The sequence below is a fragment of the Meriones unguiculatus genome, chromosome 10, assembly GCF_030254825.1.
Source record: "Meriones unguiculatus strain TT.TT164.6M chromosome 10, Bangor_MerUng_6.1, whole genome shotgun sequence".
NCBI classification, from domain to species: Eukaryota; Metazoa; Chordata; class Mammalia; order Rodentia; family Muridae; genus Meriones; species Meriones unguiculatus.
This window is the reverse complement of record NC_083358.1, coordinates 42,219,906-42,347,384: the sequence shown is the minus strand read 5'-3', so window position 1 is coordinate 42,347,384 and position 127,479 is coordinate 42,219,906. Positions and strand designations below refer to the sequence as shown.

General features: G+C 42.1%; 3 protein-coding genes across 7 annotated transcripts; 1 reads left to right on the top strand and 2 right to left on the bottom strand.

Moving 5' to 3' along the window:
• Positions 1-12,140: 12,140 nt before the first annotated feature.
• Positions 12,141-46,497, bottom strand: Vps35 (VPS35 retromer complex component). Its single transcript, XM_021644687.2, has 17 exons — positions 46,368-46,497; positions 40,224-40,322; positions 37,668-37,764; positions 36,055-36,178; positions 33,373-33,555; positions 30,621-30,834; positions 30,079-30,162; positions 29,314-29,423; positions 26,673-26,769; positions 26,422-26,570; positions 23,414-23,621; positions 22,011-22,166; positions 18,990-19,112; positions 15,713-15,892; positions 14,847-15,086; positions 13,532-13,675; positions 12,141-13,054 (listed from the first exon to the last, which is right to left on the bottom strand). Exons 1-17 carry the CDS (start codon positions 46,368-46,370, stop codon positions 12,875-12,877), a joined length of 2,391 nt encoding a protein of 796 aa, XP_021500362.1. The 5' UTR covers positions 46,371-46,497; the 3' UTR covers positions 12,141-12,874.
• A 161-nt stretch (positions 46,498-46,658) lies between these two features.
• On the top strand, positions 46,659-54,012 carry Orc6 (origin recognition complex subunit 6). 3 transcript variants are annotated; one of them, XR_009594619.1, is made up of 8 exons: positions 46,659-46,904; positions 48,219-48,348; positions 49,561-49,724; positions 50,076-50,165; positions 51,883-51,995; positions 52,659-52,727; positions 53,172-53,256; positions 53,536-53,660. XR_009594619.1 is itself a non-coding variant. In XM_021644689.2 (7 exons), exons 1-7 carry the CDS (start codon positions 46,840-46,842, stop codon positions 53,658-53,660), a joined length of 756 nt encoding a protein of 251 aa, XP_021500364.1. In that variant the 5' UTR covers positions 46,659-46,839; the 3' UTR covers positions 53,661-54,012. The 3 variants fall into 3 exon arrangements, 2 of the variants coding, with proteins under 2 accessions (XP_021500364.1, XP_060248289.1); XM_021644689.2 differs by lacking the exon at positions 53,172-53,256 and having other exon boundaries at positions 53,536-54,012; XM_060392306.1 differs by lacking the exons at positions 48,219-48,348; positions 53,172-53,256 and having other exon boundaries at positions 53,536-54,012.
• Positions 54,013-60,020: 6,008 nt separating this feature from the next.
• On the bottom strand, positions 60,021-117,385 carry Mylk3 (myosin light chain kinase 3). 3 transcript variants are annotated; one of them, XM_060392302.1, is made up of 13 exons: positions 117,207-117,385; positions 94,923-95,010; positions 93,343-93,751; positions 87,706-88,133; positions 85,604-85,709; positions 85,049-85,142; positions 84,362-84,471; positions 77,359-77,500; positions 75,378-75,448; positions 71,588-71,716; positions 67,014-67,166; positions 65,526-65,658; positions 60,021-61,710 (listed from the first exon to the last, which is right to left on the bottom strand). In XM_060392302.1, exons 1-13 carry the CDS (start codon positions 117,291-117,293, stop codon positions 61,651-61,653), a joined length of 2,010 nt encoding a protein of 669 aa, XP_060248285.1. In that variant the 5' UTR covers positions 117,294-117,385; the 3' UTR covers positions 60,021-61,650. The 3 variants fall into 3 exon arrangements, with proteins under 3 accessions (XP_060248285.1, XP_060248284.1, XP_021500370.1); XM_060392301.1 differs by lacking the exon at positions 117,207-117,385 and adding an exon at positions 100,980-101,964 and having other exon boundaries at positions 71,588-71,621; XM_021644695.2 differs by lacking the exon at positions 117,207-117,385 and adding an exon at positions 100,980-101,955.
• Between the last annotated feature and the right edge of the window lie 10,094 nt (positions 117,386-127,479).

Sequence of the window (127,479 nt, the reverse complement as noted above, 5' to 3'; positions counted from 1 at the left end):
TACTCAGTCTGTAGCTCTCGTTGGCATGTGTCCCATGACTCTGACATCTTCAGCATCTTGGGGTCTCCAACAGAATCCAGACTATCCTTCATAGCCTCCCACAATGATCCTTTGAGCCCCCAGGCAGGGACATCCTGACATATTCCTGGTCTCAGAGGTTTTCATTATCCATGGAGGAAGATTCCATACCTCCTTTCTTGTATCCTTGACTCTAAAGCCAAACCATATGGCTGAAGCTGCCAAGTTCTGCTGCCCAAGGAAGCTCTTGAACTCAACATCCTCATTCAATTGTATTTGTATCAGCTTTCTATTGTTGATGTTGTTGATGGTTTCCTTCCTTGCATAAGCTTCCTCTAACTCATTTTCACAAGTCGGAAGCTTAGATGGGAAGGGTCTTACTCTGAGGTCTTCACCCCCTTTATTCTATTTAGCATCAGGCTTTTAAAAAACCTTTTATCCCAGCCTGTGGGAAGCAGAAGCAGGCAGATATATGAGTTTGAGGCCAGCCTGATCTACAAAGTGAATTCTAGGACAGCCAGGGCTACACAGAGAAGCACTGACTTGAAGAAAAAAGAAATAAAAAAAAAAAAAAAACAACTTTTTATCACCTTAAGCATTAGACTTAGCTCCAATATATTTCCTGGTGCTTCTTTTTTCCTTACTCTGTACATTTTGTATTTCTCATTGGACAGTTTGCTCCTTTTCATTTCTATGTGTATGAGTGTTTGTTAATGACAACATGACATAGTCAATACTAGGCAGTCTTGAATTCTCCTCTGCCAACACCATTAATCTCAAACTCTTCAATTCAGCCTCAGTCATATTTTTAGGACAAGAGCAAAAAGCAGCTGAGTTCTTTGCTAAAATATCACAAGAATGGTCTCTAGGTCACTTAATAATATTCTTTTCTTCTGAAACTTCTTGAGATATCCCTCACCAAAGGTCAAATTACCCTCATTACCGTCTTCCATGTTTCTTTTAGAATGGCCCATGAAGCCTCACTTAAAAGTTTTCAACCTCTTTTCTAGGCCAAATTCCAAAGTCTTCCATATTCTGCTAATAAACAGCATTGTCAGGCCTATTGTAGCAATACTGTGCTCCCTGGTACCATCTTCTGTCTTAGTCACTTGTTTTATTGCTGTTAAGAGACACAATGTTCAAGGCAACTCTTATAAAAGAAAGCATTTAATTGTGGGCTTGCTTATAGTTTCAGAAGTTAGTCTATTATCATCATGGTGGAGAGCATGGCAGCACTCAGGCAGACATGGTTCTGGAGTAGCTTAGAGTTCAACATCCTGATCCACAGGAGGGGGGGGCAGAGAAGGAGAAAGAGGAGGGAGAGATTGGGCATAGCATGGGCTTCTGAAACCTTGAAACCCACCCCCAGTGATACAGTCTCTCAGAGTAGGCCACACCTCCTAATCCTTTCAAATAATTCTACTTCCTGGTGAATAAGCATTCAAATACATGAGTCTATGAGAGCCAAACATAGCCCAACTGACAGACTGCCTATTGTGTACAAAGCCCTGGTGTGGTGGTTTGAAACTGGCCCTTATATGCTCATATATTTGCATACTTTGTCCCCAGTTAGTGGAACTGTTTGGAAAGAATTAGGAGGTGTGGTCTTGGAGGAGGTTTGCCACTGAGACATGCCAGGCCCAGTCTCTTTCTCTGCTTGCTACATGAGGATCAGGATATAGAACTCTCAGCTACTGCTCTAGCGGAAGGCATTCTTACCTGCCACCATGCTCCCAGCTGTGATAATGGGCTAACCCTTTAAAACTGTAAGCAAGCCCACAATTAAATGCTTTCTTCTATATGAATTGCTTGGTCATGGTGTCTTTTCACAACACCAGAACAGTGACTAAGACAGAAGTTGGTAGCAGGAACTGGAGTCTTGTGACAGGCCTGATCATGATGTTTGTTGGTAGAATGTTGTTATGCATCTCCTGGAAGGCCTGGACACAGAACCAGACCTCTATGTCACAAGATCTTTGATTCAGCCAGAGGTGCGGGAGAAAAGGATTTTCTCTAAAACAAGTATTATAGTCCTTTTAAAATGGCTGAGCTAGCAGCAGAAGGTCACAGCTCTTTTAGCTAAGCTGCCAGCCACAGGCCAGGCAGCAGCAGGGAGCACAGTACTTAGCCAAGTGGCAAATCTGGTGGCTGCATCAGGAACAGCCAACTGCAAGTCTGTCCTGCAGCAACAGCAATAGCAGCAGTGGTGGCAGCAGCAGCAGTGGCAGCGAGGGGGCAGCTTGCGCCCTGAGAAAGCCTGGCTAGGCAGGCAAATTCAAAGGTTCAGCAACAAAGCAGTGAGTCTCAGTTGATCATGGTGGAGGAACAGAGTGAGAGAGCGTTTTATTTCGTGAACCACAGACATTATAAACCTTGGGCAACGGGAGGAGTTTTGGGGGTGAATGTGTTTGATTCTCTGGGCTAGGAGTGCTAGGGATTTGCATGCAGCAGCACAGTCCTATCATAAGAAAGGGAACTTAATTATCCTATGGGCAGGTGGGGGGAGGGAAGAAGTCCAGGTATAGAAAGAGGTCATTGGTTGAAAGCTAAGGTACCAAGACCTCTCATTAGAGTGGAGAGGGTATTTCCAGGAATCCCCAGGTGCATGCACACTGAATGGGTTTCTTATTGGGAAAGGGCTAGGCCTGTAATCTCTCTGAAGGCTATGTGACACTCTTTAGAGGATCTGTGGTTTACCCAAGATGGAGGGGAGGAAATCCAGCTGAGGAAGAGAGTCCTTTATTTCACACCAAGCTTAGGGGCTATCCAGTAATGCCAGACTTTGACCTTACCAGCAGGGTCCAATAATGGAATGTGAACATTAGATTAAGAAAGCAATTGAATGCTTTAAGGATGGCTTACTGATCATTACTCATCCATCCTGATAGAAGCTTAGAAGCCAGTAGTGCTGAGAGCAATGTAAGACTGGCTTAAGAGGGTTAAGAGGGGGAAGAATATTAACAAGCGGCCTACAGACCATACTTGTGATATTTTGGCAAAGAATGTGGCTGTGATTTGCTCTTATCCTAAACATTTGCTATAGGCTTATTTGAAGAGTTAATGGAATTAATGGCATTGGCAGAGAAGATTTTAAAACAGCCTCATATTGACTGAGGTAATAAAATAAAATTGCTCCATATCTATAATGGAAAGGAACAAGCTGGCCAAAGAGAATACAGAATGTACAGTGTGAGGAGACAAGGAACACCACGAAGTGTAATTGAGCTAATGCTCAAGGAAATAGTTTAAAGAAAAGCCTGGTTCTGAATGGAATACAGGGAGTGGTGACCTCAGAGCAAGACCCAAACAAATAAGCTTCCAACTTGTGAAAATGAATTTTAAAAAGTCATTTAAGCAATGAAGAAAACCATCAACAAAAGAAGGTTGACGCAAATAGAACTTAAAAAACAGGGCTGAATTCTAGCTCAAGCAAGCAGCAGAACCTAGGTTCAGTTGCCAAGACTGCATATATTCAGGTGGGGTGGCATAGCTATGTAATTCCAACATTTGAGGCAAATGGTTTCAAGGTAAGCCATGGCTACACAGAGAATGCAAGAGTAACCTGGGCTACATGATACTACCTCTAGACAAAATTGATCAATGCTTGACAAAGTCTGAGAAAACTGTTTTAAAGTACAAAGGAGTGGCAGGCTCCATCCATGTGGTTATAAGAAAGCCATCATCCCAGCTGCATAAATACTTTCTGTTGTGATCTTTTGTGGGAGAGCACCCACACTTCTGTAAGGAACCCCTCCCCTATCTTCTGTAAGTAAGCTGAGTAAGTGCAGTTTTTCCCGGAGTGAATTTTGATGGAATTGTGTCTTGGTGTATCACTGCAACCTTAGGAGAAGGAGGAGATGGATATTGTTTTTGTTTCCCCAGAGGAAGGAATTTAGCAACACAGAAGAACTGGCAGAACACAACAAAACTGAGGATGCTTGGGAAGAGCAATGGTGTCCCTGATATGGAAGAAACAAAGAGCTAAAGTGAAGTTGCATGGTTGGAGAAAATGTTTGCAGAGAAAATTCTGATATGGTGGCTTGACCCTATGGAGACTGCAGGAGTAGTCAGGACATGCATGGACAGTAGTGAGACATGTAACTAAGATGAGGTAACTTGGGCAGCGAATGTTCATGGGGGAAATCCCAGGATGGCATGCTTCTTCCAGGTGGCATGGAGTGATGCACCTGCTTGGCAGGTGGGGTCCTGGAAGTATAGAGATGCTTTGGGAATGGCTGAAGAGCTAAAGTAGACATTAATGCCCCGGGAGAGCACGTCTGTGATGGAGGTATCAGCAAGCATCTGCAGAAGCAGTCTGAAGATTGTGATGGGTAACAGACTTATCTGAAGCCAAGCTGGCAGCCTAGAGGGAGACTGACAGTGTAAGGAAAGAATAACAAGAAAGAGATATGAAATATAAAGCTGGGATCTATGGTATTGGCCTGGCTTTTAAAAAAAAAAAATTTAAGACTATAGGCTCAAAAAGGAAAGAGGGCCCAGGTTAAGCTGGTAAGTACAAAGTCCCTTCTGGGACTCCAAAACTGGGAACCCTTAGGAGTCATATATACATGAGGAAGGGAACAACCTGGAAGTGACAGCAGAAACTGACACACACACACACAAGACATTCAAAACGGCAGAGTCAAAGTTGGAATCAAACTATCAAGCAAATGGAAGCCACAATAGAGCTGGTGTTACAGTCCTCATATCTGACAATGCAGACTAGTCAGACAAATTAGGATTAGTCAGAAAAATCACTGTATATTAACAAAGCAAACAACTCATTAAGAGGCCATAACTATTGTCAATATTTATACAACAAATATTGAAGTTTCTAAGTTCATAAAACAAAACTAAAATGCATAGAACACATAGATTCTGACAGAGTTTAGTAGGAGACTTTAGTACTCTACGTTCATCCCTAGATTTCTACCAATCTAAAATTCAGCAAAGAAACCTGCGAGATAAACACTATACCATAGATTAGCTGGGTTTAACAGATACCTACAGGAAATTTTACCCAACAAATAAGGAATAAACATTCTTCTCAGTGGAGCATAGGAGCTTTATTAAAATTGGTCACCTTACCAACAGCCTAAGTGCTGGCTGGCCTTGTTTGGTAGTCCCTTTGCTTGGACAATATCTCCTTCCCTCTTTCACCGCCCCACCACCTCTGACTGTTGCCATCCCCACACATTCAGACCAAGCTCCACACTAGTGGTTTGGGAGCCACCTGGACCTGATCTAATTAAACAGTTCTTGCACTAGCTTACTTGGACTAGCCCCAGTCATGAAGCTCCTGGGCCCAGATTCTCACATCAGACACACAACCAAAAAACAAAGCCCACATACCCAGGACACACCACAAAAATAATCTAAATGGCCATGACAGCATGTTTGCAATCAAACTCACTAGTTACTTTCAACGGGTTTGCATATCAGATATCCTACACATCAGATCATTAGGATTCATAACAGTAGCAAAAATACAGTTATGAAGTAATGAGAAAAATAGTCTATTGTTGGGGGTCACCACAACATGAGGAACTGTATTAAAGGGTTGCAGCATTAGGAAGATTGAAAGCACAGCCCTAGATAAACCTCAGGGCACATATCTCAAAAGAATAACCATTACCTTTATCAGAGAATTCAAGGAACTTAAGAACAGTTCATGAACTTCAAGAGGAAAATAATAAATGTCTGAGAGATGCCCAAGAAAATACAAATATATGGATGAATAAAGTGACAAAGACAATATAGGATTTGAAATCAGAATTACGTAAAAAGCAATAAATGTTAAAGAGAACTCAAGTGGAAATGAGGATGGAATTGAAAAACTCAGTAAACCAATGAGAAAACTCGAGGTAAGGTCTTAAAATTAGAATATATCAAGTAGAAGAGAGAATATCAGATCTTGAAGATAAAGGAAAGAAATTAGAGCACCATGAAAAGACCAATTTTTTTTAATTTATAAATTTAATTTATAAATTTATAGGCTGTCCAAGGCCAGCTTTGACAGGTCAGGGGAGACTGAGGTGTGTTTAAAGTTGGTGATTAATCCTCAGTAGACTTTTCTTTGAGGGTATAAAACTTAGTTATCTGGGGTCGGTGAGAAAGAAAAGAAAAACGGGAAGAATCACACACTAGTATACACACACTTGGTGGATGAAGCAAAGCAACCTTTTATTTTTTTTCTCTCAGCCTTTTAGACTTTCTAAAACGAAGTTCTCTATATAAGAAGAAAAATTACCTCATAGCCATAAAAACAATCAACACAAACACACACACACATACACACACACACACAGAGAGAGAGAGAGAGAATTTTTTAACACAAGAGGGAGGATATTTGATACCATGTTTTTCTAACCAAATATTTTTAAATCGTTCAGAGCTGTATTTTTAATGTATCTTTCACTCTACAAGCTCATTATAAGTTCAAAGCAGTAGTTTTTTATGTCATAGGTTTAACGTTTTTGCCAAGAAACAGGTGATCTATTTTACATCATATTTTTGAAGTCTTGTGTAATTAGATTAGCTAATCCAGGTGCACATGGAAATTTGTGACTTCATTCCTGGATCTAACCAAGAATGGATGTTTTCCTAGATCGTAGATTTGCCTCAAGCCTATTCTTCCTAATGCAATTATGTGCTTGTGACACACAAAGGCAAAGTTTTTGCTATTCTTCAGGAGGGCTTGAAACTACTTGAATCAAATCAGGAATTCTATAAAATCATTATCAAAAATTATAAAATCATCAATTCATTTAAACAGCATTATTTTATTAAAGTATATCTTCATATTGATCTCCAGGAAATCTACCCAACAGAGTAGGTTAATATCCAGAAAGCAATCACACTAGAGCACAGGCAGTGAGGATTTCACTTCCAGCCACATCATGCTCGATAAATGAGGAATACAGCAATGGCAAGCATGGAAAGGCATACCAGCAGCAAGAAGCAATCTGGAGACAAACCCTGGGGCCATACCTCTCCAAGGTACACCCATTAGAGCCATGCAAAACAGCAGGCTGTCTCCTGGAAGCCCACTTGCTCACTGCGGTTCTTTCTTCATGTCTTACAGCAGATGAGGGGGAAGAATCTCAGACTAATAGCACAGACTAGATCTTCAACATCATCATAAAAGATAACTTCTCCAAACTAAGGAAAGACACAGAGATAACTGATATTTGACAAGGAGGCCAAAACATACATTGGAGAAAAGACAGCATCTTCAAAAGCTGGACTGTGGTAGCATACGCCATTAATCCCAGCACTCAGGAGGCAGAGACAGGTGGATATCTGTGAGTTCGAGGCCAGCATGGCCTACAGAGGACAGCCAAAGCTACACACAGAGAAATGCTGTCTTGAAAAACAAAACAAAAAGTGCTGGGGAAACTGGGTATCCATTGTACAAGAATAAAATCAGACCTGTGTCTATCGCCTTGCACAAAAATTAGATCCAAGTGGATCAAAGACCTCATTTTGAAACCTGAAATGCTAAAACAGCTAGAAGAAAACATAGGAAGTACCCTATAAGAATATAGGCTCAGGAAAGAAGTTTCTGAATAAGACTCTATTTGCTCAATGATTAATTGAGGCCAATAACTGAGAAGAGGAAAATCATAAAACTAAAAAGCTTTTGATGAAGAAGAAAACAAAGAATGGAAAAGAATGTTGGTTATACATTTGACAGAGGATTAATATCCAGAATATGCAAAGAACTAAAAAAACAGGGCCAAGAAATGAACTATTAAAAAAAAACAACAACTGGGGGCCGGGCAGTGGTGGTGTACACCTTTAATCCCAGCACTTGGGAGGTGAAAGCTGATGTATCTCTGTGAGTCTGTGGCCATCCTAGTCTACATAGTGAGTTCCAGGACAGCCAGGGCTACACAGAAACCCTGTCTTGAAAAAATATAAACAAAGATGGGGTGAAGTGGAAATTTCTGGTTTCCTTGAAGACTGAATTTTGTCACGTGATGTTTTGCTGTAAACTCTCACGTGCAAGGAGCATGACTTTAGCCAGCTAAGAACATCTGTAGGTGGACTCTGAGGAGAGGACATATATAGAAGCCCACACAGCGTGAGACACTGCTTTTTGGATCGACATTGCTGAGCTGATCTTCGTGCTTTGGCTTCGCAGAGAGAAATGTCCCAGAGAGCTTCTCCAGGCAATCCAACTGAATCTTGGGACTTTTGCTGACTTCATGTTGGCCTGGCCTGGACTGTTGGTATCCTGATGACTGAGTCTGGTAATCCCCTAAGGATCCATTGACCCTAATCAACAGGAACTAGATAAAAGAGGACTAGATAAAACTAGATAAAAGAGGACAGCTTTCCCCTACTAATCTCCTACCTAAGGTTGTGGAGGGGTTGGAAGGGAGGTAAAGGTTAAGAACCCTAAATAAAGTAGGTTTGGTGAAAAATCTAGGCCTACAATGGGGCTAGGGATATGAAGAGTTCTCAAGAGAAGAAATAAAAATGGTTAAAAAATACATCACAAAGTGTTTATCGTTTTTAGCAGTTAAATGCAAATTAAAACAACTTTGAAATTTCATCTCATCATAGTCAGAATGACTAAGATCAAACAAAACAACTGATAACAAATGCTGGGAAGAACATGGGGAAAAGAACTTTAATTTACCTTTGGTGGGAATGCAAACACGGGAAACCCATGTTCCTCAAATCCAAATTCTCAAAGAGCTGAAAAAATTCTACCATATTACCAGCCTTACCACTCCTTGCATACGGCCAAAAGATTTGACAGACACCCTACTGCACAGACATTCATTCACTTAACAATAGTCACTGACACCCTATTCACAATGCCCAGCAAATAAAAACAACTTAAATGTCTTTTTTTTTCCCCCAGAGCTGAGGACCGAACCCAGAGCCTTGCGCCCTACTACTACTGAGCTAAATCCCCAACCCCTTAAATGTCTTGTTGAGTGGAAAATAAAAATGCAGTACATATATACAATGGAATACTATTCAGCTGTAAGGAATGAAATTTGAAAGTAAATGTATAGAACTAGAAAATGTTCAGGTAACCCTGCTTATTTGATAAAGCCTCAAAGAACATTATTTTATATTTACCTATATTATATATAATACATATAAGTGTACTGTATGCACGTGTGTGCACACACAATCTTAAATTAAGTTATACCACTTGGGCTGACAATGCTCCTCACAAGAGCCATGAACTATTTAACAAAAATCCCAGTATCAGACAGTAGAAACCTCCATTTTAGTTATTGGTCAGTGTAGTCTAAGTGAGTCCTAAAATAACAGGCTATTGCTGTTGCCCTTGGTTGTCTCCCAGAGGCCGAAGACACCAGATACTAAGACAAAGGACTGGGATGATTTGAATGGGATCTAATCTGAAAGCTTTCTTCCTGCAGAACCAGAAAGTACTATGAAAACTGCCAAGGGAGGGAAGCAATCCGTAGTCCTATCCAGCAGTGATGCCTTTGAACGGTAATGACCAGCATGGTAAGATGTCCCTACGAGTGCTATCGTGGCTCTCATTTACATTGTAGCCAGTAGCTGTCTAATTGGACTTACGGCCTGCTCAGCAAGAGAGAAACCTAGCCAGCTACTCAGGAATAGTGAAGTCATAGCTCTTGGAGGAGCTACTACTGCCACTTTCCTTGATCCACACAATTTCTAACTGCATCCTGAATAGTTATCCTTATACCCACAGAGTTTCAGAGGAAGTACGGCATGTTAGGAATTTGAGGAAGGAAACAGTGTGAATGAAAATGGTATAATCAGATTTTAATCTAAAAAATGTCTATAAAATTAGGATCACAGGCAGGGCCAAACATGGTGGCAGACACCATTCACCCAAGAACTCAGGAGGCAGAAGCAGGTGGATCTCTGTGAGTTCAATGCCAGTCTCACCTAATGAGTTCTAGGATAGCTAGGGTTATCTAAAGAGACCCTATATCAACGTGTCAACCCCTCCCTGCAAATAGAATCACAAGTAGATAAAAACATACTAATTAATGTTTTGAGATATATATATATATATATATATATATATATATATATATATGGAAAATCTAAACAGAATGGATGAACTTCTAATGTATATAAATCTATCAAAGTTAAACCAAGATTTAATAAATAATAATAAACAGATCTGCAATGAGAAGCTGAAGTAGTAATTTAAAAATCTCCTATCTGTTGTTTTGCTATGTGACACATTGGTAACTGCCTTCCAAATGTTTGTACTTATACTCAGATTAATGCTGCTCTCACCTTTGGTCACAACAGCTTTTCTATGGTGGAAAAACATCAACACAAATTTGTAAGTGGTCAAAGTGCTGAGTGAGACATCTCCATCAACTTTCTACATCAGACCCCTCAACATTGCAGGAACACTGCAGAAAAGGCAATGGGAAGAATGTCAGAGTTGGAGGATGTGATGTATTATCTTCTGAATAAGTGACATGGAACTGCACTCATGACCTCACACCAACAGTTACTGTGAAACACCAAGCTAGTCAGCATTCCAAGGACAGCAGGGCTCATGAGGCCCCAACCCTGAGGAGCTGTTGGCAGTTGGTTGATGGTTCCCCAGGGATAGTGGTACTTTTCCTCCAGGTAGTAGGTACTAATAAGTCACTTTTGCTCGAGAAGATGGTTTCATCCCATGAACACTCACCACTGAGTGGCTTATTTGGAGATAAAAATAAAAAAAAAAGAAGACAGGAAGAGGAATAAGTGTGTGTTATGCGTGTATGTGTGTGTGCTTATGATACATTTTAGCCTTGCCATGTGGTGGTGATGGTGGCGGCAGCAGCAGCACACGTCTTTAATCCTAGTACTAGAAGGCAGGTGGATCTCTGTGAGTTTGAGGCCATCCTTGTCTACAGAGATAGTTCCAGGACAGCCAGGGCTAGAGAGAAATGCTGTTTCAACAAACAAGCAAACAAACAAAAAGATACACTGTATGCATTATATACTTCTATAAAATCCCCAAAGCGTAATTTTAAAATATTCTTTAAAAAAACATCAGAGGCTGACGGTAGAAAAGGCCTGTAATCCCAATACTGAGGAGGAAGATGCAGAGTCACAAGTTTGAAGACAGCTTGTGCTAGAGAAGGAAAACCTATCTAAAGAAAAACAAAAGTTGGAACAGTTCCAAGATCAGGTTATCCCACAGTATTGTGGTATTCCCCTTCCTCTTTCTGGGGTTTATCCTGGAAGAGCCAGCTGTCATGCTAGAAAGACCCATAAGCTACCTGTGGAAAGGGCCATGGAACAGGAACTAAAACCTCCAGCTAACAATCATGGAACAATACTCAGAATTCTGTCAGTCATAACCAAATCTTCAGATGGCAGCAACCAAAGATGTGATAAAACATGCCAACCTAGAACCCAAGCTAAGGGGTTCCCAAATTCCTGATCCAGACTACCACAACATACAAACTTGGGTCCTGAAACCTTAACAAGGGGTGGTGAGGAAATAAAGACAGACAGAAACAGGTACAGGAAAGCTGGGGCCAGGAAGGGTAGGCTAACAGCCCAAGCAACCTAAAACCTCACAGTGTTTATTAGGTACAGCACAGAGGGGAGGGAGGAGGTCTTGTAGGTGAAGAAACAAACACCAAGGAAGAGGAAGCTGCAACTGGAATTGTTCACAAACACTCTAGATCCTAGAAGAAAGATCTGCTATTCCTCTTGAGCATTACCCAGAATAAGGCTTTACTACTCTTGTGGAGATGAGGCACTGGGGTCCCTATGTCAGCTAAATATATATTCACTCAGGACTTCACTCACTCAGGCCTTCCTCCACTGCCTACACCAGACAATGGTGAAGTTGAGTGTTTTTAGGCAATTCCAGGAGTATTTGTTACACAATGGCTTACTATACAGGTAGAGAGCTTTTAGGAATGTTACGGTAACTCATCATATCCTAAAAAAAGCAGTCGTGATTCAAAGAAGGCAATTAGCTATAAATGTCTGAAATAACAGATAGAACCTCATTTACTAAGTGCTTAAAACTAGAGTTAAATAAGAGAATTCCATAAGCACATGAAACTTCATGGCACTCCACAGGTGATCCATTGTTCTCTTAAAGTGTAAATAAAACAAAAAAAAATCCAAAATTGTTAACAGCAACTTTATTATTTCACTGATGAAAAAGTTGTAATTGTGATGCGTTTCACATAAATTTACAGTAGTGGAGGTTATACATAAATTACATTAAGTCACAAAATTTCTATTTTATAGAATCAAATTACTTTGATGTGTCCAGAGGATGACATAGTTCTTAATGGATAGCTGAGTCCAAATATGCAAAATATAGCTTCTGCTTCTGACCATGGTGCTTTAAAATTCTTCAACATGCATTAGTATATTCTAGTTGTAGGGAATATGTTACACATAGGCTTTATCTTGCATTCAGGGAAAGCCCAAACTGAATCTCACGCACAGTACTCCTGTCCTCTAAAGTAATCTCAGACAGGGCCAGAGAACAAATAAACAAATATGTTTGGGTTAGTATCCCCCATTAATGAAGAAAATACACAATCAACAATGCAACAAAATAAAAGAAAGGAAAGCTCCATTAGTAGCCAGAATAAGTGGGTTTTGCTTTCAATTTTCACAGATCACAAGGAGTTTAAAGAGCAGATCAGTCATGCTACTTGGGGTGATCAGACAGACTTAAACAAGTATGAAGTGAGTTAAGGTCCTGAAGGTGTCTGGAGGTGCTGGGTAAACACATCACAGGTAAGGAATGGGAAACCTACCTCAGCTTTTCTGAAAGGCACAATCTATGGAAGGGAGACCTAGTTAAGCCCTTTCTGATGTGTAGAAAGGAGTGCTGAGCTGTCTTCTTTTAAAGGACGAGACCTTCATAGATTGGCCCCTCAGACTCCGGTGATTCCCGCCTTGAGCGCAAATGCTCCAACGTGTTGTGAAAATGCTTGTTAATTTGTTCTGTTTCTTCACTGGACTCAAGATTTGGGAGATCTTCTCGAATTTTTTGAATAAGTTGGTTCAAGACCTGAATTGTTACCTAAAAAAGAATAATTGTGTTGAAGACATGTATCACAAAAGAAAACTTAGTAGCTCTGGTTTTAGGAACTTGTATTACTTTCATCAAATGCCTGAATAATTATGAAAAAGAGATGAGAATAAGATTCCCTAAGAATAAGAATTGTAAAAAACTCAAAACAGAGTAATAAAAACCAGCAAAACCAAACAACAACAACAACAACAACAACAACAACAAACCCAAAAGTATATTTAACCTAAAAATCTACTGAATACTATAATGCTACAAATGGACAATACACTTAGGAACTGGGAACTGCTACACAATGATAAATCAAGCCCACAAGTTGGCAATGTGTATTCTTTTTTCTTCTTTTAATTGCACAGTCTGCACAGACAGAAAAGGATTCTGGAGAATGGAAAAAGATTTCAGGTATACTAAGCAAAGTCAAATTAAACAAATTATAAAATCTACAGAAAGAGAAAACTATTTACTTACCGCATCATTTTCTTTTTCATAGAAATAGATGTACCTGTTCAAAATCTCTATAAAAAGCTGAACTTGTAGAGAGGGATCCATGCACTGATTTGCTATTTTTAGAGCCTTCTTTAGGCATTCCATGACCCTTTTACCTCCATGAAGCTAAAATAAAGGGCAGGAAAATATTAAAAGGATTCATGAACAAGAAATATCCCATTTTCTTACCATCAAAGAAACATAACACTGTAAGGCTCTTTTATGTTGAAAAGGAACACAACAAAATAAAACCCTAACACGAAGAGTGCATTTAAAAACAGAACTGGTGTGAGGTATAGTAGCACATACCTAATTTAACCTCAGCATGCAGAAGGCAGAGGCAGGTAGTTCAAACTCAGTTCAAGAGGCCAGCCTAGTCTACAGAAAGAGTTCCAGGACAGCCAAAGCTACATACAGAGATCCCCATCTCAAAACAAACAAATGAGAAAAGATAATTACAGCTAGTCGTAAATAAACTGTAGTGACAATTTTGGAATTTCGGCTTCTTAAAAAACACAGAAATATAAGAATATGTTTTCATGTTAATCGCAGGGATATGTAGCTGCTTCAGATTGTCCACAGCAGCTGGCTATGATTTGTCTCATACAGGGACAACTGCCAATTGCATGACTGTATTTGTCTCATACAGGGACAACTGTATGATTTTGCCAACTGCAGACAGCTTCTGTGATTGTATGACATTTGAAATTCTGGGGACTTTTGAGAGGGTATATAAATACTAGGGCCCTGAGAGACAGGGTTGTTGTTAGTTGATTATTGTTGGTTTTGGTTTGTTAAGTAGTTGTGTACAAAAAAGAAGGAAGAGGAAGGAGCAGGACGAGAAGGAGAAGAAGAAAGAGGAGGAGAAGTAGGAGGAGGAGGAGAAAAACAAGAGGGAAAGAAAAAGAAGAAAAGGAGGAGGAGGAAGAAGAAGAAATAATAACTGGATATCCTGACTAAAAGTTCAAACCTGCCCCACGGAACTCAAAAGCCAAGTAGTTGTCTAACAATGTCGCCCCCTTTCCCCTCTATCCTTCTTTTCGCTCCTATCTAGTGTTACGAGGTTGAAAGGGTGGAAGAACGAAGAACCTACAACATGGCAAAAGCTGTAAACATATCCTTTTAAAAGTAGACCCTTTACCACAGAGTGAGATGCTAACAACATGGCCCATTCATTTCTTCCAGTGAAGCAAAGCAATTGTCTTTGTCAGATTTCCAAGCACCCAATGTTTCACTTCCAAAGCACAATGCCAAAGTGACCAATACCTGTTATCAATTCTATCTCCTGTAACCTTACCTCCTCCCCGTTTTTGTCTGTGTTTCGGCCAGACCAAAAGAGATGTGCGCATGTGCTCACAGCTCGGCCCTGATCTGGTTTTTTCAGAAGTTTTGATGCAGCAAGTGCACACTGAGTTCTCAAGGGTTCATGATTCTCTTCACTGAAGCACTTCATCCTCTCAAATGTACCAATGATCAACGTGATAGCAGCCAGCTGTGCTTTAGAATCACTGATTTCATCTTCATATAGAGAAAATGCCTGGTAGACATAGAACAAAGACTACTCAGGAACCATCAACAGGAGCATTTTCCGAAATTCTTCCAAACCCCATTCTGTGAGATGGTCTGAGTACTTTCACATCAGTAAAAGGCATAAGCTGTACCTTCCAGTGAAGAGGCATTAGCTACAGCCAAGATGGGAGGCTGCTAACAGGTTACAAGTAAGAAACCTATTACAACTTTGTTGAGCTGACACTCCTCAACTGAACCAACCACAGGAACGTTTTGTTCTTGAAACATTTTCACCACTACCTACCAGCAAATCTTGGATTTCTTCTGTTCCTAGCAACTCAACAATTTTGTTGCTCTACACAGGCACTACACATGACTACCATATGAAAAGGTTCCCACGTGGTCAGTTACATATTAAAAGATAAAGAAGAGGGACAGGCATAGACACGAACACCTTTAATCCCAGCATTTAGGAGGCAGAGGCAGGTGAGTCTCTCTGAGGTCTAGATCAGCCAGGTCTACACAATGTGACCTTCAAAAAAAAAAAAAAAAAGAAAGAAAAGTAAACTAGTAACACCAAATGCATTACCTCAAAACTAATGGACCAGTGACTGAACCCAACAAACTAGACCAAAGAAGGAAGACAAAGCTCACCTGGGACATAAATTCATATGCTACTGTTTCATGATTTTCAAAGCCAATTTCTCCAGCAGCTAGCGCTCCTTGAAGAAAAAGTCTCAGTGGCAATTCAGCCAGCTCAGCTTTGATCAAAGCACTAATAGTCTGGTGAGCAAATGAAAAAATCTTCTGGCATTTCTTTTCCCACTTATCATCCTGAAAAAGGAAAAACATTATCAAGTTCAAGAGTAATTTGTTCATTTTACTTAAAATTTCTAATAAAGGCTCTAAGCAAAAGACTGAAGTTGAGTTCAGTTTTTTGTTCATTTTTCTTCTCCGTCATTTATGGAACATAGATGTAAACCAAACAGGATGTTTCCTTAAAACCTAAACCTATCTAAAGATTCTGCTTCTGTAATTTATAGAGATCTATGTATTTTTCTCATCAGAAAAACAACACATCCCTAAGTTGAGGAAAATAACACAAGATAATTTAGAAAACAAAATCCTGGTAATATAGTTGCTAAAGTCTTCCTGTCCACTTTTTTTCTATGTAAATATAGCAGAGATATCTGCGTACAGTTTTGTGTTTTATTGGCTTTAAAGCAGATTGCTGGAAAAAAATGTCAAAACTGGATTCATACTGCAAACAATTTTTATGCAACTTCTTGTCAAAATAAGTTTTGACTTTTTTATTTTTTTAAATAAATCTTTTTTATTATTTATTAATTAGTTTATTTAATTAGTTTATTTACTTTGTATTCCCCTGTATCTCCCCTCCTCCCCTATAATAGTGTTATTTAATATTATTTTAACAAAAATATTCCATCAACTAATTTATAATATAATTGAATACACTGTTCCCCTTTAGAAAGCATCTGCAAAAAACATGCCGAATGGTCAGTATATACAAAGCTTTATTAAGATCCTAATATTGTGCCCAACGCTATGCTCAGAAAGTACAAGCACTTGCCATATAATCCTGGAACACAAAGGCAGAGGGAAAGAAGTGACTCCCTAAACTGTTGTTCACTCTCCACATGCACCAAGAGCATGAGGGTGCTCCAATCAATCATGTACACAATAATAAAAAATGTAGCTAAGTTTAAAAAACTTCCCTGATTATTTCTTAGTGTAAAATCTTAGAAGAGGAATTACACTAAAGTGTAATTTAACACTAGAGTTACACATTGGCAGTTTACTAAAAATGTAGTAGTAGTTCACATTTCTACCACTATTATATTATTCTTTTTTTAATTTTTTGAGGCGAATAAGCTCATGTTTTTATTGTCTTCATAACAAAATCTCTTTAGAACTGGATCACTTGGCCCTTTCTCTTATCACCACCCAGTTCAAAATGTTTGCATCTCTTAATAGTCAGCATTTTCTTAGATCTGCATTTGGACTCAACACACTCGAGTCTGAGCACAGTCTTCTTTGTAGTTTTAGCCTTTTTGCAGAAAACAAACTTAATATGCCACCCATAGCCACTGTTTCCTGTCATAACGCCTATTTCCCTGGGCTACAAGAAGATAGTCCTTGGCTTCTTGCACTGTGTCACTTTGTCAGGATGGTGCCTGCCACATTTCTTGCATTTCCTCTATGATTCATGATAGTTAGCATCTTTTCTGAGACCCATCTATCATCTGTATGTGCTTAGAAAACTTTATACTCAGGTCCTTTGTCCTTTTTGTTTATTTGTTGTTTTTGGAGACAGAATTTCATTCTGTAGCCCAGGCTGGCTTCCTTTGCCCATTTTTAGATCAAGTTATTTATTTTCTTACTACTGAACTGAGTTCTTTATTTTGTTTTATGGGTGTTAGATTTTATTTTATGTATATAACTGCTTTGTCTGCATGTATGTAAGTACACTGTTTACATGCTTGGTGCTCATGGGGGTCAGAAGGAGATGACAACTCAAAACTGGAGTTAAAGATAATTTTAAGCTACCATGTGGATTCTAGTTATCAAACCTAGGAATTCTGCAATATCAATAAGCACTTTTAACCACTGAGCCATTTCTCCAGCTCAGGATTCCTTGTTTTGGATTTAATCCCTTATCAAATGTATTCTTTACAAGTTTTGTTTCCATTTCATATACTCTCTCATTGTACTGTTGTTTCCTTTGCTGTGCATAACTTTTTAGTTTTATACAAACTGCCTACTTTTGCTTTTGTTGCCTATGTTTTCAGTATTCCCACCTTAAAAAAAAAATTAATGACAAGACCAAGGTTTGGTTCCTTAATCCACTGAGTTCATTTTTGTGTGTGTTACCAGATAAAGATACAATTCCATTCTGTTAAAAGTGGACATCCAGGTTTCCTATGCCCATTTATTAAAAATTGTCCCTTTCCCCTTGTGTTTCTGACATTGAATATGGATCAAAAGAAGCCAATCTATTAGCTGGGCCTTGGTGGCATACCTCTTTAATCCCCAGCACTTGGGAGGAAAAGGCGGGCAAGCAGATCTGGGTTTAAGGCTAGCATGATCCACACAGAGAAACCTTATTTTGAAAAACCAAAACCAAACAAACAAACAAAAAAAAAAACAAAAGCGGAAAAAAAAAAAAAAGGTCCTCATACACGCTCGGTTTTCAGGATCACTCCTCAGTTGCACTGATCTATTTACATGTATTTCTATTAGTGTGATACCATTTTGATCATTATAGCTTCATAATATGACTACTTTTATTGTTGTAGAGGCAAATATCTAGTCATAAAATGCTGGAAAACAGGACAGAGGCTATCTTAACAAAAACCTGGTATGCAAGCTAGTAAGAAAAAAGTAATTAAAAAAATAAAAAATAAGTAATAAAAGTTGTTAAAATTATTAGAAAATTAAGTTTACTGAGCTTTATTCCTAACATAAACCTGGATGTTCAACCTTCATGTATGTGAAATTTCTTAAAAATTATGCCACTGAACACAGCCATGATTCTGCTTTAAAGAAATAAACTCACAGAGAAGTTGTACACAATTCATAACACTATTCAATTGCAAGCTTTTCTGAGAAGTGGACCTTATCACTAGGCAAAGTTAAACTTATTTAGACCCCAAGGAAAAGGTTTAGTATCAACTCGAACTAATTTGGCTGCATATTTCCAAGCGCTATTATGTGATTTCTCAGCCAGTGTGTGGATCACCAGTGTCAGTTAGAACAGCAAAGGGTGAGTAGTGAATGAATCAGGAATTCCTAAAAATGGGATCTGATACCAGTATCACTTATTTTTGTGTGTACCTGAGCTTTTCTACAACTTAAAAGATACAGTAAGAAAAAAGGAAAAATACAGTGACATATCTCAAAGTACACCCACCACTTGAGAATTCTCTTTGTATCGAAAAGCCAACTGGTAAGCTGCAAATACCAAAGGTGGCAGTGTGAAACGAATCCGTTGATTTCCACCAGCTCCAAAATGTTTTCGTGCTGTATTCAAAATCTGACAAAAAAAATTTAGAAATTATTTTTCCACACTATAGTTAGTTGTTTACAAAATTACATGATAGTTTTAATCCCCATTTTGTGAGAGCAGGTTTCACTGAGTTACACATTTGACAGGAGTAAGGCTGTATAACTAGCCTTAGGTAAGTAGTCAAGAGCAGATAAATGTTTTTTTTTTCACGTGTACAAACTATACTTTGTTGATAAAGAATGCAGGCTGACAAAGCAAATCAGACTCACATGTAAAAGCAGATTCTAGTATTCTCTATTCTTTATTGCTGCTGTATAGGAAATCTGTTGAAACATTCCATCCTGGAGGGAAGCTCCTAAGATTCAGGAAGTAAATAACCTTACAAGCGCCAGACAGCTGAAACTTACAGACTAACAAAGGCCCCTCCCTTCAATTATGCCACTGCCTTTGAGACAGCCCTGTTCCTGTGAGCAACCCTACCCTGCCCATACTCCTGAAAGTACTCCCAATAAATTCACTGGTTAGCCAAATTGGACATTGGCAGAATCATTATTTGGGTCTGTCATGTGTTCCCTACAGGAGTGAATAGATGTCTGATGTCTGTGTTACATAGTTCAAGAATTAGTTTCATTCAACTGCCCTCCTCTTAGCACAAATTTCACTTGAGAAATGAGGCAGCATTTAATCTGGAAAGATTAAATCAGCATTTAATCTGGAAAGATTAAATGGCACAAAGTTTCAATTGTGCAGTCAATACCATGTACAAGGTATGTGCTCAGAAAGTAGTGGCCATTATGAGAAAACATGCATGAAGCCAAGGCCTTCAACTGAGCTCAGTGCTCCAGGAAGCCAGTTATTTGGGAACTGCAGAAGCAAAGTAGCTGCCTCAGACACCCTGTGGTTGCAGAAAGAGGTAACAGGTTCTACAGCCTCAAAAACAAACAAACAAAAAAGCAGAACAAACCACAAAAAAAGGTTATCTCAGCAAAACAGCTGAACTCCCCTTTCTTCCTTCCCTATCCTTCAGAAACCCTAAACCTAAGGCATGTAATCTGTATCTCTTGAACTCTGATCACTGAGTGAGTGACTGGGTCCTATGCCCTGACTAGTTGGCTAGAATTAGAGAAGCCACCTTTCTGGCATTAAATAAAGCATGCTCTAATTGTTAGAGGTTGTCTAAACTCCTATCTTTTACTTTTTCCTATAAACTTAATTTTTTTTATCCTTATAAATAGATCAACCTTTCTAAGCCCATTTAAATTAAGAAAAATACCAATACATTTAAAAGAGCCTTGTGAAACAAATATATGGATGGTTTGGGGGGGGAAGGGAAGAAAGAAAGAAAGAAAGAAAGAAAGAAAGAAAGAAAGAGAGAGGGAGAAAGAGAGAAAGAAAGAAGAGAGAGAGAAAAAGAGAAAAAAGAGAAAGAGAGAGAGAGAGAAAGAAAGAAAGAAAGAAAGAAAGAAAGACAAACAAACAAACAAACAAACAAACAAATCCAAAGAACTGGACAGATGGTTCAGTCAGTAACATGCTTCTTGCACAAGCATGAGGACCTAAGTTCAGATCCCCAACAATGTACGAAAAAGGGTAGATGTAGCCGTGAGAATGCAATCCCAGCATTGGGAAGGCAGAAGCAGGTAACTCCATGGAGCTCATTGAGGAACCCTGCCTAGAAAAATAAAATGGAGAGCACCTGAGGAAGACACTTGATGCTGACCTCTGACCTTCAGGTGCACCTATATAAACATGCTAATATGCACACTAAAGAGGATAATCAAAGAATTTATGAGATAAACATACATAATATGTAAAACACATTATGCAATATATTTGGGTCTTGTGGATTTCTTTAATATGGAAGCACACAAGTATAACCAATCAGCCACAAATGCTATCACAAGTAGCATGCAACAGAAAATGAAAGCAATTCTCTCTCTCTCTCTCTCTCTCTCTCACACACATACACACACACTTAAAATACTTCAGCATTCACAGTTTTGATCACATAGTGCTTAAAAACTCTCTCCCCAAACCAAATCCAAGGCTATCACTCTACTACAAGAAATCAGCCTCTTGATTATCTACTATCAGATGGCAACGTACTACTTAAGCCACATTTAAATTTTCATTTTGTAAAGATTAATTGAGGACTATGATAAAAGAGAAATCTGTCTGATTATAAGAAAAAATGTTAAGGGGAAAGCACACTAAACTTTAAAGTCCTCCATACCTTCTCATCTATCATATCACACTCTGTCTCATGAAGTTTACTATAAGCAACTAAACATTCTTTTTTTTTAATTTTTAGTAATTTATTTAATTTTATTTTATGTGTGAAGGTGTCAGATCCCTTGGAATTGGTGGTACAGACAGTTGTAAGCTGCCATGTGGGTGCTGAGAATTGAATCCAGGTCCTTTAGAAGAGCAGACAGTGCTCTTAACCACTGAGCCATCTCTCCAGCCCACAACTAAACATTCTAAAAGCAATATGCTACTGAAAAAGAAGCAGAACACAGAATAATTATGGAATATCTAACTAAAGGACGGCAAGCTTTTCTGCAATTCTCAGGTTTTCAAAAGAAGCTGAAATAGTTGACTTGTTTCTCACAAGCTCCAACAGTTTACTCATTTACATAAAAATAAAACCCCAGCTGGGTACAGTGGCATATACCTAAAATCCCAGCACTTGGGAAGCTAAGGCAGCAGGATCATTATTTTAAGGCCAACTTGGCCACAGTAAGAACATGCCTCAAAAAAACTAAGTAAGTAAATAAGTTTTCTTTAGTCTATGGAGGCTCTGAACTTTAATTCAGCAGCAAGTTTTTCAACACCTTAAACAAAGGTAAAAGCTGCCTTAAGCCATTTAAACACTTTTTTGCTCATTATGGGTAATAAAAGGTTATAGTAAGAGAAAGCTCATACCAAGTACTGCTGATCAGGATCATCAGAACGGAGGAGATGGATGAATCGGCCGACAAGGCTCTGTTCATCAGCAAAGTCCTCTGGATCAGGGTCTTCTACAGGTTGGTCTGGCTGATCCTGAATCAACGTGGACACTAAGTTCATTATAGAATCTACCTGCAACATGGACAACAGAAAATATTAGCATGAAACCATCGACAAAAAGGTAACAGTTTATAAGTGTACACATTTTGGAACAGCACCAGCAAAATAATTCAGTTTTTTGTAAAAAAGTTGGCATGATAGTCTCACCCAGCTGTAAACCTTTTAAGCTACAATAACAACCAGTTTGGCAAGATTAGTCCCTCTGTACAACAGTGGAATAAGATGTTATGGGAATAAGCAATAGCTTTCTGCTTGGACTTAAGGTTTGTTCCACAGGGTGGAACCATGCCTGGTACTGTAACCTGACAAAGAACCCAAGGATTATGAAGTAAGAGGCCTAGGACAGAACCTACTATTATTTTGCTAAATGGACATAGTATCAAACTGCCTTCTAAATACTTACCCTTCTACCCATAGATTATTACAGCTCTTCTTTCCTTATCAAAGATGTTTTTCTGTTGTTTTTGTTTTTGTTTTTTTTTGTTTGTTTTTTTGCTTGTTTGCTTTGTTTTACAGTGTATAGCACAGTCATACAACTCAAAGGGTAGAAGATAAATAACTATGGAATTTAAGACCTAAATAAAATGTCTTTATCACACCTCCTCCCTGACATGGCTCAAGGAATACTGAAGAGGGAAAAGATTTTAAGTGCCAGATGTCAAAGACTACTGCAAACAAACAAACAAACAAACAAACAAAAAAAAACAACAAAAAAACCTGCTGTGAATGCCTGCCCAAGATCAAGCTATTCAACATTTATTTCAACATTTACACTGGATAGGGAGGAAGTTCCCAAGGATCCATCCCTAGCTGAGGAGCTATTGGCAAATACTGGCTGCTGAAGGAGGGAGAGTCTCTTTCTATGGGGTATGGCCACTGGTAGGTTGCTCACACTCCAGATGACCCTCCACCCATTCACATACAGGCAGCAATAATTGAACTGAAATTTTTAAACTAAAAAAAGGTGTGTGTGGGGGGTGGTGGGGATTGTTCCAGAGGCGCTGAAAAGAAACTTGACAGGTCAGTGTGTACATTTATGGACAAAAATCTCAACAGAGATATACCAAGCGCTAATCAATGTGCTTATTCTCCTTTTGGTGAAATCAGAGGTGCTTAATAATTCTACATACATCTCTAGTCTCTTAACTTCTATAACAAGTAAGCTATTTATTATTATATTGCCTACCCATTATCACCAGTGTCTAGGGCTCAATGTCTAAAATCTAACCAACCATATCCTCTTTTCTCTATTCTCTTACCTGGTCCTGAGAGACGATTTCTGTGTTATAATCCAGAACATTACTAAGCACATAACAGCTCATGCTCTTTCTGGACTCGTAGTCAAAGTACTCAAAAAGTGGGTGGAAATGCTTTAATTTTAAGACTGTTAAGATATTGTTGTAAGTATCAACAGGTATCTTCAAAAGTCTGGTAAGCTCCTTTGAAACTGCACTACTGGTAGCAATACTACAAAGAGAAAAACAGCAACCCTTTCATGAATAAAATTAATCTTTTATACAAACACATAGCACTTGTTTCACATATCTAAAATTTCATTTACCATCTATGTCAGGTGGGAAAGCTGGCCCCAGAGTTATGAGAATGGAAGAACTGGTTATGTCCCTCACCAGCTGCAACAGTTGGGAAAGTGGGCCCTGCACTTCACCTGGGCACCAGGGTAGAACTGATCCTGGTTGTAGGGGTTGGGGGTGGGGGAGGTGCTGCTGGTGAGCCAGCTCCAAAAACTAGAGAGTGTGGGAGCATGTGGAATGACCAGCTCAGATACCTCTCAGGCCCAAATCCAGAGCTTTGAATTGACCAATTCTAAAATCTACCCCACTGATGAACTGTTGGAGTGCATGAAGGGGCTGGTCTTACAGATCCAATACTACAGGATCTTCATGACAAAGGGCAACAGCAGGATATTCAAAAGCAGTCCCAGTGAGGTTCCAGTACTGCTGGAGCAGCAGAAGCCAGAGGCCTCATTACAATAAACATTTGCAAACAAAGACTTATGGACACACTGTGGGACACACTGTGACATACTTCAGCTTTCACAATGAGATTTTTTTTTTCCTCTGTTGGGAGGGGAGGAGGTTGAAAAGGTAGAGGGCCAGTCTAAGAGGTGGGAGAGATGAGTGGAATTGGGAGGCATGATGTGAAATACACAAAGAACCAATAAAAAGTTAAAAAAAAAAATCTTCATTTACTCATCAAATGAATTGAAAAAATAATATACTCTATCTCTTCTATTTCAAAGCGACCTCCTCTCAAGATAAATATAGACAGGCCTGGCCCACTTCTATAATTCTAGCACTTAGGAGGATAATGGAAGTTCTGAACATGTACCCTGGGCTACATGGCAAGATTTTATCTTAAAAGAAAAAACAAAGCCAAAACAAATGAAAAGGAGGAAAAATGCCTATTTAAACATACATACTTCTTTATCCACTACAGTTCTATTGATAATAGCTTCCAGTTAGCAAACAGTAGTTTGTTTAAGGACAATTAAGGTAACTGTCTACAATTTGGTGTTTTTCAAAAAATTGTTTTAAGGGATACTTTGATTCCTTGGATAGCCAGCAAGTATTATGCATTCATGAGGAAGGTAAGTAGGAGAAAAATCCATGCAAAAACCATCCAGAAGAAAATTTGTATCTGGTGACTGAGGGAGAACAAGTTGAATTTAAGGAAGCATCTTGTAAAAGAGCATTCTCTGGAAGCTGAGAGATATTTTACCATTTACAAGACCTTCAGACACTGGGATTTCTAGTTATTTTATTTTCTTTTACTTTAAAGCTCATTTAGGGGGGGTAAGAGAAATACAGGCACATTACTTAATTTTAAAGGTGGGGACTATTTTTCAGTTCACACACACACACACACACACACACACACACACACACACACACACACCGGAATGACTAAAAGACAAAACATAATAAAAGGTGGTAAAGGGAAAAGAAATTTTCCTGATGTGTTTGAACCAATGGGTGGAAAACAGAAAAGAAAAAAATAAATAGTACATTAACAGCTCAAAACTACAAATAACTTAAATAAGAGCAGGAAGCCTAACTAAGGGCTAAAGAGGCAACTCTTCGAAAAAGGTAACAGCATCAAAATTGCCCAAAGTGAAGCTGGATGGTAGCAGTGCACGCCTTCAATTCCAGCACTCTAGGAGGCAGAGGCAGGTAGATCTCTAAGTTCTGAGTTTGCGGCCAGCCTGGTCTACAGAGTTCAGGACAGCTAAGGCTACACAGAGAAATCATGTCTTAAAAAAAAAAAAATTGTCCAAAGACATTCCTATAGGGGATCGCAGGTTTAGGACAGTATGACTGAAGAAGCATCCATTAGGGAACATTATTCTTCCCCTAATAGTATCAAAACCAAGGCTCAAATAAGAAAACTATTTAAATTAATTTGTTATACTTTAAATATATATATATCCCTAATTTTTCAACCTAAATATACATGTGCTGTTATTTTTCACAATTTACTCATCTGCAGGAAATTTTTTTCTGTTGGGGGAGGGGGAGAGGCACGGGGGAGTAACTGCTTGATGCTGTTTCCCTACTAGTTTAAAAACTGGCTCATTCCTGAGGCTAAAGAGATGGCTCAAAAGGTTATGAGCACTGGCTGTTCTTAAAAAAGACCCAGGTTTAGTTTCCAACATCCACATGGTGCCTCATAACTGTCTCCAACTCCAGTTCCAAGGAGTTGGTACATACACAATATATATACACACACATACATACACATACACTGAGGCAAAACACTTATACATACAAAATAAAATGGTAAAGACAAAATAACACAAAAAATAGCCCATTCTCACACAGGAAGGGATCTGAATGGAGACACTGAGCTCTGAAGACTGCTTACAGGCCTTACCGGCCACTCACTACTTCATGATGGTACACAACCAAGTAAGCAGCTGCAAACCTTTCCACCCTGTTGAGGACCACACAGGACAATCAAAGATATATTTTAAACAGGACAAATGCTAACGTTTCAAAGAACAACTAAGAAAGGAAAAACAAACAGTGCTAAGGATTTTTTTTCGAAGTTGTAGCTTTGGGGTAGCTGAGATGGTGCAACTGTCAAGACACTTGCCGCTAAGCCTAGCAACCGGAGTTCTACCCACAGGACTGCTTGGAAGGAGAGACAAACAACTACAGCAAGTTTTTCTCTGCCCTCTGCATGTATTTTCTACCCCCTCCTCAATAAATAAATGTAGTTTAAAATTTTAAGTATAACTTTGACTTACTGTTCAAGGTTAAGCTTATTAAATATCTCCACTGTTGTTTCTAGAACTTTATCAACGTAGTCCACGCGATCAGGGTAACATTTCATAGCAAGATTAATGAGAGAGACTTGTAAAGATACAACATCCTCTGATGGCATGTCTTGTCTGGACTGCAATGTTTAGAAAATAAAAATTAATTTATTTTAAACAATTACAAAAGGATATACCAACATAAGTTTCAAAGTTGAGAACTTAGGGAATGTTACACAAACCTGTATTACTGTAGCCACCTGTTGTGAAAATATGTCAAAAAGTTTAATCTCAGCTGGAATTCCAGGTCCATCTTCACGATGAGCAAATAAAGCTAATCTAAAAAAGAAAACATAAAAAAAGACACAGCGATATGAGCAGAGGAATCATTATTTCATTGCTTTTCTGTATTTTCTGAGTTTATTTCTTAGAACATTAAGAATGATTTTTAAAACAAGAGCAACAATGTATGAATATTTTTTCAATTTCTTTTAACTAAAGTTTGTTAATGATGCCTTATTCTACTGGCAATCATTTTTGCTTATTTATTCACTAGCCTAGAATTCACAGTACTCTTATCTCTACTAGCCAAGTGCTAGAGTTACAGTCATGTGCTACCACAGCCAGATTAAATAAATGATCTTTAGGGGCTGTAGAGATAGCTCAGTAGTAAGAGTAAATACTTACTACTGTTGCAGAGAACTCAAGTTCAGTTCCCAGTACTATACAGAACAACTAGAAATAAAGGAAGTTAACCTACATCATAAGCTATTCAAAATTATGTCCGTTGGATTATCTGTCAAGATCAGAACTGCAACCACATTCTATTATGCAGAAAAAAAACACCACTGACTGGGATTGTCAAATGACATTATTCCTACACAGGAAAATCATGTTAAGCAGCTTTCTTTAAGCAAGCAATGTATGCTGTCCAGGACAACCTGGAGACCTTCGCATTATTAATTCCTAGACCTTAAAGCTAATAATTTAGATAGCTTAAAAACATAACAAAAAATAAAATAAAAATGTTTGCTAAAATAAATCTATTTTTGTTTTGTTTTGTTTTGTAGCAAAGACATTTTAATGAATCTATTTTACAAACGCACTGGAGAATCACGCAATGCTGCCTACATTGCATGCAATCCTGGGCCACAAGTCTGCACACTCTGTTGTAATCGGACCTGAGTAGCAGAACCTTTCATCTCCCCTTTACTGTTTACATGACCCCTGCATTATCTTAAAAATAAACAAGCACACCATCTTTTCTTCCATATGACTTTCGTTGTCAAATTACTACTGCTGGATGGAGCATTTTCCTTAGTTCCAGTTTGCCTTTCTTAACTGTGGCCATCACCATGTCACCCACAACAGCAGTACAAAGTCTGTTCAGCCATCCCTTGATTCCCTTGTATGTCACGGAGATGATATACAAATTTTTGGCTCCTGTATTGTCTGTGGCACTGATCACAGCTCCTACTTGAAGACCCAGAGAACTCACCATGCCCTCACTTCAACATCTTGAGTGCCCAGAAAGCACTAAAATAAATCTCTGGTGTTATTTCTGATTTCATAATGATATATGTTCACAAGCAGGATAGATTATGTACTTATTTATCATGTTGCAGGGCTACCAAGCAGTCATTCACTATAGACTTTATCAAAAGCCAAGTTATACATACATGTATTTATACATCTACACACACATTTAAAAAAAAAAGGTTTTATTTTTAAATCTGAGAATGCAAGTGTGTAAATGCAAGTGTCTATGGAATCCAGAAGGGGGTGTTGGGTACCCTAGAACTGGAGTCTCAGCCAATTGTGAGGCACCCAGTGTGGGTGCTGGGAACTGATCATCTTCTGGAGTAGTATGTGCTTTTAATTGCTGAGCTATTCCCAATTTTTACATTTTTAAAAATCAACTAAGACCAATGGCTAAAAAAAACTATACTTAAAGGAGATTTATTAAAAAGGGGATTCTTAAGAACTCTTCTTTATTATAATGGGATAGCAGAATGATTACTTGAGCATTCTTTTTTTTTAACTTATTTTTTTTTAAGATTTTATTTATTTTATGCACATCAGTGCTCTATCTGCATGTGCACCTGCACGACAGAAGAGGGCAGTAGAGGGTATAGATGGTTGTGAGTCACCATGTGGTGGTTGCTGGGAATTGAACTCAGAATCTCTGGAAGAGCAGACAGTGCTCTTAACCACTGAGCCCTACTCCAGCCCTACTTGAGCATTCTTAATCATATGTTGTTGACACTTTAAGAAAATAAATCAAGAAAGTCACCACTAAAACATAACTTACATAACTGTGAGAAATTTTGTTCTTTCGATTTCTAAGGTTCAAGGAAAGCTATATACTATAGTGTCTACACATACCAGTTAAACAGATTGAAGATACTCATTGTAAACCAGGTATGGTGACTCATGTCTAATCTTAGCACTTGAATTAAGACAAGAGAATCACCTGGAATCCCAGTACAGGAGGCAGAGTCAGGCACATTGCTGCGAGTTTGGGTCAGCCTGGTCTACAGAGTCTAGGACAGCCAAGGCTACACAGAGAAACCCCGTTTCAAAAAACCAAAAAGGGAAAAAAAAAAAAAAAGACAAGAGAATCAGAGTTAGGGTCATCCTCAATTACATAGTGAGTTTGATGCAGCCTGGGATACATCAAAAAACTTAGAAAAAAAAATCATCTCCACAGGCCTTCAAAAAGTTAAGCTTTCACACTTAAGTCAGGTAAACACTAACTAAATATTGAGTGCTAAATTATTTATAGCAAAATTACATTAAAACCAATTCTCAAAGGAATAACAGAAATCAATGATTCTTATTTACATTTCAAAGCATTTATCTTCCAGTGTTGAACAGCCTTACCTGTCAATTAAAGCAATGATTATGTTTTTCACATTTACATTTTGGTGTAATTCAGCACAAGCTCTAAGAAAAGGATTCAAAGTCTGAAGATGGAACTCATCAGGAAAAACCTGAAAGACAGAGAAAAAAACTTCATAAAATATTCCCATCTTATGAATGGTATATAAAGTCATTATTTGGGCTGGAGAGATGACTCAGAGGTTAAAAACACTGGCTGTTCGTCCAAAGTTCTAAGTGCAATTCCCAGTAACCACACGGTGGCTCATAACCATCTATACTAACATCTGGTGCCCTCTTTTGGTGCACAGGCACACATGCAAACAGAATGCTGTATAAAAAATAAATGAATCTTTTTTAAAAATATTATTTATAGAAAAAATAATTTAATCTTAGGTAATTAAAATCAAAACCAAAATACTCCATTTCCAGCATACAAATAATAAGACTTAGAAAACTCAAGATTATTTTCCTACAGTTTCAAAACAACAAAACAAAACAGATTATTAGTACAAAGAGCAAGTTTAAGAAGTGAAAATTCTAAAGGAAGTTTTTTTTATTCGGAAAAAAACTTTTTTCCTAAGATTTTTTTTTTCTTCTGAGGCATACTCTAGACACAATGCCTTGGTTGATCTTAAATTCAGGGCTTCACCCTCTTAAGTGGCTGGTACTACAGGCATGTGCCTCCACACTGTGCCTAAGATTTCTTTTTTTCAAAACAATGAAAATTAATAAAGGTCTTTTTAAGAAATTAATGTTCTTACTTACCTGAATAATACACTCCATGAGATACTCTTGAGCCAAAGCATCTCTACAATTCACAACTTGCTCCAAAATGCCTGTTAGAACAATCTAAAAATAGCAAAGAAAAAGAAAAAAAAAAACAAAAACAAAACATTAAGTTAAAAATCATTTTGAAAATCCCAAACTACTCCTCCAGCAATACACTGAACTTGAAAACCATATTCTATATTGCTCTCATCCACGTCAATGCTCAACCTTAAAAATTAACTTGTTATTAAATATGCAAACTGGTTATAGGTCCTTTGCTCTTTCTCACATATTTTAGGATCAGTTTTTTAGTTTATACAGAGGTGGATACGACTGGGACTGTACTGAATGTATAGTTCGAGTTCGAAAGATTGCTATCTTGACAATACTGAATCTCTAAACCACAACAGACTTTTATCTAGATAATTTTTAGTAAAAAAAAAAAAAGTTTAAAATATTTTCCAATTTAACAAAAATACATTTAAAATAAAATTTCAGTTTATATCTCACAATGTAAGAGAGTGAAAACAAAAAAGAACCTGTTTGTAACGCTCCACATTTACACCTTCCAACTGACTAAGGCGCACCAAATTTGTTCCCACTAAAATTCTCAGTTCTTGTCTCTCTCGTTCTCTTTTTTCTCTGTCTCGGCTATGTCCTTGATGCTGCATCCGCACCCAGAGCTTGTTCATTTCTGCAAAGTTGAGTAGTACAAAATCCATGGAATCACTGATATCACCAGTCGTGTCTTCGCTGCCAAGAGAAAGTTAGAAACATCTTTACACACAAGACAGGATCAATTTACTACTTTTCCATTCATTTCCTTCTTACTTCTACAAATACTCATGCTTCAAAGCGGCACTTTCAACCTCACTTCATTTGACTTAGTGTTAAATTTCAAGAACAGATGCTAGCATAAGAAAATAAATACTAGGGCAGAACATAGTACATTTCAAGGGGCAAATCACTTTGCACAGCCCCCTAGTCTGGGCTCAGTGGACTCGCCCTTTCACAAGCTCATCAATATACAAAAAGATGCACTCAATTTGGCAGCACATGCTAAACTTGAGACAGTACAGACACTAGCATGGTCCTTACAGTGGCAAGCAAATCTGGGAACACCCTGCATTTTTAAGGGAGCATCACAGGGCTTAAATGCTGCTGGCAGCTTATTGCTCTTCAGCTAAGCATTTCCTACATAGAATTCAAACATGAGTGGTGACACAAGTATCAGTGAAGAGGAGTCAATCTGGAAGGCACTGCACTCAATATGACTGCTTCCTAGCCCCCACCATAAAGAATTCAGTTACAGCTAAATATTTCCATAAAAGGTAACTGATTAAAAACAAAAATAAAAATAAATACAAAAGACCCCAAAAATTAACATTTGGGGTTTATTAATAACTGCCATTTTATTGTTGCATATTTTGGCTTCAAATGAAATATGAGCTTTGTGAAGAAAGACTTTATTTTTCTACATCTTCTAAGACAAGGAAGTTACTTTTTCAAATATTTTACTGACTGCCTAATGTTTAAAATTCAGTCAAATTATAATAAAGCAAAAATAGCAGCATCCCTTTGTATACTACTCAATATTTTCTTTGTTTTTCTTATGTTTGTATATACTTTTCTATACTTCTGTCTTTTTCTGTACTTTTGTTTTCTATACTTTTTTGTATACTACCAAATTTTTTTGGACTTTGTTGATAAACACTGTATTATTATTAGTAGTAGTAATAGTAGTAGTAGCAGTATTTAAAGTAAATGATCCTAGGCACGGTGACACTTGCCTGCAATATGGACATTTGGGATGCAAAGGTAGGAGGATTACATGATCAAGACAAATACGAGTTATACAGTGAGAACCTGTTTCAGAATGGAAAAGAATAGAGAGGGCTGGTGAGGTGGTTCAGAGGGCAGAGGTACATGTTGTACAAGCCTGGTGGTCTGAATTTGGTCCCCAGAACTCATGTAAAGGTACAAGGAAAGAACCAACTCCACAAAGTTATCCTCTGACCTCCATACATACACACCATGGAACACCCCCCCCGTCATCGCACACAAACATACACATAATAATGTACTTTTAAAAGGACTGATGCAGATAGTAAAAACTAGGATTTGTCTTAGAAATTTAAAAAACAGATAATTTTATGTAGGCATAAAATTACTATGTAATTCAAATGCTGATTTCTGAATCCCCATATCTAGTTGCAATCCTTGTTCTAACCACCTCCTGTCTTAATTTGTAAAAACACTGCTCTCCAAATGTCCTGATACGCCAAGCAAGCAGCTTACAGCCAATCGCTAAGCAAGAGAGAGAATAGGGCTGGACTTCCTGCCAGGCAGGGGAAGAAGAGTTGGAGGAGAAAGCAGGGGATTGAACCATGGGAGAGGGGGAAGTGAGATCAGGAGAGGAGCTGATGCAGGAAAGCTACAAAATTCAAGTATTTCTGGGAAGTATCCTGGGAGAAAGACAAATCAGCTTAGAGGATTAAGAATAAATTAATAGCTACTGGATCTTGTACTATGAAGCTTATTAAAATGATATAACAGAGTCTCAATTACTTGTGTAGTCACTGGGTTAAAAAAGAAACTAAGAAACAAGCACAACTTTATAAAAATTACCTTAACAATTTTAAATAAAAAGAAACTATTAGTTCTTCAATCTAGGGACACAAAAAGTTCGTCATACCTAACTGACCATTCTCCATTGCTGTGAGAAAAAAGTGTTATGGATGGTGTGTGTGTGGCATGGATTTTAATGCTAGATTGGGGGCCACAAAACAAATAGTGGTCTCTATAAATTATTTTTGTTTGTTTTTTTTACCCACTAGTTCACACCTTTAAGTCATACTTACAAAGATTATATACTGTAATGGGAAAATGTTATAAACTACATTAGATGCCTGTAATCACATCACTTGAAAGTCTGCACACAGGAGAGCTGCTGAAAATTCAAGGCCAGCCTGAGCTACATGGTGAGTACCAGCCAGGGAAGGATATACAGCAAAATCCTATCTCAGAACAAAATAAATATTAAATTTAAAAAAGCAGATTCTAATTCAAAAAATTTTTCCAAATATGTATTTGAATATGAGTACTTTTGCCTCATACTATACACCTGAATTAATTCTATATGTCAATGAAAGTCTAGACAGAAAATGCTACACGAAATTGAATGGGAAAATTACTGACATGCATATTCTTATTTCTGTATACTTTTCTACGATTTTAAGACATTTTATTATTTGGGGGGAAAAACACTACAACTAAACCAAGACTACTTACTCTGTTGGCTCTCCTTCATCAGGTAAGATGTTCCTGGTACACTGAAGAAGATAATTTCGAAGAAACAAACCCCTTAGTGGATGCTGCACACCACGGCACATTTCTACCAAATCTTTCAAAATATCTTTCCTAGACTGAGGAAATGACTTGACATATACGACTCCAACTGTGATCAATAGATAACTAGGATGTAAAAAAATACATGTGATTAAAGACACAATACATGAAAACTTTATTGTGTTCAAACACACTACACACATATTAAATAAAGCCAGAAACCATGTTGTCTTAAACAGTATTCTTTACAGGGAGAAAAATCATCTAACTTTAAATATAACTACAAAAAATACATGAGAGAAAAGTATCGCTGATGGATCCCTGTGATCAGTGCCCTCTCACCAATGAAGAATATCTTCCAAGATAGCTAGTTGATAACTGAAGCTTCAGCTAGCATGTGCCATTATTTTCCCTTACCCATACACATTTATAAGGTTTTTTTTGTTTGGTCTGGTTCTGTGTTGTTGTTTGGTTGGTTTTTTTGTTGTTGTTTTGTTTTTTCCGGTTCTCCGAGACAGGATTTCTCTGTGTAGCCTTGGCTGTCCTAGACTCACTTTGTAGACCAGGCTGGCCTCGAACTCACATAGAGATCCTCTTGCTTCTGCCTCCTGAGTGCTGGGATTAAAGGCGTGTGCCACCACACTCAGCTCACATTTAAAAGTTTATTAATTAGTCAAGCTGACTAGCCAGCCACAGTAAAGTAAGATGAGTGAAACTGAGGTAGTATTAGGCTATCTCAGCAGCACAATTGTTCCAACAAGCAAGATGGCTACTAAATGGCTAAAGGACTGCTCAACAAAAGCATGATTCACACCCCCAGTAGAACAATAAAAAGTTTTATCAGGCTACTTAGAATACTTATTACTTCTAGGATTTTCTTTTCAATATTCTTAGACTATGGTGACCACGGTTGTTTGTGGAAACTATTTTTTTTTTTTTTTATTCTCCCATACACACTCCTGCTCTTTCTCACTGTGGTAGCCCCTGCTGAGTTAGATACTTGCTATGTAAACCAGGCTGCCCCCAGCAATGCCTCTGCCTCCAAGCACTGGGGTTACAGGTATATACCATCTGTCTCTCTTTTATTCTTTTTTTTATTCTTTATTAATTACATTTTATTCACTTTGTATCCCCCTGTGGTTCCCTCCCTCCTCCCTTCCCAATCCCTCCCTTCCTCCACCCTCTGCATGCATGCCCCTCCCCAAGTCCACTGATAGGGGAGATCTTCTTTTCCTTCCTTCTGATCCTAGTCAATTAGGTCTCATCAGGAGTGGCTGCATTGTCTTTTTCTGTGGCCTGGTAATGCTGCTTCCCCCTCAGGGGGAGGTAATTAAAGAGCAGGCCAATCAATCCATGTCAGAGACAGTCCCTGTTCCTATTACAGTGGAACTCACTTGGACACTGAACTGCCATGGGCTACATCTGTGCAGGGGTCTTAGGTTATCTCCATGCATGGTCCTTGGTTGGAATAGCAGTCTCAGGAAAGACCCCTGTGCTCAGATTTTTTGGTTCTGTTGCTCTCCTTGTGGAGTTCCTGTCCTCTCCAGATCTTACTGTTTCCCACTTCTTTACTAAGATTCCCTGTACTCTGCCCAAAGGTTGCCCATAAGTCTCAGCATCTGCATTGATAGTCTGCAGGGCAGAGCCTTTCAGAGGTCCTCTGTGTCAGGCTCCTGACTTGTTCCCTCTTTTCTTCTTCTTCTGATGTCCAGCCTCTTTGCCTTGCTGGATAGGAATTGAGCATTTTAGCAAGAGTCCTCCCTCTTGATTAGTTTGTTTAGTTATACAGATTTTAGTAGGTTTATCCTATTTTATATGTCTATATGAGTGAGTATATACCGTGTGCATCTTTCTGCTTCTGGGATAGCTCACTCAGGATGATCTTTTCCAGATCCATTGTGTAGATATACCACAATTTGTGCATCCATTCCTCCACTGAGGGGCATCTGGGCTGTTTCCAGCTTCTGGCTATTACAAATAAGGCTGCTACAAACATGGTTGAGCAAATGTCCTTATTGTGTACTTGAGACTCTTTTGGGTATATGCCTAGGAGTAGTATAGCTGGACCTTGAGGAAGCACTATTCGTAGTTGTCTGAGAAAGCGCCAGATTGCTTTCCAGAGTGGTTGTACAAGTTTACATTCCCACCAGCAGTGGAGGAGGGTTCCCCTTTCTCCACAACCTCTCCAGCATGTGTTGTCTCTTGAGTTTTTGATCTTAGCCATTCTGATGGGTGTAAGGTGAAATCTTAGAGTCATTAGATTTGTATTTCCCTGATGGCTAATGAGGTTGAGCATTTCTTTAAGTGTTTCTCTGCCATTCGATATTCCTCTGTTGAGAATTCTCTGTTTAGCTCTGTCTCTCTTTTAAATAAAGTCAATGTTAGCTGGTTATGGTGCCTTGTGCCTGTGTGCCTAGCATTTGGGAGACTGAGCCAGGAGGATCCTGAACTCAAAGCAATGGGATGCTGTCTTAAAAATCAAAGAAGAGATTTAAAACAAAAAAAACATATCACATAAGGCAAGAAATGCAAAGATGAGTTTTAAACTAGCACTAACTGCTCATCAGATGAGACTTCATTATAACACAAAGCCTAGAAGGTGTGGATATAAAAGACGTTACTTACAGCCTTGGAATAATGTTTCCAGCGTACTGTACAAGTTCATAGAGATCTGCTACCTTTCTTCCTTTAGCAAATTCATCAGTCAAGTAGACCTCCAAGTAGTGCAGTTCATCAGAAATAGCCATATCTTTTCATTATGATTAAGGATTAAGAATAAAGTTAAATTAATGAAAACAACAACAAAAAAACACCCCCCAAAACCAAATTCTACAACTACCTCTTGGAATAATTAAAACTATCAGGCAGGGCTAATGACACAGCTCAGCAGTGCCAGCATTTACCTCTCAAGAGAAAAGTCTCGTATTTAATTTCCACCACTGCCAAAACAAAACAAAAAACGCACATATCTTTGGACTGCCAGGCATGGAGGCACATACCTAATCTCAGCTACTCACTAGGCTGCAGTTAGAGGATCATGAGTTCAAAATAAAACCCACTGATAAGCTATTTTACATTTAGGCTTCCAATGAGAATGAATGTTTAAAGGGAAGACAGAATTTTAGTTGGCTTTTATTACTTTAAAATGCAGATTTGCTGGCTGTAGAAATGGTTTAGCAGTTAAAAACACCTGCTACTCTTACAGAGGACTTGGGTTTGGTTCCCAATACCCACATGATGGTTCACAACCATCTCTATCTCCAGTTCCAGGGGATCTAATACCCTCTTTGACCACCCTGGGCACCTGCACACATATGATGCACAAACATACATACAGGCAAGTACTCATACACATAAAAATAAATTAAAATTTTTTTTCAAGCTAGTATAGTAAGTAGCACATGTCTGAAACCACCACTCAGGCAGGAGAATAGTGAGTTCAAAGCCAGCCTGAGCTACACTGTGATACATTGTTGAGGAGGGGGACAGAATTCCCAGCTCCTTGGGAGGCTGAAGACAGAGGATCAGCTGAACCTGAGAATTCAAGACCAGCCTAATCATCTTAAAGTGGGAGAGGGAGGGAGGCTGCCAGGCATGGTGGCATTCACCTGTCATCCCAGCACACTAGAGGCAATGCAAGAGGATCACTGTAAGTTAAAAGGCCAGGGAAGGCCACACAGTAAGATCTTGCCTCAAAAACAACAAAATTCCAGAAAACTGCTACTTAATATCCTCAAGACTTCAAAAATTAAGAGCAATCTATTTTGAGAAATTAGGCATATGGGTACGGATTTGGTTCAATTGGCTGGCAGACTGCCTAAAATTAAGGTCAAGAGCCAACACTGAAGAAAAAGGTGGCGGGAGCGGGGGTTGTGACTAGAAAAAAGGGGCACTCTGAAAGCAACCTTTCCTTTTCTCATTTAGAATACCTGCCTGGAGGAAGACTTTTGTCTAAAAAATAAAAGAACAATTGACTCCAGAGATTTTTAACAAAGGAGGAAAAAACAAAAGCCAGACATGATGCTTCACGCTTATAACATGCAATTAGGAGGTGGAGGCAGGAGAACTGTTCTGAGTTTGAGGTTAGCTGGGCTAAGAATATTCCAGTTCATAAAGAAAAAGAAAGAAGGAGGAGAAGAAGGAAGAAGAGAAGCATAAAGAAGAATAAGGAGAAGAGGAGGAATGAGAGGAGGAGAAGGAGGCAGTGGCACACTGGTTGCTCAACATTCAAAGGATACAAAGTTCATAGTAACTCTTTGGTGATAACATAGAAGTCCGGAGTTCTCCAAGCATATTAGAGGCGTGTTTCAGAGCATCCATCAGCTTGTTTTTGTCCTACAGAAACGACAAAACAAACAAACAAAACCCTGATGAGAATGCTTCATTTAACTAAAGATTTATTTTGGTTTATTTAGCCAAAATTACATAGTTTTAAGAGCCTACCGCACTTATTTTAGTTGAATAAAAAATCTACTTCACAAGTTTCTCCTTACTGAAAATTTAAATCCAAAAAAAAAAAAAAAAGAAAAGAAAGAAAAGCGTAATTTCTCACCAGGGCTCCAAACCTTGCAAGGCCTCCATAACTAAGACTATGTTTCATAGAGTAACTTCAAACTTCTCAACCTCTAGAAACTAGGAAACCTGTTCCAACAGTCCACATTTGACCTGCATTCAAGAGAGCAGGCATGCTAAGTTCCTTTAGCAAAATAACTATCCTAACAATAGCTTTGTCCCAGAACTTCATATGCCCCATTTCAATCATATAGACAATTTTTGAGACACTGTAAGAAACATTACTCATGCTCAAAAAGAGAAAGAAGCAAGGGAAAACCCATTTTCTATTCTAAGACATTGACGTTGACTATTAAGTTTTAGAAAATGTAAGAAACAGGGTTAGGGAGATAGCTCAGTGAACAAAGTGCTTCCTATGCAAAGGTCTAAATTTGGATCCTCACCACCTCAGGTAAAAAGCTGCAGTATAGCAGCACACATCTGTAATCCAAGCACTAAGGAGGAAGACACTTCTTAATAGGATTTAAGACCCTTTTTACAGTACTATGAACCTTAAGAACTCATGACTGGATCTGGTAAGCACACTTGTTCTTGTATAGGACCTGGATTTAGTTCCCAACACCTACATAGTAGCTTACAACCATCCATAACTCTAGTTTCAGGGGATCAAATGTTCTCTTCTTATCTCCACAAGCAAATAACTTACACAGGAACAAAACCCTGATGAGAATGCAAACAGATAACACCCGCACACATAAAATAATAAGCCTAAAATTAGGCTTATTAGTAAATAATTAGTAAATAATTCAGCTGAAAGGGCACAGGTTCTTGGGAGAAAACTACTACTACTGTTTTGCTAAACAGTAACAAACTGCCTTCTAAATGCTTATAATTATACTAACAGATTAGTACAGCGCTCAACTTTCATCAGTGAAACTTCCTTTAAAGAACTCAGATTAATACAGAAACTTACAACTGGTGAGAGCTCCACCCTGTCCCCAGGGCTCATGGAACGTCTCAGAAGAGGGTAAGAAGAATGTAGCAGCCAGAAGTTGGGAGGAATGCCGTGAAACATACCTATGAACCTGAAATGGCCCTGTACTCACTACAGCTATGGACAGCTGTGCAATACTGGACCTGTCACTCTTTCACCCCACAAGGGAAAGAGCTCATAGAGTTCCACTGCTCACTGAGAGCTATGAGCTTTTAATGGGTCCTGGGACAGAATATGTCATTTTCTTCAGTAGTATAGCCACTGATAAGCTGCCCATGTTCTGGGCTATAACCCCTCACTCATATGCATGCAAACCTACATAATTAAAGTTGGTGGGGAAAAAAAAAACACCACCAAAGTAGGAGGGAAAGAAGGGTTTCGGTGGGAAAGAAGGTAGGATGAAAGAGGGTAATGGAGCACAAAAAATAAAATTAAGTTCAGTATACATACACACACATTTAAAATTGAAATTTAATGAGATTGAGAGCAACTAAAGAAAACACCGACATTAACCTCTAGACACATGCACAAATAAACGACTATACCATACACATACATGGAAAACATAAGACACTTTACAAAGTATCATCATTATTCCATCAACTAGTTTAAAGTGCCTGCCTTTCTGGTTCAATTCTTTCAACTTTAACACACAGGGTATGAAGTACCTATGAAGATTATTTCTATCTTTAGACTATAAAAAACATACAAACAGGTATATGTGTAATTTTTGTTTTCGTGTTTTAAGGGTCCCACCTATAAAACAGAACTGGCTTCAAGTTCATGGTCCTCTTACTTTCACCTCCAAAAGTATTGACCATATGTACCTTTAAGTATAATTTTTAAGCTAGTTTCTAAAATAAAAGTACATATTCAAAAGTTTTCAGGATACTCAGGTGAAAAAAAAACATAGCTGAGTAATTCAAATTGAGGCATTCAAATCCATTCATTCATTAAATAGGTACTAAACACCCATTACATTAAGCTCTCCTCAAGTCTAAGGTATAAAACCAAAGAGGCTCAGATATGTGGATTAGAGCTAATATGCCAATTATAACTGAAAGATCTCTCCTTCTGAGTTTATAGACAGTCAATAGGAGGACATACAATTAGGAGAAAACAGATCTCTCCTCATAAGTATCTACAGTGCTAAACACAGATGAATTGGGACAGTTGCTGATGGTGATTGGAATGACCAAAAGCAGTGATGCTACATAATTATAGAACTGGAGGTGCTTGCTTAGGAATCCACAGTATACAATTATACCTCTCACATTTTCATTCTTACCAGGCATCTTTTCATCTGGAATGATTGAACCTTTACAGCCTGGATGGCTTCATCCAAGAGTTTTTCCTGCTCATCCTGGGGTGATTGCTGTGTTGTAGGCTGAAATAAAGATTTTAAAAGTACTTTCATTAGTCACTTTTTTTTTTCAATGCAGTTTATTCAGGAACCTTGAACAATCATCGGACCCTGGGGAAAGCCAGCCCACAGCTTAAATAGCCTCTGGGTAGCCAACCCAGGCGTGCCACGTGGGTAATGCAGATAGGTCTACATACATGTAAGCAAGCCAGATCCTCAGCCTTAGCCAAATGTGGAGTTGTTTGTGACAGAGAGCACTCACCATCGGGAAGGTGGAAGGCGGAAACCAGAAACCAGCTCCATCTTTAAGGCGTGGCATTACTTATAAGCACTTTCTCCTATCAAAATTTTTTTTCTATAGTTTTAGTCATAGTCCTTTTTCAAGACTTTCACATAAGGCTCATTCTAGCTCCACATATCAAACTAATTTGTCAATTTTTGACAAATATTGAACTGACTCAAATATTCTGGCCTCAGCCCAGCATAGTGATGCATGTTTTTAATCACAGCACTTGGGAAACAGAGGCAGGCACATCTGAGTTCAAGGCCACCCTGATATACATAGTGAGTAGCAGGACAGTGAGGGGTTCCTATTAAGATCCTGTCTAGAAATGACCAAAAAGACCAAAAAAATAAAAAAAATATGTGGAATCAAAGATATCTGTGGTAGTAGCTTATAGTGATGTTCTGCTAATACACTCTAAACCTAATTGGAACACAGCTGTAGAGCCAAGCTATTTCTTATAGTAATTCTAAGCAGAATCCAAAATTTTAAGAACTTCTCTTTCTCTCTCAAATATATCACCTACATTTTAGTCTACTTTTAAACCAAGAAATGAGTTTAAAAGATGGCTCCAGAGGTTAAGAACACTATCTGTTCTTTCAAAGGTCCTAAGTTCAATTCCCAGCAACCACATAGTAGCTCATAACCATCTACAGTAAGATCTGGTATTCTTCTGGAGTGCAGGCACACATGCAGGCAGAATTCTGTATAAATAATAAATAATAAATAAATGGAAAGAAAGAAAGGAAGGAAGGAAGGAAGGAATGAACAAATGAACGAAGAGAGGTCCTGTCTTTGGACCTGTTTAAAAAACAAAACAATCTAGAAATAAAATATCTGGAATTGTTAATAACTTATAATAAAAAATGGTAAAGACAGTTTCCTCAAATACCTACTATTTCAAATACAGCTAAAAAGAACAAAGTAAATCTACTCTTCCATGCCATCAGCAAAACTGTGCTTGCAAAATGAACTCATTCTCCCCATCAAGTTGAATTACTCCACACTTCATGTTTTCTAGCACCATGTTTACGTTACCACAGCATGCCTAACAATGTAATTAATCATGTTTGAGATCCAGTATACACAATGTACTTCAAAAATGTTCACTGCAGATTAGCTGATGCTACACCTTTCAGATCATACATTTGATTTAAAAAATAACTAGCCAGTAAATGGATATGCAGTTCAGTTTCCAATACCCCTGTTGAGTGACTTACAGCTGCCCAAAACTCCTGCTCTTTGTGATTCTTACACTTTTCTGGTCTCTGTGGACACCTTTACTCATGTGCACAATGCTCCCCACCTCAAGACATAAATGCAAATAAAAACTGATGTCTTAAAAATCCTGATCAGTGCTTCCAAGTTGAACTTGAGCTATTTGTAAACTCTGTTGTAGTTAGATGGGAAGAACCAAAGAGTGTGACTCTGTATGTGTGTGTGTGTGTGTGTGTGTGTGTGTGTGTGTGTGTGTACACACCAGGACATAGTAGCAGGTGGTTGTAATTGCAACACTAGGGATGTAAAGAAAGGAAGATCAGAAGTTCAGGGCTACCCTCAGCTGCAAAGTGAGTTCAAGGCTACTCTGGGCAACCCTGACACATGAAAAAAAACATTTCTCATTAAATTAGACTTTTTTTTTTTTTAAGCTTTATTTTGGTTTTGGTCCTCTTCTTTCTCTGTGTTTTACACTAGCTGGGCTGCCTGGAACTTGTAATCTTCAACCTCCTGGATGCTGAGATTGTGCACATGAGCCACCTAGTTTAAGTCTGAATCCTTAAGTGCTACTGTCCTCTTTACTTGGGAAAAAAAAAAAAAAATCACCTTATGTTACTATTTCTCCTATACAACTCTTCTTTAAAGTTAAGATCTTCGTTTCCTTTTAAGTTAATTTATAATTAAAATAAGTATTTTAATGAAAATCTGATTATGTACATGCATTCTAATTACATGCATGTGAATGCAGGGGCCTGTTGAGGCCAGAGGTGTTGGATTCCCAGGAGCTGAAGTTAGAGTTGGCTGTGAGCCATTCCAGTGTGTGGTTACTAAGAACTGAGCTCAGGTCTTCTACAGGAGCACTAAGCCCTCTTAACCGCTGGGCTATCATCAGCCCTTTATGATATTTGGTTGAAGGAAAACTCATTTTACTAGTTTATTTACAAAAACAGCATGGGTTAATGGCATTACTCATTACTCAGTTTTTTTTTTCTTTATCCAAAATTAAACCAAGACAAAGTTTTCAATCCAAAAGTAAACCAAGACAAAGTTTTAATTTTGGATAAAACATTGTATTTCAGAAGCGGATTTTACTGTTGTTTAATCTTAATGAAGTATTTTGATTTAGATATGAAACATGAAATTTTACCATCATGTTTATGTGTAAATACTCCTTTTCTATCAATATATAGAGGTACTTTTTAGTTAGAGTTAGAGTTGGCTGTGAGCCATTAGAGTTAGAGTTGGCTGTGAGCCATTCCAGTGTGTGGTTACTAAGAACTGAGCTCAGGTCTTCTACAGGAGCACTAAGCCCTCTTAACCACTGGGCTATCATCAGCCCTTTATGATATTTGGTTGAAGGAAAACTCATTTTACTAGTTTATTTACAAAAACAGCATGGGTTAATGGCATTACTCATTACTCAGTTTTTTTTTTTCTTTATCCAAAATTAAACCAAGACAAAGTTTTCAATCCAAAAGTAAACCAAGACAAAGTTTTAATTTTGGATAAAACATTGTATTTCAGAAGCGGATTTTACTGTTGTTTAATCTTAATGAAGTATTTTGATTTAGATATGAAACATGAAATTTTACCATCATGTTTATGTGTAAATACTCCTTTTCTATCAATATATAGAGGTACCTTTTCTATCAATATATAGAGGTACTTTTCCTCTCGTCAGTCTTAAAATTTTTAAAGGAAATGTATATAAAATAAACAAGTCAGTGATTTTTGTTACATTCCCTTTTGTTTCAAAATATTACCTTAAAAGAAAATTCTATAGTCATTAATTGTCAGTTTGCTCACCTTTTCTCCTCTAAATTTATGTATCTAGGTGATTTATCTGTTTAAGATATTTCATACCAATGGAGTCTTCCAACATGCATTTGTGCCAGACTTCTTTCATGTGATGTAGTGTTTTCTTGGCTTATTTATGTAATATTCATCTTTCAATACTGGAGACATTTTTATAGCTTAACAGTGAAAAAGTAAATGCTTGTAACTGCTGAGTAATCTCTCCAGTCCTAGAACAACTTCATAACAGATTTACCTACCACACACATAGTGCTGTACAGTAATCACCACTTTCCATCTCCAAAATATTTTCATCTTTCCAAATAGAAACTAAACCCACTGAAGTTAGCAACACTCCCATACACTCCAATGTTCCTCAGCTAAAGCAATTCTACTTTTTTCTCTAAGTTTTACTATCAGTACCTTGTATACATAGAATTACATAGCATTTTTTTTCTTTTCTGCTGGCTTATTTCATTTAGGGTTATGTTCAAGGGTCATCTGTATGAAAGCATGTGTCAGGATTTGTGCAATATTCCACCATATGTATGTTTGTATATGTATGTATGTATATTTACATATATACATTTATTGATTCACTCAATATGGATTGTTTCCAGCTTTGGCTACTGTGTGTAAATAACCTATAAAATAGACTATACGAGGTCACAAATTTTTGGTATAAAATAGAAAAATAAAATGGCATGCATGAAGTTCTGAATGCACAGCTCTTAGTAATAAACACTCCATAATGTTAGTTATTACTATATCCAGTTTGAAAGCAATTACCTCAGTTGGTTGTAGGAACCTATTTGTTGGTCAATTTTCTCACTTATAAATTGCAGATGTAATATGACAATACAACATAAAATGAAAAGTAGTCCCGTAAAGATACAGAATCATCATGTTGATGAAAATGGTATTTAAAACTGAAAAGAAAATTGAGACTAACAAGCAAAGAGGAACTTTAAAACAATTTGTGTTGGCGTTTGTGTCTAGCAGGCTGAAGGCCTTGGTTCAATCCCCAGGACTGAAGAAAGAAAAAGTAAACAAAGAACTCTACAGTTTGAATCCCATACACACACTAACTTAGCAATACCCCAGAAGTCCTATGATGGACCACACCATGAACATTAAACTGCAAAATTCTTTCTTCTCTCTGTGGAGAATTTCTGCCCATTCTCCACAAAATCTGTCTGTATTACCTCCAAAGTCATTCCCAAGCTCCTCACACAACTCTTTCCCATCATGACCCTAAAGTATTATATTACAGTATGTTTCAAAAGCACTTCTCCACCACATTTCTATCCAGTGTCTAGGACATTCATAAAGTAGAAAGTACAACAGATGTTTGACTCTGGATTTTTAGGAGTACAGTACCAATGAGATCAGCATTTGTTTTCAGATGCAAAAGTGAGACTTAAAGGCTGAATACCTATTCAGATCATAAAAAATACCCATGACAGAACTGATACCTAAGTTCCATTTTCCAATAAAATGTACAGGAAAAACTGTGCTTCAATCTGGTTCACCCAGCACATAAATGGAGTTTACAGTGTATCCTAAAATGCTTTATAACACTGTCAACCAGTTAAGTGTTGAAAAACAAATTCTAAAGTTAAACCACATCAGTCATGTACCAAATCACAATTGTACAAGTTCTGGGGGGAGGGGGAGAGAATCATCTTGTAAGGCAATATATTAAAGTAGTAGACATCAAAGATTTATCAAATGATTGTATCAAAAGCTCAGAATTTCAGCAAGCTGGAACCAAGGATGACCACGAACACCTAACAAGATCATCTCAAACCTCCACTCCAAAAAAATCAACAACAAAAAGATTTAATGTTGGCTTTTCTTAAAGCGGAGTATGTACCAAGGCATGTAAAATTCTCAATCCAAAAGAATGGATACTGAAATAATTAAAACGGACATAAGCATACCAACACATCCAAACATTATCTGTTTAGTGCAGGTTACATCAAATGCTATGATGCAGGTGATAACTTGCCCTGTGGAAAACAGGCAGGATTCGAATTTTGAGGAAGTTCACGTCTATACAGCTAGTGCCACAGCGCGACGTGCTACCATCGCAGAGAAACCCAAAGAAGAATGACTCCTTCCAGCCAAGGGAGCTAGAATCCTCAGTGAACAAATGCAAGAGGAAAAGTTGTCTCTTTTCTGATCGCTGAGCTCAGTCAAAGAAAGCGTGAGTCCTTCGGGAAACTCACGTGAGCAGGTCCTTAGAATTCGCTGACAGACACTGCAAGATGAAAGGGGTTTACGCGGCCTCGGACGGGCGCTGAAGGATATTCCTAACAGAGAAAAGGCGCGGGGGCCGCGAACACAGCTCAATACAAAGGTGGAAAGGCACCACCTGGGCGCGACCCAGCCTCAGCGCCAGCCCTGAAGCTCAGGCGTTCCTCACTGCCTCCACACAAACCTGGGGCTCCGACTCTCGGAGGCAGGGTGGCCATCCCACAGCGGGGCTGATGCAGGCCTCCACCGACAGCAGAACCTGCAGCCCGAGACACCCCTTAGAGGCGCCGCCTGGTCTCGGGGCAACGACCAAATCAGCGCCACCGCCCACCGCAGCCCACCGCAGCCCACTCGCGGCCTTCCCAGCCCGTGTCCTGTCCCGCAGGCCCAGCCCAGCAAGGGCCAGCCGCGACCGGAAGGCTGGGCCCCCGCTCTGCCCGCAGGGCTCCCGTCCGCCGCAGGAGAGCGAGGACCGCGACCGGGGCAACCCAAACCCACCGCTTCCCCTCACTCACCATGGCGACTCCGGGGACCCGCAAGCAGCAGCGCCTACTCCTCCGGAGCCGCCCGCCGTCAGGTGACGCGGCCTTCCGAGCCCCGCCCTCCCTAGCCCCGCCCTCGGCCGGGAGCGGCTTCTCGATTGGCCCACTTAAGGTCTCGCGTGGTTTGGGGAGAAAGGGCAGGCGGTGGCATGTGGTGGAAGGGAGGAGGCGAGGCGAACACTGCGCAGCAGCGGACTACGGACAGCCGGAAGGGAAGCCCTAGTTAGGAGGGTCCGCGGCAGAGGAAGGCAGAGATAGCGCTCTGTGTCCCCTCACTTCGCCTTGGCCAGCGCACCCTCGTGTGCACATGCGCAGAAGGGAGACCAGGATTGGTTTGTGGGACGGTCGGAACTTCTTGTCGCAACCAATCTGGACGCGCCAGGGGTGGGTCTTAGCCGTCTGACAGTCTGCGCGCGCACTTTTTCGGCGCGCGTTTCTTCCTGCTATGGAGTCGGAGCTGGTTCGGCGCTTAGCCCCTCGCCTCGGCCTTGCCGAGCCGAGTGTACTGCGGTGAGTGTGGCCGTGCGTGCCGGGAGCCTCCCCGGACTGGGGGCCCTGGGTTCTCCCAAGGCAACGCTGGAGGCACTGCGGTGCGAGAATGGCCGCACGCTGGTGTGGGCGAGACTCTGGCCCTACAGCAAGAAAAAATTCAGGCTCTTGTCTTGTGGAAGGTGATTTGAGAGGGCGTTTGTAGTCGTCCTTGGAGCCGTCTGGCTCTGTGCGATATACTATGGTCGGGAAGGTCAGAAAGAGCCTCTGGTCATTACTCTGAATCTGTTTACAGGGATGAGCCAGACACGTAGGGCCGACCCTGCGGAAATCACTGTAAATGACGAGAACATCAGGGTGGAATGACGAGTAGGGTGTAAGAGATCAAAGTCCCCAGCGGCTTTGGGGCTGATTTGGTAGATGGTGCCACGCATGGGAAAATGTGACAGGAGTGGCCCAGATGGCATCAGTTTTCAGAAGCCCTTGAGATTGGGAGGATCTGTATGATCTGTCGTAGGAAGTAAAAACTAGCGGAGGGGCTGGAGAGATGGCTCAGCGGTTAAGAGCACTGGCTGTTCTTCCAGAGGAGCTGAGTTCAGTTCCCAGCAATCACATAGTGGCTTTCAACCATCTGTAATAGAATCTTATTCCCTCTTCTGCTGTGCATGAAAACAGTGTCCATCTACATAAAATAAGTGGTTTAAAAACAAAAAACTATTGCGGAAATAAAGCTCCAGCAGGCAAGCGTATAGAGCAGAACCAGTCCATGAATGTCAGCATCCAGTCAGGTAAGGGAAGGGAAAGAAGGGAGAACTAGATAGATTTGAAGAAAGGATTCCGTTGTCATGAAAACAGCAGTTCCTAAAATGTGGTCCTGAATTAGTGGCAGCAACAGTGTCATCAAAATAGAAAAAAAATCGTAGGCTTCATTCTAGGGCTACTGACAAGAAACGGCATGGAACCCAGAACTGTTGTCACAAGTGGCCAAAACTGAGAACTGCACATTTAAGGAAGAGAAAGAGGATTTTATTTCCTCTAACCTGCCTGCTTCCAACTCTTTATACTTGTTCAAATAATATTAGAAGAAAAAGGGTTGTTTGGGGGAGACTTGAATTTACTTTTCATGTAGAGCACTTGGACACAAGTGAGTCTGGGGTCTTTTTGGTCCTATCTAAAGAACTCCCGCTCTCCAAAGGATGTGCATTCTAGGCCCCAAATGAACCTGCACAATAATTATAGGCAGGGTACGAGTCCATCGTGCTCAAGTCAACCCTTGCCTAAGTGTAGGACAATGTTCTGGAAGCGTTTTAGTGAACATATTGCCTCTATGAGCAGGAAAGCAGAGGAGTACCTGCGGCTCTCGAAGGTGAAGTGTATCGGTCTGTCTGCACATAGCTCAGAAACCAGCAATGCTGTCATATGCCTGGACCTCGCAGCTTCCTGTATGAGGTGCCCCTTGGATAGAGTAAGTTGGTCCCGTAGTAAGACATTTGAATGATCTGTTGTAACACTGAAGCATCTTTGTTTCATTTTTATCTTTTTGTGGGTGGCTCCATTTCTATCCATGTTGCTGTAATAACTTACCCTGAAAATACACCTCACAGGAGAGGGTTTTTAAGCTTTCGGTTCAAGGGTACAGTATATCCTGGCACAGAAATCAAAGCAACTTAGGGAATCTACATGGCATCTATAGTCAGGAAGCAGAAATTAATGAATCTTTGTACTCAATTCACTTTCTCCTTTTTATCCATAGAGGATCCCATTGCAGGAAATGGCACCGCCCACAGTGGGCAAGTCTTCCCCCCTCAGTCTAATCGGCATAATCCCCGAGAGGCATGCCCAGAGGCTCTCCTTCTGGGTGGTTCTAAATCTCAAATTGACAGTTGAGATTAACTCTCACAATTGGACCAGACCCTTGTCAGAATTCTTAATGTTTTAAAATCTTAGAGTCAGAAAGAGTCACATGTTGAAACCAAATGTCAGTACTATTTAGTAGCTCTAAGAGCTGCCAGTTTCTTCATCCATAAAATGAGGATAAAAAATGTCTCACTGGATAATTATTATAACTAAAGACTATTTTTATGTAATATATCTAACACAGTACTGTGTCATAAAGGATGTGTTCATTAAAACTTCTGTTAACTTTCTGTTTCTGTCAAACCCATCCATCTCTTTTACCCTGACCTCAAGCTTTGATGTTCACTTAGTGACTTGTAGTTTTGTAAATTCAACACCCCTGAAATGCTTTTCTGCCAAGTTTTTGTTGTTGTTTTAATGTGACTCTGCTTTGTTTATATCTTTTATGAAGCTGTCCCTGACTTCTTCAACATAGAGTTGGTTCCCTACAAAGGTGGATTATCCTGTTCTTCCTCACCCTACTCCCAATCACTTATTTTTCCTAGTAGTTTGTTTTGGGCAGCTTAGGCAAGCTATATTGTTTAATCACTTTTAAATTATTTGTATACATGCATTATTGAGCCTTTCTATAGTATGAATTATTTGAAATAATCTGCTTGATGTGGGTGATGATTTTTAGGCTAAATAAATTAGTATCACAGGCTGGAGAGATGGCTCAACCATTAAAGACTCAAAACCAAAAACATAATTCATACCACTTAATAAATATTTAAGGCTAATAATATTGAATTTAAGATTTGTGTGTTTTTTTCTCTCAAAGGCTTATTTAATTAAGCTCTCTGGTTTGAACAAGAAGATGTATCAGAGCTGTCTTAAATCTTTTGAGTGCTTACTGGGATTAAACTCAAATATTGGAATAAGAGACCTAGCTGTACAGTTCAGCTGTACAGAAGCAGTGAACATGGCTGCAAAGATACTGCAAAGGTATGTATAATTTTTTAAAGATTTATTTACTTCATGTGTATAAGTGTTTACCTGCATGTATGTGTGTGCACCACATGTATACCTGTTGCCCTCAGGTGGGATGCTGGGAATCCAGGTGTACTGCAAAAGCAACAAGTACTCTTAACCACTGAACCATCTCTCTGGCTCCTAAATAAATATTAAAAACAAACAAACAAAAATTCTGAGTCAGTTGTTACAGTGCATCCAGGAAACAAATGCTGAACAACAATTCAAGTTGGAGTCCAAGTTTTGTTTTGTTTTCTAAATTGTTTCATTGCATTTTCAGTCCCTTGGAAATAATACTTCCTGACAAACATTGCTATCTCCTAGCTATGAGTCCAGTCTTCCTGAAGTGCAGCGAGCAGATCTTGACTTGTCTAGGCCACTCTTCACCACTGCTGCACTACTTTCAGCATGCAAGTAAGTGTTCTTGTGGAGTTTTATTGTGTCGTTTTGAGACAGAGTTTTGCTGTGTATTCTGTGATGGCCTGGAAGTCACCATGTATCCTAGGCATGCCTTCACCTCATGGCGATCCACCTGCCTCAGACTCCCACGTGCTAAGATTTCAAGTGTGTGTACCTCAACGCCCAGCTAGTCTTAAGTTTTCTTTTACCATTGGGAAATGTTGCCAGTATGTGAGCTTTTCATTCCCAAAGAATAGTTCTAATTTCACTGATTTCGGCTTAGCGAATTTTGTACTATAAACCTGTAACTCTATAGTTTGTGGCCTTATGATCAGATTCTTGGGTTAGCTGGTAATAAAGCTGCCAACTTAGAACTAGTGTTTCAAGAAGTTTACTTGCCAAGTGGCAACCGTGTATGTAAACAAGGTGTTCTCATTTCAGACCTGCTTTTTGTAAGTGTTAGAATCTATCAGGACAGTAGCCATTTTTTATTTTCTGGTCATATTATTTAAAAAGTACTGCCTACAACTGTTCATTTGAATACAAGACATTTCTGAAACAAATTCTTACATTTGAGTATCAAAATATTTACTTGTCGGCATACATGCTGAATTATCATGAAATAATAATTTTTTTATCTTTGAAGTTATTTCTCCTTTTGAGAAAACTGGCTGCAAAAAGATCGTGCAACAGTCTATTAAAAAGATTGTATTCTCACTGTCTAGTCATTAATTTTGATGACTTCGGATTTGTTAGCAACATAACTAGGACTGATTGTCATTCATGGGTAATATCAACAACTGTTTAAGAAGGGTATGTGGGGGCCGGAGTGATGGCTCAGAGTTAAGAACATTCACAGTTCTTCCAAAGGTCCTGCGTTCAATTCCCAGCAACCACATGGTGGCTCATAACCATCTATAGTAAGATCTGGTGTGCAGGCAGAATGTTGTATAAATAATAAATAAATCTTAAAAAAAAAAAAAGTATGTGGGTGTACAAGGAAAGAATATATTGATATTGAAAAAAATACTGAAAATAGTCAAACTCCGCTTTTGGAACTATGTTTAACTGAATATGAAATGGCTGATTGTCTCTGGTGTGTGTGCGTGTGTGTATGCGTGTGTATGCGACCTGCATATGTATCAGTTTATCACATATGTGCTGCCTGTGGAGGCCAAAAGAGGGAATTGGATCTCCTGGAACTGAAGTTACAAGTGGTTGTGAGCTACCATGTGGGTGTTGGAATTGAACCCAGGTCCTCTTAAAGAGTAGCAAGTGCTCTTACCCACTGAGCCATTTCTACATCCCAAGTTGTTTTATTTTTAATTGTTTGCTATAGGAGAATATGAGCAGGATTTGGGCTTTGTGAGTAGGGCAAAGAGAGATGAAATTTCTGTATGAATAGAAACATTCTCAAAGTGAGTTGACACAGGTGCTGTGAGTCCACTCTGCAAGTTGCTAACATCTGAGAGACACGAAGCTCTGCAATGGATATCTTTATTTGCCCCATTTACTGACTAACAAATGTGTTTTACCTCTAGTTTAATAAGAAACTAAGGAGCTTAAGAGCAAATTTACAAGCTTTTAGCTAATGACATTTGGAATAAAGGAAAATCTAGACAGCTAGAGAATCTTGGTAAAGTGTGGGCAAAGGGTAATAAGCTTGTAATCTGGTTTACTTGCCAAGAAAACTGGTGATACTGAAAAACAGATTTATGAAATTGTTTTTTAGAATTCTGAAGCTAAATGTGGATAAAACCAAAATGATAACTACATCCGGTGTGAAAAAAGCAATATTTGATCGGCTGTGTAAGCAGTTAGAAAAGATTGGGCAGCAGATTAACAGTGAGTATTCTATAGTTGAAAATGCTGCTTTATGAACACTTTAGTGAGAAAATTGACGTGTCTTGTCTGTTCCTCAAATAAAGTAATTTAGTACTTTTAAAAACTATGATTATACAAATCCATGCTTAGAAAGTAGCTTTGAGAAACATCAGGCTGGGTGGTGGTGGTGCACGCCTTTAATCCCAATGCTGGGGGGAGGTAAAGTCAGGCTGATGAAGCCAGCCTGGTCCACAGAGTGAGTTCCAGGATAGCCAGGGCTACACAGAGAAACCCTGTCTCAAAAAACGGAAGGAAGGAAGGAAGGAAGGAAGGAAGGAAGGAAGGAAGGAAGGAAGGAAGGAAGGAAGGAAGGAAAAGAAGCCAAAAGAAGCCAGCCTGGTCTCCAGAGTAGTTCCAGGACAGCCAGGACACTGAGAAACCCTGTATCAAAAGGAAGACACTCGTTTTAAATGCCAGCTTCTGTGTACATAAGCTAGGATGGAAGTGATTTCTAATGTCTAATAAGAGAAGCAGCCAGAAAAGAGAGGAGTAAAATTATCTGCCTTCATGTCTGTTGCTCCTCTGGGTACTGAATTTCTGTAATCCAGCTGAGGACCTAGATGAGCAAATAATGAAACTGAATAGAAGATTTAACCTTGAAACCACCTTTTCTTTTTCTGAAAGGAGACACTGCAGATTTAGCCAGTCCAGCACTGAAGAAAAAGAAGCTAGCTCCTGAACCACCAGCAAAAGGTAGGGTGTGCTAGCTGTCTCGGTGCTGAACGTGGTGCGGTGTGGTTTATGCAGTGAGCAGTCCCGTGGCAGTCCCAACAGGGTCACATGATGATAGCCAGGATGGGAGAAAGGTCTGACCACTAATTACTTGGTAAGACCTATTTTTCAAGTCAGGCATGGTTGTACACACCTGTAATTCCAGAATTTAAGCGGAGATTGACTCAAACGTTTCTGGAATTTGGTTCAGAGAACGCCACCCAGTAGTAGAGCAGCAAGTCCTAATAGACTGAACCTAAAAGGAGGCTAGAAAAGATCCAAGTGAGTCAGACTACTCATTTACTTGCATGTCTAATGTGAGGTCCCTGTTTGGGTAACCAGAAAAGTAACTTGTGATTGGTGTTTTTGGTTTTCCCCCCCTAAAACTATAAAAATTAAGTAATTAAGTTCTGGTTCCTTACACAGGAACTCCAGCTACAGAGATAATCTGATGCTAATGGCCTCCTATCTATTGCTCAACACCATGTACTAGCTGTGCGCTTTTGAAAAGGTGACACAATTTCTACACGCTTCAGTTTCCTGATCTTTAAAATGTGATACTTAGTGCCTATATCCTAATGTTGGCGATGGGATTACTTGGGTACAAACTCGTTTGACATCTTACAATGCTTAGAGTATAAGAAAAGGAAAAGTGAAAGTTGCCATGTTACATTTCACTTTAGGGTCTTATTTTCTTTTACCTTAATTAAAGTAGATACTTTTAAATTTTAACTTTTATGCCATTTTTAAACATAAGTTTGGAATTACATTTGCTAACTTTCTCTCACAGAAATAGAAGTAATAGAAACCCCTCAAAAGCCGCCGAAAGATGAAGATCTGACACAGGACTATGAAGAATGGAAAAGGAAGATTTTGGAAAATGCTACCAAAGCTCAAACGGCCACAGCAAAGTGATTCCCATTTCACTGCAGTCCTGTGCTTCTGTCGGGGAGATGCAGGGCCAGGAGGTCTTGTCTGAACTTGATTACCAGGTGTGCTGAGGACTGTCTCAGTATTGAAGATGCTAGAACTAGGGACTTCACATGGAAATTAGACAACCATAACACCTCTGTAGACTCGGGTCTGTCCTGTCCCTTTTAATTCTATTATGTTAGGCTTAAGGAACTCTCCTGACTTAACCCAGAATGCAAATTTCAAGTTGAAAGGCGTTTTAGACATTTTATTTGTTTTTGTGGGTTTTTATTTTATTTTACTAAATCATTGTTATACAGTCTAAGTTAATAAATGTTTATTTTTTTAATATTCATTTCTTTTTTATGTGTATGAATATTTTCCCTGCATGTGTTTGCTCACCACTTGTGCCTGGTGCCATTGGAGGCCAGAAGAGGATGCTGAATCCCCTAAGTCTAGAGTTACAGACAATGTGAGCTGCCATGTGGGTACTGGGACTTAGACCCACTAACCACTGAATCATCTCTTCAGCCCATTTTTTATGTGCATTTGAGTTGCAATTGTCAGCTTTGAGTAGTCGTTATTAGGCCAAAATCTGTATCTTCTCAAATGAAAAAAGGGGGGGGAGAAAGAAAAGAAAGAAAAAGTCCATGTTCCTGTGTACTGAGCCCTAATGCTCCCTAGAACACAGACTCTGTCAGAGTTCCTGGGTTTAAGACCCACTCTGCTTTGCCACTTGAACAAGTGTGATTGATGTTCATTTGCTCCAACTAGAAAGTGGGAATTAAAAGGCACTGCTTTAACTACAGATGGGGCTGTTACTAGAGCTGCCTTCAAAGCCCTGGGTTTGAATACCAGCACTCCATTAAACCACACAGAGTTCACCCCTTAATTCTAGCCCTTAGGAAGAGAAGGCTGAGGAATCAGAACTTCAAAGTCATCCTCAACTACATGAGTTTAAAGCCATCATGGGGTACATGAAAACCTGTCTCAACAAACAAATCTGTCCCACTGCTGCCTAGAATAGCTGGGAGAAGCATCAGACCTAATGAAAGTAGGTAGTACAATGTCTGCTGTGAATAAATACTAAGATACCGAGACTGGCATATGAATTACACATTAACACTGTGTTATAAAACAACGCACCGAAGTTTATTTCATTTATATGTGTGTGTGTGTGTACATATATAAATGTAACCTTGCTAAATCCTTTAACACTGTGGAGAAGGCTTTATAGATTTTTTCTTTTTATTGAAAAATCTTTTTGAATAATTTTTATATAATATATTCTGATCATAAGTTTCCCTTCCATCTCCAGATTTTCCCACCTTCCCAGCTTCACGCCTTTCTCTGTACAGAAAACAGACAACTAAAAAACAGAAAACATAAAAATGGCACATATATGTAAACAAAGCCCATAAAAACACAAAGTCAGAAACTCTAATATACAAACAAAATTTTAGTAAGATAAAAAATGACCAATATGAGGCAATATGAGGCAAAAATAAAGTATAAAAATAACATGGGAGTTCAATTGCTGGCCTACCTTTAGTTTATAAATCCAGTGAGACTCCATTGGAGAAAACTAATTTTCCTTGTGGTTGTCAAACTGAAAGATTTTTGGTTAGAGCTTACACTCACTGCCCCCTCAACACTGGAACCCCAACTGGCTTGGACCAGTGCAAGCCCTACACATGCTGCCATAGTTTCTGTGAGTTCGTATGTTTTGTCATCCATGTCTTATGCTTACAGTCTCTGCCTCCTTTTCCACATAGCTCCCTGAGCCCTAAGGGGAGGGCTTGGATGGAGACACCCCATATAGGACTATTTCAAGGCTTCTCACTCTCCACACACTGTCCGGTTAGTCTCTCTGTTTGTCTCCATCCACATTTGTTCCTCAAGAGGAAGCTATGGGGGTAGCAGAAAATCATTAGTCATTTTATTACTATGTATTTTTAGCAAAATAATAGTACTTGGTTTCCCCTGAGCCCATGGTCTATATGTTCTCAGATTCTGACACCTGGCAGTGTCAGGCATGGGTTCCATCTCATGGAGTGGGCCTTAAGTCCAATCAGATAGTGGTCGGTTATGCCTCAGCATTTATGCAATTCTTGCACCAGTATGTCATGGTCACCATTGTAGAACGAAGGGATCAGAGCTGGGTTGGTGTTTACCTTTCTCTTCTGGCACTATGCAGAGTGATTTCAATCTAAGAACACTACTGGTCAGTAGACGTGAAGACTAGTTAGGCACCAGCTTGACTTCTACATAATGAGATATGTAAGTGTTGTCTTCAGCAATAGGGCCTTACCATCAGTGTGTGGAGAGCAGCCGATAGCATTGGTAATAGCCCGATTTGTTTAGTGGTTCCATGGGGCCCCTTTGGCCAATAGCTTTATTAGGTGTAACTCATTCTTGGCACTAGAGGTTCCACTTGGTGGCAAAATGTCTGGTTGAGGCATTATTATCTTCCCCATTATTTGGTGACTTCATTTAGATTTGTTTTATATGTGCATACATTTTAAGAAGCTTCTATTGTAGTAGGTTTCCAGAAGTAGAAGGACCTTCCCCCAAAAGCCCTAGTGTTAATGGTCCCTCCCATGTTCCCTCCTGTCACTCTTTCCCCATTTAATCCTCTCATTCCAGTCTTCCCCATCTCTCCATAACTATATATTCTATTTCCCCTTCATTGGGAGAACCTCTCCTCCCTCCTAGTCCCTTACTCTATACCTAACATCTGCAGTTATATGGATTGTAGCATGTCTATGAATTTTAGCTTAAAGGCTAAAATCTCCATAAAAGAATACATGCTATATTTGTCTTTTTTTTAGTTTAGTTACTTCACTCCGGATGGTTTCTTTCCCTAGCTCCATTTATTTCTGAATCTCACAATTTTGCTTATTTTGTTTTAATAGCTGAATCATATTCCATTGAGCAAATGTATTACATTTTCATCATCTATTGATTACCATCAAGGCTGTTTCTAATTTCTGGCCATAATAAACAAAACAGCAATGAAAATGGATGAACAGATGTCTTGTAGCAGGGTGTAGAGTCCTTTGGGTATATGTTCCAGAGTGGAAGAGTGGTATAGCTGAATCTTGAGCTAAATCTATTCCAGCTTCCTGGGGTACTGCCGCACTGATTGCCACAGCAAGTGTACAAATTTCTCCTACCACCAGCAATGTGTAAGTGTCCCTTACGCCTTACTCCACATCCTCACAAGCATGAACTGTCTGTTGTTGTTGTTGTTTAATGATTTTAGCCATTCTGACTGGTATAAGGTGAGAGCTCAAGGCAGTTTTGATTTGCATTTCTCTATGACTAAGGATGTTGAACATTTCTTTCAATGTTTCTCAGCCATTTGTGTTTCATCTTTTGAGAAACTCTCTGTTAATATCCCTTTTTAAGTTGGGTTGTTTTCTTAAGGTCCAAGGATTTTTCTAGTTTTTTATATATTTTAGATATTAACTCTCTCTTAGATGTGTAATTGGTAAAGATCTTTTCCTGATCTGTAGCCTGCACCGTCCAAATGATGGTCCGTTGCTATACAGAAACTTTTCAGTTTCATGAGGTTGTGTTTATTAATTGTTGTTCTTAGTACCTGTGCCATATGTCCTGTTCAGAAAGTCTTTCTTGTTTCAATGAATTGTTTCAATGAATTCAGCTTCTAGAGATTTGAAGTATCAGGACTTATGTATCAGGTCATTAATTCATTTGGAGTTGAGTTTTGTACGTGGTGTTAAATACGAATCTATTTGCATTCTTCTACGTGTAGCCACCCAATTTGACTAGCACCGTTTGTTGAAGATGCTGTCTTTTTTCTAGCTTATATTTTTGCTTCTTTGTCAAAAACCAGGTGTGGACTTATGCCTGGAATTTTAATTCTATTCCATTGATCAGCATATCTGTTTTAATGCCAATACCAATCTTTTTTTATTACTAAATCTCTGTGGTACAACTTGAAATTTGGAATAGTGATACCTCTAGCAATTCTTTTATTATTCAGGATTGTTTTTGTTATCCTGGGTTTTTGATGAAGTATGCTGCCAGACTCATTGCCTATCAAGAATTGTGCCCAAGACATTCTAGCAGAACTGAGAAAATGTCTTCTCAACAACAACATTTTAAGATTCAACTCAAATTGTAGTCTGTGGTAGAGCACTGTCTTTGTCAGGGTTACTCTTGCTGCAATGAAACACCATGACTAAAAGCAAGTTGGAGAGAAAAGGGTTTATTTGGCGTACCCTTCCATATGACAATTCATCATGGAAGGCAACCGGAGCAGGGACTCAAAAAGCCTAGGATCCTGGAGACATGAGCTGATGCAGAGGCCATGGAAGAGTGCTGCTAACTGTCTTGCTACCCATGGCTTGCTCTATTTTGTAGAACTGTGGTCCTCAATTCACCATCTCTTTATTAATTTTTGCTAATATTTTTTTTCTTACATTGTCAACAAGTTTGGTATAATCACTAGCAGCGCCCTGATAGTCGCAGGTAAAAGAAAGGGACTTGTACAATTAGAAAACATTGCAAATTCCACCCAAATTTCAAGTTTAACTAAACATTAGAAATGCCAGTTCAGCTCCACCTTGATTTCTCCATATCCTGTAACAAAAGCACATGGGTTCTCCAGTAATAAAATCGTTTCTCTAGGCAAAGACTGAGAACACAGGGAAGGAGTGGCACAAATAAATACAAACACAGTTCACTCTAGACCCGCCCAGGACAACACAAAAGCTTATGAAATATTTAAAATACAGCTAATCCAGAGATAAAGCTAGTTTTCTAATTTTAACACGTGTAAAAAATGGATACCTCATTTGATTACTAGGAACAGTTCAAAGTATGTTCCAAAGTACTTGACTGTGTGAATACATTTTCTATAGTATATTTTATGAACTTTAAGTGCAGATTCTATTGAGCAAAAGCATACCATCTGAATTGGCATGTGTTGTAAGTATAAATTACATGTCTTATTTGGGTGACTTAATGTAAACAGAAACAATAAAAATATTTGCCACATGGGGTTAAATTATTGACGATAATTAAATGGATGTTTTAGAGGAACGATTAGAAAATTCAAACTGTGCGTGACTTGTTTTGCAAGCTCCTCTAGATCAGCCTTGAAACTGTGTGTGTTTCCAAGAGCATCCACCAAGAGTCCTAAGTGCCAGGCAGGTGAGGACTGCTTACCTAAACAGAACTCAAAATATCCTTTCTCATCCCCTCTAGAGACTGCCCTTAAACTCTTTCCCAGAAAGATAACTAGAACTTTGCCAGATCACTGACATGCAGTCATCTGACTTGTACTGACATGTAGGCACCCTGAGATGGTACCCACAGCCCTCCTTCAGCTCTTCATTCATTTGGAGCAGGCCTTTCCATGGCGGTTCTGAAACTCTCAGCATCCTGACAAAGGCTGGCATTGCTGAGGAATGTTGCATTTTGAGAACTACAGCAGCAGAATAGGCTCCTTGTCGGCACCCAGGCTCTCTGCCAGAAAGTCTTGGGGCGGGGGGGAGAGGAAAGGTAAGAAAGTGTGAAACTGATGCATGTCAACCTAAAGCTACAATTACTCAAGTGACAGAAAGCGCTGGATGGAAAGGGATCTGGGGGCTGGAGAGATGGCTCAGTGGGCACACTGCTTCCCATACAAGCATGAGGACCTGAGCTCAGTCCCCAGCACCACATTAAAGCCTGGAATCAGGTGCTGAGCAGCAGAGACAGGAGCATCCCCTGGTGGGGGGGCTTGCTGGCTAGCCAATCTAGCCAAAGCAGGAACAAGTGAGGAGGGCACTCAGCACTGATCTCTGACCCCTATGGGAACACACACACGCGCATGTAAATGCAAACGCATACACACACACTCACAGAACTAGGAATACTACACACAAGTAAAGAAATAAGGGAACTAGAATGGTTTAGCTTTGAATAACATCCTTTTAAATCACTTCGCAAGTTGGCAAAATATTTAAACGCACATGGGAAGTTTTCGCTGTATAGCTGCTCAGCAGATTGAGAACTGCCATCTCTGCGGACCGGTGGCAATGCACACCACAGTGGTAACATATCTAGAAATGCCTTAACTATGCACAGGCTGTAGGAGAGCAGGTTTTCTACACTGCTCTGTGGTGGGTGATTTCTGCGTTACCATCAGAAAGCTGGACATTACAGTTGCCTTTTTCTTCTGTATGATATGTGTCAGTGTCCAGGCTTATGAGCCTAGAAATTCATAATCAAGGAAGGGGGTGTCAGAACGGCTAAGTATTAGAAGAGAAGCTGGGGATGCAGTACATTCAAAACAACCAAATCAATCATGAAGGTTGATAGGCTCTCAATTTTCAAATAATACTAAAGATGTTTTTCTTTTTCCTTTTTTTTTTTTCTGGCCTCAAAGTTGTAATCCTTCTGCTTCAGAATTTTGAGTGCTTAGGATTGTAGATGTAGCCACTATACCTGAATGATTTTTTTAATTGTTCTTTGTTTGTTTGTTTGTTTTTGTTTTTTTTTTCCAAGTAAAAGTTTCTCTGTGTAGCCTTGGCTTTCCTGGAACTCACTCTTTAGACCAGTCTGGCCTCGAACTCACGGAAAGCCACCTGCCTCTGCCTGGGATGAAAGGTGTGCACCACTGCTGCCTGGCCAAAGTTGATTCTTAAAAGAGAAGTTAAGACATAATTGAGGGTTGGTCTGCTCACATATTCTGAGAGCAGAGCCCCTAAGTCAGTCATAATCTAGGAATTCTTGACACTGGAGGTCTTTGCACTGGAAGAAACAATGCTGCAAGGAACCATGCCTTTCCTTGAAAAATAATCTACTGAGCTCTTTTTAAATGATATTTTTTATTCTCTGGACACTCCATGTATGAGTATAAAGCATATCGATCATACCTGTCTACCTGCTTCCAACTGTCCCTAACGCCCATCCCATCTCCCTCCTGACTCCTGTCCTCTTTTTATTTATTTTCTGCTCTTATTAACTCCCAAGTCTAATCAGTGCTGCCCACACGCACATGGGTACGGAGCATCCACTGAGCACAAAGGACTGCTCCCACAGGCTGAAGGAGAGCTCTCCCAGCCTCATTAGCCATCAGCTCCCAGGACCTCCACCACCAGGGGTGGCCTCAGGAGCTGCCTCCCAGCCATGCTGCAGTTCGACAGACTTGCTCCTGTATGGGTTCTCTGAGTTGGATGCCTGCAAAGGTCGTGTCAGGTCTAGAAGACAGTATTTCACGGCAGCCATCCTCATCTACCAACTCTGACGTTCTTTCGGCCTCCTCTCCTGTGAGGCTCCCTGAGCCTTGGATGGTGGGGGTTGATACGGTGACTCGTCCACAGCCAAGGGCTCACGGTTACACTCTGTGCTTTGACCCATTCTGAGTCCTTGATCTAACTACCCACTGCAAAAAGAAGCTTCTCTGACCACAGTTGCAAGCAGCCCAGATCTACTGACTCCTTTTCGAAAATATATTTTATTAATTCTTTAAGGATTTTATACAATATGATTTGATCATATTCATTCTCCACTCCTGCAACTAACTGCCCCAAGGTCCACACCTCTCTCCCTGAGGAGTTTTTTAAATCATGACAAGTTTAGAATTCATATTTGACCAAAAGCCAAGGCGGATTTTCCTGTCTGTTTTGAGCATGCTTACTGTTATTACCAGAAGTAAGGGTACTGGGGAGGAAGCAGCATTTCAGGCCTGGTAATATTACAGCAAAACATTCTTAGGGCTTAAGAAAACAAAAACCACTTTTAATTTACAAGGAAAAAAAACAACAAACTTTTTTCTTTCCTTGCTTTCTTCCTTTTCCTTTTCTTCTCTTTTTTTCTTCTTTTCTTTCTCTTTCTTCTTTCCATCATTCTTTGCAAAATAAGAAGAATCAATAATAGCAAAGTGCCAGACTATGAAAAATCTCAAATATTCTCTTCATAGTACCACTTCATGTTGCCTCTAGAATTCCTGGGCCCAGGGGAGCAGCAGAGCCAAAGATTAGGGACAGGTTGGAAATTTCTTTAACCTGTTGACTGCAGTCACCACGTGGAAATGTTTCTTGAAGTAAAGAGGTAGGGGAATAAAAGAAAAGAAAAAAGCGCATCTTAGATCCAGTACTTAAGAAGAAATGATAAAAAGACAAGTCTAGGCACTTGGGCTTCTTCAAAACTGGTACTCTGGGAGCTAGAGAGATGGCTTAGCAGTTGTGAGCACTGGCTGCTTTTCCAGAGGTCCTGAGTTCAAGTCCCAGCAGCCACATGATGACTCACAACCATCTGTAAATGGAATCTGATTCCCTCTTCTGGTATGTATAAAAATAGAGCATTTGTATACATAAAATAAATAAATAAATAATTTTTAAAACAAACAAACCTGGTACTCTGCATGCAATGAGAGGCTCTTATTTCTGTTTGTTTTGTCCAATTTAAATGCATTAGTTTTTGTTTTGTCTTATTATATTTTATGATTATGCCTCTTTTTTGTTTGTTTGGTTTGGCTTTTCTGTGTAGCCCTGGCTCTTGTAACTTTCTCTGTAGACCAATCTGGCCTTAAGATCTACCTGCTCTGCCTCCCTAGTGCTGGGGTTAAACGCTTGTGCCACCAGTGCCTGGCACCTGTCTTAAACACAAGGAAATCATGAAATTTGCAGGCAAATGGTGGGACCTAGAAAAGGTCATCCTGAGTGAGGTATCCCAGGAACAGAGAGACACACATGGTATATACTCACTTATACAGACCTATAAGATAGGATAAACATACTAAAATCTGTACACTTAAGGAAGCTAAACAAGAAGGAGGACCCAGGGTAAGATGAGCAGTCCTCACTTAGAAAGACAAATGAGATGGACATTGGAAGTAGGAGAAAACAGGAAACAGGACAGGAGCCTGCCACAGAGGGCCTCTGAAAGACTCTACCTGGTAGTGTATCAAAGCAGATGTTGAGACTCATAACCAAACTTCGGGCAGAGTGCAGGGAACCATATGAAAGAAGGGGGAGTTAGTAAGACCTGGAGAGGACAGGAGCTCCACAAGGACCATATATATCTGGGCACAGGGGTCTTGTCTGAAACTGATTCTCCAACCAAGGACCATGCATGGATGTAACCTAGAACCCCTGTTCGGACATAGCCCATGGCAGCTCAGTCTCCAAGTGAGTTTCCCTAGTAAGGGGAACAGGGACTGTCTCTGACAGGAACTCAGTGGCTAGCTCTTTGACCTCCCCACCCCCCATGGGAGGAGCAACCTAGCTAGGCCACAGGAGGACACTGCAGCCAGTCCTGGTGAGACCTGATAAGCTAGAGTCAGATGGAAGGGGAGGAGGACCTCCCCTATCAGTGGACTTAGGGAAGGGCATGGAGGAGATGAGGGAGGGAGGGTGAGATTGAGAGGGAATGAGGAAGGGGGCTACAGCTGGGATTCAAAGTAAATAAACTATAATTAATATAAAAAATAAAAATAAATTAAAAAAGACAGAAAGGTAGAGGCTCCAAATGGGAGAGGAGATGAGGAGGAACCGGCAGTAATAGAGCGAGGGAAAACCATAATCACAATATATTATGTGATAGGAAAAAAAAGTCTATTTTCAATAAAAAGGAAAAAAAAACAAACCTGGTACTCTAAGCACAGACCAGATTTCCAGAAAAATTGAAAGTCACATTCGGGGGCACATTTGAGAAGAAAAGGTATTCTGCTTTTAAAGAGGAAAATAGAGTTCTCTAGAACACATTTTCAAATTGTGCCTCATAAATCATCATCAGATCATCAAATTGAGCCTGTGAACTAGAAACAGCTAAAAAAAAAAAAAAGAAAGAGAGAGAGAAAGAAAGAGAAAGAAAGAAAGAAAGAAAGAAAGAAAGAAAGAAAGAAAGAAAAGAAAAGAACAGATGGCAAGCAAGGCATGGTGTCCCACACCTGTGATCCCAGCACTCAGGGAGGCAGAGGCAGGTGGATCTCTCCAAGTTTAAGACCAGCCTGGTCTACAAAATGAGTCCAGGACAGCCTAGGCTACACAGAGAAATCCTTTCTCAAAAACAAACAAAAACAGATGGCATAGAAAAGAAAAAAGGCTGTCCTACACCACTGAAGTGGTGTGAAATGTCTGCCTCACATGGCTGTGTGTACATTTATGCTTAAGGACTGGCTCCCAAGAAAAGGGGTTTTGTTTACATTGCCTGTTTCTGAGTTGAGGAAGGGGTTATATGGGGACTTCTTATTGCTTATTTGTTTGTTTGTTGGATGTTGAGGGTTTTTTGTTTGTTTTGTTGTTGTTGTTTTGTTTTTTATGCTGAGGTTTGAACTAGGAGCCTCACAAACACTGAGTACATTCTGAGTCTGAAGAGTTTAAATTAGCCTAGGTATAACTCCAGTTTGAAATAAGGAGCCATCTTGACTGGGAGCTGAATTCAAGTACGAGGAAATATCACAGAATGTACACTTGGCAGAAAACAAAGTTAACTCTTCTAGCAACAGCCTCCAGAAAATATTACAGAATAAATGCTTCATAGAAAATAAAGACAATCTCCCTGGCAATAATCAATGAGAATCAGTTGAGAATTGGGTGGAAAAATTCTCCCGAGTGTTTCAGATATAGTTTAGAAGAATGGCAATTGTGATTATGTGCCTCAGAGAAGGTCACCTCGCCCCTCTGACTTTTACTTAATCCTGTAACATCAAGACATGGGCCCCCTGCTTGCTGTCATAGAAATGTACCCCCCTGCTTGCTGCCATGTAAACCCCATACTCACAGACTTTCCCTTTAAAAAACCCTGCTCACTCAGAGCTCAGCTCCCACTTCTCTACTGCTGCATCAGTGAGATTTGGGTCCCAAGTTCGATTGTTCTCATAATAAAGCTCTCTTGCTATTGCAAGAGTCGTCTCCTGGTGGTCTCTGAGGGTCCCATGAACCTGACATTACAAGACTAGCAGAAAATCCTTTTGATTTTCCCCTATGGGGATCTAAGTCAACACCAAAATTTTGGAAAGCTAGTTTAAAAACAAAAACAAACAAACAAAAAAATTGCTGTTATGATAGGTTTTGTGATGCTGGATGTGGTGGTTCCTACCTTTAATCCCAGCACTTGGGAGGCAAAGGCAGGTGGATCTCTGTGAGGCCAGCATGGTCTACAAAACTAGTCCAGGCCAGCCAGGGCTCTGTTACACAGAGAAACCTTATTTGAAAAAAGCAAAAAGCAAAAAGCAAAGCAAAGCAAAGCAAAGCAAAGCAAAGCAAAGCAAAGCAAAGCAAAGAAAAGAAAAGAAAAGAAAAGAAAAGAAAAGAAAAGAAAAGAAAAGAAAAGAAAAGAGATAGGTTCTATGTTGGTGATACCAAAGAAATCCATGGTGAACATCTAAAAGCTTTGACGTTTAAATGGCTTTCCCATCTCAATTTCTAAACTATGATAGAATCACGCTCCAAGCTACGCACAGCTAAGCCAGGATCCTCCTTACTGTCAACACTGACAGTATATGCTCAGTTTCATCCCAGTACATCAAGAATTCAGATAACTACAGGCTGTATCACTTTAATGCCACTGATTTCTGTTCTGTGGCATTTTGTTAGTTTCTTGGAACCTAGTCTCATTATGTAGCTCTGGCTGTCCTGGAACTGGGTGTGTAGACTAGGCTAACCTTGAACTCATAACGATCTCTGCCTGTGCCTGCCCCTGCCCCTGTCCCTGCCTCTCAGAGTGCTGGAATTAAAGGCATGCACCATCATGCCCAGCCCCATGGCATCTTTTAATCAAGCTAGCAGCTATGACATGAGAGAGAAATCTTCCTTTTAAATAATCCTTATATTTAGAATCCATGTATGAGTAAAATATTGGCTGTAATTCTTTCAAAAGACAGCTTTTACTGTAGGAAAAACAAAATACCTTCCATTTGCTCTGGGCCATATATTTCTGCAGCAACAGTTGGGACCTGAGACGAATGCTGGAGCCTGAGGCTTTGGCAGGGAGGTGACTTAACCACTCGTGTTTCAGGCACTGTGTGGCACTCATCCTGCAGCTGTGGAGTCAAACAGCGGTAGAAATGTTGAGTGTGAGTTACGCTTGCCTTTGTGAGCTGTCTAAAAGCCTGTCCTGTTGGGTAGGAAGTCCAAGTTGATGGGAAAAAGTTCATTATTTAGGCATATTCATGCCACATTCCCCAGACTCCCCTCCTTACAAAAGCCAGTAAGCTGTCAGTTTCCTGACCTCCACAGAAGGTTGCCGGAGACTGACCACACCTCCCACGGAGGGATGAGACCTGAGGCTGAGGCAGAACCACGGAAGGCAAGCTGTGACTGGGATTGCTCTTAGGAAAAGACGATGCTTGAACAAAGCCTGGCAGAGTAAAGCATCCTCCGGCTCACCTAGTGTGGCTTCTCTCACTCAGAAAGTAAGAAACTCTGAAGATCAGAGGGCAGAGCTGTCCTAAAGCCTGAACTCTTGAGCCTTTCTCAAGAGTTTTGTTTTTCAAGACAGGGTTTCTCTGTGTAGCCCTGGCTGTCCTGGGCTCACTCTGTAAACCAGGCTGGCCTCGAACTTAGAGAGATCCACCTTCCTCTGCCTCCTGAGTGCTGGGATTACAGGCGTGTGTCACCACTGCCCCGCCCTGGGGTATCCTTTTGTTGTCACTGGTTATTTTCAACTCTTTTATGTCTGAGTATAAAAACAAAAAACAAAAAAACTCAACGGCTCAGTCCCTGACCTTGATAAAGCTGTTTGTGCCAGCTAGTTTTAAGTCAACTTAAACAAGCTAGGGTCACCTGAGAGGAGGGACCCTCGAATGAGAAACTGCAGACAAGCTGGAGGGCATTTTCTTGATTAGGGTGATGTGGGCGGGCCAGTCCTCTGTGGGTGGTGCCATGCCTGGGCTCTGTAAGAAAGCAGGCTGAGCAAACCAGGGAGCACCACGGCCTCTTCATCAGCCCCTGCCGCCAGGTTCCTGCCTCGCTTGAGTTCCTGCCCTCACTGCTTTACAATGAAGAACTGTGAATGAAATAAACCCTTTCTTCCCCAAGTTGCTTTTGGTCATGGTGATTTGTCACATTAACAGTCACCCTAAGACACTTTTGAAGGCTAAGAAGGCTTCAGTGACCAAGAAATGAAGCATTCCCTCAGACCTGTACTCCGGGGAGGCCACCTGCACACCTCAACCTCTTTCCAATGTTAGCTTACTATAAGTGATAACTTAGAAATAGGACGTGTTTGTAACATAACTCTAAGCCTGTCTAGCCTAGCTGTTTTTAAACTAATTTCCTTTGTCCTGCTGCCATTCCTTTTAATGTTCCAAACAACGGACTAAGAAATCCCACAGGACGAAAGGATTCCGCCAGAGCACAGATCAGGACCCATTCTAGTGACCGCAACTAAAAATACCTCTTCTCTTTGATGAGCAACCGGGAAACAAAGTCCTTGGCTTCCTCTGACAGCCCTTTGAAGGTATCGGCATCGAAATCCCAGCTGCAGTTCACAATAAAATTCATGGTCTCTGCATCTGTTTCTCCCAGAAATGGGGACAGACCGCTGAGCCTTTGGGGGAGAGAAAGGACGGTGAGCACAACACAAGCTCAGCGGTCACGCATTCACAAGCTCACGCGGTTCTCACGCGGGAGGGCCGGGGGAAAGGACGCTCTGAACACCTATCACTGCGACCCTTTCCTATTCCTACAGCGGAGGCTCTCAGCCTTCCTAACGTGACTCTTTAGTACAGCTTCTTGTGTCGGTGACCCCCAACCATGAATTTACTGCTGCTTCATAACCGTAATTTTGCTACTGTCATGAATAATAATGTAAACATCTGTGTTTTCTAATAGTCTTAGGTGACCTTTATGAAAGAGTTGGTCCATGCCCAAAGGGGTCGTGACCCACAGGTGGAGAACTGCTCTAGGGTATCTGTAAAGTGGAGTCTAACACAACGTGTCCAGTTATCAAGTGTACATTTGTTGTTGTTGTTTGTGGTTTCTGAGACAGGGTTTCTCTGTGTAGCCCTGGCTGTCCTGGTCTCCCTTTGTAGACCAGGCAGGCCTCGAACTCACAGAGATCCTCCTGCCTCTGCCTTCTGTGTGTCAGGATTAAAGGTGTGCCCCACTATGCCCAGTGTGTGTGTTTATTTAAAAACAGCTTTCTGTTTTTCTGAGACAGCCAGGCTCCAATAGATACTCCTGTCCTTCTAGCCAACAAAATATTAGCTTTATGAGGCTCAGGCTGAAGCATGGAGAAAAGATAACCTAACTCACTGACAAAGGCCTTATGCTTCCCCAGCCTGGTACAGCAGGCACGAAGCCTTTTATAGTCCCAGGCCATAAAAGAAAGCTAACTAAGCTTTTTTGGGTACATGCCTGAGCCAAAAGCATCATTCCTGTATGGTTCCTGATTCAAGTTCCTGCCTTGAGCTCCTGCCCTGACTTTCCTCAACGGCGGCAGTGATCTGAAACTCTTCCCATTCACGTTGGATCATAGCAACAAGAATGAAACTAGAATAGGCCTAAGGACATAGCTCAGGAAATCCAGTCAGAGAGGGAAAGGGGGCCACTTTGTCAGAAGTGACATAGTTACACAACACTGTAATGCATCCCTTCCCTGACTAGTACCCAGCACCTATATATTTTTTTTTCTTGATGTCTTTCCAACTGAAGCTTGTTTTTATCACCCAGAAATGTCAGGAAATTAATCCAGGCTCCACATTTAAGAAGAACCCACAAATAAGAACTGCTAAGAGTCATGGCTGTAAACACCCAGCTCTCTCACCCCTCTGATAAATCTCTCTGAGGGCTGTTTCACAATACAGCCATGTTTCCCAGCCTTGCGCAGGTATACCCCATGTCTGTGCTATAAATGCTTGGAGTTATCTTCAGTGGTTAATGTTAGGTCTCAAAGAAACCCTGAGACCTCACAGTCAGTGCCTGTGGCTCCTCCCACAGGCACTTGCCACAGCAGGTCAGCACTTCTCACCGCACCCCCACCCTAAACCTCTCTCTCCCAGGAGCTGGCCTTCCCTTCCCCCAGCTTCACTTCCCTGTACAGCTCAGCCATTTTGCCTACATGCTGTCTTGGGTCTCTTGGTTGCCATGCTTTTCTTGGTCTCTTGACTTGCTCTTGGCCTTTTGATCCATGACTCCTCCCTTGGTCCACTTGTCTTTACTATTCCTTTTTTGCTCCTCCCCAATCCTCCCACCCCTGTTCATGGTCCAGTTCAGTCTGGGCTCTTCAAGATAACTCTGCCTGTTCTCTCCCTCATATCTACAATAAAAATGTCTCCTCAACTATTCCCGGGAGCAGTTATGCCCTTATTTCCATTCATCTGGTACAGAAACCACAAGACTGGCATAAATGAGATCCATTCCAAGGGACTCAGCCTCTCCAAACCAAACCGCTGATTTGAGCCTCCTATGTACAGATCATTTGTTCCTATGACTCTGCCACCCTCCATATTTGCTTCCAAATTCTCAAATCCATCTCTTCAGCTGCTTCTTGCCTCCACCTGCTCTAACCATACCTGCCTCTTCTCACCTGCTCGGTAAGTGTCCTCTCTCTGGCTGTTGGAGCCTCCTACATCGTCTGGAGCATCCACCACATGGGCATCTCCTTACTAAGAAGCCTCTTACACCCCCGGGCCCACCAGGGAGCAACACTTCTGTGTCTCTCTCTCTATTGGAACCCTCCCTTTTCCCAAAAACCTCTCCCAGTCCACCTCTTCAGCAGTTTTCTCCTCTACCTGCTCTAACCACTCATTTCTCCACTCACAGTGGGTAAGTGCCATCCCAGAGCTGTCTGCTTTGTCCTTTCTACAGAAGCCACACTGGTGTACCAGGAAGCTCCTCTCCACTTCCTGGGCCCCTATCACACAGAAAGAGACTCCTCTCCTCTGTGATTTGGAATATATCTCCCTGACAAGTCTCTCAATCTACTTGGGGACACCCCAGATTGAAATTCCTGTCATGACACTCACTTCCTCTGTGCCCTTTATTCTCAGCTCCTTTCTGGGGCTTCCTTACCTCCCCCTGGGAGCTACAGCCTTGCCATCCCTGGGCTGGTGGTCCTGGGTTCTATAAGAATACAAGCTCTGCAAGCCATAGGAAGCAATCCAGTAATCAGCATCCATTCATGGCCTCTGTGTCAGCCCCCACCTGCAGGTTCCCGTCCTGACTTCCTTTGATGATGAACAGCAATATGGAAACGTAAACCAAATAAGCCCTTTCCTTTCCAACTTGCTTTTTGATCATGGTGTTTTGTCACAGCACTAGAAACCCTAACTAAGACAGCAAGTAACTAAAAATAAGTAAAGTTTGTTTAGATCAGTTATACTTAATAGATAATGGTCTTCAAACTCTTCAGAGATCTGCTGCATTTAAATTGTTTAATTAAAAAACAAACAAAAGAAGAACAACTTCTCATGATAGAAATGCCAGCTCCTACAAGTGGCTCTAAGGTCTCCAAAGAAGACAGTGGAGCATAGAAGACTCCACCTGGATTATGATAATACTGACCACTGCCCCATTCGTCACCACTGCCAGGGTCCTGCCCAAACAATGGACATTTTGGGTTGTCTGCCCACCTCTGCCTTGCCACAGCAGGTCAGTTTTCCCAGGTTCCTCTTCCCCAGGAAAATCTCTGAGACCTTCCAGGTCTGGCAGCTAAAGATGCAATGCTGTCCTGTGTGGCAGCCAAAGACCTATGACCACCGACCCTAACAAAGCTATCAAGACCAAGGAGCCTAACATAACCATCCAGGTTGTAGTAAGTCTTTACCATTTGAATTGCTACATAGGCCATGTGAATTATACTTCCTGTTATAAGTTACCCTCTCAGATCTCTAATGATATTGATGGCAAACTGTAGCTTTATGTTAACAGTATCAGGCACCAAGCATAAAGTCCTCCCCCCCCCCAAAAAAAAAAAGGCTGCAGCTGCCTGTTCGTTTCCATTCAAATGTAAAATCAAGCTACTAGGTCTCCAGCTGGAAGACTTCACTCTGAAAGAGAGAAACTCACAAACCAGATTTCAACATTTTTTTCTATTCTTTGCAATAAATGTTCTCAATCACCTGTGTTTCATGGTAAATGATTAGATGGAAAAAGAAAAGGTATAAATTTTATGTGTGTTGAAAGGCTCTAAGAAAATAAATGCAAGCTGTAAAAGTCTGTGGTATGTAAAAAGTGAAAGATGTTTCAGATTTCTTCCCTTTTCTGCACTGTTGATATACTAAGACTTCAAAAGTTCAGAGTTTTAGCAATCATGGGGTTCTGATATAGCCCTGGTAAAGCACTGACCGCTACTAGCATAGTCACAAGCTCAAAATTTTTAATTTCCTTTGTTGTCTTTCTAAATATGGACTTAACAGTGCTTCTTCTCATTGGGCTGAGACCATCTCTGTCCAATCTATATCCAGCCCTCTGAATAGAGGAAAGAGTATTAATGATTTTATCCCAGAGGCATTTCCTAGGTCTCTCGAGCTTTTACTATGAATCAAAGGCACACTACTACTTTATCTACAATGTGGATTTCAATACAGATTACAAACAGTGGTAATGCTAATATATCCAAAACTTTCAGCTCTCTTTGGTAAACGTAAAAAATTCATGTAAGCTTTAGGAAGTCGACTTGGTTCTACCTCTCACAGGTCAAAGGGACTTCAGATAAGTACTCCTGTCAATCAACAGCCTGTTCCCCACTTGTCTGTTCCTGAAGATGAACTCTTCTCTCTCTCTCTCTCTCTCCCTCCATTCCTTCCTCCCTCCCTCCCCACTTTCCCTCTCTCCCCTCCCACCCCATCCATCCTCATTTTCATTCAGTAACTAGAAGCCAGCTCCATCTGTAGCACAACCTCAGATGAGTGGCTTTCTTTTGTTCCTGACAACATTTCCCAAATTGTGCTTCTAAGAGTATCAATGTAGGATGGATAACCCAAGCCCCTCCCAGAACAAGTCTCCTCCCTCCCCCACAGTACTCACAGCATGTAGGTGATAACTCCCACACTCCACATGTCTGTTGGGAATGAGACAAATTCATAGTTAACAACTTCTGGGGCCAGGAACTCTGGAGTACCAAAGTTCACCTTTAGCTTCTCCCGAGGTTTGTATCTGAGAAAAACAGAGAGAGTTCAAAGCACCATGGGAGAAAATAAGTGGATGCAGATGTGGACCCTAGAAAGAAATTTCCCCGCTTGTCAGGTATGCTGCCTGAGCCCCATACTCACACTACACAAGCAGTTTCCCAGGGAAACACCACACTTAGACATGCCTTCCAGCCTTTCTACATTAGTGGTAGACCAGAAAGCCACAGTCCTTCTGGCTGTTTCCAGTCTGAAGATGAGAGGAGACCAATATATCTCACTTGGTGTACAACCACATGAATAAGTACAGATGGGGCCGATGCTTCCAGTGAGTGAGCGCACAGTGTGCTAGAGGGATCACAGTGAGAAAAGGGATGCTGGGAGAGGCAGCCCATAACTGTGATCCCAGCACCCGGGAAGGCAGAAGCAGTCTGATCTATGTAAGTTCCAAGGCCAGCCTGGTCTACAAAGTGAGTCAAGGCCAGCCAAAAAATTAAATAAATAAACTGTCTCAAAAAAAAGGGGGGGGGGGAGATGGTCATTTATCAACATTCATGCGGGAAATATAAATTAAAACTACGATGTGGTTCCCATATAAATGTCTACAGTACTAAAACACACATACACACTCCTGAAGGAGGGACTGAGGATATACAAGTGTCAACTAGAATGTAGAAATTCAGATCCTTTATGCAGTGTAAGTAAGGAATGGGAAATGGAGCAGACAGTGCTGAAAACAGACGTGGGCGGGCTGTGGTACCTTAAACTGTGACGCAGCAGGACAGAGATGAGTTTGAGACCAGGATAAGTTACGGTTAAGTTACACGATGAGTTAAAGCAAGCTTGAGTGACAGACTTTGTCTTAACAAAACAAAATGCAGAGATAAAAAATAAAATAAAAAATAGAGTTATGTGATCTAGCAGTTTTTGAGCATGTATTCAAAAGACTTAAAGTAGAGGTCTAGGAGCCAGTAGTGTGCTTCATTCTGTCTTGTTTTCACATGTTGTGTCCTGAAATATGACATCCCTCCACTACAAGTAGAGATACCTCGAAATCAGCTCCACTCCACTGATGCTGGGGCTGGCCATAGGAGTTGCTTTAGTCAATGGAAGGTGAGTAAAAAATTTCACTTGGCCAATACCAAGCTAGGCCATAACTGCTCCTAAGTATCTGCCACAAGAAAAGAATGGGAGACACAGTGCATGTCTGGCCTCCCTGAGGGGCTGGAGAGACAGCTCATTGGTTAAGACCCAGGTTCAATTGCCAGAGCCCATATGGTGGCTCACAACCATATGTAACTCCAGTTCCAGGGGATCCAATGCCTTCTTCTGGCCTCTGTGGGCACTGTGCCCATGTGCACAGACATACACAGAGGCAAAACACCCTCAAAAAATAATGAATAAATAGTAAAACTAAACTGAGTCGGCTCAATGATCTCAAATAATGGTTTTGGGTAAACATTTCAAATTAGCTGTCCAATTTTTGTTGTTGTTGTTTTTAAAGACTTGATCTTTAGTAATAGCCAAGTTGGGTGACATAGATACTGATTTTTCCAGGCTAGTGTCAAGGGACCTTCATGAAGTTACTGAGTAGTAAGATTCAGTGGCCTGTCAGATAACATTCAAACTTCTGGGCCTAACATTCAGGATTCCTCTTTAATGTTCTCCTATACTGTGTTCTTCTCAGACTGGCTTGCTCATACTCTCACATCTGTTCTCAGGGGACAACTAATGCCATCTGCCCTGATTCCCCTCTACAGCTCCTGTTCACACTGGTTCTGACCCTCAGAAGATCACGAAAGCTGATTGTGTTCATCAGTTTGCAAAAACCAAAAAAATATTAAGACTCAACCCTGTCTCTCCACTTCCCTCCTCCTCTGAGCTGATAGCTAAACATTCGTCAGTATCGTCGCTGCCTACACATACAAACCCTGTCCATGAGAAGCCTTCCCTCCCACCATGAGCTTCTAGTGGTTGCTTCTTGCTCTGAATTCAGTGTGTCACTGTAAATGGTCATGTGACAGGTGGTCCTCTGGCATTCAAGAGTATCCTGCAAAGTTTGTGTGTACATTCCAATACGTGCAATATTATACCACAAGGATCCAAAAGGGGAGCCTTGGGAGATAAAGCTTATTTAGCTATTATGGCTTTGCAGAGGGCCAGAGGACAAACTCAGATACACTGTGCTTCTATGGCCCTGTACTCCATGGAGCAGGGGACAAAGTGAGTACGGAAAAAAGTCTAGAAAGGTCTGCTGGGGGCAAATGGTAAAAATGAGAAATGGGCTGAAAAGCACCACTCTCTTGTAAAAGACACACATATGTGCAAAATAATCCCTATTTTAGAAGACTTCATTTAGGAAACAGTGAAGCAAGTTTTCTACACTGTAGACTGAATGTGATTTTCAAGTGTGTAGTGGGGATTAAACTGTTCACTGAAGGTGGTGGGGTGACAAATTTCTGTTACAGCAACAGCATGGGGGGCAATAAAATTCACTCCTGCAAACAGGTAACACACTTCAGCCAGGGATGGAGTGACCCCAAAAGCCTCCCAGTGTAGCTCAGGCTGTGCCTGGAAGGGAGGGGATGGGGGCAGAAGCCAAAGGCTAACCTAGCTCTGCTTCTGTGTGGGTGATGGGGGAAGGGGAGGATACTAGCAGCTCTGAGAGCAACAAAGACAGCTCCTTGTGGGAAACAAGATGACAGAGAAATCTTTCCACAGAGCCGCACGCACATAATCCTAGCACCCAGGCGACTGAAGAAGGAAGATCACAAGTTTGAGGCCAGCCAAGGGTTACATAATAAGACCTTGTCTCAAAAATAAACAAGTAAAGAGAGCTTTGTGGCGGCACATGCTATAATCCCAGCGTAAGTGGGTGGAGGCAGGAAGAGCAAGACTTCAAGGTCAGAGCAGCTTTGCTGCAGAACAATCGTTGAGGCCAGACTGAGCTACCTAAAACTGGCTCCCCATACTCCACCCCACCCCCAAAAACAGCAGGAAGGAAGGAAGGGGGTAAGGAGGGAGGAGAGAAAAGAAAAGGGAAATGTTGGAAAAACTTCAAAAAGAGTTGAAATTCAGCTATATTATATTCAGAACTACCCAGAAAATGTGGGATTCCCAAAGAGTCATTTAATGTACTGAAACTGGAGAACCTAACAGAGTTCGCTACCCATCTTAATTCCCATTTACCTCTCACGACTACCCCCATATGAGCAAGAATGTCATTGTGTCACTACTGTACTTTAGAATTTCTTTAGTGGCTCCAGATCAACTTATCATGGCATGACCCTATCCTGTCACATAGGTGTTTCCATATGTAAGTTAGGTATTCCTTAGAGTGCAAGGATGGTGGTGGACATACTGAGTAGCTTAGTCCCTAGCAGAATGGAGAACTGATGGAACTCAGTCTGCTTTTAACCCTGTTCATTAGTCCCCTATAACTATTTTCTTCTGCTTAGACAGGTGGTTCAAAGTACAGTTAATTCCACAATCTTCTAGGGCAAATAGAGCCTGTACAACAAACCTGCTGCATTAATAGCAAGCTGAAGGCCACCAGTCTTTGTGTAAGAACTTTCTTGTACCTATCCCCAAACCTTAAAAAAATGTTAGATCTCAGACAGGTAATTATACTCAAGAGAGCTAGCGGTGCTACTGGAGAAGGAATTTTGTCAGAGTATCACCACCCTTACCTTCTAGCCAGCCCAAAGTCAATGATCTTAATTTGATGTCCTGTCTGGCTGACACACAGAATGTTCTCGGGCTGGAAGAGGAAAGGAGGGGAAAGATATTTTTACCATTATTACCCTGGCTAAAGAAGCCTACAGCTCTCACACTTACTGTCCACAAGCCTCAGTTTCCCAGACTCCAAGGAAAGTAAATGGCTCAGGGTAGTCATACGGGGCTAGAAAAATAGTAAAAATAACTGAGTTGCACTAATGATACAGTTGTTGGCATAGGGGGCTGGAGAAATGGCTCAGTGGTTAAGAGCAGGTGCTCCTCTTGTGGAGAACCTGAGTTCAATTCCCAGCACCCATGTTGGAAGTTCACAACTATCTGTAACTCCAGCTCTAGTGCATCTGACACCATCTTTCGGTCTCCATGGACAACTGCAATCAAATGCACATTTCTCTCTCTCATACACACACACACTCACACACAAAAAATTAAAAACTCTTTTTTTTTTTTTTAAAAAAAAAAGGTATTGGTATGGACCGTGAGGAAGAGGGACTTTTGTCCTATAGAAAGCAAGACCTTGCTCATCACCACCTGCTGCTCACCAAGAAGGAAGCGGACACACAGTCTTCAAGAGAAGTCAAAGATCCAGCAGTATGAAGACTCCATGTTTTAAAATGTGGACAATGACATGATCGTCATTGACATGAATTGTCATATCAATGTCATGAATGTCAACAAACAGGCATGTGTGAGCATGCCTCTGTGATGGAGACTCAGCCCATGAATTGCCTATGTGAGTCAAGTGCTCTGGGGTAGTGCTTCTCATCACTGGCTTCACTTTAGAATCAAAACAGCTGTGTTTATTTTATTTATTTATGTTTTTGGAGACAAGGTCCTCATGTATCCCATACTGGCCTCAAGTTTGCTGTACAGTCAAGAATGGTCTTTAGCTTTTTTTTTTTTTTTTCTGAGACAGGGTTTCTCTGTGTTGCCTTGGCCATCCTGGAACTCACTCTGTAGACCAGGAAGACCTCAAACTCACAGCAATCTGCCTGCCTCTGCTTCCCAGAGTGCTGGGATTCTGGGATTACATGTGTGTGCCACTGTTCTGGCTGGTCGTTAACTTCTGACCCTTCTGCCTCTAGCCCTGAATGCTGGAATTATGCATCTATGCCATCCCACCCAGTTTCATTGGCTAGCATGCTCAAACCTAGGGCTTTGCGCATGCTAGCCAAGCACTCTACCACTGAGCCTCATCCCCAGAACTTCATCAGGGAAGTTAAAAAATCAAAACAAAACCCAGTGCTCAGGTCCCCAGAATTTCAGGAATGAGACTAAAGCAAGACTGGTCTCATTACAGAGAATAGGGCTAGCCAGATGTGGTGCATAAGCCTCCATCCCAGCATTCAGAAGGCTAAAACAGGGAGTGTTACAAATTTGAGGCCAGCATAAACTACACAGTGAAAGCCTCATCTTAGAAAAAGGGAGAAGGGAGCCAGGCGTGATGGCCCACACCTTTAATCCCAGCACTTGGAGGCAGAGGTAGGTGGATCTCTAAGTTTGACTGCCAGCCTGTTGTACAAAGTCCAGGAAAGCCAGGGCTGTTACTGTTACACAGAGAAACCTTGTCTCTAAAAGGAAAGAAAGAAAGAAAGAGAGAGAGAGAGAGAGAGAGAGAGAGAGAGAGAGAGAGAGAGAGAGAAGAGAAAGAAAGAAAGAAAGAAAGAAAGAAAGAAAGAAAGAAAGAAAGAAAGAAAGAAAGAAAGAAAGAAAGAAAGAAAACGAGGGAGGGAGGGAGGGAGGGAGGGAGGGAGGGAGGGAGGGAGGGAGGGAGGAACATTTGGGGACGTAGATCAGGGGTCAAGCACTTGCCTGGAGTGCAAAGGTACAACTCTCAGCAGGCACCTGCAATTTTGCAGTGAAGACTATGACCACGCATGGGATTGGAATGGTGGCCTTGACACGGGACGCGCCAGGGCCAGGCACAGCACTGACCTTGAGGTCCAGGTGCAGGATGTAGTGCTGGTGCAGGTAATGCACACCCTCACAGATCTGCCTTGTGAACAAGACCACATCCAGTTCAGTCAGGTGGTACTTCTCATCTGTGATCCGGTCAAAGAGCTCACCTCCATCCACACTGCCAGAGAAAAGGAGAGGTGGGGGTCAGACTAGGGGACCCTCAGAGAGGCTGAGAGTCAGGTATGCCTAAGGATACCCAAGGCTGGTGCAAAGGGCTCCCGGATGCCGTATGGGGTGTTAGCATATTCCCAGCAGAAGATTGTCCTAGAACCTGGAAATCTGCGAAGGGACTCTGGCCAGCATGGCTCAGACAGGCTTTGCCCTGTACCCCATTCTCTCTGTCTTGCTAAAAACCATTAGATTACATTCCTAAAGCTAGCCACCAACGTCTATTCCCCTGTATGGCCACTTCTTCCTCCTCCTGAGGCTAACTACCAAGGTCCAGCTATTGAAGTCCAGCAAACAAAAGCCTCCTCTAATTTACATGGCCAATCGAAATACACCACTGCATCACCGCATTCTGGCCCATTGTAACAGACCTCCCCTTTTTCTCTTATTAAAAGTTACATCATTTGCTGCTGTTTTTCTGCCTGAGTCAGAAAGCAGCCACTTTAACTTGTCTTCCCTGCTTAATTGAATCTCTCTGTGAAAACAGGTATTTGGGTGTGGTTTGTGCCTAACTCAAGGTCTGAAAAGGAACCCCACTATTCGAGGTCTCCTAACATTGATGTCGTGACTCAAATGGACCAGTAACCAACCCTTTTTCAAACGTTCCAGTCCTCCTGATGGCCCATTCCCTCATCCAACAGCAGCTGATTGGTAGCTCCCCAACCCTAGCTGTCCTAAATAGTCCCCAGGTTATCGGGTGACAGCCATCGAGTGTCTGGTGTCCTCACTCTGTCCTGTGAGAGTGGGGAGACTGCACCCACCACGACCATCACTGGTTACGATGGACTCCCACAGACCGGCTGCTAGCTAGGCACATTTCGTCCAGTCTGGGTTCCCTCTTCTTGCACTGCTGGAATCCTGTGTCCCATGCCCCTTCGCACTCCGAAAATCCTGTCAACAGGTCTAAGATGCCTACTCTGACCACTGGAGTTTCTCTCTTGGTGATGAAGCCTGGATGATGACCCACTCCCCCCCAGAGATCACTCCTCGGTCTCTGAAGATACACAGGGATGCTTGGTGTCTCCACTCAGGCCCTCCTACCACCAAGAAGGTGCCCTCCATTCCAACTGACTCGCCTTCGGTATGTCTCCTCCGGAATCTCAAATGGCTGACACTCTCAGACATCAAGTCTCCTAAATTAGTTCACTATAGTGCCCAGGCGTGGTCTCTATATCCACTGGATAACCCAGCTAAGCGGCCACCTAACAGCTCTCTGGATCCAAATATTATCCCAGATCTTCACAATGTTTGTGAGCACATGGGAAGATCCTTTAAGTTTCTGCTCTCTCTTCTGTCTGCTTCAAGCCTTCTGCATGACCCCTATGCTCTCTGAACTTTCCCAAACTCCACTGTAACCCTTTGCTCCATTTAATGTCCCATTTAACCCTCTGCACCCTGCAGAAACACTGACTACCAGGCACTGTCCACCAGCTGCTGTGCTGCCCATGCAGCATGCCCTCCCATGTGGTACAGCCCAAGGCGAGGCAAAACCCACGGCTTCACAGGCCGTCCTGTGCCCCAGCTGCTCCAGCCACTGCCAAGGCCCTACTGCCTACAGGTGCCAAAGACACCCCCCTTCCTTCCAGCCCGCCTGAGGTCTGGCAAGGCTCCAGCAGCCTCCCCCCTTCTCCCCGGTAAAACCCTTCCCCTCAACCATCCAGCCAGGCCACACTCAATCTCCCATCAGCACCGCCCACTCTGCATCTGTCCAGATATGAGGCGTCAGTGCTCAAGTACAGAGCCTATCCGCCTCCCCAACACTGGCTGGTCACACCCATCCCCCCAGGAACTGCACTTCCCTTAGACCCAAGTCTGGGCTACAGCAACCCCCTTTGGGGCCTTTAGGGCCTTTGAGATGTCCCTACTATCCCTTGGGTTCCTCAGATTCCTCCTGGAAGTTCTGCAATGTCCTTAGGCCTGTGCAGGGCTGCTGCAACACCCCACCCCCCACCCGCCCCCACTGGGTCCCAAAGCTTGTTCAAGGGGCACCACTGCAATAGTCCCTCCTCCTCCTCACTTGGAGTGGCTCCAAAAAGCGCTCCTCCCCCCCAGCCTGATGCACCTGCTCTGCCTCCCTTCCCAAAGCCAAATTCTCCACTGTGGATAACCAAATGAGCTACAATACAATTTACAACCTCGTAATAACACCTCCCTCAGCCCAGGCCCTTGCTGTTTTCCCAACTTATTAACCCCTTCCTGTCATTACACTGCCTTCAGCTTAAACCTAATCATGTGATACTAACTGATTATAAACTATTAAAGATTATTAAAACATGCAAGTTAATTATCATTACCTCATAATCATATTCCTTAATTTGTTCATAACTATATTTATAGTCATAATTAATTAACAAAATAAATTTTATTTGGCTTCCTGTGTCTTTTTTCAAAGTTAAGCCTTTGAAACAAGTAACTAACAGAGTTTTTCTACTTTATATATACTCGATAGAACAGTGGTCCTCAAACTCCTCAGAGAACTGCTAAAGCCAGCATTTCAAATGTTCAATAAAAACCTCCCACAATAAACAGAGATTCATCTCTGTGTGGCAGCACACGCCTTTAATCCCAGCACTCTGTGAGTGCAGATCTCTGTGAGTTTGAGACCAGCCTGGTCTACAAGGTGAGTACATGAGAGCCAAGGCAAGACAGAGAAACCCTGTCTCAAAAAAAAAAAAAAAAAAGAAAAGAAAAGAAAAAGAGGAAGAAGAAGGAGGAGGAAAAGGAGGAAGAAGGGAAGACAGGTGGAACACTGCACTGGACCCCACTTGGACTGTTATAATGCTAACCACTGGAAAAAGCTACCCATGCCTCACTATCTGCCAAGAGCATACACAAACTATGGAAACTTTTGGACTGATTGCTGTACTCTGACTCATCAAAATAAGGTCAATTTTCCCAAGTTCTTCCTCTACAGAAAAAAAAAATTCCCAAATTTGAGTCTGACCATCCAAAAGCCCACTGCCCTGTGGGACAACTGAAGATTAAAAGTTGGTCTTGTCTGACACCTAAAGACTTTACTGCTTCCACAATAAACCACGTAAGCCTCAAACAATTGTGTAAGTAAGTCTCTGTCATGCTAATTGATTAAAAAAAAATTAAGTCAAAAAACATTTAATTTCCTGCTCGGGTTTATCCTTCTCAGATATCTGAAGATATTGATGGCTAACTGCAGCTTTAGCAACAGCAAACACACAGCTGCCTGGTCAGCCCATTTCATATGTCCAGTTAGCCTTGCTGACAGGCTTCACGCTAACCAAGATTTGAGTTGCTAAAACTTATGACCGACAATTGAGTTATATAGGTCAAAGAAAATGTATGACACAAGTTTATACAGGCTTAAGAAAATAATTCATACATCTGAAATTACAATTCAGAAGTTTAAATATGTCATTTATGGGTCCAAGTAAGTGGTTTAAGGTAGATAGCAGGTTGTTTCTGATTCATTTCCTTGTCTCTGTGGAGTCCCCTCCCCCTCACACATCCTCAGAGTGCACAGCCAGTCCTCCAGACCCCTACAGATTCCTCTCTTGACTTGCTCCTTTCAAGGCCTCTTCTCCACATTCCCTGGCACCTGATTCCCTCACTAGGACAGGACATCCTCGCCAGAACTAACATAAATCTGGCCTTTTACCCTGACAACAGCTCCCAAGATACTCCTACCCTCTCCTTTTCCCTGGCCTCCATCTGCCTACCCACACTCTCCAGACTCCCCAAACCGCTTGCCGTCTGCCCACTTCTCCACCAGCCCCTTGCATGGATGCCACCTCTCCTTCCCTCCCTGCACACCATCCGCCCTCTATGCCTACATTACAACCCCCATACTCGCTACCCTCTCCCAGCCTCGGCTTAGGCCTTAAATCCGCAATTTCTATGCCACAACTCTTCAACCTACAATACTCCCAAAATAAGTTTAAAAAAAAAAAAGCCCCAAAATACAAATGAAACCTTCCACCTAGCCCAGAACCTTTGCTCCATTAACTGTTGTCTCTTTATGTCCAAGTCTCTAACCCTTAGACTAGCCTCTCCATTTTCATACACAATACCACTCACTTTTTGGTCATATGTACATATATTGGTTTTTGATACAGGGTTTCTCTATGTAGCCTTGGTTGTCCTGGGCTTGCTTTGTAGACCAGGCTGGCCTCGAACTCACAGAAGTCAGCCTGCCTCTGCCTCCTTGAGTGCTGGGATTAACGGCAAGTACCACCGTGCCCGTCTTCAGTCCTAAATCTTAAGGACACTTTTTTTTCAATACTTTTGGATGTTGGAGAGATGGCTCAGTGTGTTTTGCCTTCACATAGATGGCCCCTGATACTCAACAATCCCGACAAATGACTAAACTGTCCTTCCCCAGAGACTAAGAGACAGTCCCCACCGTTTTGGCCATACCCTCACTACAGAATTGGCCAGCCTTTTCCACCTTTTCTCCTGCCTATTTCAGTATACAGATAACTTGCTCCTTTACATTCTTCCCTCTCTGATAGCCAATCGGATACCAGCACACTCCTCAGTTTCCTCAGCACCCAAAGTTACCAGCTCTCACCTTCCAAAGCTCAGCTCTAGTTTCCCAAAGTCACCTATCTTAAATCCTCTCTCACACCAACTCATAGACACCTCACCTTGCCCATATCCACTCCTTATCTCTGCTATGAGAAGAGATTTCCTCGTCTCATAGATCCCTAAATACTCATTCGGATACGTTCCCTATACTAAGCAGCTTCTGGACCTCCTCACAACCTCCTTCCTCCTAGCCACAAACAATTCCTTAAAACATTTTCCTTTCTGTCCCAGACCCACTACACTCCCATCCAAAGACTCTCAAAGACCTCCTACCCCATCCCTCTCACACACAGGAAGGTCCTCCAGCTACTTCCACCCACACTTTTTACACAGTTCCTTCCTGTTAGATGGCCTCATCAGACTGGCCCCCTATTATCAATATTCATCCTCACTCTCCAGCTCCTCAAGATCACCTGCTCCTCACAAATCTCATCATCTCTGTTCTCACACTTTTACTTTTCTTCTGCCCAAATGATTGCCACACAGCCACTGCCAACTGACTCCCCTTAATTCATTAACTGTCTATACGTCCTCAGACATCAGACACTTAGAATAAGTCCTGCACTCCAAAATACAAGACATAACTAAACCCAAACTGTCTCCTCTCCAACACACACACACTGTCACGGCCAAGCCCTCACTTGAGTCAAGGTCATCCAACAAACTCTCTCCTAAACTCCACTGATCCCTCCTTCAATGCCTCCCACTTTCTTTGCACCTCTCTTCAAAGCCTCTGTTAGTCACAATCCCTTTCACTACTGATACCCTAGTTATCAATGTCCTCTCCCCACTACTGACTGTTTATGCCCTTAACCATCCAAGTCCCCCTTTGGAAACTTTTTCACAGCAACCCCAAAAACCTGTTACCAACCATCTCTCTTACCATTTGCAAAGAGCCTCCCCAATCATTCATGTTCCTAAAACATTTCTATTTAAAAACCTGAACACCACTCCCAAAACTATTGTGATATAATAAAAGCCTCCCAATTTATATTCTCCACCACATAACTATGCCCTACTTTCAGATAACAGTTGTTCCTCAATTAACCCTATACAACCAATCTAAATTTCTTGTCACCTCTCAAGAACTCTCAGAGAGACTCCAGACAAGTACTCCTGTCAACCAACAGCTCTGATTACATCCAAAGACCTTCCAGCCGGAATGCAGATATGGCCTAAGTATACACCTTTAATTCCTAACAATGAAGGTAAAATTAGTTTGTAGAAGGAAGCACCCATGTTTGAAAGCGATGTCTAATTAAGGGGCAAACAAAGTGACAAATCAGAGAAAGATTTGACAGAATAGGATACACCCAATTCTCATAAAGAGAGAAAAGAAAGAAAAGCTACTTGAGAGAGCAGTGCAGAGAAAGAAAGGAGAAGGCAGTTTTATCAGTACAGTTTTACAGAGACAGGTTGAAAAAAGAACAAGCTAGACAGGTGGGTGAAGAAAGAATGAACCAGAGAATGAGGAGGAGCCAGAAGATTAGGTCATATTGTTAGAGCTAGTTTGAGGCCAATCAGAGTAATTCAGTCAGAGGCTGAGAGAAGCCAGTTTGAATCAGTCAGCTTGGAGAGATGTTTGAGCCAGAACAGTTGAGTTGAATCAACCAGCCAGAGTTCAAAAAGAGCTAGAAAGGGTGTGCTCATTCAGCAGTAATCCTCAGAGGCTGAAAACATTCTAGGCATAGATTAGATTGTACAGAGGCTAGAAACTTCCAGGACTAGTCCTAGGCTTACAGACAAAGGCAGGAAGCCTCCAAGATGGCAGTTGCATCAAGTGAATAAAAGATACTTTTATACATCCCTACACACAGAGAGGTGCAGTACGCCTCTTCACCTACACATAGTGAGCTGAAGTACACCTTTACAGATAGAGGTATGGGTCCAATGTAACTAGATTCTGTATATTTTCATGAAAGCTGAATGTAAAGATTTTACAATTTCCGTCTATATTTTCTAATTGCCAACTGTTTAATCCCTCACACAAAATTGCTAAAAATTATCTAGAGACAAACTAGCATAATGTCTGTAGGTCAGATAAAAAATGCTAGACACTGGCTTGTAAAAAAAAAAAAAAAAGGATTTTGTCCTCCAAGTTCCACACTCAGGTTCAAAGGACTAAACCAGGGAGGGCAACATGGCTCATGCCTGTGAGGAGCAAAGATAAGGAGCTTGGCTTAGATTGAAGGCCCTCAGTCCCAGGCTTGAGCCCACCCTGAAGCCAATACCACATTTCTGAGATACTCACTACTCCATGATCAGGGTGAAGCTGTTTTTGCTCTCAAAAGCATCATAAAGTTGGATCAGGTTTACATGGCTGAGCTGGTTCATGATATTGATCTCATTCTTCACATCCTCCTTGTGGGACCACAGGAAAAGAGGTTTTCCAAAAAAACAAATCAGGAAGAGAAGCCAGTTGCATCCCTCAAGATGTGCATGTGTACACACACACATACACACACACACACTCATATTCACACACATTCACACAATACTCACACATAGATACACTCATATACAGTCACACACACGCACACACACACACACACACACACACACTTGATGCTTCTTTCAACTTCTGCTGTCACACCAGGTCTCCTTGACTCATCACCCAAATGTGTCCTTATAACAAAAAGGACCTTGGTCCAACCCACCCACTCATCTCACAGACAGGAGGCCTGAGAAGGAAAAGTCATGTTGCCCAAGGTCCAGCACACATGACATGCGAGGCTGTCCACACAGACAAAGTCTGGGCTAAGGAACATGGGTGGCTTAGTGAGTGGTGTATGAGAATCAAGGTGAAGGGGGAGGGAAGACATCAAGTTTCTGAGAGGTATGGAGGGGGCTGGGTATGAGGGGCTGGGAGCTCAGAAGGAAATGAAAGTGTCTCTGTCTTGGCTAGAAGGATCTGTGTAGCCTAGGGCAGATGCCTCACCCGGTCTTTTATGCTCTTCACTTTGATGATCTTGGCTGCCAGGGCAAGGCCAGTAGACCTCTCTGTACACCTGTGCACCTGGCCAAACCGGCCCCTGCAGAGAATCAGGGACACAGTAAGCTGACATTAGGAAAAGTTCACCAAGCCCCTGAGGTCTGCCATTCCTCCTCGATACACACACGTGGACTGTCCTACACCAACCAGTGCCTCGTATCTTAGTCATACACCCGGCTAACCTGACATCTGAAAATCACCTCTTCACTCCTCACATCATGGGATCTACTCTACAGCCTAAAGGAAAGAACATTCTCACCTTACCGTGGGCTCTTCTGGATGAGAGTATCCCCTTACCCACTCCACATCATACCGGCCTATTTGCCACACCTCTGCCTGGCACTTGTGCTGCCTCAGGAGTGTCTCCCACATCCTACTTTGACAGCTTTCTCCTTCACGTGTGCAGCCATCCGCATCCAGGGGATACCTCTGTCCATTCCCTATGTGGGTCAGCCTCAGTGCTCCAGTTTCTGACCACACCCGGGCAGAGGCTCCACTTACCCTCCCAAGACTTCATGTTGGGACACTGTGTAGCCTGCTGAGATCAGAGTATCCTTGACACTGACTATCCGATGTTCAAAAGGGGCTGGGGGTGCTGCACTGTCATCTGTAGAGAGACAATGAAGAAGGCATGAGTCTCCTTCAAGAAGCTTCCCATCTTAAACCCACTAAACCTCAGTTGGGCTACCAGGCTCATTGCCCATTTTATGGCCCTAGTATGGCAAAATCCTGACTTTAGAATCATCACAATGGAGACACACATTCGTCAGGAAGGGAAACTGAGCTCACTGAATCAGTGAGCAGAATTCCATGAGGAGGCTGTATAGGCATAGCTTATTGTGTAATTCAAATGCTGATTTCTGTACCCCCATATCTGTTTGCAATATTTGTTCTGAGAATCCCCTGTTTCAGTGTTGTATAAACACTGCTTTTCAATTGTTCCCTGATATGCTAATAAAGCAGCTTATAGCCAATAGCTGAGCAGGGGAGAGAATAGGGATGGCCTGCCTGCCAGCCAGGAGAGGAAGAGTGAGAAGAGGAAGAGGGGGTTGAGCCACTGGCAGAGGTTCAGAAAAGAGCAGGAGAAGGGCTGGAGCAAAAAAGCTAAAAAATGAGAGTATCTCTGGGATGTACACTGTGAGGAAACCAAATTAACTTAGAGGGTTAAAAATAAATAACTGCTCAGTTCTTGTGCTGTGAAGCTTGTTAAAATAATATAATACAATTCCAATTATTTGCATGATAGCAAGGTTAAGAGAGACACTGAGAAACAAAGTTTTACAAAAATAACTTTAACAAGGCTATATTTAAAGGCCAAGGGGCTATGGGGAATGGTCAGGGGAGTGTGAGAGGGAGGCAGTTAGAAAAATAAACACACTATTCTCACCCTTCAGCTTTGGCTCCCTGATAGTTAATCTCAGCTAGATCCCAGAGGGAAAAAGAGCCTGTGGTGGAGCCCATGGCAGGCATTTCTTAGGGCATGAGATGGTGAAGATGGTTAGTGGATCTAGAGGGAAAGCAAAGACAGCTAGCTCTTGGAAAGACAGTGGGGAAAGGCATTTAAGAATGTTTTTTTTTTAATTGTATTACTGTGTGTGTATATGTATACATGTAGATTCCATGGCACACATGTACATGTGGAGATCAGAGGATAATTTTCAGGAGTTGGCTCAGCTCTACCATATGGTTTTCAGGAACCAAACTCAGGCCATCAGGCTTGGCAGCAGATGCCTTTACCTGCTGAACTGGCCCTTGGTTTTCAATTTAATTGGGTAGTCTGAGTACCTAGAAATGTGACAGGAAATCATAAAGGAAGGAAACATGTAGCAATTACAACGCTACAAAGCAGTTTCTGTACAAATGGCTGGAAGCTGCCAAGGCTGGCTTAGCATTTGTTCAAACTCATCCCAGCAGCATCCTGCTTGCTCCCTGACTACAGAGAGCACCCCACAGACAATTCTCCCACCAGGAGGGAGACCCTAGGACTTTTGAAGTGGAGGGTCTTTGTGGTAGAAGAGACAACCAATACCCTTCTGGAATAACAAGTAGGTCCAAATCTGTCCGCTTCCACCCTATTGCAAATGACAGTGGGAATGGCTAACAGTGGCTTACACGTATCACTCAACGTCTTCTCTTTACTTCTCTTCTCCTCCACCCCTTTGAGGGGGGGACATCATACGTAATCTAAGATGACCTTAACCTCCTTACGTAGCCACGATGACCTTGAACTTATCTCCCCACCTCTATCTCCCAAGTGCTTGAGTTAGAGACATGCAACACCATGTTCGGTTTTATGCTGTGTAGGGGTCAAACCCAGGGCTTCAGCTTTATGTATATAGGCAAACAGTCTACCAACTGAGCTACATCCTTAACGCTCATGATTTTTGCATTCTTGACTGCCTTACTTTAAAATGCTGCTAAAGGTGGGTCCCTCAGGCAGGGAGGTTGCTTTGAGACATCTACCCAGTGAACAACAGAGGTTCCCGCTTCCCAACCATCAACGCTGATTCAAGACCCAAGTTCAGTCCTTCTTCAGAACCACATAATCTATGGAAGGTAGATTCACTCAAGGTGGTGTTGAGCTGGGCCACAGCCTCACTTACCTAGAACCGTGATGGCAGCCTCTGCAGCAGCAGACACCCTCCTTCTGGCCTCAGTGCTCTCTGAGTCCTTGGCTGCCTGGTTCTTCCCAGGCTCAGGGTTTCCTCTTCCTGGGTCCATGTCTGTAGTCCCCACAGTCTCATCTCCCCAGTCCTTTGTGGCTAAGCTTGGTCTTGTGATAGGCTCAGCCTCGGGCCCTGTCTCCTCCGCACTCACTCCCCCATTGTTGCTGCTCCTCTTTGGCAGGGGTAGAAATGGCTGAGTTCCTTTAGGGATCTGGTCTTCCAATTCAGTTCCAGGGCCTTTGGGATGTGGGTCCTGCTCATCATGGTCAACAAGTGCTGGAGCTTCTGCAGAGGCAGTGGGACTGCCCTTCTGTGTCTCAAAAAGCTCCTCAGGAGTAGCCATCCCTTGCACATGGAGAGAGACCCTGGGCAGAGAGAAATATGGCCCTGAGGTTCAAAACAAGGAAATTCAGGGGATGAAGCTCAGCAACCATGCATTGTTTAGTGTCATCGCTGGCTTTAGCTGTCAATGTGACATAAACTTAAAGTTGCCTGGAAATAGAAAACCCCAGCTGAAGAATTGGTCAGACCAGACTGGCCTATGGACATGTCTATGGAACATTTTCTTAATTGCTGATTGATGTAAAGGGCCTAGCCTGCTATTGGCAGTGTTTTCCCTAGACAGATGGGCCTGAGCTATATAAGAAAGGTAGTTGAGATGCAAAGACCAACACCCAAACATTAGGCAGAGTTCAGGGAATCCTGTGGAAGAAAGGGAGGAAGGAAGGATTACAGGAGCCGGAGAGGTCAAGGATGCCACAAGAATATGGCCCAAAGAATCAACCAACCAGAGCTCATAGGGGCTCACAGAGACTGAACCAACCATCAAGGAGCCTGCACGGGTCTCACCTGGGTCCTTTGCATGTATGTCTGGTTGTGTAGCTTGGTGTTCTTGTGGGATGCCTAACAGTGGGAACAGGAGCTGTTTCTGACTCTTTTGTCTGCTTTGGGGATCCTTTCCCTCCTACTGGGTTGCTTCATCCAGCCTTGATGTGAGGGGACATGCCTCATCTTATTGTAACTTGTTACGCCATGTTTGATTGCTATCTCTGGGAGGTCATCACTTTTCTAAAGGGAAACAGAGGAGGAGTGGATCTTGGGGAAAGGGGAGGTGGGGAGGGGCTGTCAAGAGAGGAGGGAGGGGAAACTGAAGCTGAGCTGTGATATATGAAAGTATCAATAAATTAATAAACAAGAAAAGGAAGGCAGCTGAGCAAGCCAGTAAGCTGTTCTCCACCATGGTCTCTGCTTTTGTTCCTGCCTTGAGTTCTTGCCTTGGCTTTCCTTGATGATGGCCTGTAAGCCGAGCAAACCCTTTCTTCCTAAGTTGCTTTTGGTCATGGTATTTAATCACAGTGACAGAAAGCAAACTAAGGCACTTAGCACGTACAAGGTCCTGGGTTCACTCATTGCCTTGCCAGGACTGTGTGCTCTATGTAACATCTCTGGATCACCATAGTCCAGTTTTCCTAATTTTCGTTGCATTTTAAGCAAACTGATGAAAGTACTTGTTAAGATTTTCAAAGTGCTAGTAAAAAAATAAAACAAATACTTAGAGATTTACCCATACAAATAATAAAATTGCTTTAATAACATTCATAATATAGTATTTATGATAACAGGAGCACTAAATTATATTTTCTAAACATTATTATTATGACAATAGGCCTGATTTTCTTATTTTTATTTAATTGAAATATAGTTATATAGTTCCTCTTCACTAATAATTTTTAGTGTGCTATGAAAGATAAAAAATTTGAGTTTGTAGTGTATGTAATATAAAACCATGAATTAGAAGTTAAGTAAAGATTAATAGCATTTTGGTTCAGCACCAATCCTCTTGTGAAAAATTAGCTTCCATATTTGAAGCTCAAATGTCCCCGAAAAAGTTGGGATTGGAGAAATGGCTGCCAGTCATTTCTGGTGTTCAAATCCTGATACCCATGTAACAATTTGGGCATCTCATTAATCTGCTAATGCCAGCTGTGACAGAGCAGGAACAAGGGCTCACTGGGCCTTTCAGTACAGCAAAAATAAAGCAAACAACAATAACAACCACAACAAAATACCCATGAGCCCAGATTCGGGGACACAAAAGAATAGACAGAGAGCAAGAAAGGAAACGACCTTCTCTGACACCGCGAACACGGGCACATATACCTGCTAACAGCAGTGAACATACATCCAGAAGTGAGCTGGATATATGTTCTATCTATGTATTTACTTATACACACATAAGTAAATAGATACATAGATAGATAAATAAATAAATCTTCTTAAAAAGAAACACAAATGTGGCTCGTTTAGTTTTTTAAGAAAAATAAAAATGATAGTTAAGATAGGCCAGGGGTGAAGCTTTAGTGGTAAAGGAAGATTATGCACACACAATACACACATCCATATATCCACACACACACACATACACACACACACACACACACACACCCCACACACATACACACACACACACACACACACACACACATACACACACACACACGGACATACGCATACTCCACACATACATACAACACGCACACAGGTGGTAAATTCTATGTTATATATTCTATATCACAATGAAAAGGAAACAGAAAAACTAGAAGGCCTTGTCCAGCAACTGAAAGCCCAGCCCCTCCCTGAGGTTGAGGCCTTTGAGAACAGAAGGTGACCCCAAGTGGTGCAGCTGAGAGACACATAGGCTGAGAGACAGCCTATCCAAATTAAGCAGGAGTCCTTGGGACCAGCCATGTGTCAGTGGTGACAGTGGGATGGTCGGTGGTATTCAAGCTAAGTGTCCCTGAGCCTATCTCAGACCAAGAGATCCAGAAAACTTGACGAGCCAATTGCTGGAGGAGTCTCAAGGTGGTCAGTGGAAAAGGCTGCTGGCCACTGCAGCCCTCTCTGGTCTTCTCTTCCGTGGACTAGGAAGTGACCCCAGCGTCATGAACTCTGTGTTGTGTTCGGTGTCCAGGCTTCCTTCCCTACTGCACAGCCTACTTACCACAGGCATTGCCAGTTAATGACGAACTTCGTGCTGCCAAGTTCAGACGCCATCTCAGGGTACCTATACAAGCAGCTACTTCCGCTCAGAACTGACACTAATTTTCAATCTACTTTTCTCAAAAACAAACAAACAAACAAACAAAAAAACACATTCTAGGGGAGGAAGGGCAGGTGGTGAGCTCCGCACTTCCTGAGACCTGCTTCAGGTCTGTGTGTCTGCAGTACAGCTCAGGGATTCGACTAGGGCAGAAAAGCACTTCTCCCTGAGGGGCTTCTGCGGGTCCCTAACGAGTTACAGGAAGTTTCCTCATACCACAGTTTCCCCATTTGGAGCTTTGAACTGGATCCATGCACATCTACCAGGAATCCCTCCTTCTGGCCTGTCACGGCCCCTAGAGCAGAGGAGGTGGGGTGGGATCCCATTTCCTTCCAGAACCAGTCACTACAGCAAGAAGAGGCTACATAATCTCCCAGTGCCAGGCCGTGTGGTCTCTTGCTAGGTCAAGGGGGTTGGGGCAGTGCCGAGAGCACCATGTCCCTTGAGAGAAGCCTGGAAAGCCAGTGTCCTTGCAGGGGCTAGCATGCAGCAGTGCTTTGTCACAGGACTGAGTGCAGACAGACAGCAGGTTCTCTCCCCTACAGTGTCTGCTGAGCATGGCTCCTGGAGCACAGTCCCAGGCATCACTCTCTCTCCAGAATCTCTGACATAAACCTCCACCTGCCACCCTTCTCTCCTCACCATATTGCGCAGGACTTAAATGCTGGCCCAAGGAAGCAGTTAAGTGCACAGATTTGATAAACTAATCTCAGATCCCAGCTTTGTGTAATGGTGACACTCTGAGCCCGAATTTCACCATCAGAAAAATAATGTGACAACCACTGGCACGTCCATAGCCAGTGAAAGTCATAAAGCCAGCACAGCTGCTGACGAAGACCCAGCAAAGCTGAGCCTCATGACACCATTGCTGTGGTGCACTCTCCCACTCTTTTGGCCTTGATTTCTACACGTCACATGCTTGAGGGTCTTTTATTATTTGTACAACTTGAGGACACGGGATTGATGGAAATTTTCTTATGACTCATTTACCCCTCCTCCCAAGAGTACTGCTTCTAAGCTTTCCTGGGAACATCCTGACCATACTACCCCTCTTGTCTTTAGGGAGATATCCTTACCTGGCCCTACTTGAAGGTCCTCCTTATGCCCTGGAGGTTGTGACTCAAGTAATTATGCCAGAGACCTTCTTATGAGGCTCGGACTCAAAGATACTCTTGACACATCTGCCCCTGCACTTACTCAGGAACAAAATAATCAAGACAATGTAAACTTGAAAAGGTAAACAATATTCGGTAGGCTAGAGAAGCTGGCAGCAGATCAAATTAAAAGCCTCTTCCTGATACTGATAGACAGAGAATGGTGTGGATAAATGATAAAAAAATAAAATATTAAGAGCACTTTCTTATAAAATGTAAACTCATACAAGGCCACTGTGGTGTCGTATGACCAAGGAAGGCAAGATTACCAAGATTAAACATATAGATAAATTCTACAAATATGTAAAATATAAATGCTGTATTGTGGCAGAAATTAAATAATAAATGCAGAGCTTTGGCCTGAAGACTTTTCTTGAGCCTAATGACAATTAGCACTCTGACTATTAAAAGCTGATAACACACTAGCTTGGGTGTTTTTCGTTTTTGTTTTTGTTTTTGTTTTTTCTTTTTCTGTCTAGTACCATGAAAACCGCAAGAGCTAAGAACAAGCTGTCAGCTTTGGCAAAATATGCCCTTGAAGCTGCAATATTGCTAAACATTGAGTTGTGGGATTGATGAGGGAAATGGATAGTAAAAGATAATTCTGTTCTGTCATGGTTTATCAATAATGACTAAACTTATGACCAAGTTAAAGTTAAAACACATGTACGGGGACAAAAATGATATGATCTGTGTTTTGGAACAACATGCATCTAACCCTGCCTGCTAAATTCTGTACAGACAAGGAAGCACCCAGACTGCCAGTCAGTCAGGATGTGAAACTCCTCCCAATCCCCGGGCCTGACTCGTTCCTCCCTCACCGCTCTTGCCTCCACCCTTCCTCAGACCCTGGACACTGGCAAACCACCTTCATGTGCTGGAGACAGCAGGAGGATCAAACGAGGCGATGCATGCAGAGGGCTAGGCCAGCGCTTCGCGTGTGGAAACGCGCTCTGTCAACCCCATTTGTTGAAGTAATTATCTATCTAAAACAAATTTATTCTGTCTTCCATTAGAGTGGAAAACAAAAGTACCTCACTGGTACCTGAGGACCAAATGTACCAATGGTACTCCAGACTAAAGGGATCAGAAACTCTGGGCCTGGATACTATCTTTTTAATCCCCACTCTCCATCCCCCAGGCAATTCTCATGCTGCCAGGTGGACACTAGTGCCCCAGAGTCCCTTATCCCAATGACTCTAGTGCAGCTCCATATATACAGCAGTCACCCATCGTGTGCCACTGGCCCTTCAGCCGCGCTGCATGGAAAAGGATGCAGCTAACCGCCCCCGTTGCCCAGCAGAGAAGAACATCCCTTACCTGCGACGTACTTCAACATTGTGAACTTCACTGGCTGGAGTCAGTGGCCCTAAGGGCTGAGGGCTAGGCCCTGAACTCAGCCACACAGCCTCTTCTGAGGGGCAGCAGTCAGGCTTGCTGGACGAGGTTCCTTGACCCACACTTTGTGACATCTTGAGGCTGGTGAGGACCTCGCTGATTCTGTCGATCGCTACAGACAGTTCCAGGGTAGTGCCAGTGTTCTCACTGGATGTTTCCAGAACCCTGGATTCTGCTTCTGTGGGTGGGGGTACTTGGCCTGGGCCAAGAACTTCAACTCCCTGTCTCAGTGAGGCTCCTGCCTGAGTAAAGTCAGCTCCCTTAGAGGAAGTATTGATGAGGAGAGGCAGCCTCTCTCCTGTCCCCGCTGGTATGTCTTCCTTCTGGCTCTCTACAATATAATAGGCAGGTGAAAACATACTCTTTAATAAACACATATTACAAAGGAAAGAAGAGCATATATAAGTCATTTCATGTACCGCATCTATTAAAGCCAAAAACTAAACATAACTCACACTGCCATTGGGAACGTGTCTGGATGAAGGAACATCCACCCCATGGAGTACTGTACATCCATTTTTAAGGTGAGAAAATAGGGGCTTGAGGGGTGGATGGCTCAGCACTGGCTATTCTTCCAGAGAATCCAAGTTTGAGCACCAGCACCTACATGGTAGCTCATGATTGTCTATAACCCCAGTTCCAAAAACTCCGATGCCCTCTCTAGCCTCCACAGACACCAGGTATACCAACACCTAAAGGCAAATCACCAGTACATGCTGAGAAAAGAAGGGAGGATGTGTGTGAGTGTGTACATATATGTAAACATACAACTACTTATAATGTGGTTTACATAGACTGGACCACACTGGAAAGAGAAGGACTTTTTAAATTATCACAAATAAAGACCTTAAGGGGGAAGAACAGAAGCCAGACTTGACTTAGCATACCTTGTATTGTCAATTTAATTCTAGAACCCCAAAAAATTACTAAAAAAAAAAAAAGACTTTATTTTCTTGAGACAGGGTCTCACTGTAGCCTGAAACTCAGAGAGATTGGCCTACTTTTGCCTTCTGTGTGCAGGATTAAAGGTGTGCACCACCATGCCAGCCACGTAAAGTTTTACAAGAGAATTCAGAGAATTAACTTTAATAAAAGCAATCCAGCCAGACTCTTGTGATGTTTTTGTTGTTGTTGTTTTGTTTCTATTTTTGTTTTTGGTGTTTTTTTGGAAACAGGATTTCTCTCTGTATAGCCTTGGCTGTCCTGGAACTCACTCTGTAGACCAGGCTGGTCTCAAACTCAGAGATCCACCTGCCTCTGTCTCCTGAGTGCTGGGATTACAGGCGTGTACCCCCATCAGCTGGCCCAGCTTAACTCTTCATTCTGGCACTCTAGAGTTGGAGTCAGGAGGACCAGAAGTTCAAAGTCACCCTTAGCTACACAGCAGAGTTTGAGACTAGCCTGGGCAAACAATGAAAACAACCATACCACAGGTGGTGCAGTGGGTGCTTTTATTTTGAGCCATTTTGTGTGCGTAGAAACAAGCAGGTGTAGCCACTCACCTTCCCACGGCCTCCTGGAGGGGTCGGCTTGCACACTCCTGGTATTCAGCACATGCTTTGGCTTTACTCCTGCAACTTCTGCTTGCTCCTAAAACAAAGCATGAAAACACCGTCATTCAGACTTCAAACACCTGTGAACCACCTACAACATGCTGAAATGTAGTTAGGTTATTTCATATGACCCGCAGCAGTGTTAGGGAACATAGTATGATCACGCTGGCGATGAAAACACTGAAGCAGGAGAAGCCTCGTTTCTCAGAACCCATGTTCTTTCCAGTGCTTCACTGAATAGCTAGGGAGCTGGGGTCTCCTAATACATAGGAGTATAAAGGTATTAGACCAGGAGTGAAAAAAAACAAAAAACAACCCAGTCCTAAATCATCAACTCAGATAAGCTAGTCATGCTGCAATAGTTCTGATTGATACTGGATTCAAAAGTCAAATCCATGCTTCAGATATGGGCACTACCATCAGGGGCTAACCTCATGCTAGTTGCAGAGGAACTGCTGAGGTTCGTCAGAGTTGCCAGATTTTCATTGCTTTCCAAAAGACACTGGTAGTAGGTTTTTGTTTTAATCAGACTTATTAAGGCATAAAATTTAATTTATTAAAGCACCCTTTGTATACAACAAATTACATATACAAAACTATAAACTTTTTTTTCCTGTATGACAGGGTCTCACTACATAGTCCTGGCTTGTCTAGAACTCTCTCTTTATAAAGACCAGATTCACAGAAATCTGAACTCTTGAGTACTGAGATTAAAGGTATGTGCCAACACAACAGCTCAACAAATGTACAAAATATAGAACAATTCTGTCACCCCTAAAAGAATCCCTAGAATTTTAATTTTAAAAAAAATCTTAATTTTCAGTGTTGGAAACCAATTAAAACTTATTCTATGCAACAGAAAAAATATATCTTCAGCTCCTTTTTTGTTTGTTTTGTTTTATCTCTGGGCTCCCACTGAAGAACTCTGTGGTTGGGGAGGAGAGAGGCCTGTTACTGGTGCTGGTGGATCACACATGCAGGACTAGGGGCTCATTAGCCAGTGCTGTTGTTGTGAATTAACACAACTCACACTTGGGACTTTACTGGTCAAAGGTTCAGAATCCCTGGAGGGTCCCAGCAAGGGGTGGAAAATGTTTCTGGAGAGCTCCCTGACAGTCACAGCATGACCGGGCCCAGTATAGGGCTTTGAACATGTATAGCAAGCCCTGGTCTCTAGCAGAACGTTTAGGTTTAAAGAAGAGCTGATGGCCACCCTGGACCAGTGCTCAGCATCCTTGCACAGCTGGACCCTTGACTCTGTTTCAAAACAGCTATAGATGTTGAGTAGATTTCGTGCGCTAGACACACATCTCAAAACATTTCCCAGGCTGGTTCCCTAACCTTCCTGTCCACTCTTTGAGGCAGATAATATTTACTAATGGGATAATTTCTGACTTACAGAGAGAAAATGAGCAGCTGAGGAGTTGGACAAGGGCTGAAGGCAGAATTTTAAAACAGCAAATTTGCTTTGAGAGGCCAGGTTCGTGCCGTACTACTACACTGGAAAGGGTGATGTAGGGTCCACAACCCAGCCCCTAGGCTGAGGTTGACCACGGACAGTGGTGCCCCATCCCCCAAACATGATTTGACTTCAGAATCCAGTCTCAACCTGAACTATAGCAGCATGAATAGTTGACCTGAGTTGACAGGAAATAGGGTTTATTTTTCTATTCCAAACCCAAGTCCTTTCTTCATCCTCCAGGGGAGTCCCCCAAATCCTCCTCTCTCCCAAATCCTCCTGCGTGTTTTTCCTGTGCTGTGGTCACCTCTCAGTCTGTTCCCTTCTCACCCCTTTGTGGTCCCAGAGCATGAGTCCCATCCTTGGAGATCACACAACTTTCAGAATTGGTTCTCTCCTTCTACCGAATGGGTCCAAGATCAAACTCAAGTTATCAGACTTGGCGACCAGCGTCTTTACCCATCTTGTGAGCCCAAGGACACTAAGTTTTACTCCATCTTATCGTCCTTTCTTCCTTCCTTCCTTCCTTTCCTCCTTCCTTCCTTCCTTCCTTCCTTCCTTCCTTCCTTCCTTCCTTCCTTCTCTTTCTATCTTCCTTTCAGTGCACATGTGGAGGTCTGAAGATAACTTGTGGGAGTCAGTGCTCTCTTTCTGTCATGTTGGTCCTAGGGAATTAAACTCAGTTCAAGAGGTTTGGCAGCAATCTTTACGCACTGAGCCATCATGCCAGCCCAGTTCTGCTCTTTCGACAGTAATGGCACAATGCGTGTAGAACACAGCCCAGCCCCCAGCACGTAAAAATATATAGACTAGCTGTTATTATGATCCGTGTGTCATCAGTGTGGCCCAGACCTGTGCAGTGGGCATACCCCTTCTTTTCCTCTGCAGGATCCATCCTGCCACTCCTGTTTAGAAAGCTGGAGAGGCACTGCCACAGCCCTCCTCATCAGACCATCCTGAGGCAGACCTTGTTGGCTCAAACTGTCCTTTCCTTCATTTTCTTCAGTATAGGAAGGCTCCTGCATCTGCCTGCTCATGAGGGCTAAAGTCCTGAACAGCCTGACTGTGTTAGGCCCACCCACAATCGAACCTGAAGCTGTCTGCAGCTGGCTTCTAATGATAATCTAAATCCTTATTACAACCACACAAAGTTCAGTGAGCACTTTAGAAGATGGAGCAGGTAGTGGGTAGTGGGCTGGGGCTGAAGTTCAATGGCAGGAGGCCTGCCCTGTATACGTGAGACCCTGAGTTTAATCCCCATTATTACCACCTTGACCAAGCCATGCCTGGCAGAATTTCCAAATTTAACAATGTTAGGATGTAGGTAAGGTCTACATATAATTACTCCACCCCTGCTCTGATACAAAACAAATGGACGGTCTCCAGAAGTTTCTGGAATCCTGATTTTGGCAATGAGAATTTGTTAAAGACCCATGGCTAAGCCTCAGTTTGCAGAGGTCTCTGAACTGCAAGCTCATCTTTGACAAGTAGTTAAGCTTTCTGTCATGATCCAGTTAACAACTGGCAATCTAATGGGAAGACAGGCCCCAAACCAGCAGACAATGGATTAAGCACAACGATCAGAGGGAGATCCAGTGGACAATGCAGACAAGTAGTGTTGCAAGAACAGAAAGACAGTTCCATGATCTCCCTGTTATGGATATAGACATGGTTTTGTTTTGGTCCCAGGTGTGGGATGTGGGACTGATTCAGATGGTCCAAAGCAGCAGGGTATTTGCTTCATGGGGCTCTGAGAGGAGCTCTTTTCCAGCTGCATGTAGTTTAAATCTGAGGACTCTGGAGAGAAAATAAATGCCAGAGCCCAGAGAGTGTGGAGGAAGAGAAAGAACCATGCTGCTCCTGCTTCCCCCTTGCTGCTCCTGGTTGCTGTTGTGAGACAAGAAAACGGAGATCTCCTGAAATGAGAATCCTTGGATTGCCTCCAAGGAACCTGACCGTTCTAACCAGCAGGAAGCAGCTAAGAGAACTGCATCCCCTCTCCTACTAATCCTTTCTCTCTCCTAGCTGGTGTTGGGGTGATGGAAGGGACTGGGGTGAAGATAGGGAGAAAAAGATAAGAAATGTAAATAAGAGTTTTTGTTTTTTTTAAAGTACGCCAACACCTCCCCTGTTCTGCAGTGGCTATATATCGACAATGCAGGCATCATTTAATCCCATTGATCTACAAATAGCTCTTATAAATAAATCAGGAAGGGGTGGAAAACAAAATAGGAAAGTTAAAGAAAGTTTGTGAACAGGCAGTTCACTGAAAATGCAAAAGGCTTGAAAAGATGTTCCATGCCTTAGTAAAGACGTCAAAGCTTCGCTATATGCCATTCGTCATCTCTCGGGATTTTTATGAATTCAAAACAAGAATTATTTGTATAAGACATATCACCAATTGCTTCATTTGAGTCTGATTTTATTAGAAAACTGTAAGAATTTTAAGAGGTTTAAGACATTCAGGGATGCTTGAATACTAACATATACTAAATAATAGCAAAATTGTTTGCTTTGGGGCTATAATAATGGCGATATGATTGTGCTGCTGAAATAGCCCCTGTCGACTTGTTGTTTGTTGTAGTGCTGGGTTGAGACGTGGGCCTCGTGCATGCTGGATAAGTGCCCCCTTTGAGCAAGACCACGCATTCCAACTTGGTGAACACTAACCCTCTAAAAACACACTAGCCAACATTTTGATTCTCTTCCTTCTTCTTTTCAGTCGATGAATGAGGATGAGATCTTACGTGCATTTTTAATACTTCATGTGATAAACTTCAAAAACATTAAAAAACACACACACACACACCTTCAAGGACATTCACCCCACAATATCCAGGACGACACAGGAAAAGTGGTATTTGCCTCCAGCCTAGAAGGTCTTCCTGTAAATTTCAAATTATCTGTACATTAAGCATTGTATACTACAGTTTCTGTGTAAATAGGTATTATCTTGTAGCAAAAACTATTCCCCCCAAAGGCTTGGAATTCATTTCCCACACTCAGGAAAACTAAGGAGAAAGCTCTTTCCTGAAGGCACAGTGAACCTCCACTCACAGCCCCTGGAATGACTTAATACATACTTGGTTTTTTAAGACAGAGTTTCTTCATGTAACCCTGACTGTCCTAAGACTTGCTCTGTAGACTAGGCTGGCCTCAAACTTACAGAGATCCACCTGCCTCTGCCTCTGCCTCCTGAGTGCTGGGATTAAAGGCCAGCACCGCCACTTGGCTGAATTTATTTTTTTTAAACAAGGCCTCATATAGCCTTGTTTAAAGGCTGGCCCTGAGCTCCTGACTCTCCCACAAGCATGTGTTCGTGGCTGGTCAGGCTTTATCCAAACTATGTGCTTTTAGTTATAAAACCTGTACCCGGACAGCTCAGGAATCTGGAAACTGATCCCCCTGGGGACCCAGTGAAGGAGCAGAGAGATGATGCTTGTCATACTAGTTTGTCTCTCATTTTGGTATTGACTAAACCTAGGGGCTCCTGCATCATATGGGGTTTTCTTTTACTATGTTTAACTACCAAATTAAAGACATGATTAGTTTAATTTTCTTTTTAAGGTTATTTTCTAGAGTATAATTAGATTTTTCTTCTTTCACAAAGTCCAGGTTGGTTATCAATGAGCAGAGCCACTGCATGTGTCTGTGTCCCGTTTTCTCTGCAGGCCAGCATTTCCAGGGCTGCAAAGCAGGGATCAGGGGTCTGAGGGAGTGGTGTGCTCCAGAAGGGAGGAACTTTGGACGGGAAGAAGAGGGGCAGCCTGGTAGCCTGGGACATGGCGGAAGGCATCCCCTTCAAGCACAAGACTCATTAGACCCCAGTCCTTTCCCTGCTGCTGGCGGTGATAATCATAGATTGTTAAATGGTGATTCCAGGCTATTTGGTGTGGCTAAGCGGCTGACCTTCATTTGTTCTCAAACAGGGCTCTGCTCCACACACGCACACACACACACACATAGTGGGCAGGCTTCTATTGGCCAGCAGGTGTGACTCTACAATCCTGGGGAACAGCTACTTCCAGAGATGCCGCCTTTCACCTTGGCGTCTGGCTTCTGCTTGCTGTCCCCAGTGAGTCACTGTCAACAACTCATTCCCCCACAGGCAGCCACATACTTTGTCCACTCCAGGACAAAGCAGTGTTGGGGACAGTGAGGGTCAGTTCGTTGAGTAAGGGCTGTGGGGTAAATTGTCTCTTATTCCCTGTAAAGGGACAGAAAGGGGCAAGAGAGAAGTCCCAGGGATGTTAAGCTCAATACCTTCCTCTTCCTCACCACTGGTCTGTCCCTCACGTCTAGCTTGCCTGGAGTTGCCCAAGGACCTACATTTTGACTGGACCAGTACCTCATCCTTTCTTGGAAAGAACAGGAATCACTGGACTATATGTCTCTAAGTTTCCATCTTTCATTTCCCCATCAACAGGACACAGAATATATGAGGAGGAAACAATGTCCCCAAATCCCCCAAGAATCACTTCCTGGCCAGGTTCCCCACCAAGGTCCCCTGAACCCCCTCTAGCCAAGACAGGGAATCCAGAACCAACCTCCTCAGGGCCATCAGCCAGGCTGCCTTTTCTCCAGGGCACCTTCCCTTGCATGACGAAATCATCCACCTTTGAGTTCTGGAATGCCGTCCCTACCAGAGCAATAGCCCTGTCCACAGCCACCACCATCTTGAAGAGGGCTTCGAGCCTGGCACCGTGCTGGGCACCCTCCTGCCGCACAGCCCTCAGCATCTCCAGGACCTCAGGCCACGAGGCCTGCGCGGTGGCTGGGGGAGTGCTGCCAGGCCCTGCCAGGCCCAACTCCCGGGAGGCCTCCAGCCTCTGCAGACCTTGTTCCAGGTGGCCCACGCCTCGGCACACACACTGCAGCTTTTCTGTGACGTCTTCTTGGAAATGCAAGAGTCTGTCTACCTTCTCACTCAGCACGTTAAGTTTTTTGTCCATGGTGGCTAAGCAGGCTCTGCCCGACGCTGGCAGGCCCAGGGAGTCCAGACCCTCAGGATCCTCCTCTGAAACGCCTGACATCCCAATTCCGGTTTGGTAAGGGCAAAGACAAGGACACACACCACCGGCCTGCTTCTCACTTAGTTGGTGAGATCTGGAAGGCCATTGTCCTCAGATGGTAAGACCCTTGCCACACAGTGCCAGCCTGCCCTGCTTCTGGGGCCTTTTGGGGGAACTGAGAGGGCCAGGTTCTCTGTGCTTCTGCCTTGCCTCTCTTCCACTCAGCCACTGCCAGAGACTGACAGGCTGAGTTTGGCCCAGGCCCTTCTGCTGGGGCCTCTTTGACATCATGGTAACAATTAACATTCCTCTTTGAGAGGCTGCTGACGGCAGATATTTTAAGAGCCTTCCCAGAGAATGCTGGGGTTCATACAGCTGAGGCTAACTAAAGGTTGGAAGAAAAATGTCTTTTAGCATGCAAACGAGGAAGGGGGAATCCACGGGACCCTATTCCTACACAAAGAATTACAGGCAACTAAGAAAAGCCGAGAGCAGCAGAATTAGGCTGATAATTGGTTATCCAATACCAAGTGGTCAGCCCTGAAATCATATACATACAAGGAACGCTAAATAAACTCAGTAGGTTGTACTTATAGATTTATGTGTTTTTATACATATAATAATAATAAAGAAAAAAGACACAAATTTGAGAGGGAGTAGGGGCTCGTGGGAGGAGTTGGTTGGAGAAAGAGGGAAGGGGAAAATAATATAATTTTAATTTCATTAAAAATAAAAATAACTGGCAATGGTGGAGCACACCTTTAATCCTAGAACTTGGGAGGTAGAGGCAGGCAGAGCTCAGTGAGTTTGAGTAAAGGCCACCCTGGTCTGCTGAGTGAGTTCCAGGAGAGCCAGGGCTACACAAAGGAATCCTGTTTTTAAATAAAATAAAAATACAGAAAAGCATGTCCTCATTAACATACAAATTCACTTTGGTTTTTAAAAATGCTAAGCACTGCACTCAGGGTCAGCCGCTTTGGACCCAGAGAAGAGCATGTCTGATTGCATGCGGGTTGATGCCCCAGGTCCCGCCTCTGAGAAAAAGGTATCGGACGGGTCTGATGCTCTTTGGGTGGATGACACCTAAATGAACATCTGTACAAAGTCCCAATTTATTTCTAATATCAGAGATCAGACCTCTACTCTTGCCTGATGCGTCTAAAACAAAAAGGGGGAACTGTAGAGAGCTGCGGAATGCTATGCCTTAAAGATGGAGCTGGTTTCCGCCTTCCACCTTCCCGATGGTGAGTGCTCTCTGTCACGAACAACTCCACATTTGGCTAAGGCCGAGGATCTGGCTTGCTTCCATGTATGTGGACCTATCTGCATTGCCCCCGTGGCACGCCTGGGTTGGCTACCCAGAGGCTATTTAAGCTGTGGGCTGGCTTTCCCCGGGGTCCGAGGATAGTTCAATGTTCCTGAATAAACTGCATTGAAAAAAAAAATGATAAAATTACATGTATACTAGCAAATTGTCTTAAAATATATTTCTTTATGGTTTATTGTTACCAAAAAAAAAAAAACTTCCTAAGAGAGTATATCTTCAGCGGACTATGCATGGGGGTTTTCAGAATTCCAGACACTAAGTGAGGACCTGATATCCCACAAGCCTGCATACATTTAACTCACTACAAAAGGCAAGACCACGGCTGGGTAAACCATGAGGCCATTCTGCCTCTTACCATCATGAAAGATTTAATGTTTCTGCAAACTAAAAGCAAACTTTTTGCTGTTGTTCCTTGCTTGGATGATACATGAAATGTGGCTTTGGAGTGCCTGTGGGGAAAGTCTACAGGTCCTGCCCTACCAAGCGTGCACATGGGACCCTTCCTATACCTAAAAATAGATCTGAGAACCAACAAGCCGGGCTGCTCACCAAGGGCAACCCCACAGGTCACGTTCCTTAAGAAGAAAAACCCTCTGGAGACACGTACCTGGCTCCAGAAATGGCGATGCATGAAGCAGACAGCCAATGTCTTTGTTTCCAGCTCTATAGTACCATCGAGAACAATGAGGCCTGTGTCCCTATGGTTTTCAAGCACTTTGTCCTCAAAACTACGGAGTTTGAACCAGACTCTTCACAGAAGCATCAGCACCTGAGGTGGACACTCAGGTTGCAACTGGTGTGGGGCACAAAAGTGACCATGCACCTCAGAGTGCCGAGAACGTCACAGCAGTAGACAGCTTTCACCCAGTCGCCTGTGGGAAACCGCCCAGACAGGGAAAATGCCCAGCGCCACAGGCACATGGGTTCCGAGGGTAGTTTTGACACATACAGGGAGGCACCAAGGGAAGGGGGCTTTGGTGCCCCCCAGGTCCCCTTTATTGAACACAAGCGATTTTGATAAACTGACCTGGAAATTTGGCACCCAGGAGCACCATCAAGCCATTCTACAGAAGCACATGGGTCCCTCACTCTGGCTATCAGAACACTGAAACAATGGACCTGTGAGCCACAGTTCATGAGGGGCCAGGGAAGCTGGCTGCAAAGACTAGCTGCCTTAAACTCCAGGATTTTACAGAGTTTTGAAGGCTGCAGTTTCAGGGCTGAATTACAACCTATCTTGGGTGATCTTGAGTCTACCAAACAGCTACTACTTGCCTGCCTCTGTGTCAGACCTAACATCCTGACAAACAGATAAAAACCTTGGGAACATATTAACTTAGCAAGACCCTATCCTGCACCCAACAGAAAGGCTAAGAATGGTATCATGGGGCTGAAGGGCTTAGCAGCTTCACCCACATGGTGGCTTATGATTGTTTGTAACTCCAGTTCCAGGGGATTTGACACCCTCTTCTGACATCTGCTGACATGTAGTACATGCATACATGCAAACAAAACACTCATACACATAAATAAATCAAAAATAAGTTTGAGACAGGATATATATATATATATATAATTTAATTTCACTATTGTGGTAACTGCTGAAATTGTGAAATATTGTGGTAACATTTGCTGTGAATAATATTATAGAATTATGTATTTTAATATCTAACATGTTGCCAGGAATCCAGGAATTGGGTTTCCTTTTTGTGGGTGCTAAATCTTGTTTTAGAGAATCTGAAACCAGACTCAGAAGGAAACTCAAGATCCTTTTGTTGGAGTCTGAGAACCTGGGAAATGGGACAGGCTAAACATTTGGGCAGCTGACAGAAGAGATGAGATTGAAAGAGAGCCTTCTGAGTTAGAGTCCCGAAATGTGGAGTTGGGGAAGGTCTCAATAACAAAGAGCTGTATAAGCTAGGTGGAGGAAGGCACTCTTCAGAAAGAGAGAGTAACCAGAGTGTCGGCCAGATTTGGACCAAAGGAGAGATGTAAAGTGGGTATCATGAGTTAGAACTAAAGAAAAGTAGACAAACTTGATGGTGAAGATCTCTAAAAGGTTACATGGAGAAAGAGGACAATAGCATTGAATGGTCTGATCTTCAAGACAGACTGGAGGGTTCTGTCTCCACCCAGGACCAGAGAGAGAACTGAGATTCTATTCCCGTAGTGAAGGAAGCAGCTTTTCCTTAGACCTCCACCAAGCCATGGTACCTCAGCCTTTTCCCTTCAATATGTTATTTTCTATGTGTTACCTAGGAAATGGGAGACAAGGTCCATCTTTAATGGCCTTCAAGCCTGCTAAAGTCTGCTTCCTGTTTAGTTAACAATTCAGTGTTAATATACATTATTAGATATTAAAGATAAAACCAGTATAATTCGGCCAGGTGGTTGTGGCACGCCTTTAATCACAGCACTTGGGAAGCAGAGGCAGGTGGACCTCTAAGTTCAAGGCCAGACTGATCTAGAGAGTGAATTCCAGGACAGCCAAGGCTACACAGAGAAATCCTGTCTTGAAAGGAAAAAAAAAAAAGTGTAATTCACAAAAATATATTAGGCTTAGTCTCCATTCATTGAACTATTAAATTCAATGCTCATATTGTAGACAGAATGTTCTCATGATACATGTAATACTATGTAACTCTGACATGATGAAAATGTTACTAGAAATTTTGTTCACGGGGCTAGAGAGATGGCTTGGTGATTAAGAACATTGGCTGTTCTTCCAGAGGACCTGAGTTAAATCCCAGCACTCATATGGAGGCCTACAACGGTCTGCGACTCCAGTTTAAGGGGATTCAATGCCTTCTTCTGGCCTCTGTATGCACCAAGCATGCATATGGTACACAGACTTGCGTGAAGCCAGAACACTCATTCACAATAAAAAATAGTTTGTTATTTAAAAAAAGATAAACGAAGCTTCTGTGTGTATAGATATACATATATCCCGCATATAGGACAATTTTAACATTAAATCCATTTAGAAGCTTGCTTTTCTTCTCTATTTTTAATAAAGGAAACTTCATCCCTTCATTGTAGTACAGAGAATTAGCACCCCCTTCTCTGTCTTCATGTAAATATTTCTTCTATTTGTTTTTTGTTGATATAATTTTATTTCCTTCCTGTATTGAAACTTTTCTGTTAGTAACCTCGGTGCAGCAATAGGGAGTGGTGGCACATGCCCTTCATTCCAGCACTGGGGGGCAGAAGCAGGCAGGTCTCTGTGAATTGGAGGCCAGCCTGGTCTGCAGAGCAAGTTCCGGGACAGCCATGGCTACACAGAAAAACCTTGTCTCAAACATAACAAAACAACAACAACAAAAACCCCCACAACTTCGTTAGGGTGCATCTCAGTGGGTAGACGATCTGCTTAGCCTCCCAGAAGTTCTGAGTTTGGTCCCAGCACTGCCCACAAGGAGATAGTGGAGGGACCCAACTTTCAGGTGGAAGCTGAAGGAACATGACTTCAGAATCATGCATGGCCTCAGCCAGCTCCAGGCCCACATGTCTCAAAACAGGAAAAAACTATATTGTACATTGAAAATTATAATGTTGTCTTCTCTCTTCTGCTCTGACTCTACTTACCAGATGGAGGTCTGAATGAGATATAAGTCTCGGGCATTTCAATGCTTGGCCTGCAGTCGGGGTCCACGCATGGGGAGGCTTGGGAGGTGTGGCCTTGCTAGAGGAAGGATGCCACTGGGGGTGGGCTTAGAGGTTTCAATGGACTCCTTTCATTTCCAGTTCAATCTGTTTCCTGCAGTTCAAAATGCAGGCTCCCAGTTGGTCCTGCCTCCATGCCTGATGCCACGCTTCCCCCACTGCAATGGTGATGGACTCTCGACCCTCTGGATCCAGGACCATCATAAAATAATAAATAAAATTGTATAGCAATAAAATAAACCTTCCTTCTGTAAATTGCCTTGGCCATGGTGATTTAGTACAGCAACTGAAAAGTAAGTATGACAAGGAACTATAAGAGGACTTAATAGAAGAGACTGGGGTAGGGTACTTGAGACAGGGCTTCACTGTGTCTCCCTGGCTGTCAAAGAGACTGTTTTTAAAGAAGAAAAACATTCCTTGAAAATCATTGTGTCTCCCTCACATTGCACCCTGTATCATGTCTTAAGAATCTGCAGTTTAATTTAAATGCATCCATTTTTCTTTTTAAACAGAACAATGGACAGGCCTGAGAAGCAGCTGCTATTTCTTCCTCTTCTTTGCCCAGTCTCTTTTAAAAGATATATCCTCCAGAAGTAGACATTGAATGCACTGTCCAGTTGCTGTTCAAATGGGTTCAAAGCATCCTAGGGAGAGTAGAGCCAAGGCCAATGTCTGTAAATGCTTTCCCTTTGTTTCCCATTATCTACTGTTTGATCACTCTTCCCCGATAGACAACATTTTCCCCTTTTGACTGGTGTGGGGGAGTTTCTGTGTTTGTGTCTTGAGTTCTCGTCTCCTAAGTGTAACTTAAGCAATTTCAACAGAGTTAACAAGTCAATTTTTCAAGTTTTCATTATGCCTAACTAAATAGAAGTTTTTTTCTCAATTAAGTTTATCTAGTTATTGTTACAGAAAAATACTATTTTTAACACTTTGATGTTTGTAAAGGTCTTAAAAGTACTTCTGATTTAGAAATTAGGTGTAGTTCAATCTTTCAAGGATTCAAAGTGAGCATTTGTTGATGCCCAAAATATATTTAAATTTTGTTTTCCTTTCTAGTCATCCATTGACTGGAAGAGGATGCAGAGAAAGTGGACTGTCCTTTTTCTTTCCTCCTAAAATGTGGGTCATTATTTTAAAATAATTTGGTCCTTTGTACAGATGTTTATTGTTTGTTGAAAACCTGGGACTAGCACAAGGCAGTCTGCAGCTGTGGATCGCTTAGATGGTTGTGAGCCACCATGTGTTTGCTGGGAATTGAACTCAGGACCTTTGGAAGAACAGCGAGTGTTCTTACCCTCTGAGCCCTCTCTCCAGCCCCTGTTGTTCTGTTCTTAATAACATTTTCTATTTAACCTAAAAGATTTGATGTTTGTTTTAAAAAAATGTTTGTTTCAGACGAGGGCTGCTTTCCTTACTGTGGTGAGGAAATTACCTTACCACAGTCCAGACTCGTGTCCGATGTGGCTGAAGGGGAAACAACGGCAACAGCATCTGCAGCCACAGTCGACCCAAGCAGTGGGCACGCCAGGTCAGAGTGCGGTCCTGCTTCCCCCTGGCTTTGAGCCAGGCTAAACTAAGCGTGCAGAAATGCCCGGCAGCCCCATGGCAGCACCCGGATGAGAACGGCAGAACATGGGGCTGCAGCCTAGGGAGGCTAGGTAAGAAGAGGCCTCCCACCCACAGGCTGTACCGAAGTTTGCTCTTGTAAGGGACTAACTGATGCAGTCTGTCCTGTACCTTCCTAATGTTTTTCTTTAGTTCCTGTAGTTCCCTCCTGACACCTGAAATCGACTGGTACCTGCTTAAAATGGATAATGGTGAGCCTAGGGAGATCCTACCAACCCCCGGGGGAAAAGGTTTCATAATACATGTGTAATGCTGACCTCTTAGTCAACTTAATAGCATCTGAGGAAAATCTTCCACTTGGACAACCTTGCTGTTTGAAACAGTGCTGTATATCTGTTTGCCCTGACAAAATAAGTCTAGGTTATTGTATATGAGATGCACTTATACATGATCTATCTGTAACAACTAACCCTCTTCCAAACTCTTTAAGAGGTCTAAAATTTTAGCCAGTGATGCAGCCCCATTGCGCTGCTGAGAGAAAGTTTGAAATCTTACTTTCATAGGAGATGCTGGTTTCATATATTTAAAGAGAGTTCTGCAAGGTTCTATGCAATGGTACTCATCGTTTTGGCTCTTTTCTATATTTATTCTATAAGCAGTCTACAATACAAGCCTTAAGGAAACACTTTACAAAGATGATATTCTGTAAAATAGAAGCGTTATTGACTGCTAGCTTTTCCAGGTTTTGTGATTCCTGTGCTGGATACTTTTATGTCAACTTGACACAAATTAGAGCCATCTAAATGGTGAGAACCTCAACTGGGAAAATGACTCCATAAGATTTGGCTGTAAGGTGTCTTTTAAATTAATGGTCAGTAGGGGAGGGCCCAGCCCTCTGTGGGTGGTACTATCTCTGGGCTGGTGGTTCTAGGTCTATAAGAAAGCAGGTGGAGGAAGCCATGAGGAGGAGCAAGCCAGTAAGCAGCACTCTTCCATGGCCTCTGCATCAGCTCCTGCCTCCAGGTTCCTGCCCTCCTGCTCCTGCCCTGAACTCCTTCAATGATGAACTGTGATCCAGAAGTGTAAGCCAAATAAACCCTTTCCTCCTCAACTTCCTTTTTGGTCTGGGTGTCTCATGGCAGCAATAGAAACCCTAACTAAGACAATTCCTGACTGTATTAAGAATATTTTCCTCAGCAAGGCAAGTACACAGGCCCTAACATTGTCCCCTACCACGCTGTACCTCCTGATGATTAGAAAGGTAAAGAACACTTGTAAATCTATAAACAGTACTTAACTTTCAAGTTAGTTTTACTCTTTTTGGTTCTTTCTGTAAGTTTCACAGCTGCTGTCTGTTTACATTCTGCAAAAGCATTTGCTCCTGATCACTGTGTTCTTGTAAAACTTTTTTTTTCTAACATAAGATCTGTAGGAAGGGAGATATGTACACATGAATCCATGTGCTGGTGGGGCCAGAGCTGTCAGACTCACTGGATCTGAGTTCTAGTTGGTTGTGAGCCACTGACTTGACCTCAGATCCTCTACAAGAACAGTATGCACTCTTCAGCACTGAGTTGCCTCTCTGGCCCTGTCGCTAAGCTTTAGAACGATTGTATGGAAACCTTTTGCAAAACTGTTGTTCCTCATGGTTGTGTTTCTGGAAAGTCTCGTGGTTAATTGTTGTCCTTTAATACAGAAGTGTAACTTCTGACAAAGGAACGGGGATGGCATTTTGAGACACTAGGACAGCATTCACAATGCCCGCAGAATGAACTCTAGGTACAGCTCACCTAAGCACCATTCCGTTTCTACCTCTCAGTTGCTTAAAATTGGCCATAAAGGGTTTGTGGCACTTAAACTTTTGACATCTGGCACACACACAATGTGAGATCAAATCAGACCAACTTGGACAAATGTCCCATCAACATGAGACAGTACAGAAAAAAAAATCAGATGGTTAATCAAGCAATGTCTCCAGAGAGCAATTTTCAGAGACAATGGGAGAAAGCTGGGAGGACTGAAATGCAGTCATCCTAGGCATAGCAGCACTTGCCCATAACCTCAATGCTTGGGAAGCTAAAATGGAAGGATCACTGTAGAAGGAATCCCTTGTATAGTGTATGGATGCAACACCTGTCAATTAAAAAAAAAAAAAAACAAAACAAAACAACCTATGGCCTATGGCTGAGGCAGGAAATAGGTGGGACATCGGCAGGCAGAAAGGATTCTGTGATAGAGCCAGGCACAGGAGATTCAGCCAATAAGATGTGATGTGAGGAAAGTGAATGCATGGTGCCTGAGCTCAGGTAACCAGCCATGTGGCAGAATGCAAATTAATATAATGAGTTATTTTAAGTTATGAGATAGTCAGAGAAGAGCCTGCTATATGGCCTAGGTATTTATATATTTAATGAGTCTCATTAGTCTTTATTCTGGATCTACGGTGAAAGGAAAAACCTCCACCCAAAACACCACGACCTCCCACTACAGATCCTAAGTTTGAATCATAAAGTCTAGGCTTTATGATTATACCCTGTCTCAAAGCAAAAGGATGGAGTTACTTCTGCTGCCAGCTCTGCCAAAAGAAACTAAAAGCCAAGCATGAGAAATAGGAAATGGTGCTTATGCATGGCTACATGATAGACTGAATGTGTTCTAACCTTGGTTTCTACTTGCATTCTGGTTATATTTGTCTTGGATATAGACATGTTCCACCTCAAGATGTTAAAATAGAAAGCAGGAATGTAACTGGCTTGATGGAGATGATGACGTTCTAAAGATCCTTTGTGTCCCTCAGTTCTGAAACAAGGAGCTCTGAGAAATTAGAATATTCCCTAGAAACCGCTTGCAGGGGGAAGAAAAAGTCTACAGACTAGGCCAGCCTGAGGGAAACTTTCCTCCCAGAAAGAAATTTGCAGGTAAGTGATGAGGAAGACCACTTGACCAGGACTGCTTATATATTCGTAACTCCGGCCTCTACTTAAACTAGAGTTTTATGTCAAGACCCAGAAGATAGACTTGGATAAGGCTCACAGGATTCCTTTGTCCTTTTAACTGGCTGGTTTTGTGTCAACTTGATGGAAGCTAGAGTCATCAGAGAGGAAGAAGCCTCAGTTGAGGAAATGACTCAATGGGATCCAACTGTGAGGCATTTTCACAATTAGTGACCAGTCCATTGTGGTAGAGCCATCCCTGGGCTGTTGGTCTTGGGTTCTGTAAGAAGGCAGGCTGACAAAACCATGGTGAGTAAGCTGGTAAGCAGCACTCTTCCACGGCCTCTGTATCAGCTCCGGACCCCAGGTTCTGTCCTGTCTGGGTTCCTGTCTTAACTTCCTTTAGTGATGAACTTCGATATGGAGGTGTGAGCCAAATAAACCCTTTCCTCCCCAACTCACTTTTTGGTGACAGCAGTTCACGACAGCAATAGGAACCCTAACTAAGACAACCTTCTTTCCAATGCAGCCATGTTAAATAAATCTTTTTTTTTCTTTTCCTAATTAATCTTATTAATTAATTAAAGGTGTCTTTAATCACCTTAACAAAGGGGTGGCCAAAACTGGCTCAGTGTGACACTGGTTTTTAACCCTGAGTCTGATAACAATAGTTTGCATCTGTAATCTCAGCACTTAGGAGCTGGAGGCAGGAGGATCTGAAGTTTAAGGTTATTCTTAGCTACATATTAATTTTGACGTGGCCTGAGGTGCATGACACCTTGCTTCAAAACAATAACAATAAAATTTCTTTAAAAGACACATAAGACAAGCAAAATAACGCACATGCCTACATTCCCAGTACTTAAGAGCTAAGACAGGAAGGTTCAAGTGACACCCTTTCTCAATGAAACAAAAAAGAAGAAGAAACAAAGCAAAGGAACAAAACCCACAAACAACAAAGAAAAATAAAGTATCCTTGCAAAAAGAAATTTGGGAGGAATGATGCTCCAGCCTCTCTTGGACAGGACCTGCCACAGAAGTCACCCACATCTGGCCAGGAGAGTACTCTTTCCCCATCAATTAACCCCTGCTTCTTCCTGGGGAGCCAGAATTTCAGGGCTCAAACTTTGGGAAAAGGCTACCGCGAGAAGTTTCTGGAAGTCGAACCCTCAGCCAAACAGATCTGTCTCAGTTGCTGAACAAAGCTTTTATGGAATGAAGTTTCCACTAGAATACAGAGACAGCCCCCTGATCTCTGCAGGTTCAACACAAACCATTGGCTGCTTCATGATCACCCATGTTGAACCCTCTTACCCCAAGAGGAACCATCAAGCCCAGGGTTTAGAAAGCCCTGAAAAAATACTGAGAGTCCAAAAGAACACAAAGGAGACAAGCAATGCCTCAGATACTATCTGTCTCTAAAGATGGCTACTGAAATTGCAAAAAGATTTGCCCTACAGCTCCCTGAAACAGCAAGATTTTAGGGCAGCTCCCCTATATTATATGTCTAATATCCACTTATAAGTGAGTATACAGCATGTGTGTCTCCAAGAGCACTGCAAGAACAACTATTCCAAAGCCCCATGAAGTGAGCTGACTGCAGAATGGCACCTTCAGTTTGCTTGGCATCCTCAGAGAGGCCAACATGCCTTGGCTTGTTGCATCAGGAAGACTAGGGAATAGAGTGGAGGAGGAGCCCAGAGGTGCACATATCAGAGGTTGTAGCCTTAGAAGATTGGATGCTCTTTCCCAGCTGGAACTTATTCAACCAAAGAGGCACACTCAAGGGAAGACCACCTCTTCGTTATTTGGGGCCTGGCATTGGTCTGGGACCAGTACAGTTCCCAGTTTGTCTATATCTTTCCTACAGCCTTCTCTCCATGTAACTATCCATGATAACTGTTGAGAGGCATGAGAATTTGGAAGTCCCTGTGGCTGTCCTCCAACTCAAATCTACTCCTATAACAATATATCAAGCTCTGGGTGAGCTGACCATGGGGAGACCTCTTTGGAAGGAGCAGCAGTTGGCTTTCTCAGAACCTTTGAAAGGAACACAGTGCATGAAACTGACAGGTCCCAGAAGTAGGTTCTGACACCCTTAGAGAGGGAGCATGGAACACATCCTAATCCTGAGCCTTGCCTCTCAGTGAATAAACCCATCCTTATGCATATTACAAATCCTTCCTCCTTAGCCCTTGCCCCAGCCCTATCAGTCAATAGAACTCATTCTTATTGTGAAGGTCACAGGAGCTTTGCTACTTTGTTAGGGAGTGTCTCTGTAGCTCTGCTTAAAGCCCTGTTGTGATAATTGTCACATGGAAACCTTTCCCCCAAGTTTACTACACTTAAATGTGTAAGAAGAATAAACCACAAGGTCAGACTCTGGAAGTTTGGAAGTTTTGACCTGGTGCCTACAAAGATGGTTTCATTCTTCACTTTGTGCAAATTGTCTCCCTGCTGGCTGTGAAATGCCCTGACACTTGCCCTCCAGAAACCTGATAGGAAAAGAAGTGATAGGAAAAGAAAGACAGGGGATGGAAAGTGAGTCATTGGTAAGTAAGGGTTATCAATGAAGTTTTGGAAGATGGAAAGCTGTTGAAGAGAAGTAACTAAAAAATAAACAAATAAGAAAGAGAGAACTTCTGCCTAACCTGCAACAAAGGGAACCTTTCTCTACACAATCCCAGAGAAGCCCAATCCCTGAGACACTGATGGGTAAATGGCAGCACCCATGGATTCATTCTTGGTTCATTCTCCCCCACATCTCTGCCCAGAGAAGGCATGGCCAGAAAACTGTACCCTCTTGACAATGAGTCTGCTTCTAGGGAAAGTCACTGATCTCAGCACAAGAGTTCTGTGGACCAGAACAGAGAAGGCCCCTTAGAGACACCCCCCAGGATGATCTTCAACAACCAAGCAGTCTGTAAGCCTCATCCACTCACTCAGCGTTTACTACCATATTCAGAAACACAGAGAGGCAAAAAAATGATCATGAGGTATTCCGAGAAAGCCTCCCAGTAAAAATAGGAGATTAATGAAGAAAAAATATAATCAAGGAGGAAACAAAGAATATGAGAAATAGAATAATTCAAGATGACTGTCACAAAAATGTGTGAAAGGCTGTCTGTTCTGGCAATTAGAAGAGGGCTTATAGAAAGAACAGAGTGCAAATGACGGTGAAAATAAAAAATATGAACACTAAATCTTAAAAATACAAAAATATGGATTACAAAATAAAATTAAGATACTATCCCAAGGCTGGAGAGATGGCTCAGCTGTTAAGAGCACTTGCTGCTCTTTCAGAGGACTTGATTTTGATTCCCAGCACCCACAGACTCAAACCATCTTTAATGGTTTCAGGGGATCCGATGCCCTGTTCTTCTATCTATGGATAAAAGGCATGTATATATCTATGGTCCACACATACATGCAGGCAAAACACTTATATACATAAAATAACATAAATCTTTAAAAATTTAAAGATATTCCCTCAGACTGTGAAACTAAAAATAAAGACATAGGTCAGTGGGTAGAGACACTTGCTGCCAAGCTTGGCAGCCTGAGTTTGATCTCCCAGAGCCCTTCTGGTGGAAGAACTAACTCCCACAAGTTGTCTTCTGACCTTCACATGTGTGCCATGGCATTTGAGTGCAGACACACATGAGCACACATACCCATACGAATTAACCAAACAATAAACAGACAAATGTAACCTAAAATTTTAAATAAAATAAATAAGTAAAATGAAGACATATGTACAAGAAGCAAAAAGAGGGCTCAGTGGTTAAGAGCACTGTCTACTCTTCCAGAGGTCCTGTTTGATTTTAGCACTCCCATAGCACTTCACAACCACCTGCAACCCCTCCTCCAGGAGATCTGACTCCCTCTTCTGGCATCCTTTGGCAACAAGCACACATGTGGCGCACAGACTACAGGCAAAAACACCCCTACACATAAAAAAAAATTATTTTAAGAGAATAAACAAAAACACACGAGGCTATGTGTCCAGCTAGTGTCTCATCTAATAAACTGGAGTTTCAAGAACTTGTCAGACAAATAGTTCAGTCCTCATGCAAATCTATGGCAGAGCTGACCCTCTGATCTATGGTAGGAGCCTGTACTACCTTTCCAGAGGACCAGCACCCAGGAGCTCCCAACAGCCTGTAACTCCAGCTCAAAGGGTTTGACACCTCTGGTCTCCGTGGACACCAGCATGCCTATTTACATGCCTAACACACACACACACACACACACACTTTAAAATAAGACAAATAATTTTTAATTAAAACACAAATAAAAGCTTAGGGAAATTGGAAAACAAAATCACACAACAAACGACCGAAGCTTGACATCAGACTCCTCATCCCGACAGCTGGGTACCAGAAGACAGGTGGGCTGGATGGAGAATTCTAGATTGAGAAGCATCGCCCCTCAGAATTTTGATTACATTGCACCCTTGCTGGAGGGTTTTGTAGCGTGCAAAGATGTAGAAATGTGCATGCTTTGGTTTCCTTTCCTCATTGCACCCTCCCTACGGAGGCTGCTTTAAAGATGAAATCCAGGCAAAGCAGGGAAAATAACAGTTTAAACACAGGCACAAAGTTGAAACAGGGGAATGAAGAATTCCCCCAAAGGAGGACTCTAAGGGAGTGAAATAGGTAGCTAGGGGTGGTGGTGCATGCCGGCAATCCTGGCACTTGGGAGTAGAGGCAGGAATATGAACAGATCAAGCTTGAAGCCACCCAGAACTACATTAGAACGTCTCAAAATCCAGAGGCCCATCCCTACCCTCCCCCACACACATAGTTCTTTGTTTTGTTGTTAGGGGGTTGGGGGAGTGATTTGCACATGCTAGGCAATCTTTCTGCCTTTGAGCTACACTCCCAGTCCTAGAGATAAGTGAGAAATGTTAAGAGCTTGGGGCCAACAATCAGACCAACTAGATTTAACTCCTGCCTTTCTCCCAATTATTAGCTAGAACTGTGGCCAAGGGTTGCTGAACTTCTGCACTTCTTTTGTGTTCTGTAATAAGAAAAAATATGTGTATTTCATGTAGTTGGCAGAATGTTACAGAAGAATGCTGAACCTTACAAGGCTTATCAGTGATTGACACATGGGAAGCCCTCAGCGGTTAGCCTGACGGTGGTAGGCTCGGCAAACAAGGAGCAAACAGAAATAGAAACCCTCCAGGAAGACAGTCTTACAAGAAAGAATGATATTAAAGTACAGTCATTGATTTAGCGATGAATATTTATAGCCCTAATGAAGTAAATGCTGTATTATGCAAAAGCAGCAATGTACACGTTTAGGACCAGCTTGAAAGCCTGGGTAAGTCTCACCTATTTATCTAAGAGGAAGTCCAGGGATGGAGCTAACAACAAACAGACTCGGGCAAATAAAAGAATCACTGAAAGTTCCGAAGTCATCTGTGGGAAAAGAGGTCTGTTACTGGGAACTCAAGGCACACATCTGAGAAGCAGAACACAGGGCACCCCTATTTTTTTTGTACATTTATAACAATAGTGCATATGGCAGAGAAGGGTCCTAATTCTAATCAATTCAAAAATTAAGAGATTTTTTTTTTCCAAGCGAAAGAAGCAGATGCCCAGAGAATGCGCCTCACCAAAGCCGCAGGGACAGCTGCATGGCTGGAGACCACTTCACCTGTGTGCCAGTGTCGTTTTTCTCCCTCACAGGAGGCTTGTGACACAATGTGGTGACCATGAACGTCAGCCCAACACCTGTACAGTGCCAGCCCACAGCTAATATTTTTAAATTGTAGAGATTAAAACTGCCCCTCCACCTCCTGCCTGAAGCTGTCAGCCCAAGAACGAAGCAGCGGCTGTACAGGCAGAGAGGCTAGTTCCTCAGTTTCCAATCAGTCTGCCCTACACCCACCTGTGCCCTTCATACCCACCATGACATGGCACATGCTTAGAAGATACATGCATGTTCTCTGTGCAGCTAAGCTTAGTGGAGAAAGGAAAGCAAAGGAAAAGCAGTCTCAGAAAGTCACACAGCCCAATGCACACTTGAGGGTTAGTTGACCGCTGACATTGCCTGTCCTTTACACCCTGCTAGTAGCGAGGAAGGCACAAGATGGCTAGCCACAGACTGTACCTATCAATCTAAGCTTCTGTTGACTGCATTTCTTTGTCCAAGAGGGCAGAGACCTCAGGAACAATTGTCATTGTCTCCTTTGGTCCTACGACCTTACCAATTATTCCTCAGGCTCTAACTTCAAAGCATAATGGCTTGGTGCCACCTTACCGCAAATATCTGGGTGTAATGTGATGCCCGATGCTGGCCTCTGGTGCTGGGCCTGCACAGTGCTGGGACAGGGCACAGAGTTCCCATCCTGTGGCCACAGTAGCCAAGTCGTGTTTACTTTGCCTGGAGATGGATGTTGCTCAACTATGTGGAAGCCTGGGAATGAGGTGGGCTGGCTGGCTGGCCCTTCTCTGGAAGAGCTCAGGCTTAGCGATAAGCCTGGTATTTCCGCTTATCTTTGACCCTGCCCAGGCCCCAGAAGCATCCAGAGGCTTCACTTGGTTATCTGCTTTCCTGAGCTGTATCTGCCTTCCCTACTTCCTGCATCACTTAGCAGACTGTCTAATTGTGAAACAAACAGCATGTAGTCCAAAGAGTGAGGAGAAAAGGAGGGGAGTCCTGGGGCTGGGCTGGGCTGACTTGAAACACTCAATTCAGAATCTGGTGCAAACCTAGATGAACTGGAAATCCTCCTCTTCAGCCTTTTGGGTTAGAGAAGGTCTCAACCAGTGCCAGAATGGGTCAGAGGCCCTAATTTTCTTCTACAAGGCTGCTCACATCCTGGCTGGGTGCCTCATCGATCACCTCTGGGCTAGAAGGATCCAGCAATTACCTTTCCAAATAAAAGGACTCAGGAGGCCATAACCAAGTATAGATTCTGTAAGGACTCAGGCATTGGGAGAAAGCAGTGCCTCAAGACTTTCAGAGTGCCCGTAGGAAGGCAAGAGAAACTTCAGATGGTGCAGAGGGAAAGGGGTTCTGTAGACCACACAGCAGGTGACTGGCAGAGACTAAACTGATGCCCTTAGAGAGATCACAGACCTGGTCTGTGGGCTGAGAGATCTCAGGGGCAGCTACACGTGTCAGATGGGCCTGTGGGACACAGCCTGAGCTCTAACAGTCTGACAGTCATCTGTGGCTATAAGGGAGGGGACTCACAGATATCAATATTGGTTTCTAATTCTTTCACAGAAAAAAAAGGGGGGTCTACAACTTGACACATCTTAGCAGCCCCAGAAAGAGAATTGAAGCTCTCGCAAAGCCTGACAGGATGAATCTGTAAACAGTATCCAAACAAACTGGCCCCTCTGAATAAGCTGAGTGGGAGGAACAGCTGTGCTAACACCTTACCTGGGTGTGAGGTCCCCTCCAGCCCTTTGGTGGTCGGTGGATTTGCCTCCAGTCTTCTGCATTCAGCCATCTTACCTGTGATTGAAACCCTTTTATTTCTTTTCTTCCTTCCCTGCATCCCTAGTTAAATAATCCCTTGCCCCAGCAAGGCCAGATGGAGTTAGCCTGCGACACTGGAAGAAAACAAAAAGGACCACCAGGAACCAAATCCAAATGAGTAGTAATACGTTTACTTATTCATTACTTATTAAATGTGTTTACTGAAAAGCAAACACATTTAACTGGCTGGCAGACACTGGCACTTTTATGTGCCAGGCATTGGTACATCTCTATACAAATTACTTTATTTGCCCCTCCCAACAAGTCTAGGAGAAAGGAGCCGTTATCCTCATTTTTAAACACCAACTCGGGCTTGTAAGAATCAAGGACATTTCTAAAGTACACAGGAAAACTTAAATTTAAACTTGGGCGATTATATTCTAGTCATCTAAAACTTCCCGCTGTCCATCGAGAAGCTGCATTTGTGTCTAGGGGGCTGTATTCACCAACTGCCAATCCCAAAACCCCACATAAATTTACAAGTTAGAACTGGGCCAACCAGTTCATGGTGACAATTGCCTGTCTATCCCCCTGCCTGCTCACACCATCACTGCAGCACGTTTTCACAGGCGCCTCCATTGTAGCACATTTTCAGATGTGCCTCGCAGTTGCCGCTCAGTTGAGGAGGAAGATTAGGACCTTGACTCTTGAATTGATGGAGGTTCACAGTGAGTCAGGGGGAGCTGGGCCTCTCCACCCCTGAAGCCGATATTCACTGTAGAGGGAAGACTTTCTGTAGACCTCTATCCCAATATACACATTGCTTGAAGGCCTCATCTGCTAGGGCTAATTCTAGTCAGATTACGACCTGTAGACCTTTGATATTAGACTATTTTAGATGGAATCTTATTTAAGCTCCTTGACTGTATTTACTTGTGAGCTCAAGTGCTGCTCTCTCTACTTGTATAAGAAAACCTCCAAAGTCCAGATGGGAGTAAGGATGACGCAGCAGGATGACAGATAAAGTGTGATGAGACCCTGACCAAAGGCAGCTAGAGGAAGAGAGAGTAGGTTTCTGCGTACAGGCTATAATGCATTATTGAGGGGATCCAAGACAGGAGCGTGAAGCAAAAACCACAGAGGAAGGCTGCTTACTGCTCTATTTCCTCTGCGTAGCCCAGACCCACCTGCCCCAGTACTGGGCTGGGCCCTCCTACGTCAGTTAGCAATCGAGAAAATGCTCCACAGGCCAATCTGATGGAGGTACTGTCTTGGTTAAAGTACCCTCTTCCAGGTGTGTCAGGCTGACAACCGAGGGAGGTTAGCCATTGCAACTTGGCACACAAACACATCGCTGTTAAACTGTAACTTCCATATCCCCAAGCTCTCATATCAATATCACAGTATAAAACACAGGACAGTTTCAAAAGTCACTCAGTCTTTAAAAACCTCAACACGTTAAAAATTGAATGTCTCTTTAAAAAAAAAAAAACAAAAAACAAATTCTCCTAACTGTGGGTTTCTGTAAAATCCAAAATAAGTTGTACACTTTTTATCCCTAGATGGCAGAACCAGAGCACAGTTACAATCGAATTAAAAATAAAGCAGAACCAAAATCTAACAGTGTAAAAAGCTGTGTGCAGTGTCGAGACCCATGACCCTCTGGGACCCAGAGGACTTGGGCAGTCCCACATATCTGCAATCAGCAATCCACACGTCATGCCTTATAGGCTCAGGCACATGTCCCTGCCTCTTTCATTTGGGTGTCTCCTCTGCAACTGAGGCAGCACTTTCAATAATGGCCTAATGGCCCTCTGCAGAACGCCATGCTGCCACATGGTGCCAAGTCCCAGCTGCTCTCCATGACCCCTTCGTGCCTCCTGGACCAGTGCCATACAGGAGGGAGACTCTAACAGATTACCGAGCTACTTGCTTCCCTGGCCTCCCCTGGACCACAGCGTCTGTGTGCTGAGCACGAGGAAACACTTCCCAGAAGATTTCACCTCAGTGAGCCCGGTCTCTTATTATCACGGCTGGTGTTTCAGGCCCAGGTAATCGGCCTCGATTGTTTGGGTTTTCCTTCAGTGGTGCTGCCCTCTTGTTAATCGCCCCTAATTCTTCAGCCCACAGGATCAAACAGTACAGATTCTTAATTCAAAACATCACACGGATGACCCTGACAGAACCTTGAAGAAATTTTCAAACTTCATTCTGAGACTCCATAAGCCTCCATAATCTACATTGCCCTCAGCGCCACATCCCAAGTTCCCACATCAGCTCATTAGGTTCTGCCTTCTCCAACCCAAATCTTCAAACATTTCCACAGTCCTCCCCCGCAACGACGGGTCCATTATAGCAACACCCAACTCTAGGTGCCAAATTCTGTCCTAGTCTTGTTTATGTTGTTATGATGAACAGAATGACCAAACCCAATTTTGGGGGGTTAAAGGGTCTATTTCAGCTTCCAGCTTACAGTCAGCACTAAAGAAAAACAAGACAAGAGCTCAGGGTAGGAACTTGAAGAACATTTCATGCTGGCTTGCTCCCACGGCTTGCTCAGTCCCTTTGCTTATATAGCTGTAGTCCACCTCCCCAGAGGTGACACCCCTCACAGTGAACTGGGCCCTACTGCATTAATTAGCAGTCAATAAACTGCCCCCACAGAAATGCCAACAAGCTAATCTTGATGGAGGTAAGTTCTTAGCTGAGGCTCCTCTGTCAGGTGTGTGAAGCTGACAACCAAAATTAGTTATCACAGCCATTCACATATGCAAAGGACATGAGTGTGATGGGGTAAATGTGGGTCTCCTCCTCCCTGGGGGAGCTGCTGGCCACCAGCCCATGAGGGCAAAAGGAGCAGAAGCAGGGTGCAGGGCTCAGAAGTCTGTGAGTACAGTGGAACAGCCTCCAGACACCACTTCAGTGAGACAGCTCCCCTTTATTTGGGGTGAACAAAGACTTTATGGTCCTTGGGAAGTTGGTGGGAGGCTCCCAGGATAGGTGAACATAGTTGGTTGAAACTAGGAATTCCAAGGCTTCGTGATTTGCGTCTGGCAGCAGGTTCCTAACTATCCTATAGGCGAAGGGAGAGCTAGCAGGGAACTGTGCCAAAGGCCATATATCAGTTATGGTGAGAGGCATCTATGCCTAAAGACACTCTCCAGAGGAGGTGAGGCGGAGAGCAGGAGGCCCTGCTTGGGGGAGGGAGTCCTCCATCTATGCGGAGCTCAGAAAGGCTGTCCTGACTGGGAGGACGGCAACCTCTACAGCAGGGTCCTCCAACAGGTGAAATTGTACAAAATAAGTATTTCCAGCCTGCCTGTGTCTGATAAAAGGAATTTCATTTTTGTCTGTTTACAGACTTTCCTCTTTACCTAGACCTGTGTGTGTGTGTGACAGAGAGAAAGAGATCAGAGGGAACTGAAGGTCTGTAGAAGAGGCTCCTGGCTCATCCCGGTGAGTCTTAAGAACAGGAAAAGAAGACGAGGAGCTGAAGACACCAAGCAGGTGTGGGATTTGAGGACAGACAGACCCTCAGAAAGCCCTGTCCTGTGAGGACAGTGAGGATGGGGTTCAGAAAGCATCTGTAGTGGGACACAAAGGGTCATCCAGAGTCATGAGAAGGAATGGCCCAGCAGTTGGCTGGGCTCCCACAACTTTTCTGGAAACGTAGCTACGAAGTGCCGTTGTGAAAGAGCAAGCAAAGGGTTTGAAGGGAGTTTCTGGAGAAAGCAAGGTTTAAGCTGAGCCTTGAAGGATGATATAAGAGGCCAAGGAGAGACAATTCTAATGGAGACAGGGCTAGCAAAACTCCAGGAAGAGCTGCCAACATTGGATGTCTACTTAGGACCTGTCTGCGGGTCAAGGTGCCAGCAAAAGCTCCATAGATACCACAGGATGAGTTGAAACATTAGGAGAAATATCTAGACCGAAAGCATTGAGGCAGATAACCACCCACAGAATTTCTTGAGGTGGGAAGTACCATGATAAAGTGATTAAAAGGGCCTGACCCAAAGCCACTTATGGCATCAGGACACATTTTAAGTCTTGGGTGGTGATCACACGTGAGACCAGTTGCTTGGTCTCATAGCCAAACAAAATTCTTCAAAAGCAGCAAGGAGAGAAAATCTCAAGAGAGAAAGAAAAACGATTTGGGGGGTTTGGTTGGTACTTTTTTCCCCTCACTCTATAACCTAAGTTAACCTAAGCTAACTCCATATGTGGTCCAGGTTGGCTTCAAACACACAGCAATCCTCCTGCCTTGGTTTCCCAAGTACTAACTGATATTGCAGGCATGAGCCATGATACTAGCTGTCTGCCCTTTTGTTTGTTTTTAAATAGACTCTGATTCAACCTAGGAAGAAAGGTTCTTGATTCCATGCACAAATTCCTAACCTACAAAGTATGGTTATTTGGGAATTGTTTTTATAAAGCAAAGTTAGTGAACATTTGGGAACAGTCACCAGCTACCACATTTTCTAATGATCTAAGCATCTGTATAACTAATCAGAGTAACAGGTTTGAAAAACACTTTTATGAATTCCAAGTTACATGTGCAATTTCCCCAAACCTGGTCAAACTACACACAAATGTGTGCACTGAAGACCAACAAGCTGTTCATTTTGTTGTTGTTGTTTTTTAAAACCAGACTCTGAAAGCATTTTCTGGAGAGTTCACATGCACCCCATACACTGCTAAAAACACAAACACAGAGTAAATTTATCACCTGAACTTGAATAGCGCCTTCAACCGTGGATCCCAAATGGTGAGTCAGAAACATTGTTTTCCTAAGTCTCCAGTGAGATGTGCGAATATCTCCATCTTACAGGCAGATAGATGCCCTTAGACCTCAGCAGGTATGAAGCTCCTCAACAGTTATAACCCCAAGCAAGAGCTGTGTAAGCCGCCTCCTGGTCTCCCTCCCTCAGCTGGCTGTCCCTTTGAGCTTTTTCATTGGCCCCGGCATAAATCATGCACAGACTGCCTTCAGCGGTAAGGAAGGGGACATTCTATTTCCTGCCCTGCAGCTGGCCCGAGGCCCTGGCAGCACCACATTTAGACACAAGTGCATCAGCCATGCGTGAATGGGAAGTTTGGCTCCTTGGAACCCTAAGTGGCATGTGTCAGCTGGCCCCAGCCCACTGAGAGTTAGTTCCTCAGGGCCACTGCTACCTGCTCTGTTACTCAATCTGCACAACCCAATAGGAATGTGATGGTATCTCCTAGAGCTGAGCAAATAAATGAGAACTCCTTCCTGGCAGACCCCTGACCCACTCCCCACCACCCAGCGTAGCCCACAGGAAGAAATGACTCTGCTATCTGGACCCAGGCCTTTAGGATAGACCTCCGTTTCTTATCCCTGGCCATTGGCTGGTTACTTGTAATTCCCAGCTGCAGCATTACTTCTACTTATTAATTTATCATAGAATGATCGTTCAGAATCAGATCCAGAAACCTGAAGAAGTTCCTGAAGTATTTAACAGGTAGCCAGGCCTACTTACCAGAACAGTGTTGCTTCGGTAGCTGCAGGCACTATCCGGAGTCGAAGGTGAGGCTGCTCAGTAGGGGTATCTGCCTAGCCTGATGAGACCCAGGGAGAGATTTTAAGAACTGCAAGGCAGAAAAACAGAACAAAAAGAATGCTATGAAACAAGAGCCTAGTGTGTGAGGAACAAACTAAGAAAAACAATACAGCAGGAAGGGAACAGCAGGAGAAAGAGGAACATTTCAAACTTGGGTGTTTGTTAAGAGTGTTTAAGAAAATGTGAAAAGGGCTGGGGATGGTGACACACACCTTTAACCCCAGGACTCTGGAGGCAGAGGCAGGCAGATTTTCAAGAGTTAGAAGAAAGCCCAGTCTACAAATCAAGTCCAGGTAAGCCAAGTCTACACAGGAAAACCCTGTCTCAAAAAAAAAAAAAAAATGTGAAGGTTTATTCACTATAAGCAAAATAAGTGAAATTTAATTCTGCATCATAAGTGAGCTAGAATAAGATAGTATCAATTTTAATAAAGTCTTGGACTATATTTCTAAATATTATCATATGTTATATATGATTATTTAGCTTGTTGTATTTTATCCAATTAAGTTTTTCAGTTTGATTTGTTGGATTTCTTTATAGCTGTGATGAGGGCTTCTCAGTTTGAGTGGGACATATGTTAAAGGTTCGTGAAATAAGAAAGTAATAGATTTTTGTCTTTTAAGAAAAAGAGAAAAACTTTAAACTACTTCTATGTCGATGGGTAGGAAAAAGAATGATAACTGTTACATCTACAGCTGAAGAAAGAAATCTGACATTTGGACAAATGACAAAGGACTCAGAATACAGAAAATCAAGCTCTGTGTGCCTGAAAAGGATAGACCCATAACCAGGAGGGTGGATGGAGAGATGGCTGGGAACGGTCTGAGCCTGTCACTTACAGCAGCCGTCCTTGGAGGGCAACCAGGTTAGGGTTAGGGTTAGGTTGCCTAAGCCTGTGAAAGCAATTCACCATACTTTGTGTTTGCATTTTTACAAAAGGCAATTTTTTGCATGTTTTATTGTTTTTTGTTTTGTTTTTGTTTGTTTTTGGTTTTTGAGAACAAGGTCTTGCTATGCAGCCCAGGATGGCCTGGAAATCCCTATGTAGAGGAGGCTAGCCCTGATCTCACGGAGATCCCCTGCCTCTGCTTCCCAGCTCTAGAATTAAAGGCGTGTGCCACCATGCACAACTACTTGTGTATTCTTTTAAGCAATAAAAGCTACTTAACGTAAAGAATGCATCAGGTTATAAGGGTTTGCACAGATGTGTTACTTCTGAAGTAACAAACACTAAGTGTATTTGTGCTTCTTTGTTTTCTTGAGAAGATTGTATGCGTAGGGCTTTTTGTTCGTTTCTTTTTATTTGAAAACATTTTTACATAATTATTTTATTTTATCTTTATATGAGTGTTTTGCCTGCAAGTTCATACGTACATCAAAAGGTGTCAGATTCCCTGGAACAGATGGTTGTGAGCAACCATATTGTGTACCAGGAACCAAACTCTGGTCCTCTGAAAGAGTAACAAATGCTCTTAACTGGGCCCAATATGTGTAATTTGTTTTAATTACTCAGGTACACTCTGTCGTGACCTCTTTAACTTTTTGTATAGCCTGAATAAAAATATTAAAATGAGTCAGGTGGGCAGGGCATGTTTTTAACCCAAGCACTGGAGAGACAGAGGCAGATGGGTCTCTGTAAGTCCAAGGCCAGCAAGGTCTACACCTAGGTCTGGGTGTAGAGTCCTAGGCCTGGACAAAATGAGACCCTATATAAGAAAACTTAAAAGGAATAAACTCATAGTCAAAAAACTCTGAGGACGAAGTAAGCGGGTACCAGAGAGGGATGAGAGAGTCAGGGTGTCTCAGATAAACAGCAGGCTGGAGAGGAAAGCTTTACCAACCCACATGAATCAGGCAGTCTCTGAAAGAGTAATAGTAGCCCTGTGCTTTCCCTCACCTTTTTCCCTCATTTTCAGTCACTCCCAGACAAAAGTCAATAGTGATCTCATACCAATTTGTACTAAAGAGTCTGGGGGCTTCTGTCCTCAGCTTGGTGCCCCAAAAGAAAGGCCAATCCGAACAACAGGTGGCCTCGAGCTAAAAATTAATTTTAACCTTTCTGTACCTCTCCAGAGCACCAGTTCATAGTTCTCACAGCTGAGGCACCCAGTTACACAGTCCCCCACCTCTCTCTCTCTGCAGGCGGGCCTTGAACTCACACTAAAGGCGTGTGTCGCCACCACCTAACCGCAGACTCTCTTTTTTAAGTTTGGCCACTAGGCTATTAGTAAAGTAGTACCCTGAAAAAGAAACAGCAACATATGTAGACACAGAAAATAACTCTACAGGGGACAAAGATAATCAGGGAGTGGAGGAAAGTGACTCAAAACTTTGCAAATAGGTTGATCTGAAAAACTTAGTTAAAGTTAAACTTAGATAAAGTTATTAGTAACTAACAACATTAGCTGAAATAAAATGTACAAAAAATGAAATAAAAGAGAAGATATCAGCAGAGCATGGTGATGCACGCCTGTGATCCCAGCACTCAGGAAGCAGAGGCAAGTGGATCTTTCTGAGTTCGAGACCAGCCTGGTCTACAAAGCGAGTCCAGGACAGCCAGGGTTACACAGAGAAACCCTGTCTCAAAAAACCGAGAGAGAGAAAGAGAGAGAGAGGTCTCAGAACAGACTAAAAAGAAAATGTGAAAGGACAAATAAAAAACAAAATAAGATCCAAATGTCCAGTGTTCACTAAATGGAGTCCAGGAAAACACAGAGAAAATGCTAGAGGAAAACTGTCAACAAGAAAAAAAACAACATAGTTTTCACCTTAAATGTAATAAGAGGAAGCCAGGAGGTAGTGGTGGCACCTGTAATCCCAGCACTCAGGAGGAAGGCAGGTGGATCTCTATGAATTCAAGGCCAGCCTTGTCTACAGAGTGAGTTCCAGGACAGCCAGGGCTACAGAGAAACCCTGTCTCAAAATAAACAAAACAAAAGAGAGAGAGAGAGAAAAAAAAAAGAGTACCAAGAGGAGAGTTCATTCTGAAGCCATTTTGAGTGACTATGGCCAAGAAACACAAATTTTGGTTGCCCTAAATTCCATCTTCCAATGTGGAAGCAGTTTCATGAAGTTTTATAGTTTTACAGAACAAAGAACATCTTAAATTAAGACAGGTTTAAAATACACTGGGTGGGCACACAAGAGAGCCTGGTACAGCAAAACGGAGGAAGCTTTTTCATAGGTCCAAGATGCTATCTGATGACATTCTTAGCCTTTGGGTTGGTGGTAGCTAGGTGTTTGCTTTAGTGGGGGTCTTACTGCTGTGAAGAGACACCCTATCCAGTTCAAACCACCACAGCATCTTAGGTAGAATTTCTATTGCTGTGATACATATCATGACCAAAAGCAATTTGGGGAGAAGGGGGTTTATGTCACTTACACTTCCAGCTAACATTCCATCACTGAGGGGAGTCAGCGCGGAAGTCAAGCAGCCAGGAGCCTGGAGGTGGAGTGCTGCTTACTGGCTTGCTCAGTCTGCTTTGTTATAGAGCCCAGGACCATCAGCTCTGGGTGGCCCC

Excerpts from the sequence above, each read along its gene's own strand:
- Vps35 (XM_021644687.2), bottom strand. Across the intron at positions 29,424-30,078 it reads TCATGGAGTGTATTATTCAG|GTTTTTCCTGATGAGTTCCA; the intron begins GTAAGTAAGAAC and ends TCTGTCTTTCAG. Across the intron at positions 22,167-23,413 it reads AAATCGTCTCTCAGGACCAG|GTAGATTCTATAATGAACTT; the intron begins GTAAGAGAATAG and ends TCCATGTTGCAG.
- Orc6 (XM_021644689.2), top strand. The coding sequence starts at position 46,840 with ATGGAGTCGGAGCTGGTTCGGCGCTTAGCCCCTCGCCTCGGCCTTGCC. Across the intron at positions 46,905-48,218 it reads GCCGAGCCGAGTGTACTGCG|GAAAGCAGAGGAGTACCTGC; the intron begins GTGAGTGTGGCC and ends CTCTATGAGCAG. Across the intron at positions 48,349-49,560 it reads TGAGGTGCCCCTTGGATAGA|GCTTATTTAATTAAGCTCTC; the intron begins GTAAGTTGGTCC and ends TTTCTCTCAAAG.
- Mylk3 (XM_021644695.2), bottom strand. The coding sequence starts at position 101,465 with ATGTCAGGCGTTTCAGAGGAGGATCCTGAGGGTCTGGACTCCCTGGGC. Across the intron at positions 75,449-77,358 it reads TCCTGCACCTGGACCTCAAG|CCCGAGAACATTCTGTGTGT; the intron begins GTCAGTGCTGTG and ends TTCCTCTTCCAG. Across the intron at positions 71,717-75,377 it reads GACTTTGGGCTGGCTAGAAG|ATACAAACCTCGGGAGAAGC; the intron begins GTAAGGGTGGTG and ends TGTTTTTCTCAG.